Below are 144,179 nucleotides of genomic sequence, written 5' to 3'. Positions count from 1 at the left end.
AATTTCATAAGAACTCTCACATTAACTAAATTAGTGTACTGCATTTTAAGTAACACATGAGATTCTATGCAATAAAACATTATGTTGATTGATTGTGATACTTAACAGCGCTTAACACTTATTTAGCACTTTACATCCTCAAAGCACTTTACAAACATTAACTAATTAATCATCATGTCACTGTGATGTCAGAAAGGTGGTAGAATTCCCATTTCTGAGATGAAGGAATTAAGTAAAGTGGCTTATGGCAGTGAAAGACTTTAGACAGTCTAAATATTAATACCTCAGGAAAGTTTCAACTCAGTGACTAGAGCAAGGGATTGACTGTGTTTATGAAATAAAGAAAGCAGTGCAAGTTAATATCATATTACAATCCCAGCCACTTTTCAACAACGGCACTTAGAAGAATAAATGGCCACTGTCAACAACCCATGTTTCCTTTCTAACCTTTGCTGTTCCCAAAGACTATTACATAATTGATTTTGCTTAGTATTTTCCATTTTTAAAGTCTAATTTTTTCATAATTAAAAACTCCCTGTGAATTTACAAAGAAAATTGTTCAGGAATTTTCCATTTTATATCATTAATCATGTTTGAGAAAAAACATCAACTACTGGAAATGCTCAAAAAGTTATTTTAAAGGAACGATATTAACTAAGAAGTTTAAGTTATTTCCAGTCAGAATAATTGCTTTTCAAATATTAATTCCCCAAAATACTATCAATAACAGCCCTTCAGACCGTTAAAGGAACGCTATTCAGGAAGTGTCACTATTTAAATTTTACTGAAGACCTTTATTTGACCTATGATACAGTACCATTGATCTGACTGACACTGAAATTCATACTCCATAGACTCCAAAAGTATACAAATATTTGGTGGAAGTATAACATAGATACAGAAAGGACAGCAAATCATACAGGTTAACAAATTTTACAAAGCGAGACTGGGTAACCACCAGAGAGGTCAAAGAATAGAACTCAGACAACCCTCATGTCCCTTGTTCTGGTCACTGCTTTCTAAAGGTAATCTCTCCTAGGTAATCTCCATTAATACTTCATCTGTTTTTGAACTTTACAAAAAGGTAATTATGTACTATGTACTACTTTTTACTATTTTGGGACTGTTGTCTCTCAGTATTTTTTACAAAAATCATCCATGGCATCAGAGGCAGCAGTATTTATTCATTTTCATTGCTATATAGCATTACATTAATAATGTTATTATCAATTATGTACATTAATAATGCATCAGTTCATAATGTGTATGTATGTGTGACTGTATGTCCATATGCATGTCAGTTTACTTACTTGACTGAGCCCACTGTTGAAGGACTTTTGTTCCAGTTTATAACTGTAAAATAAGTGCTACTATGAGCATTTTTGTATGTTTTGGTTCACTTGTGTATACCTTTCTATTTCAATCTAGGAGCAGAACTTTTGGTTTATAGATAGTGGCAAACAATTTTTCAAAATTCTTCTTCCAATTCATATTCCCACCAGTAGTGTATGAGAATTCCCTTGCTCCACAGTCTCTCCAAATTTTTGTAAATAAAATTTTACTGGAACACAGGCATACACATTAGTTTAACATTATCCATGGCTTATTTCATGCTACCATCGCAGAGATGAATAGTTATGACAGAAATCATATGACCCATGTATTAGTTTCCATGTATTAGTTTCCTTGACCTGCCATGATAGACTATCACAAACTGGTTGGCTTAGAACAAGAAAATGTATTCTCCCATAGTTCTGGAAGCCAGGGTCTAAAATCAAAGTGTTGACAGAACAGCAGTTCCTCTGGAAGCTCGAGGGTGAAGGTGGGGATCTTTCCTTCTCCCTTGTTAGCATTCCTTACCTTCCTTGGCTTCTGTCTATAACACTTCAATCTCTAGCTCAGCTTCACATGAACTTCTCTGTATGTGTGTGCATTCTCTTCAGCGTGTCTCTATAAGGATATTTATTATGTTTTGGCCCACCTGAATAATCCAGAGTGATCTCAAGATCCTTAACTTAATTACATCTGAAAAGACCATTTTTCCATATAAGCTAATATTCGCAGGTTCCATAAATTTCACATGGATATCTTCTAGGGGGGGATTTTTCAGTTTATCATAGCCCACAATCTGTACTATTTGCTTGATCCTTTACAGCAGAAATAGATCAATCCCTGCATTAAAATATCTTTTATTATGTTTACTGGCCACTTGGATTGTCTCTTTTCTGAAGCACATTTTTCTACACACATACAAATATAAGAAAATTTTTCTCTCATTTTGTTGCCCAAGGCTTGCATTTTTAATCTCTAATTTGGGTATTTTGATAAACTGAGGTGTTTAATTTTAATGTATTAATAGTCTGATTTACCCTCATTTATTTTATATCGTGTGTGTGTGTGTGTGTGTGTTAGTATTCTGTATGTCCTGTTTGCCTACCTCAAGTCAAGAAGATATTATTTTTTCCTAAAAGCTTTATTGGTTTACCTTTCATATTTAATTATAAAATCAAGAATGAATTTTGTGTGTGTGACGTGATTAAAGAATCATGGAGGGGCACTAGATGGTGAGTAGGAAGATGCCGGACTTGCCTCTTCCCCCAGACACATCAAAACCACATATAAAGCAACATCTCTGAGAAGTACCTGAAAACGAGCAGAAAAGATTTTGCTCAACTACGGATAAAAAGAAAAAGCCACAAGGAGGTGGGGTAGAAAACCAGAGGCATGATCTGGACAGCACCCATACTCCCAGCATGGCAACCCACAGGCAGGAAGAACATCACAGGTACAGAGGTCCTCCCTGAAAAATGAGGGCTCCAAACCATGCCTTGGGCTCCCAACACAGGGGACCTCACCAGGAAGACAATCCCCTATAATATCTGGCCTTGAAGAATAATAGGGCTTATATATCAGAAAGCTGGAGGGCTACAGGACACTGAGGCTGTTAAAGACTATGCACTAACTCACATACTCTAAGTCCCAGCACAGAGACAGCAGTTTGAAAAGTGTCTGGGTCATACACGCAGGAGATTCATTGACTAATTTTAGTGTATGTCCCCAAAGGACAGGAATCTGTTGAAACACTGGGTATATGGAGGCTGTCAGGCCCCAATTTTCTTACCTTCTACCGAGTTGGCCTGGCACTGGAAGGTGCCGTTCTGACTCTCCCCATCTACCTCACTAGCACTGCTTGCCCCAACCCCGGTTCTAAACAGACCCACCCCAGCAAACGCTCCTCCATAGTGACACACCAACGCTCCATAATTGGAATTTGCCCTTAGCTGGGATTCCCATACTTTTGCATTCCAGTCCCCTATAATGAAAAGGACATCTTATTTGGGTGTTATTTCTAGAAGGTCTTGTAGGTCTTCATAGAACCGTTCAACTTCAGCTTCTTCAGCATTACTTGTCGGGGCATAGACCTGGATTACCGTGATATTGAATGCTTGCCTTGGAAACAAACAGAGATCATTCTGTCATTTTTGAGATTGCATCCAAGTACTGCATTTTGGACTCTCTCGTTGACTATGATGGCTACTACATTTCTTCTAAGGGATTCTTGCCCACAGTAGTAGATATAATGGTCATCAGAGTTAAATTCACCCATTCCAGTCCCTTTTAGTTTGCTGATTCCTAAAATGTCGATGTTCACTCTTGCCATCTCCTGTTTGATCACTTCCAATTTGCCTTGATTCATGGACCTAACATTCCAGGTTCCTATGCAATATTGCTCTTTACAGCACTGGACTTTATTTCCATCATCAATCACATCTACAATTGGCTGTTCTTTTTGCTTTGGCTCCATCTCTTGATTCTTTCTGGAGTTATTTCTCCACTGATCTCCAGTAGCATACTGGGCACCTGCTGACATGGGGAGTTCATCTTTCAGTGTCCTATTTTTTGCCTTTTCATACTGCTCATGGGGTTCTAAAGGCAGGAATACTGAAGTGGTTTGCCATTCCCTTCTCCAGTGGACCACATTTTGTCAGATGTCCTTTTCATTATAGGGGACTGGATTGCAGATGTAGGAAGTCAAGACACACCGGGAATAACAGACAAATTTTACCTTGGAGTACCAAATGAAGCAAGGCAAAGGCTAATAGAATTCTGTCAAGAGAATGCACTGGTCATAACAAACACTCTCTTCCAACAACGCAAGAGAAGACTCTACCCATGGACATCACCACATGTTCAATACTAAAATCAGATTGATTATATTATTTGCAGCTAAAGATGGAGAAACTCTATACAGTCAGTGAAAACAAGACTGGGAGCTGACTATGGTTCAGATCATGAACTCCTTATTGCCTAATTCAGGCTTGAAGAAACCATTCAGGCATGACCTAAATCAAATCCCTAATGATTATAGAGTGGAAGTGAGAAATAGATTTAAGGGACTAGGTCTGATAGACAGAGTGCCTGATGAACTATGAACGGAGGTTTGTGACATTGTGCAGGAAACAGGAAGCAAGACCAACCCCAAGAAAAAGAAATGCAGAAAAGCAAAATGGCTGCCTGAGGAGGCCTTACAAATAGCTGTGAAAGAAGAGAAGTGAAATGCAAAGGAGAAAAGGAAAGATATTCCCATCTGAATGCAGAGTTCCAAAGAATAGCCAGGAGAGCTAAGAAAGCCTTCCTCAGCGATCAGTGCAAAGAAATAGAGGAAAACAATAGAATGGGAAAGACTAAAGATGTCTTCAAGAAAATCAGAGATATTAAGGGAACATTTCATGCAAAGATGGGCACAATAAAGGACAGAAATGGTACGGACTTAACAGAAGCAGAAGATATTAAGAAGAAGTAGCAAGAATAAACAGAGAACTATACAAAAAAGATCTTCATGACCCAGATAATCACGGTGGTGTGATCACTCACCTAGAGCCAGACGTCCTGGAATGTGAAGTCAAGTGGGCCTTAGCAAGCATCACTATGAACAAAGCTAGTGGAGGTGATGGAATTCCAGTTGAGCTATTTCAAATCCTAAAAGATGATATTATGAAAGTGCTGCACTCAATATGCCAGCAAATTTGGAAAACTCAGCAGTGGCCACAGGAATGGAAAAGGTCAGTTTTCACTCCAATCTCAAAGAAGGGCAATTCCAAAGAATGCTCAAACTACAGCACAATTGCACTCATCTCACACGCTAGCAAAGTAATGCTCAAAATTCTCAAAGCCAGGCTTCAACAATATGTGAACTGTGAACTTTCAGATGTTCAAGCTGGTTTTAGAAAAGGTAAAGGAACCAGAGATCAAATTGGCAACATCCACTGGATCATCAAAAGAGCAAGAGAGTTCCAGAAAAACATCTATTTCTGCTTTATTGACTATGCCAAAGCCTTTGACTGTGTGGATCACCATAAACTGTGGAAAATTCTGAAAGAGATGGGAATACCAGACCACCTTGACCTGCCTCTTGAGAAACCTGTATGCAGGTCAGGAAGCAACAGTTAGAACTGGACATGGAGCAACAGACTGGTTCCAAAGAGGAAAAGAGGTACATCAAGGCTGTATATTGTCACCCCGCTATTTAACTTATATGCAGAGTTCATAATGAGAAATGCTGGGCTGGAGGAAGCACAAGCTGGAATCAAGATTTCTGGGAGAAATATCAATAACCTCAGATATGCAGATGACACCACCCTCATGGCAGAAAGTGAAGAAGAACTAAAGAGCCTCTTGATGAAAGTGAAAGAGAGGAGTGAAAAAGTTGGCTTAAAGCTCAACACTCAGAAAACTAAGATCATGGCATCCAATCCCATCACTTCATGGCAAATAGATGGGGAAACAGGGGAAACAGTGGCAGATTTTATTTTTGGGGGCTCCAAAATCATTGCAGATGGTGACTACAGCCATGAAATAAAAAGACGCTTACTCCTTGGAAGAAAGTTATGACCAACCTATACACCATATTGAAAAGCAGAGACAAAGGTCCGTCTAGTCAAGGCTATGGTTAGACTATAAAGAAAGCTGAGTACCAAAGAATTGATGCTTTTAAACTGTGGTGTTGGAGAGGTCTGTCTAGTCAAGGCTATGGTTGGACTATAAAGAAAGCTGAGTACCAAAGAATTGATGCTTTTAAACTGCGGTGTTGGAGAAGACTTTTGAGCGTCCTTTGGACTGCAAGGAGATCCAACCAGTCCAACCTAAATGAGATCAGTCCTGAGTGTTCATTGGAAGGACTGATGTTGAAGCTGAAACTCCAATACTTTGGCCACCTGATACGAAGAACTGACTCCTTGGAAAAGACCCTGATGCTGGGAAAGGTTGAAGGTGGGAGGAGAAGGGGACGACAGAGGATGAGATGGTTGGATGGCATCACCGACTCAATGGACATGAGTGCGAGTAAAGTCCAGGAGTTGGTAATGGACAGGGAGGCCTTGTGTGCTGCAGTTCACGGGGTCACAAAGAGTAAGACATGACTGAGTGACTGAACTGAACTGAACTGGTTTTTCCATCCCCCTAAAGCAGCTCCTGTCCCAAGATCAATGCCACATACCAGAGCACCTGCAACAGTCACAGTAAGGCCTTCCAGACAACCACAGCAGAAGCTAGCCACACACTAGCATACCCACAGAAATCGTAGCCCAGCCACAACGGGAGGGCACATGCAGGCCACATGGAGAGACTCTTGGAGCATCTGGCTCCAGCAACCAGAGGGATCACACTCTGGTTCCCAGAGGTCACCTTCTACACACAGTCACTGTTTCAAGACAAAGAGGTATAGCTAATCTCCCTAATACATAGAAATAAACACAGAGAGTTAGGCAAAATAAGCAGACAAAGGACTATGTTCCAAATGAAAGAACAAGACAAAACATTAAAAAAAAAAAAAAAAAAAAAAACAGCAAGGAAGAAACAAAATGGAGATAAGAAACTACCTGACAAAGAGTTCAATGCAGCGGTCATAGACAAGCTCACCAAACTCAGGAGAAGAATGCAAGTGAGAACTTCAACAAAGAGATAGGAAATATTAAAAAGAACCAATCGGAGCTTTAGAACACAATAACCAAAATGGAAAATACACTAGAGAGAACTAACAGCAAATTAGGAAATTCAGAAGAACAAATCACCAATTTGAAAGACAGGGTAGTAGAAATCGCCCAATCAGAACAGGAAGAAAAAATAAGTGAAGCTAGTTTAAGGGAATTCTGAGATAACATCAAGCATATTATAAGGGTCACATTATTATTATATAATTATAGTCACATTATAAGGGTCCCAGAAAAAAAAGAGAGAAAGGGACAGAGAACCCATTTGAAGAAATGATTGATGAAAACTTCCCTATAGGAAAGAAAAGTGAAAGTTGCTCAGTTGTGTCCGACTCTTTGCAACACCATGGACTATACAGTCCATGGAATTCTCTAGGCCAGAATACTGGAGTGGGTAGCTTTTCCCTTCTCTAGAGGATTTTCCCAACCCAGGGACTGAACCCAAATCTCCCGCATTCCAGTAGTATTTTTTACCAACTGAGCCACAAGGGACAGACATCCAAATTCAGGGAGCACAGAAAGTCCCAAACAAGATGAGCCCAACATGACCCACACCATGACACATTACAATTAAAATGTCAAAAATTAAAGATAAAAGATAATCTTAAAAGCAGCAAGAGGAAGACAAATAGTTACATATAGGGGAGCTCCCATAAGACTATCAGCTGACTTTTCAGTAGAAACTTTATAGGATGGAAAAGAGTGGCATGACATATTCAAAGTACTGAAAGGAAGAAACTTGGAATCATGAATTAATTCTCTATCTGGCAAGGTTAGTATTCAGAATTGGAGAAAAGATAAAGAATTTCCCAGTCAATCAAAAACTGACCTTACAAGAAAGGTTAAAGGCACTTCTTTAAACAGAAAAGATCATAACCAGAAATACAAAAATTATGACAGAAAACACCTCACTGGTAAAGACAAACATATAGCAGAGGTAGTGGATCAAACGACTTTATAGATAGTATTCAGATGGAAAGAAAAAAGTAGTCAAATCATCTATATTTACAGTAATTACATATGTATATGATACACAAAATACAAAAGATTAAAAATTTAAGAAAAACAAAAAATAGTTATGTAGATATTTCTATATAAAATGAAGAAAAATCTTTAAAGATAAGCACCATAGTGTTTACTATAGTTATCTCTGGGTAGTGGAATTTTAAGAACCAAAGTTGGAGGCTCTTTTCTTACTACTTAATTAGTTTTAAGTCAGGACTGTGGGAAACTCTTGTCCTTTTTTTTTTTTTTTCTTTTTATTAAATAGAAAAAAGGAAAATAAGCAATCAGATATTCCTGTAGTCTATATCATGATCTTTATGTGTGTCATTTGGTCAAAATTTTTCTAAATAATAGCATTGATTAATATTGCCTCTTATAAACAGTAGAGAAAAACAATATGATTGTTAATCAAGCAAGTATAATTTGCAAATCTATAAGCTAACTGATACTTAGAAGCACCTAACAGTAAAATTTGCAAAATGATTTAGAAGATCAGAGCACTACTAGTATTTTCCTATACTGACCATATTTCAAAGACCTATTTGGTTTTATTTTAATTTTTCTCAGTAATAATTTTCTAATTGAATTTTAGGGGCATGTCAATATGATGATACAGTGCCAGGTTGTCATGCAGCAAATATACCCCAAAGGAGTAACTCTAAAAAGGCAGATAATGTTGACACATTCTGGCTTCTGTGAATTTCATGCCTATGTCAGCCTGAATTGTGCAAAACTGATCTCTAAAGCTAAGACTTCTGTAAAAACATTTTTCATGGTTTATTTATTTAATAGTCACACTGAAATCTATGTCCCTCTGATTTTTCAAATATCAGATACCTTTTTAAAATCAGGCCCATTTAATTGATTTTTTTAACTCCAATATTTAAATATAAGTATTTTAAATATGCATGCTATACATACATTCTTATGCATACTACACATCTAGTAGGGTGAGAGACAGAGAGAGGAACAGAGGGAAGAATAAATTCACTAAAGCATAGTTCATCCAAAAATTTTCAGCTTCTTCTTACTTTGTGCCCCTGCATCTTAAAATATCAAATTAAGTTTGAGATTTGAAAATTTTTAACAAAAATAATAATGTATGCTCTAAATTCTGCTCAATCACTATTTTTTATTACTAGGTTCTAAGAGAAAATTTGAAATTTCTATAAATGTGTTGGGATGTACAGATTTCATAACCATAGAAAAATAAATCAATAGCTACTTTGAAAAAGAAAAATGAAAAGGGGAAGATTTTTGTTTCTCATGAAATGTCAGGAGGTTGTGTTTGTGTTAATGAGAAACATTATCTTACCAAAGAATCCTGGTATCCTCATTTCCATTTATATAGGAAATTGATTAATACTTAACTAATTGGCACATGCAAATGGGGATTAACTGAATTCACTTTTCTTCACAACTCAATGACTGTAATTTAGATCCTTACTTAGATTTAAATCTTTTATTATTTTTGAAGGTAATCATCTTCCTGTTGTTAGAAATAAAATATCAAAGCACCATGCTAATTATAGCTTATTTGTGTCTCACAAATTACCTAATTAACATTACTGAAAAGTAAATGTACAGTGAGCAAAGTTTAAACTCCTGAACTGGAGTCAAGCCTTTTACACAATATAGTGAGGAGATATATATGCTATTGAATGCCACTGGGTCAGATAAGACTTTGGAGCTAATAACTATAGTTAGATATTCAAGTTTTACTTCAAAAGAAAAGCTTATTCGGATGTTTCAATGCAATTACAGCTCTGAACTTTCTCAATTAGCTCTCCTAGATAGGTAAGAGACATGAGGAGGTGGGAAAACAGAAAGATGCGCATGGCTGGGGAAATAAAATTAAGTAAAATCTCAAAAGGTTTATGGCATGCATGATTTGCTTGGGGAAACTCTATAAAATCAGTGTAGTCATGGCTTTGGAATAGCTTTGGAATAGCTAAGATTCTGGCAATGATAATTCCTTAGGTTCAGGGCAAAAATCTTGTTAAGCAGTTTATTTGGAGGGAAATAGCTAGAAGGGTAACACTTTCTGAGATGTCTAAACCCAATTCATTCACATGCAAATTTAATATATGGCAGGATAGTTATGTAGAATTGTAGGCATATTTTTAGGAGCAGCTTTGAGTTAGCTGTGAGGTAGACTTTTTCAGAAATATTGGGACCAGGACTTCCCTTGGCCATATACATATTAAATATACATATTACATATTAAATATATATACATATTAAATATTTATTGAGTAGTTATTACATGTATGAGGGACCACACTACAATCTCTAGGGTTTCCCTGGTGGCTCAGACAGTAAAGAATCTGCCTGCAGTGCAGGAGATCAGGGTTCAATCCCTGGGTCGGGTAGATACCCTGGAGAAAGGCAACCGATTTGAGTGTTCTTGCCTTAAGAATTCCATGGACAGAGGAGTATGGTGGGCTACAGTCCATTGGGTCGTGAAGAGTCAGACATGACTGAGCCTCTAACACTTAACACTACAATCTCAATATGTAAGAGTGAAAATGACTGGTGAGATTATTGTTGCTGAGCAAACGGCTCGCTGCCCAATGCACACGGAAGTCAGTACTATGACTCAGGCTTTTGAGAAAACAAAAAGCTTTATTGCAAGGTCAACCATCTAGGAGACAGGAGGCATAGCGCAAATCTGTCTTTCTGATCCAGGGTTCAGTCAGACATTCATGAGCTGGGGGAGGATGAGGTGATATTCGAAAGCAGCAGAAAATACAGGGCAGAGGATGCAGGAAAGCAGAAGTTTAGGAATGTCACGCAGTTCTAGCACACCCCATCCTGAAGAACAAGGTGCCAAAGTCCTGGTATTTACTTCTGTACTATAAGCCAGGCTGTATCCAAAAGGCCCACACTTCAAAGAGCCAGTCATCTGAAATTTTGAAGGGTATTCCAGATTTCTAATATGGAAATATTACAGTCTTGAATCATTTAGGTTACTCCAACTTTGCATGATGTAGCCCTAATGCTATATTTGAACTCTCAGAATCCCTGGAGTAGCTTTCTTATGGACCAAATGTCTTGATGAGTCACACATGGCCTCACTCTAGCTATACAAAGCTCAGACAGGTTCTCACTCTAATTAGAGAAAACCTAAAATTTGTTAAATGGGCAGTTTTTTTGGGGGGTGACGTCCTCATCTTTTAGCATCCTTCTTTTCTCACATTCAGTCTTTGTCTCCATAGGGCATCTTTTCAGTTGTCTCCAATAAATAGCCTATTTTCCATCATGCACCAAACATCTGATTTCTCCTTTCTCTCTCCCCTATAAAAAAATGCCTTAATCCACTGTCCATCCCTTCCCAGCCTTTCTAAAGAGTCTAATAAACTAATCTGTGTTCAGGCTGATAATGGCTTAATTCAGAGAGAGTATCAGTACAAGCATTCTGGACAAACTTGACCTACCAAAAATGTTGAGGGCAAATGCTGGCAACAGCCATTCCTGGAGTAGAAATCAAGCCCTGTACACTCTTGAAATTCGAACAAATGGAAGACTGCTTCACAGTGCTCTATAATACATTTCATACCTTGAGAATTGGCTTCCCAAATGATGCAATGCTTGTTCTAAGAAAGAAGGTTTGCCTCAAATAAAGAGAAGGGTTTTAAATCATGATGTGAATACAGAAGGAAAGAAATTACTGGAAAGGGAGCAAAACCTTTCATCTTTGACCCAGTGTCCCACAGAGTGGAAAACATTTACTTTGAGATTCCATACACAGGTCAATGTACCACAGAAGCCAAGAGTGGTTTTTAAAAACAATAACACTAACCATAAGCCACCCAAGAATCAGAGACTACACAGACCAGATTCTTCCTTCACATGCTCATTTTCAAGGCCACATGGGTTGGGGGAAAATTGTGCATCCTGCTAAATTGGTTTTCAGTGTGTATGTGAATGTGTTTTAGTCCTGACATATTTTCCTATTGGTAAGGGTGGAAAAAAAAAGAAAAAAAAAGGCAAGGGAAAGAAAAAGTTTTAACTACTGCAAATTTCAGTGTATAAATAAAGTTTCCCAGTAGATTCAAAACTGTGGATAGACTTTAAAAACAAGCTTTGTTTTGGCTATTTTCACTTTAAATTCTTTGTTATTCAGTAGTTAAGTCATGTCCAACTCTTTGTAACCCCATGGACCTAGCAAGCCAGGTTCCTCTGTCCTCCACCATGTACCAGAGTTTGCTCAAATTCATGTCCACAGAGTTGGTCATGCTACCTAACCATCTCATCTCTGTGACTCCCTTCACCTTTTGCCTTTCCCAGCATTAAGGTCTTTTCCAATGAGTTAGCTCCTTGCATCTGATGGCCAAAGTACTGGAGCTTCAGCTTCAGCAACAGTCCTTCCAAAAAAGACTCAGGGTTGATTTTCTTTAGGATTGACCGGTTTGATCTCCTTGCTGTACAAGGGACCCTCAAAAGTCTTCTCCAGCACCACAGTTCGAAAGCATCAATTCTTCAGTGTTCAGCCTTCTTTATGGTCCAGCATGACTACTGCAAAAACCATAGCTTTGACAATATGGACCTTTGCTGGCAAAGTGATGTCTCTGCTTTTGAATACGCTGTCTAGATTTGTCATAACTTTCCTTGCTATTTCCTAAAGACTGTTTTGTTCAAAAATCTCATAAAATAGCCTTACTACAAAACATCCCCATATGAAAGATTATGTGCTCTTGCTTTAAGACCAGACTACTTCTTAGCCAATGTGTGGTTAGCTAGAAGTGGTCATTTCTTTCCAACTTTGACTCCAAGAAGATGTCCCTGGCCACCACCAGTCATTCATTCTTGTGACACTGCACCAATATCACAGCCTTATTCTCTAGGTGTTCAATTCATTACATCTCCCCAAATCAACTTCTCTTCAATCTTTCTCTTGTAGATTTTAACATAGTAACATGAAAAAATAAGATGACTGAATGAACAATGTATGAGTAAAAGAATGAATAAATGAACCAAGTTCATTTACTTCCATAAATTCAGATAAATAGTTGTTTAGATAAATGTTAACCTTTAACAACTATCTAATATGAAAATAAAAATAAAACATAAGCAGAGTGAATGACGGAGTCAGTTTTTTGTCAAATGACTGTTTCCTCTTGGTATATATTAGGCCATTTGGAAAGTTTTTTCAGACCAGTAAAGGGCTTCCCAGCCTGCCAATGCAGGAAAAGTAAGAGACACGGGGTTCAATCCCTGGGTCAGGAAGATCTTCTGGAGGAGGACACGGCAACCCACCCCAGTATTCTTGCCTAGAGAATCCCATGGACAGAGGAGCCTAATGGGCTAGGGTCCATAGGGTCTCAAAGAGTTGGACATGACTGAAGCAACTTAGCACCCAGGCACAAAGTATCATTTAATATATTTAAGCAGTCATTTACTACATAATACCCTGTTTATGTGAAAAATTCATGGAACTCTCAACTCTTACAGAGAGCAGTTAAGGCTCTGGAGGGTTAAAACTGCCTCTTAGAACCATGGCAGTAATCAGCAAGGAGCTGCTTTTCCAATTTTGTAGATTCAGAAGAGAAAAGGATTATCGTTTGTAAAACTTTTAATAATGTCAAATGAACTTGTATCGGTTGGTACACTCAGTGAAGTTTCCCTAGCCATTATCATTTTAATAAAATGCTATTTTTAAAAGAGATGGTATCAATAATACCATAATATTTTAAGAACATAAACTGAACTAAATAAATTTGAGATTATTATTAGTATTATCCTCGTCAAAAGCATTATCTTATTTAATTCCCACAATAAATCTAAAATGAAGGTATCATAATTATCCCTAACTTACAAGAGGGGAAACTAGAGGAAAAGTAATTGACCCAAGCTAATTGAAGTTAGAGCTGAAATTTGAGCCCAATTATGTCCAACTTCTGAGTTCAAACTTTTAATCATTAAAATATGGTCTACTTCATCATGTATAATCACAAGAACATTAGCTCCAAAAGGCAGATTTACTTATCTGTTTGGTATATCACAATGACTATTGAACTATTTAGTCACTGAACTAATGACTACTAGTTAAATGACTGTCTTACATAATGGGTACTCAGTAAAGATTTGTTGAATGGAAGAATGATAAATAATGAGGATTATCTTATATCAACACTAGGCCAAGCCTCTCAAATCAGTTCTTGACTCCATAAGGTTAGAAGGAAGATATTAACCTGAAACAAAAGAGTGGATAAGATGTACGAAGTTAGCAGAATTCCTCACATCTATCACACATTTTGACAGATACCTCATCATGTGCATAAAGTGAAACTTTCTGGAACTGATGGTAGACTATGTCACTTATGATGTCTCTCCACTATTTATGATAAAATAAAGACTAAGGTCTTTTTATTCCTGTTAAACATATAACTCTTCAGTTCAGTTCAGTCGCTCAGTCGTGTCCAACTCTTTTCGACCCCATGAACCTCAGCACAGTTCATGCGGCAGGGACCCCAGGCCTCCCTGTCCATCACCAACTCCCGGAATCCACTCAAACCCATGTCCATTGAGTCGGTGATGCCATCCAACCATCTCATCCTCTGTCGACCCTTCTCCTGCTACCCTCAATCTTCCCCAGCATCTAGGTCTTTTCAAATGAGTCAGCTCTTTGCATCAGTTGGACAAAGTATGGCAGTTTCAGTTTCAACATCAGTCCTTCCAATAAACACCCAGGACTGATCTCCTTTAGGATGGACTGGTTTGATCTCCTTGCAGTCCAAGGGTCTCTCAAGAGTCTTCTCCAGCAACACAGTTCAAAAGCATCAATTCTTCTGTGCTCAGCTTTCTTGATAATCCAACTTTCACATCCATACATGAATACTGGAAAAACCATAGCCTTGACTAGACGGACCAATGTTGACAAAGTAATGTCTCTGCTCTTTAATATGCTGTCTAGGTTGGTCATAACCTTCTGTCCAAGGAGTAAGTGTCTTTTAATTTCATGGCTGCAGTCACCATTTGCAGTGATTTTGGAGCCCCAAAAAATAAAGTCAGCCACTGTTTCCATTGTTTCCCCATCTATTTGCCATGAAGTGATGGGACCAGATGCCATGACCTTAGTTTTCTGAATGTTGAGCTTTAAGCTAACTTTTTCACTCTCCTCTTTAATCAAGAGGCTCTTTAGTTCTTCTTCACTTTCTGCCATAAGGGTGGTGTCATCTGCATATCTGAGGTTATTGATATTTCTCCCAGAAATCGTGATTCTAGCTTGTGCTTCATCTAGCCCAGCATTTCTCATGATGTACTCTGCATACAAGTTAAATAAGCAGGGTGACAATATACAGCCTTGATGTACTCCTTTTCCTATTTGGAACCAGTCTGTTGTTCCATGTCCAGTTCTAACTGTTGCTTCCTGACCTGCATACAGGTTTCTCAGGAGGCAGGTCAGGTGGTCTGGTATTCCCATCTCTTTCAGAACTTTCCACAGTTTATGGTGATCCACACAGTCAAAGGCTTTGGCATAGTGAATAAAGCAGAAATAGATGTTTTTCTGGAACTCTCTTTCTTTTTTGATGATCCAGCGAATGTTGGCAATTTGATCTCTGGTTCCTCTGCCTTTTCTAAAACCAGCTTGAACATCTGGACGTTCAGTGGTTCACGTATTGCTGAAGCCTGGCTTTGAGAATTTTGAGCATTATTTTCCTAGCGTCTGGGATGAGTACAACTGTGCGGTAGTTTGAGCATTCTTTGGCATTGCCTTTCTTTGGGATTGGAATGAAAACTGACCTTTTCCATTCCTGTGGCCACTGCTGAGTTTTCCAAATTTGCTGGCATATTGAGTGCAGCACTTTCACAGCATCATCTTTCAGGATTTGAAATAGCTTAGGGTAGGCTTAAAGTTCATATATATATAGTTAAATAATCTATTAAGCAGAGACAGTAAAATCTGTAAATAATTGCTCAACACAGAAGAAATTTAATACTGAACCAGATGATTCATGGACACATTCAGTCTTTGAGCTAAAATAATCTGCTTGGTCACATTTTCCAAATTAGTTTTGGTGCTATGTATTATACTATTCCAGTAGTCATGTATGGATGTGAGAGTTGGACTATAAAGAAAGCTGAGCACCAAAGAATTGATGCTTTTGAACTGTGGTGTTGGAGATGACTCTTGAGAGTCCCTTGGACTGCAAGGAGATCAAACCAGTCCATCCTAAAGGAAATCAAACCTGAATATTCATTGAAAGGACTAATGTTGACGCTGAAACTCCAATACTTTGGCCACCTGATGTGAAGAACTGACTATTTGAAAAGACCCTGACGCTGGCAAAGATTGAAGGTGGGAGGAGAAGGCAACGACAGAGGATGAGATGGCTGGATGGCATTACCGACGCGATGGACATGAGTTTGAGTAGGCTCTGGGAGTTGGTGATGAATAGGGAAGCCTGGCATGTTGCAGTTCATGGGGTTGCAAAGAGTCAGACACGACTGAGCGACTGAACTACTACTATTATACTATGCATATTATCTCTGCTCTATTTTGATTATTTTGTAGAACCAAAGCACTTAAATGAAGAATGCACTCATAGAATAAAAGGGCTGTAAGGTACCAACAGGCCAAATGGATTTCAATTTTGTAGATTATATTCAATCTGCTATTGTTTGTGCAAACACACCTCATTCTTTCTTGTCTCCAGAATTTTTTTCATGCTATTCCCTTACTTAAAATACTTTATCTTTTCTTCAGGTAGATATCCAATGGAACTTGCACTCAGCTAGCTCAAACCTCAGTTACAGGAAGAATTCCCCAAGAAAAATATTGAATTTAAAGTTTAGGAGCAATATAAGAAATGAAATAACCCATCTCCTCAACTTGAATTTGTGTATAAATTTACTACTAATTGGCATTACATCCTAGGCTTGTATATCACAAGAGATTAATATTCTAATCTGGACACACAGACCCCGGTATTTATCTCTAAGCTAGATATTATATATGATATGTATCATATATATAGATAAATGATTGACAGATGATAGATAGACACATACATAGAGATAGACAGATAGATATGTAAATACGCAATCACATATACATGATTAAAACCATTTAAAGTAACAGAGATGCACAAAGAATGTACTTGACCAGAGTTTATCTGTGAAACGTTCATCCAAAACATCTGGTTCAGAAAGGCCTTGAAGGATATGTCAGATCTGAGTGGGCAGAAAGCAGAAAAGAAGATTTTTTTAGACAGGAGGAAAATCATGTGAAAAGATTCAGAAGGGGAAGCAGATAATATTGGATAAGGATTGGTAGGAGATAGATTACTGACAGCAGATGAAAAAATTACGGTCATAAAATAAAATTAGAATCACTGAGGAAAGAACTCCAATGTCAACTAAATAACTTAGCACTTTTTTAGATAAGCTTTGAGACACAGTATGATGAAAGTGAATTCATTTGTCAGCAATATTCACTTCTCATCTCTCCTCTCCAACTAGATGATACCTTTTTCCAATGCAAAAACAAGACGATTCAGAGGTTATTTGCTGGGATCATTTTGAAGACAAAAATTTCCAAGAAACCAACTCTTGCCTATAAAAATCTGAATTTAATTAAATGAGGAAAAATCAAAACTTGTGTAAAACAAAAATAAATGTTACAACTGGCACACAGTAATATAGAAAAACTCACTAATGAAAAAACACATTTTTTTTTCAGGCAATAAAACTTAGCCAATACTTATGTGGTGGGAAATCTCAACCTACATCCACCTTGCCAGTATTAAGGGGTAGTTTTAATTATCAAGACTCCAGAGACTTCTCTCATGTAAGGAAAATATTACTTACAGAATTAGGATATCAACTTTCACCTTATATGTTATAATACATAGAAGTTATTTTCATGGGTTTTCACCATGGCAGAAAATCCTTTAAAACAAATTACTTTCCAGTTTAGAATATTTTTCTGTATACCAGTGGCCAACTCAATAACTCTGAACGCTTTGAGAAGTGAAGCACAGGAAATTTTTTCATCTTTGAGTTGGCATGTTTCCTTTTCCACACCATAATATTGCACTTAGTATCGGTTGGGCAAGTCGAGCTGCTGTCCCACTGCCCTCCACAAACCACAGCCATGAGTAAATCTTATTTGGGAGACCAAGTTCAAGTAAATGATTCTCAGATCCGGGTCAAAGGCATTAGCAGGTTGGCAACATTGATTGTGGTAGAACAGAAATGCCCTTTGTAAAATAACATAAAAGCAAAAAATGTCCAATTACTTTGTGTTTTGGTTTAAAAATAATTTCCTATGGGATCCCAGTCCCTGACTAAATGCCAACAGCCCACTGGAACTAAATTCACCAAATCAAACATTATCTGAATCCTCTGATTGCTTTCCCACATTCTTCTTCTTTACAAAGTCAATAAGCATTGATTTATTATATAGTCTCAGAATTTAAAATTTATGTATTTGAAATGTCTTTATGGATCTGAGGATGATTCTTGTTATCAACTAATACTGAGATGGAATTATTCCTAGAGAGAATACTTCTGTGCTACCAAGTAGTAAAATATTAAAATCTATTTAGAGTTGGCAAGAGAGTCCACACTAGCCTGTACAAATAGAAAATTTAGTAACTGAAGCACCAAAATGGCATGGTTAAAAGACAGTTTTACACTAAATCTTAAGGAACTTTCCCCTTACCTTGTAGGATACAACTATTTCACAACACAATAAATGTAGCATGGACTCAATAAATACTTATTCACAGATATATTGTTTGATAATGTGCAAAGAGCACAGAGTCAGGAGTCAATCAAAGTCAGATCAATATTATTTATTTTCAGAAATACTTATATTTATTTCAGGAATTTGTTGTTATTGTTCAGTTGCTCAATCATGTCCGACTCTGTGCGATCCCATGGACTGCAGCACGCCAGGCCTCCCTGTCCTTCACCATCTCTGAATCTGCTCAAGCTCATGTCCATCGAGTTGGTGATGCCATCCAACCATCTCATCCTCTGTGGTCCCCTTCCTCTCCTACCTTCAATCTTTACCAGCATCAGGGTCTTTTCCAATGAGTCAGCGCTTTGCATCAGGCGGCCAAAGTATTGGAGCTTCAGCTTCAGAATCAGTCCTTCCAATGAATATTCAGGACCACTTACTTTTAGGATTGACTGGTTTGATCTCCTTGCAGTTCAAGGTACTCTCAAGAATCTTCTCCAACACCACAATTCAAAAGCATCAGTTCTTTGGTGCTCAGCTTTCTCTATAGTCCAACTCTCACATCCATACATGACTACTGGAAAAACCACTGCTTTGACTAGATGGACATTTATCAGAAAATAATGGCTCTGCTTTTAATATGCTGTCTAGGTTCATCATAGCTTTTCTTCCAAGAAGCATATTTCAGGAATATGAATGAAAATAGAAATCTCATTGTTTATGTGAAATGGATATGCTATAAGTTCAGGATATATTAGAAATAAAAATATTACACACAAATAAACAATTTTAGCCTAGAATCATTTCACCATTTGGGTTTTTTTTTTTTCTCCTGAACTTGGTGGAAATTTATCATTATCAATTAAAGACTACTGTGGAACATATTCTAAAAATAGACTCCCCAATTCAATAATTTGGAAATAGTCAGAAGTCCTCTTCACTTTATTCTGACAAAAGTGATGACACACATATTCTTATTTCACTTTTGATCTAGCTACACATTTTATTTTAAAGACCAACAAGTCTCTCTAGTGTTCCTTTGGAGACTCACTAAATAAATCTCAGGTGCAGCTGCTAAGTCACCTTGCCCACATTAGAGTTTCCTTCCTGAGAAGCAGTTCATTTGAAAATCAGTATCTACAATTCAGAGTATCTGTCCTTAAGGTTTTCCATATGAGGCTCCATTTGTTTTCCCTGTCTCTGATGTCTCAACCCAAGCATCTACTATGGTCAGTCTCTTGAGATTTTTGTGGTACCTCAGTTTTAGCTGTCCCCATTGATTATAAGTACCATTCAAACTTTCATAGAAGTATGCACATGAATCTTCCATTACATGCCCTTGGGAAAACCCTGGGAAAATTCTAGTGGAAACCACTGCTTTAGCATCTTCAATCAAAACCATTTGAAATAACAATGTGCTGAAAGCTATGAAAGGATATTATTTTTACAAAAGGACTTCTAAACAGAGCAATTATTGGCAAAGGAACCAGAAACATAATTTGTAGTTTTTAAGAACTACCTAATACATTTAAAAAATAAACAGAAGACAAGGTTTTCTAGTGGATAGGAGTTTATAAAATATTTCAGCTGACAGGAAAGGTTGAATTGGATAAAGAGATAAGTGAGGGGAAAGTTAAATTTGCCAACTAGGGTAGCATTAGCAACTTGGAACAGGGACATTAATAAAGACCTTATAAAGGTAAAAGTCATCAAAAAATGTTTGGTGATAGGATCAAAAGATTGTCGCCTGGCATTCCCCTTGGAATCATCAGATACCCAATTATTAAAGCCAGATCCTCAGAATTCATCCTAGACTCTCTCTCTTTCTCATCCCCTACATTTATAAATCATCAAATTATTTTAAGTACCTTGATTCTATCTGCCCTATCCCTCATCCTTAAAGAACTCTGTCATTGTCTACATCATTAATATTTTTCTCTTACCTCATTTTCCTCACTGTCCCTCCTTCTCTAAACTTATTATTTTTAATATTTTTTTATTTTTGACTGCACCCTTGCCTAAGTCAATCTCATCCTTCATTACTTTTTGGAAGGCACCTTCTCAACACACTGACTGAGCTTATGATGATTTCCCAAAGACATCATGTTTTTGTGTTTTGGAAAAAAAATTCTGTCTTTCCCTTCTCATTGCCTAACAAATTCCTACTAACAAAAACGCAGTTCAACAGGCACTTCCTCTTTGAAGCCTCCTGACACCACCTCATGCCAAACTTCTTGCTCTCTCCTCTGTCGCAGCACACCTTACCTCACTCTGTAATGACTTATCATGTGTTCTCCCCCTCAGCAGACTCTGAGTGCCTCAAGAGCAGGAATTATTTCTCATGCAACTTTTTATGTGAATACACAATATCTGTGGGAGACCTGGTGGCTTAGACAGTAAAGAATTCACCTGCAATGCAGGAGATCTGGGTCTGATCCCTGAGTTGGGAAGATCCCCTGGAGGAGGGCATGGCAACCCACTCCAGTATTCTTGCCTGAAGAATCCCTATGGACAGAGGAGACTGGCGGGCTACAGTCCATAGGGTCATGATGAGTCAGACACAATGTCTGTAATAGTTGTCTATTAAATAGGATTTTAGATCTGAAGGAGTTAAGTCAATGTTGTCTCAAGTCCAGTTGCCTTGAGTGGAGCCTGAAATTGGATTTCTACACAAGAGATTGATTAAGAAGCACTTTTAGGAGAAACCTAGGGGGCAGCAAGGAAACAGAACATGACCAAGAAAGAAGCTAAGCAAAAATGCTGGAGAGGGTGTGGAGAAAAAGGAACCCTCTTACATTGTTGGTGGGAATGCAAACTAGTACAGCCACTATGGAGAACAATGTGGAGATTCCTTAAAAACCTGGAAATAGAACTGCCATATGACCCAGCAATCCCACACACACCGAGGAAACCAGATCTGAAAGAGACACGTGCACCCCAATGTTCATCGCAGCACTGTTTATAATAGCCAGGACATGGAAGCAACCTAGATGCCCATCAGCAGATGAATGGATAAGAAAGGTGTGGTACATATACACCATGGAATATTACTCAGCCATTAAAAAGAATTCATTTGAATCAGTTCTAATGAGATGGATGAAACTGGAGCCCATTATACAGAGTGAAGTAAGCCAGAAAGATAAAGACCAATACAGTATACTAACGCATATATATGGAATTTAGAAAGACGGTAATGATAACCCTTTATGCAAAACAGAAAAAGAGACACAGATGTACAGAACAGACTTTTAGACTCTGTGGGAGAAGGCAAGGGTGAGATGTTCTGAGAGAATAGCATTGAAACAAGTATACTATCAAGGGTGAAACAGATCACCAGCCCAGGTTGGATACATGAGACAAGTGCTCAGGGCTGGTGCACTGGGAAGACCCAGAGGGATGGGATGGGGAGGGAGGTGGGAGGGGAGATAGGGATGGGGAACACATGTAAATCCATGGCTGATTCATGTCAATGTATGGCGAAAACCACTACAATACTGTAAAGTGATTAGCCTCCAACTAATAAAAATAAATGAAAAAAAAAAAAAAGAAGCTAAGCAAAGATGTAGTTTTCGTTGAGTCCTCAGTTCAGCCTCTGCCTGGAGGGAGCACCAGAGTGGCCTAGGGGCATGTCCCACTGAACCAAAGGGGCCAGGCTTTTGGACCCCTGTGTTAGTCAATGGGTGCACCCTGCCAAGGGTTAGAAGGCCATGATGGTCGAAAGTACGAATTACCTTTCCATCTCCAGGTCAGCAGCCAATGTCAGCTCAGGGAGGACAATTTCCTATAAAGGGAATTAACTGTGAGCCTGTATTGGCCAGTGCTCACTGCAGCTGAATTGTAAGTGCTTGCACTCAGGAGGAATCTGGGTAAAATATCACCAGCTTCTACAGACACCACATACATCAACATATTCTTTCTCAAAAGTAGGCTATCTAGAGAAACTTTTCAATTTCAGATTTGATTTCTCTCCTATTCCAGTGAATCCACAGCTCCACAGTTTGAGGGGCTGACATCTTCACTTGACATATTTGGGTGTCTTTTTTCACCTGACATACACATTAACTGTTAACTGTTCAAAGCCACACCAAGGGTTTTAGTGAGCCGCAGTACAGTTATATTGCAGTATTGCTGCAGTAGTTCTTCCCAGGGAAATTTCTAAACAAACTGAACCCAAGTAGAGTCCTGTGAAAAACTGTGTCTCAACATCTAGTGCTAACTACACATTAATATAATTGGCAGGCACACGAATTCTCCAGCAAATACTAAAAAATATTTCTTTGGAACATTTGTTCTTTACACGTGCCATAACTTACACTCTTTTTTATTGGTATGGGAGAACCCTATGTGTTATATATGATACTGGAACCTCATTAACTTCATCATACATGGGAGTCAATAAATGGTTGCTCATAGAACATGCTAAAGACCTTATAAGGCTAAGTCTGTGTGAGGTTTTATAATCTTTCCTGGACACGTGAAACTAAATAAATGGTGTATCATCATATTCTAGGCATTTATCTCAGGATAGAAGCATTTTAAAGGCTTGCAGCCCATGGAAACAGTATTATGAATAAACATTTATTAGTATTCATGCAACATTTATGCATACCCACCCACACACAGACAAACAAAACAAATAGAAACTATCTTTCTCCCATATTTCAGTATCTTTTCAGAATTAGTGCATTATAGTAAACAACTACTGGAGAAGAAAATGTCAACCCACTCCAGTATTCTTGCCTAGAGAATCCTGTGGACGGGGGAGCCTGGTGGGCCGCTGTCTATGGGGTCACACAGGGTCGGACACGACTGACGCGACTCAGCAGCAGCAGTAAACAACCACACCAAATATTTTTTTTTAATGAATAGTATACGGTGTCAAAGAACACTAGAGACAAAATTAAGTCCCAAAAGCAAATTTCTCTTCTATGTTTTAAATAGAGAAATTAAAAACAAGACAGTTCCTGCTAATACGCATGCCAATTTCAATCACGAGCAATGCAAAGATGTGTGTAGCAATAAGAAGCTGCCAATCTTCAAAATTCAATTTTCCCATTTTCTGTTTATTATATTAGATTCTGACCACACAGTCCTATTAAAATCATCACGTGCTAATAAGAGAATCTTACTTGTATAAAGCTAATTTGGAGAAGTGTTTGCAAAAGTACAGTGGCATTGTGTGGCACTTTAGCAATGGGTATAAAAAGGTACACAACAAATGTCAATGGCAGTCATGTGTGACTGAGGGCAGAGAAGAGTGTCTATTAATTCAGGAAAACCTGGCCCCACTCCAAGGATTTTTACAATCCCTAGACTATTTTTAAGACGTTCTCAAAATTGAATCACACATTTAAAATGGAAAAAACAACTAACTGCATCCAATTCAGGTATGAAACTAAAGATAAGGAAATTCAAGCAGCTCTTGGCTGTGTGGTTTGAGTAGATAAAAATGGAAACTGTCCAAACCCTCTGACTGTAGAAAAGTCTCAACATTTGCATTTTGTTTCATTTTATTCTTCAGGCAGTATATTGACACACAGGGGATTACTATTATAATTTTCATTAACATTGAATGCTCTACAATCCAGTTGAACACATAATGTATTATTGAAACCTTGATTTCTAATTTTTAACGGTTGAGGAAGCAAGTGATTATATCCAGTAGAAAAGAAGTAATTTAGTAATAAGAACCCAAATCAGGCCATTTCTACCTAGATGAAATGAGGAGATGGGTGAAATGTAACAATAAAATTAGCTGGATAATTCAGACAAATAAGTTTTAATTTACTGATATTGAGACAAATACAATGGTGGAGTAGGCAGAGCTTAGAAAAGGGTTATTTGGATAAATTAAGTTTCAGACAAATGGGGATTTGATATTTCAAGTTCTGGAACTTACACTTTAATCATTTTATGAACACATTATTAAAACATGTTAAAATAGTCCATATTATCATATTTAAAGAAATGGAACATACTGATTTTCCTTAAAGAGTTAGGATTATTTTATGGACATTTTCATTTATCAAGAAAATTTTAAAATTTGTCCCTAGACTGATCAAATACCATGGTAGCATTTAAATTTAATAAAGAAACATGCTGAGAATTGTTGATGTAAATATGATTTTTCTCTTTTGCTGCATGTGCCCATATTTTTCTGGTCAGCATTTCTTCTTTTACATACAGGCAGCTTTGTGATCCTTTGATGTTTTTCACAGTACCTATCATTGCTTCTAATTTCAGCTTCTCTTGTCAGTTTCTTCCCTTCTTCTACCACATTATCTTTTTTTTTCTTTCTTATTTTCCCTTGTATTACTTAAAAGTTCTCATATGTCTTCACTTTGAATTTTTAAAAACTGATTTTGAAAGCAAGCACCATATATGTGAATGCTGGTAATTTTTTCTCCTGTAACTTTTGCATTGCTAACTATTCGGTAATTTTTGTCAGTGTTCATGCTCAGTAGCCTTATTTTCAAATTATTTCTGGTTTTTGATTATTTAAGACAGTTAAGGATGCCAAACGCCTGAGAGACTCTGTCTACAGTGACTAATTTCTTATTTTTTCTAATACTGTAAATATGTGCTTTCCTTCAAGGGTTTTAAAGTATTTCCCAACTTTTTCCCTAGACACTTGTTTGCTTTTTTAAAAAATGTTTCCATAATAGTGGTATTTCATATCAAAATATAAAAATGCTTATGGAAAATTCCTTTCCTTTAATTATATTGCTTGTATCAGAAAAAAGTTATTCTTTTCTAAAAGACTGGGGGTGGGGCATAAATAAGTCAGAAATATCTTTGCTGCTGCTGCTAAGTTGCTTCAGTTGTGTCCAGTTCTCTGCAACCCCATAGACAGCAGCCCAGCAGGCTCCCCTGTCCCTGGGATTCTCCAGACAAGAACACTGGAGTGGGTTGCCATTTCCTTCTCCAATGCATCAAAGTGAAAAGTGAAAGTGAAGTCGTTCAGTCGTGTCCGACTCTTCCTGACCCCATGGACTGCAGCCTACCAGGCTCCTCCATCCATGGGATTTTCCAGGCAGGAGTACTGGAGTGGGGTGCCATTGCCTTCTCTGAGAAATATCTTTATGTTAATACAAATTTATTACATGTTAGTCACATTCTCAAACCTAAATTACATGTAGTTTAAAATCAGGAAGTGATCCAAAGCCATGTTAGAGACTAAGAAATGCCAAAATAAGATCATTTCCTTAGAAGCAGTTTTTGTCTTAAAGAAATTATGTTTCATTGATTGATGTTGGCTGATTTATTGGTTGAACTTCCAAGAATGCCGTTAAAGACAGTCTTCGCCATTAAAAAAACAAATTAGCACTATGTTCATATAACTGAGACCAAAATGGCATTCTTACTTAAGAACTGTTAAGATAACTGAGGCAGTGTCAAACCAAAAGAGGTTAGGCATGATCAGCCAACAGGAGCCTGGGGAAAGACTTAAATAGACAAAGTGCAGAAGTAAAGAAAGGAAATTATTGGATTGGCTATTAGCTTAAAGCCTTGCTGATGGTTTACGATTAGTTGTCCTCAGCATTTTGATTTTATAACCTCAGGGCCTTTAGAGGCTTAGATTTTGGTTTGCTTGTGTAGGACAATCCAGGGCGCTGGAGCCCTCTCAATCTAGTTGTCTCCTTGTTTTTGAGCAACACAAGGTATATTGATGGGTTGTGTTACTTTGATAGCTTCTGCCATAAAATCCAATCCTATTAGTTCATTTAAAAGTCCCTTGGAAGCTAGTTTCTGCTTATCTGTCTGGGCTGACATCTATCTCTATGTCCCGGCCTCACTGAATCACTTAGTCATATCACCCTGACATACTTACTTGTCACTTGATTTCTCTCTCCTAACCCCCTTTCTCTTTGCTTGACTTTGGTTTCTTCTTGCTTTAGAAGCTGTTTATCTAAGAAACCTTCCAGATGCCCCTCCCAAAGTTCAGGCCACAGCACACAGCATCACCAGCATTAGGATAGTATTACTATCTTGACTTTCCACGCAGTTTCTTCATTTCACAGCCAACACAGTCAATCAAAATTAAGACCTCTTCTGAAATGTACATTAATGAAAATTTATTTAGAATTTGATTTGGTTTTCTTAAAGAAAAAGCCAGGCAAACATTTATATTAAATTTTATTTTATTGTAAAACAATGAAAAAAGAAGTTAAAGATACAATTCTAGGCACAGGGCAGAAGCTGACATTTATAGGTGAAGATCTTGCAAGAAGAGGGTATCAGAAAAAAAGGAGGACGGGGATGTCAAGTGGATAAAGATGAGAAAGATACATGGGAAATATCACTAAGAAGGTAGCTTTTACCACATTCTGAATAAATGTAGTGGGAATACATTCTATTTGCAACTGAATCATTTATATGCTAATAAGGTATCTACAGCAGTGATGTGGCTACCAATGGAATTAATCATATGTTTTCTATTTAATCCAAAGATACTATGGGATATGCAAATATTCAAATGTAATATTAATTGAAGCAAAATAATATGACCCCAGAAAAGTGGTCAACCAGAAATTAATGTTTATATATCCTAAAACTCCGTTGTTTGGAAATAAAATAACTATGAGGAAAAGGCAGAGACTTGATTCTACCACATGTTTATGAATTCAAATCTGAGATTCTCTGAAGAAATACCCTGAAAAATACAATAGTGTCAAAAATAAATCAGAAAGTCAGAGTTTATAAAAATGAAGAGGCAATGTGGACTGTGATTTCTTACTGATAATGTACAGAATATCTAAATGAGGCTGACATGTATTGTACATTCCACAGAAATAAATAACATGAATAAGGAATGAAAATCCTCAGGGAAAAGGAGCCACTTGTGACTATATGGGCATAATCTGAAAAATGGACAATTAATAGATACATTTCTTGAGAAATCTCTCCAGATATTTTTAAGCTTTGGATTAGGATCAGTAAGGCTATTTAATGGGATGTCTATATATATGTTTTTGCCTATTTATGTTTGTGAATAGACAGGTGATGATAGAAAATGACAGATATTTAATATTTTTATATTTGCATACATACACACATGCATATACTTTCACAGGGAATTTCTATTAGATGTTATCTAAATCTCTCAAAACTCAAAGAGATCCAAAATCTACTCATAAAGTCATTATTCAGATAAATTTATGTCTGCACCATGAACTCAATTCCAGGGTCATCTGTCTCCTTTGACTTCCACAACTCACTAGTAGCCATCAATGTATCTCTAGTTCCTTGGTCTGTAGGCCTCTTGTCAATGTACCAAACTAGTAAGAAGCACTATCACTCAAAGCTCATCTATCTACAGTGATCTTCTAAGAGTTGTTTCTAAATCTTTCTTCTAAGTTGTTCATTTACATGAGCCACTATCAGTCCTCTGAAAGCAGAAATAATGCTTAAGGGTTTATTGTATGCCTACCAATCTAAGGACAGTTTTGAACTCATAACAAGTGATTCATAAATATTTACTCACAGATGCAGCTTGAAATTCCTCCTTAAGAATCTCTCAGTTGTGTCTGACTCTTTGCGACCCCATGGACTATACAATCCATGGAATTCTCCAGGCCAGAATACTGGAGTGGGTAGCCTTTCCTTTCTCCAGGGGATCTTCCCAACCCAGAAATCGAACCCAGGTCTCCTGTACTGGAGACGGATTCTTTACCAGCTGAGCCATCAGGGTAGCTCCCGAAAGAATCTAGCCCAGGCAATAAAACACTATTGAGATGCTAAAATTCAGCTATGACTTTTAATGATGAAGTTAGTCATATTATTTTCAGAATTTTATGTCAAATATGAAACCAATAAAATCTGAGCATCATGGCAGGAATACTAGGGGCTGGAGGGAAAGGAGGCAGGGCGGTGTTTGGGGTGGGGAAGAGGAAACTGCATAATAATGCATTTTTTTAGAGTCTAAATTAAACTGTATCTTTATGACAGCTATTTAGGAAATTCCAAGATTTTCATGGTTCCCCTAAGTATGGGGTCTGGCAATAAAAAAATAATCTGGCATTTATCTTGTGGAATTCAGGCAGCCACTGAAGCCCAAATAAATCTAATTTCTGTGATTCTCGTGATTTTAATAGCCATTTGCAGTGTGGAAACTGTGTGTTTGCTATTAAATTAGAGTTATAAATATTATATAATCTGTACACTAGAAATACAAATAATTCTGAAATGATCATGTGACTTCAATTGTTACAAATAAAATCAAGGCTATGAATTCTCACTATATTGAAGCATCAACCATTTCAGAGGCTTTAGGTCAAACAGAGCAAAGGCATTTCTATGCACCCTTCTCTCAGAGCTAATTTACATGCATTTTTAATGTAAGGTAGAAAATAAAAGAATGTGACAAAGTGTCACTTTCATTAAAAACTTTAGGTTAAACTTCTATCTACATCTAATGTTTTAAATTATTGGAGAGAGACGTGGTCCTGAAGTGAAAACATAGGGCAAAAATCATAAGATCCTGCTTCATGTAAAATTCCAGAACTTCCTTGATATTCAATAGTATATAAAACTTGCCCACCAAATTCCTTACACATAATGCAAATGCTGAATTTCTATGTCAGCAAGTATCATGCCCAGGGAAGAATTAGTATTTTTTTATAGGAGTGTTTGTAATATTTTTGAAGGAAAAGCATAGGATGGGCACAGTAAGAACCCCTGCTCCTATCCAGAAATGTTGGGACTCATGCAGAATTTTATGTGGTTTAGAAAACTCATGTAGAAACATGAGTCACTGATGTTGAGGATCATCAAGCAAAGAGAACTTCAGCTCTCCTCATAGAAGGAGTTATATCCCTAGGTCTCTCCTCACCATGTGAGGAGGACACAGCAGTCTGCAACCTGGAAGAGAGCCTACATCAACTACCAAATCTGTCAGTGTCAGGACCTCAGGACTTCCAGACCTCAAGCTGCGAGAAATAAATTTCTGTTATTTATAGGTTAGCCAGTCTGTGGTATTTTGTTATAGCAGCCTGAACAGACCAAAAGACAGCTTCTGACTACAAATGAGTGGCTTTTCCACACGAAGCAATTCTCCAGTTCTTTTGGGACACCAACTAGATGTCCTAGAGTTTAATTTACTTCTGACACTATCTGGAGTTAGCACAGACCCCCACAGGTTAAGGGGCCCCATCCACACAACCATTCCCACTTCAGATGCCAATCACAAGTTCCAAGCGGTGACCTGAATGTCAAATCTGCTATAAATCAGGGCTTCCCACCACCCCCTCTTCCGTTCAATAATTTGCTAGAATGACTCACAGAACTCAGGAAAGTGCTTTACTTACTACTACTGGTTTATTATAAAATATAAAGCTTAGGAACTGTCAAATGAAAGAAATCCATAGAAAAAGGTATGGGGAAGAACAGAGTTTCCATGTCCCCTCTTAAAGCACCACTATCCCAACACCTCAATGTGTTCACCAATCTGAAAGTTCTCTGAACTCCATCCATTATTTACATTTTTTATGGAGGCTCCATTACACAGTATCTCCTGGAGTTTGCTCAAATTCATGTCCTTTGAGTCAGTGATGCATCCAACCGTCTCATCCTCTGTCACCCAAACGGCCCTCCATGAATAACAAAGGCACTCTTACCACTCAGGAAATTCCTAGGATTTAAAAGTTACCTTCCACAGATAGGAACAAAAGCCAGATACTTTTAGGGGCAAGGTCAAATTCTTTGCTAAACAGCCTATCTGTCACTGGGTTGTACCAGCAGACTGCATACAGAAGGATCAAAACTCCAGAGACTGGAACTTAGTCAAAGGTCCCACAGGAAACGGGGATTTTCTGAACCAACAGAAACCTCATTCCCTTGGAAATGTAGCAGAGACAAGAAATAGGGTAAAAATGGCTTCTGGGAGCCCTTGCCTGAAATCAGGTGGCATGAACTTCAGAAAGGAGTGATGCGTTTAGATTCTAAAAGAAGCCAGGCACTTCACAGAGAAAGAACCAGCATTACCTACTGTTTGCTTAAGCCTAAGAGTGGCAGTAGAAATCCTGGGATTATGGAGACCGGAACAAGGAAATATTATGACAGGTTTCATATGTGTGCATGTGTATACACCCACCCACACACACACACACACACCCACACACACACACACATCAGTACCAAGCAGACTAAAAGTGCTTCTTTCTCAGAGGCCAGAAGTTAGAAGATTTAGGCAAGAGAAAAGGCCCAACAGACCACAAAAGCCATACCTACAATGATCTAAGGGACTGTTAGCCTGGTCCTTTCCCCAAGTGATTCTTATAAAATACTGAAAATGAAAAGGGGTGTCAGTTTCATAAAAAGAGGACATGAAGATCTCAGGAGGCTATAACCTATTTCATCACCATATTTGAGTCAATTATAGCATCTTTTAAGAAAATGGAGAAGTAAGCTGAAATCCTTGACACAGAATAAATTGACTCCAGATCAGCAAAAGTAAACATAGTTGGGATGTAAATGGTTGAAGGCTCGTGAGATTTTTTGACAACAAATGCCCATTTCTGACAATTTTCTAGGATGGCTATTAAAGAAGTCAATGGTCCCCTCCCTCCTTAATTCTGCTCAGGAATTTTATTAATAATAATCATCTCTACACTATGGATGTGAGAGCTGGACTATAAAGAAAGCTGAGCGCTGAAGAATTGATGGTTTTGAACTGTGGTGTTGGAGAAGACTCTTGAGGGTCCCTTGGACAGCAAGAAGATCCAACCAGTCCATCCTAAAGGAAATCAGTCTTGAATATTCATTGGAAGGACTGATGCTAAAGCTGAAACTCCAATATTTTGGCCTGACTCCTTGGAAAAGACCTTGATGTTGGCAAAAATTGAAGGCGGGAGGAAAAGGGGACAACATAGGATGAGATGGTTGGATGGCATCATCTACTTGATGGACATGAGTTTGAGTAAGCTCTGGGAATTGGTGATGGACAGGGAAGACGGGCGTACTGAAGTAAATGGGGTCACAAAGAGTCGGACATGACTGAGTGACTAAACTGAACTACACTCTCAACTTTACTAATCTCAAATTCTTCTAATCCCAAAGACTTTGACATAGACGGAAGGGTTAGAGTTTTATACTACAAGATACATCCAGTTATGAAATTAAATTAATAACAATAGTTCTTTGTTATCCTTCTTCTGAACTGAAACAGCATGTAGAATTTCTTTTTTTTATCAGACCATAAGCTTTTAGAGGGAGAGAAAGTAAGTAAATCCGACTCAGAGAATGATCAGGGACCCTGACATAATCTAACTTTCAAAATGAAGAAATACGAAAAGATATTAAGTATCATGCCCAAGGTCACAGTGCTAGTTAGTAATATAATAAGATCTAGAAGGCAGTCTTCCTGAAGTGAAAGCCCCTCTCCCAAAACAAATCATCTAAAGCTATTATATCTACAGTTCAATGATCAATTTCCCAGTTGAAATCCTGCAAAATATACATATGCATAAGAAATTAATCAAATGATTTTCTTACCTTGCCAGTGCACATAAAGCTATGAAGGACAAGGTCAGAGTTCTCTTAACCAAAGGCTAAAGCATAGTAATTTTCTCCCTGCTAATATTTGTCTCTCATCTCATAACTCATATAAGAATACATTAAAGCCATGATTCATCCAGTTTTCCAGATTTCCTAAAAATTAGCTTCTGGACAACATTCCATATATCTTTATTTAATCTGCTATCAACTTACTTTACAGTGGTAACTTTGAAAGTAACTTGTCACCTTCCTCGTTTAAAACACAGCCAACTGAGAGAATTCAGATCGTGAAAAGCATGACTTTAGAAGACCACTCCTGCAACAGGCTGTGTTTAGTGAAGTGAGTGTAAAAACTAATACAGGCATAAAACTGAGCAGGACTCTGCGGGGCTCCTGGGCATAGAAGCCTTTCAAACAGTGGCTAATCAGGGAAGGGGGCGCGGATACAGAGACACGGGAGGAGCAGCCAAGAAACAACAGTGCAGACTTGGGCAGGGTCCTGGCTCCATCTCAAGGGATAACACATCACAATACCTTTGAGCTCTTTACAGAACTATGTGCTTAAGTCGCTCAGTCCTGTCTGACTCTTTGCAACCCCACAGACTGTAGCCCGCCAGGCTCCTCTGTCCATGGAATTCTGCAAGCAACAATACTGGAGTGGGTTACCATTTCCTCCTCCAGGAGATCTTCCCAACCCAGGGATCGAACCTGTGTCTCTGGCATCTCCTGCACTGGCAGGCAGATTCTTCACTACTGCACCTTCACCCCAGACTCTGCCTCTGAGATTCAATTTGGCACTGGTGCACAAAGGCTGAGTTTTCAGCATCAGACATTCCTTGGAGATACTGTGGGTTCAGTTCCACACCACTGCAACAAAGCAAGTCACATCCAGTTTTTGCTTTCCCAGCACATAGAAAAGCTGTGTTTATGCTACACTGTAGCCTATCAAGTGTGCAACAGCATTATGTATAAAAAAGAACATACCTTAATTAAAAATACTTCATTGCTAAAAACTGGCAACCATCAACTGGGCCTTCAGTGAGTAGTTTATTAGTAACAGCAAAGATCATGGATCACCACAACAAATATAACATTTTAAAAGTTTGAAATATTGTGAGAATTATCAAAATGTGACACAGACAGGAAGGGAGAAAATGCTGTTGGAAAACTGGCACCAAAAGACTTGCTCAACATAAGAGTCACCACAGACCTTCAATTTGTTTAAAAAAAAAAAAATGCAGTATCTGAAAAATGCAATAAAGCAAATCACAACAAAATGAGCTATGGCTGTGTATAGATAAGACACACTCGAACCCACGTACATGTATTTGAATCCTTACCCATATTTAAAGGTCTATTTTAAATGAGAACTATCTCATGAACTCTTTCCCAGCAACCCAACCACAGTGATTTCTTCCTCCTGGGACATTTTATAGTGCTCAGCTTAAGAACTACATGTTCAGCATTTAGCACACCCTGCCTTTAGCTTGGGGTAACTCCAGTGCGCACTGAGTTCTACCACTTCTTCCCATCTTCACACTGACCCTTTTGTTCTCCAAATTTAGGTGGGAAGAAGAGAGAGCCGTTTTTTCATCACATGTCTTAGTTGAGATACATTGGAATTCTCAAAAGTGGTTCTCCTAAAATGCTAAAGGAATGAGCAAAATTGAAGAAACAAGAACAATGACACAGCAACAAAATCACAGAAACCGTCTTATTTACGGTGCGCATTTTTTAACCATCACAGAAATTTGGTCTAACCACAGACTGGTTTGGCTGGCTTAAATATACAGTCCCTTAGTTTTTGTCTTCACCAACTCAGGCCCAGATGCCATAAGTCTAATCTGAAGGATAGTCATGCTGCAGCCTTCGGGCTGGTCATTTCTCTGGGTCCTGGGCCATCTCCATGCTTCCTCTGATGTTCACACTGTTCTTTCATCTGGACAATTACCCCAGGTTAATTACTCCTGGGTTATAAAAAAAACCCAGGTTCTGACTTTCTGTGCCTCGTGGAAAAGCCATGCCTCTGGCAACTCCCTCCCCATCTTTCTCCCGAAATTTGAAGATACTCACTTACCAGATTCTAAGGAAAACCAAGCACAAAGAATATTGCAGGCTCTCTCCAGGTGTTCACAGACTCAGGAAGCTCATCTTCAGAACCCATGTTTTTGAGTCTAGTGACCTGATGATCTCAGGCAGGGAGCCCCACTTTGCAAAAGTCTCTCTCCTTATGTAATTCTCTGCCAGATTCTCCCCCCACAACCCCTGTTTTTCACCCAGCACCAACAACGGAAGATTTCTTAGGACACCCATCCCCATCGGGACTCTCACTGAGTTACTTCCTGGAAAGGATACTCTTAATTTTCTGTTAATTTGCAAGCAGAGAAGATTGATACCGGGCCCTTCTTAGAAGAGGCTGACAATTCTTCCTTACTCAGTTCCTCCAAGAGGCTTTGCAAAATTCTACACATTACAATTAGGTAGTGTTAAAATGCACTTATAAAAAACTACACATTAGGAAGAAAAGATCATTCTACTATGCTTTCTATTATTTTTTAATCATTAATCAAATTGAGATATTAACTATTTTCCTTGCTATATATCCCCTTTCTCTTTCCTCCATTTAAAGATGACAGTGGCCTCTGTGACTCAACTGCTTCAGGGGAGGCAGACCAAGAGATAGCTTGAAAGCCTTTTTTATTTTGGAAATTTCTAAAGCCAAAACCCAATGCAGAACACAGAGAATTCACGAACATAAACATACTCTCTTTGAAGAACACAAAGGGAAGATGATTCACCCCAGACTAAAGACATATCTTATGCAGAGGCAGAGAGACAACATCTGCAATTTTTCAGAGCACACAGGTCCCTGAAGGCAAAACCTCATCCATCCAAAGAGTGTTGCCTATGAGGTGGGTGTCACAGCTGGGCACAGGCAGCCATGAAGAAGTTCCTCACATCCCCAACCGTGACAAGGAAGCCACAGACCATCACAGGATCCGAGGATGCCAAGCAGAGTGGGCCCTGACCTGAATCCCTCATTTACTTACACGGGCACCATGGTCCACCAAAACTCAGCATCTACAAGTACCCAGAACTGTGTGTGGCTGACTCTGGAGAAGGACAGGAAATCCTCCAAAGTAACTGATACCCAATTTTTCACACTAAATTAAGTTACTTTTTGGATAATGAAAAAAGTTGTCTTATTTATTGTACAGTTGAGTTTGTGGAGTGGGATTTCTACTTTTTTAGTTTATTCCTGCACCCTGTTTTGCCAATTACTTGTATGACACTTGAAGATAAAGACCAGTCTTAAATTCCTATATCACTAGAATTTGTCAGAGGGCCCTGGATGACTCAGTGTTAATGAATTCTGTTTGATGATCATTATCCAATTATAAAATCTTTTAACTAGAAGCATTAGACAGTCTTTTATTCCGATCTCTTTATTTCATAGACAAGGAAACTAAAGCCCAGGGGGATACATTTTCCAGGTCACACAGAAGTCTTCACAGTTGTGTTTTCCTTCCAAACTTTATCTTCTAAAAGTTGAGGGTTCTACTGGCAGGTATCCTTTTGAAGGCTGGGTCTCACGAACTGAAACAACAGAGATACTTAATAGATCACGCGCATTTCACTTGTTCTCTCAAATCCCATCTTGGTGTTCAAACTCCTTTTGAGAATTGGACAAAGAAAGGACATTGGTCCAGACTGTCTTCTATACTTTGTGCTCCTGTAAGGATGTTCCCTCCCTCTGCACCACTAGGGAATGAGCCATGGTGGGTGACTGCATCTCTAAGTCTTCTCTACTATCTTCAGAAGAGTATCAAGCATCATTTCTGTCAGAGAGTATCCCACTCAGAGACGTTCTTACGGGACAGCAAAACTAGAAGGCTGAAAAAGGTCTTGCACCTTAAGGAAGAAGATGTGGCTTTGCCAGATGGTGCTAAATCACCTTAAGGAAGAAGATGTGGCTTTGCCAGATGGTGCTAAATAAAAGCCTGCAGTGTTACACAGCTCCTTTGAAAGGGATCAAGTGCATGCACTCAACCTGTTTTTAGCTAGCATCACATTCAACTCAGAATGCTTGCTGCTTATTTGCTGCTGTCTTACGTTTTCTTTTCTTAAGGCTGTGCTGACTTCATTTGAACCTGATTTTACGTATATCTGAACAATTTGAGGAGGTAAAAGACTAAAATGCTATGAATCTGGGGCTCTATTTTCCTCTGTTTTCACTTCTCTCTTCTCTTGGGCTTATCCATAATCCATAATATAAGTCATTTCATCCAAATCATCCAGTCTTCAAGAGTTTTCTTTCCCTTTAGGAGAGGGTGGGATGAATTGAGAGAGTAGCATGGAGACATATACATTACCACATGAAAACAGCTAGCTAGTGGGAAGCTGTTATATAATATAGGGAGCTCAGCCCGGTGCTCCGTGACAACCTAGCGGGGTGGGGTGGGGCAACGGATGGGAGGAAGGGTCAAGAGGGAGGGGATACATGGATACTTATGGCTGATTCATGCTGTTGTACAGTAGAAATCAACCCAACATTGGAAAGCAATTATCCTCCAATCAAAGATGAATATTTTAAACATTGGAGAAAAATAATCTTCCTTCCCTTTAATATCTGTATACATTAACAAGAGCCTAGCCCAGGGGAAGCGGGCAATAAAGATGAATAGGCAGAGCACAGAGGATTTTTAGTAAAGATATTGTTTGATATTATAATGTAAATATCTGTCATTATACCATTTTTAAAACTCACAGAATGTACAAACCAAGAGCGAACCTTAAGATCAACTATAAACTTGGGTGATTTTGATATATCAGCGTAGGCTCATCCTTGGTAAAAAAAAATAAATAGCATTCTGGTGAGTGATACTGATAGTGGGGAAGGCTATGCATGTGTAGGGGTAGGGGTTATAGGAGAGATCTCTGTACTATCCTCTCAATTTCCTATAAACCTAAAATTGCTGAGAAATAAAGCCTTTTAGAAAATAGTTTTTTTTTTTAACTAAAAAAAAAAACAAACCCAGGAGCTCCCATGAGAGCACATTACAATGGGAAATTCAGCATCTCTTTACTATTCCTTAGACTACTGACTCTAGGTCCAAGTCTTTAGGCCAGATTTAGGTCTCAACTTCCTACCCCACAGTCTTGCTCACTCAGCTGTTGCCTGCTCTATTTACCCAAATGAAGACAGAAGTTGTCCTGTATTTCCCAGAGCACCACTAACCTAAGGACAGTGGGTCTATTTTTAGTAAATTTACGGGGATAATTATGGGAAATAATGGCACAGGACCAAATAAAAAATGACTTTAAAATAAATGTTTAGACATTTTTCTTTCTAAGCTTCATAATTAGCACCACCACTGGGAATTTCTCATTGATCACTTGTCTTTTTTGTCCTTAGTCTAGTAAAATGTCCTGGGTCCCATTATCATCTTCTGTCCCAATACCTGTCTCCTCTCTGCTACCCACTTCCAGATCCCTACAACCTATCATCCCTTCCAGATGCCATACTAGACTCCCCAACTTCCTCTTACTTAATCATGAATCATAATCTATCTCACATTTATTTTATTCTCTATTCAAGACAAAGTGCTAAGGTTTATTTTTATATAACAAAAAGTCCTGTAAAAGAAATTTACTAAACAACAAGGAGATGGATTATCACATTCCTGTGTAATGTGGGAGCAGCAGAATTCATTTCCTTTTTTTAATAACTAGCTTTTCCATATGTGAAAACACTGCCCACCTGCAGGTCTAAGAGAAGCAGAGTCATCTAAGGAGGATTTGAAAGTCAAACAACCTTTACTCATGCCTGCTGCTCCAGGCCAGGAGTGATCAAACCATCCTGAACAATCTCCACAGTGTTCTGATTACAACTGCCTCTCCTAAATCAGGCTCTGCACAGTGAACCGTATTTCAAGGTTTTGTCAACCATTATTTTGATCTAACAGCTTCCTTCCTTTTAAAAGTTTTGAGGTAGCTTATCGGAAGTCTACAATCAGTTCAGTTCAGTCGCTCACTCGTGTCCGACTCTTTGTGACCCCATGCACTGCAGCACGCCAGGCTTCCCTGTCCATCACCACCTCCTGGAGCTTGCTCAAACTCATGTCTATCGAGTCGGTGATGTCATCCAACCATCTCATCCTCTGTTGTCCCCTTCTCCTTCTGCCTTCAATCTTTCTCAGCATCAGGGTCTTTTCTAATGAGTCAGCTCTTTGCATCAAGTGGCCAAAATACTGACCTGCAAAGCACTGAAGTCAACAATAGAACCTTTAAAATAAGGTGCCAAGATGGTGGACGGTAATTGGTATGAGCCAGGCAACATTAGCTGGCCCTAGGAAGAAAGCTCCTGACATAATGGGCATTGCTGGATGGGAGGCAGGCAATCTCTACTAAGAAGTTGCCCCAAAATATAGTTTAGTGTGATCAAAAGTGATGGTATTATCATATCCAAGGACAGCTCCAGGCCATCCTAATTACCTGCAGCAATAATTTAAGGAAATATCCCAAGCAACTTTAACGCTGTTCTGAGTGATCACAGACAAGTGCATTTTGAGTGTCTTCACCACCAGCATTCCTTTTGTTGCAAAGGAAATTGTCCTTTCATTCAGATTATCTCTTTTATGAAGTAACTTAGAGCATCCTATGCACCTAGAAACCAAAATGGTGATGTTACCATTAATTGACATTGTATCTGCTTCGTTATCTTTGCTCAGGTTGTTGGAGAGAGGCTGTCTTCTCATCCATTGGTACAATGCCAAGCACAAAGTTAGACTGTGTTCTCATCAAGAGAATGATCTACTAGACTGGATTGTGCTCTTATCAGCAAAATGATCTGATCACTAAGGAGTGATTTAATTTGAACTAGTTTATAAAGTACATGCTGATTAGTTACATAAATTATTTCAATATTTTTCTTCACAGAAAACTTAATTTATAGTTTATCTAATTTTCTAAGAGGCACATTCAACATGAAAGAAAATTTCAGTTAAAAAGACTAAGTCAGTTAGTGTTTGAAAGCAACTGATGAAAATGAATATTTCCTGGAAGGTCTCTTCTAATAGAAAAATAAAAAGTAAAGGAGGAAGAAGAATTTATTTTTTCTTTTGATTTTTAAAAATTCTTGTTTTCTCTAAAAGCCAGAAATCAATTCCAGGATCTTTGCCATGATATATTGGGTACCTTTCATTTACTCATTCCACACCTTTAATATTTATTGAGGTACTGCTACAAATAAATCATAACAAAGTGATTATGACAACAGGGCAGAATAACTTACTCTTGTAGTGATGGTAACAAGACTGCTTCTTTCTGACTTCAAAGGAATGATTCCAATGCCCAAGTATAACTCTGAATTGAAATTGATACTGGGTTAGTTGTTTCATCAGAGCAGTGGGAAACCAGAGGATGAAGGAAAAATTGTTGCTTGCACTTACCTTATTGATATAAAGTCAATGAAACTTATAAGCATTGAAACAATATCCTAATATTTTCACCTCACCTCTCACTGTGATTCTGATGGTGAACGTTTTGGTGGTTATTTTTGCCTAGGCAAGTAGAAACAAATATGGTGCAAATTTACAAAGTGGTGTATTTGTGCAGAAATTCACAAAGCCCAGTGTTTAAAGAACATTAAAGGTCATCAGAAAGGTCCCAAAATTATAGTGACATAAGCTAACATTCTCAAATAAGAGCTTTGCATTGCTTCAGTCTATGAAACAAAATACTAATTTTTAAACATACCAAACATACTTGATATAAACAAACACATGAGCAAAACTACATGGTGTAAAAAACCCACACCAGTTATAAACTAGAACTTAGCATACAGGCACTTGCTTGAAAACAATTCAGTGTTACTGCTGTAAAATGCTCCACCCTAATCTATAATTGCATTTAGACAAAGATATTTGGTATATGCATCAAGGTTAAGTTCTGCTTGAATTAACTGTCAGTACCTCAAGCCTGGATTGTTAGAACCTCTGGATTGTCTTCTAGCCTCTCAACTACAATAGACTTCAGACCACTGCCGGATTCATCTAACTAAAACATTGAATGGCTCCCCATTGTCTAATAAATTAAGAAATCATCACCCTGGCATTTGAGGCTCTCCACAATATGGTACTGATCTAACACTCTGACATGCGAGCCCTCCATCCCAACTGCATGGTGTTTTTCACTGTTCCCCAGATAAACAATGCTGACTCCCTTCTCCATAACCTTGTTTACGCTGTCATTCTACAGATGCTAGACGTTCACGGAAAAACACAGATCTTTGATGAAACTTTCCTACGCTTTCCTTCCCACAGTGATTTTCCTCTGAATCTTGAGCCATTTTTTCAACCAGAACACTATTGGTATGTTGGTCCTGAGAACTCCTGCGTCGCAGGCTGTCCTGTGCAGAAGGTTTCGGAGCATACTTGGCCTCTGTTCTACTGGTGGCCCTCCAGTAGGAGTCACCCCCTCAGCAATGACCAGCAAAAGTGTCTCCAGACACTGTGAAATGTCCCCGATGGGGGCAAAAGTTTCCCTGCTTGTCCCAGACCATTATTGCTTGTATCATTTATGTTGGCATTTAAAAATATCTCATATGTATGTATCTTACTTCCTAACCTAGATTGTTTTAGTATAAGTATTGTGTCTTACTTTATTTTGAATCCCTTATAGAGCACTGTAGTGAATACTCAATAAGTACTTAAAACTTAAATGAGTGAGTGAAAGTTACTCAGTCGTGTCTGACTCTTTGCGACCCCATGGACTATACAGTCCACAGAATTCTCCAGGCCAGAATACTGGAGTGGGTAGCATTTTCCTTTTCCAGGGGATCTTCCCAACCCAGTGATCGAACCCAGGTCTCATGCATTGAATGCGATTCTTTATTAGCTGAGCCACAAGGGAAGCCCAAAACTTAAATGCTTAGTATCTAAAAGTTAGAAGGAATGTGAAAGATCATTTGACCCAACCTCATTTTTTTAACTGTGGAAATTCAAAAATAGGAAGTAAAACTAGTTGCACAAAATGAATGTGTGTTGGCAGAATAGTTCTCTTCTACCCAATCAGGTAGTATTAATATTGTAGTATATTTCTTCTGAGTTTATTATGAGAGACTTAGTTAATTTCACATCAGCATGAGCAAACACTAGTCTATAACTTTATTGAAGGTTTCCTTCTATGACTTTGCTTTAATAATGTGCATATGTTTTATTAATACCCTTATATTTTTATATTTAATGAAAAAAGAAAAACCCTGATATAAGAAAGAGCCCTTAACATCATGATTGAAAGATCAGAGTTTAGCATGTATAGCTGTGTAGTCTTCAGGGAGCCACTTAACTTCACTGTGTCTCCAATCTCATCTTTAAAACTCTTATTCTGCTAAAAATAAAATAAACTCCTTTACAGAGGAAAAACTATCTTGTTGTTGCTACCATATCCCCAGTACCTGGCACAAAGTATGACATTCACCAAATATTTTCTGAATGGCTGACAAACTGGAGATATATTAAGGGCTTATTTTAACTTATCCTGAGAATAAAATGAGACCAAACGAATTCTGGAGAGTGTGAAGTGTTAGACAAATTCAAGATATTTTTATGCTTTAAAGGTCTAAGCAATTCATATGTTTAAAAATAGTAAAGTAAGAAATCAAAATTAAAATTTGTGAGATGTTGCAAAGCAGTATACTTTGGGGAAAATATCAGCATTAAATGCCTGAATTAGAAAAGAAGAATGTTCCTGTATTAATAAACTCAGCTTCCATCTTAAGAATCTAGAAAAAGAATAAGCAAAATCCAAAGTCAGAAAGGAAATAATAATGATCAGAGCATAAATCAATAAAATTTAAAAATGGAAAATCAAGTGGGAAAAGCTAATGAAATCAAAAGTTGGTTCTTAAAAAGACACTCCACACCATATGTTATCAAAGAAAAGCAAATTAAAAGAATCAGCTACTACTACACACCTATTAGAATGGCCAAAATTCAAAAATTGACAACATTAAATGCTGTTGGGGATATGGAACAACAGAAATTCTTATTCAGTGCTGGGGGGAACGAAAAATGGTACAGCCACTTTGGAAGTCTGGAAATCAGTTTGACAGTTTTTTTAATAAAACTACATATACTCTTACCTGAGTTCCAGAAATGATACTTCTTGGTGTGTACTCAAAGGAGTTGAGTATTTATGTCCACACAAAAACCTGCACTGGGGTATTTATAGCAGCTTTATTCATAATTGCCAAAATTTGGACGCAATCAAGATGTCCTTCAATAGGTGAATGGATAAATTGTGTTACATCCAGACAATGGAATATTATTCAACACTGAAAAGGAATAAGCTTATCAATCATGAAAAGACATGGAGGAATGTTAATGCATTTTACTAAGTGCAAGCAGGCAATCTGAAAAGGCTACATGCTGTATGAATCCAACTACCTGACATTCCAGAAAAGGCAAAACTAAGATGACAATAAAAGGTCAGCAGTTGCCAGAGGTTAGGGGGAAGGAGGAACAGACGAAGGACAAAGTATGTTTAAGGCAGTGAAAATACTATCTACTACATAATGAGAGATACCTGTCATTATATCTTTGTCCAAACCCACAGAATGTGCAACATTAAGAGTGAAGTCGACTGTATCTTTGGGTGATTTTGATGGGTCCATGTATGTTTATCCTTGGTAAAAATTGAACCATTCTGGTGAGAATGTTGATAATGCGGGAGGCTATGCATGTGTGGGGGAAAAAGTATATAATTTTTAACTGTCTTAATATGAACATATGAATATGTCTTAATATGAAACTACTCTCAAATATGAACACCCAGTCAAAGATCACCTGACACTGGTGAAAAGCCTCTAACAAAAGAAGAAATTGGAGACAAAACAGAAAGCATAAATAAACTATACTATCCTTGGAGACTGAAGAGACCTTTGAAATTAGAAAAGGAAAAAAAATTCAGAGAAAAAAAATAAAACTAAAATTTTTAAAGCTCATTAAAAAATAGGATGAGAAATAAAATATATTTAAAATATGCCTTAAGTTTCAGGACTCTCAGGAAGTGCAGGGGGAAATGATGGAAATAAGGAAATACAAATAAGAGTATCAATACAGAGAATTCAACAAATAGTTAAGAGCTCCAGGAAAAAAAAAAAAAAAGCTGGAGAAAATGAGAGTCAAAAAATTGATTCAAAAATTTCTGAGAACTCAGGATTTGGGTTTGAAATTGAAACCAGCGCTGCGCTGTGCTTCGTTGCTCAGTTGTGTCTGACTCTGCAACCCCATGACTGTAGCCCACCAGGCTCCTCTGTCCATGGGGATCCTCCAGGCAAGAATACTGGAGTGGGTTGTCACGCCCTCCTCCAGGGGGTCTTCTCAACCCAGGGATTGAACCCAGGTCTCCTGAATTGCAGGCAGACTCTTTACCCCCTGAACCACCAGGGAAGCCCAAGAATACTACAGTAGGTAGCCTACTCCTTCTCCAGGAGATCTTCCCAACCCAGAAATTGAACCAGGGTCTCCTGCATTGCAGGCAGATTCTTTATCAGCTGAGCTACCAGGGAAGCCTCAAAACCAGCACTAGATCAAATCAAAACCCTTAGCCATCAGTGGGCGCAGGAGATGCCATTCCCAGCACCTCTGAGGTCGGCCTTCACAGCTTTTCTAGAGAGTAATCAAACAGGTAGACCTAGATCTCAGTAGGCGAGTGACCCTGGTTTCCCTTTCTAGCTGTGCTCTGGAGGATTAGTGCAGCCAGACAGAAGGATGACTCTGAAACAGGACCTGATAAAGTTAGAGAAGCTAGGAATGCCAACCAGACCCATAGAATATTTCATACCTGGAGCTAATGTAGTCTGTATTCTTGTCAAGTGTGCCTCTCTTTACAATCCAACTTCTCTTTATATAAAAGGAGGAGCGGGAAAGAGGTAGTGTCTTTATTATTGTTATTATCATTATTATACCGCGTGATAGGAAGACAGTGCTAACGATTTTAGGCAGTGGACTATTTTTATTTTTTAAACATCACTCAGTCAGCTTACAAGGACAGCACATAGAGGGAGCCTGACACCACTGTACAGCCTTCAGTCTGTTTCCACAGATGATCAGGGCTCCCCCGCTTCCCCTCCGTGCCACCACCCCTCACCCTGCATTAGAGACAATGCGGTGGGATCTCTCCAGCCTAGGGCAAGGCTTGCGGTGTCTTCTTCCTTCCTCCATACTTTAGATTAAGCTTTTACCCTGAGGCCCTTGTTAAAATGCACATCTGTCACCTAGGAGATTAACACAAGAGCCCATCTGTTTGGTTCAGAAAGCTGGCCAGTAGCAGCCTGACACCAAGCTCCTAACAAGAGCTCAAGACAAGCTCTGCTCAGGGCATCCTGAGCCGAGGCCCTGACTTGGTCATGAACAGAGCTGGGTCCCAGGACCATCTCAGCTACTCATGTGACAAGCCTCAGCCCAGATTCATTTTTTTATCAAAGACACACTCTACCCACAGAACTGTACTCAACAGAATTGTGCTCACAGACCTCCAAGATTCTGTCCTGCCTTAAAATTCAGTGGCTCTATATTCTGAATAGAATATATACTCTGACACCTCAGTCACCAAGAATAAGATTTGATTTTTTTAAAGGATAAATACTGTATTTTACATATCCATATAATATAACTGCATATGTAATTTTTTTTAAATGCAAATAATTCCAGCTGGTTAAATTTAGAATGCTTATATTAAAACCAATTCAACAATACTCTCTGGCACGATTCCCAGAACATTTTCATTTGATTGGGAATTGTTTAAATTTTAATTCATTTTAAGCCCTTCTTTCTCCCGATTGTGCTCCTCTTAGAAGGTCGCATTTGAAATATTGACTGCAATTGTACAGACTCTCTTATTAAATCATGGATCTCAGCAGTGATACTGCTACCACGTGGATGTTCTCTGGGTCACATGGAGAATGTGTAGTGGGGTAGAGAAAATATACTAATATGATTATGAATTGTTTTTGTGGATTCCCTTTTCCCTCCAAGAGCACCTGCCAGAGGCTCACTTCTGCCCTATATAAGGATCAATACTAACATGCTCTTACTCATCTGATCTTTCCCCTTTCCCTTTTAAAACATTTAAGATAGCAGCAAAACTGTCTTCCCAAACACTTCTGTCAGTACAAACTCTAGAAAAGCACAGAAAAATCAAATCAAACTGTGCAGATTCCGTTAAGTCAAACAGGTTCATTTCCTATAAATTCATGATCACACTGCTTTCCCTTTCCTGACTGGCGTTTTGGCTGTACTCTCAAATTTTATTCACTCTGGATCCCAATTTCCACTGGCCTTGGGAAGAGAAAGTAGAAACGGTGGGAGCAGAGGCTGGGAGAAGGGCTGTAGACAGGGCTCCCAGTGGATGATGAAGCTCTGTTTTGGATACAGAGCCTTCCTGCATCTTTATACCTGGCTTTTACCACTCTGTACAACAACCAACTTACACTTTTTCTTAACAACTCTTTCTGTCCTCCTACCCCTTTACTGACCCAGCCACTGCTGGAGACTGAGATTCACCCTTTTAGCCTAAGAGCTACAGTCCTTTATAGCTATATACCAGGCACTGAGTTAGCCATTTCATATAAATTTTATCACTTAATCCTTAGACAGTCTTACAAGTCAGGAATGGCCTTGATTGTTCTAAAACTAGGGAAATTGAGACTGGAGAGTTTAAATAACTTGCATAATGTCCAAAGACAATACAGAGTTGAGGTTAGATGCATACTCAGTTCTGTCCCACTGTTTAAAATATGTATTTATGTAAAATGAATAATAGCCAGGAGGTAGTATTGGATAAGCACAAAAGTGATAAAGCCAGTACTATGGTTTGATCAAAAACTACATTAACATAACATCCATATGTCTACAGAAAAAACTTAACTAATGACTTCCATGATCTCATATTCCGTGATTGTAAATGGCATATTGTCAAACTAAGGAAAGCTTTCAGCCATAAGTAACAGCCCAATTTTTACTGGCCAAAACACATCTTTCTCACACACAATGAAGTCTAGAGCCTATGGCCACACTAAAAAAGTAAACCGAAACATGTAAAGCTAACTTTAATAATATATTATATTTTCCCCAATTTATCCAGCATATTATCATTTGAACATGCAATCAACATTAAAAATATAAATGATATAATTTTCTGTATTTTTTATACTGTCTTTGAAATCCAGCATGCACTTTGTGTTTACAGTATATCTCAATTTAGACTAGCCACATTTCAAGTGCTCTTAGCCATTTGTGGTTAGTGACTACCATACTAGACCAAAGGGTAAGAGAAGTTACTGCTGGAGTTAGATTCCTAGTGGTTGTCAGAGCTTTCTCCTCATATTTAGCACCTCAGATTGACAAAATGGTTACCAAAATACCAGACATTGCATCAGTATACAAAACAAGAAAATGGAAGAGGCACCACTAGTAAAATCCTTCCCAGAATACCTCTATTTACATCTGTGAACTATTTCCCAACATAACCCTTCATCACAAGAGGGGCTGGGAAAGTAGAAAAATTAAATTTTTCTTCTGATTTTCAGTGGAAGTATAAGAATATGGTAAGTCTCCTATATACAAATGAGTCCCTTTCAAACAGCACATATATAAGTCCAATTTGTTCATAAATCCAAGAAAGTTAACCTAGGTACCCAATTTTTATAGATAACATCAGACATGTGAACTAACTTAACACGACTGGACATGCGAATGCATGTTTGCATCTTTGAAAGTCTGCAACTTGAAGGTTCATATGTAGGGGGTTTACTATAAAGGGGTTGGAAATAGAAATATATTTACTAACTGGCTAGCTCAGCCATAGGTATTAATTTAAAAAAACAAAAAAGACTGTATTTTAAATAAAAAGACATTCTAAAAATTACAGAAATACGCTCTGCTTCATTTCTGCAATATTTATATATTATTTAACTAAATGACAAACGAGTCTTCCTTTCAGAATAATACCTATATAGTTCACTCATACCATTTTCCAAAAGAGAGAGAGATGGAATATAAGGAATAAAGCATCTGGAGAGAAGAGTGGTTCTGAAGATGAAAGTATTGACCTCACTTTCCCCCACATCTTTCCATGGAGAACCTTTTATGAATACATGAGTGCACATAACTGAACACCAAATGTAACACTATCTACTCAAATTCCTCTAGAGCTGCTAATGTCAATGTTCATTTTAATACATCACAATGTATGAAAGTGAAAGTGAAAGTTGCTCAGTTGTGTCTGACTCTTTGCGACCCCATGGATAGTCCACGGAATTCTCTAGCCCAGAATGCTGGAGTGGGTAGCCTTTCCCTTCTCCAGGGGATCTTCCCAACCCAGGGATTGAACCCAGGTATCTCACACTGCAGGCAGATTCTTTACCAGCTGAGCTACAAGGGAAGCCCAAGAATCACAATGTACATGCTGCTCACAATAGTTTATAATTCTTCCCAGTTATCTCCTTCCAAAACAAAATAGCAATAAATAGATCTAAAATAATACCATCTTATCAACAAAATTTTGTGGATACCTTAATGAAAAGGAAAAAGATCTTTAACTTCAGAAAAATGAATAATACATAGCTTTGAAATAATTAACATTGGAACTTGAGTAACAGGAAACAGAAGCAAATTAATCTAATATTATATTGTAGATAGTTTGAATTCCTCTGTCTTATTGTACAGATACTAAATATCATGGCAAACCTAACTATTGTCTTCTAAAGTATTTCTGTATGTTCTCTCTTCTCACAAAGATCCTAAAAATATTCTGTTATCTTAAACCATGATATGACACGGCATATTCTATTTAATGGTAGAAAACTAATCTATGATAAACTCATTCCATTTTGTATAAATTCAAGTTGGTACTCTGTTTATTCAGTTTTAAATATGCACATACATGTATATGCAAGCTTTCATATAACTAATCCTCTGAATATTCAAAGAGCCCACTAGGTCATCTAATGGGATTGTGTGAAGTAAAGTTGCCATGAACTGGAATATAGGGCGCACTGCATGAGCTGACAATTAACAAGGATAAAATTCCTCAGATGAAAACATGAATGAGTTTAAACCATCAGAGAAATTAGGTCAATAACATAGTCTTTAATTATAATCTCCTGAGATTTGCATTCTGAAAAGGAGTAGAAATCCTCGGATTCTGTATGAGAAAGAGGAGAAAGAGTAATCCCATTATAACTTCACTAAACTGTAGCAATTGAGGTGAACTTTGTACAACATCATATGAAGGACACGTGTTGACCTCACCACAACTAAGCCCCAGTTTCAAGAGATTCCTATGATTGTTGCTTAATACATTAAAAACCAAATAAAAGAACAATTTGTGCAACATAATATTACCACTAATACCATTAATATCACTTGAAATCCTCTGTTCTTTTTAAATGTTTGACAGCATGTCAAATGGTTGCATAACCCCTATACACATATGGATGCCTGACTCCTATGACACAGGATAATGATAGCACACACTGCAAATCACTGAGGTACTCCTTAGTGACAGAAACTCAGTGCATAAATCGCCAGTGGGTCATACTTTCCCATCATTATCGTACTAAGTAAATATGCACTCAGGGCTATTAACACCATTGTGGGCTTTGACATATGCCACCGTGCAGAGGCTGATGACCAGCTACATAAACACTGTGCACAGATCTCCTATATTGCCAAGGCCACACATTCCTTGGAGACCTTAAAATGATGCCTGCGTCACTTGAAAATGACATATGATCACAATGTTCTATTTGAGAACACTGTCGAGTTAGTGATTATTTCAGAATTTAAGGGAGAGAAAAATGAAAATACTTCCATTCTAATTAATTAAAAAGACTGAGGGAACACATTTAAAATCTAATAATAACCCTGACCACACCTCGAGCATCTCTCCTTGACTTAGACATACAAGCAAAAGACTTTTGGTGCTGTAGACACGGATGAAAGCTTGGAGAAATTTTGAAGAATCAAAAATTTTAAATTCAATGTTAGATCGTTATACATGCCTCTCATGCACCCTATTATGTGACTTAACCCACCTCTCTACTGTCTGTTCTCCTCTCCCCTTGCTCTTTTCTTTGCCCACCCTTCAGAAAGGGGGAAAAAAAACCCACCTCCTATCTTCTTACAGAGTATTTCAGCTATTGCCAGCCCCTGTACCCAAATTCAGCAAAGCAACACCTTTTGTATATGCCAAAGTCATGTCAATGAGTCATGTTTACTCTTTCACTTCCTATGAATATTTGCTGAAATAAAGGAAAAGTATAGTGCTATGACTTATAACACCAAACCTTAGAAAGCAGATGTTGACAAGTTTATTTTAATCAGATTCTTCTATTATAAATGGATCAAACATTTAAATGACCTAAAATCTAACTGCTAGTAGTTTACTGTTGTGGTCTAAAATGTAAGCTAACAATTATGTAACTTAAAAAAAATAAGGGTTAAAAATAAGTAATTTGCAATGTCTGTAACATGATATACAAAAAAAATCAATATTAGAATAAAGCAACTGATTTTTATATATCTAGCTATAGAAAACAATCTACTCAGTTCTTTTCCTATAAATGAGATATCAAATTGAAATAATTTGCTGTTGTTCAGTCGCTAAGTTGTCTCTGACCCCACAGACTTCAGTATACTAGGCTTCCCTGTCCTTCTCTGCCCACCAGAGTTTGCTCAAACTCACATCCATTGAATTGGTGATGCAATCCAACATATGAGGATGGAGATTTACAGAAACTTCAAAACCTAAACTATGTATGACATTTTCATAGTATACATTAAGCTTATTATACAGAAGTAGATAATTCTATTACTAGCTTACAAGCCCAAACTCTGATAGAATCAAAACATCATTAGCCACATGAAGTTTTCAACAAATGTTTATCCCTATTGATTTCTAGCTTCCATCTGTACATGCCTTGAGCTTCTTGATCCAAGACATGTCCACAGTTTTCATACTGCTTTATGAGAAAAATGAAAATAAATATTCTAATAGAATTTCACTTCCTCTAATTTCATACTGAGAACTAAACCAGCCATTCAGGAAATAAGTCATCTTGAGTTAGGTGGTACTTAAGATACTCAGCTGCAAATTAGTCACTTTTCTGTAAAGGTAAAGAAAGTATGCATAATATTATTTTATTTAAAATATTGATATATGTGGCAAACAGGAAAATGTTGTAATCAAAAGAGGATACAAACATATATGAGTTTGATAATCTGCAACAGATAAAATCCATTTAAATATAAAATTACTATTTCTAAAGGTGGCTACATCTTATTTTTGAAGTTATAAATGAGTATTACATGCATCAGAAGGTGATAAATTATCTTGGGATTTTGGAGATTATACGATCATTATCTACTAATACTTCAACCAGAGCTTAAAGATCTACCTAAGCTGGAAATTATTCTAATAATATTGACAACTTTTCAAAGACTTTTAGAAATGCCAAAACATTCGATTGTATCAAACTCTAATTTGAACTACATATTTTAAAAGCCTAACTAGCAATCCAAAAAACAATTATGCATATAATATAAGCAATTTAATAATCATATGAGTCAAATCTCTCAAGTTTCCTCACACTTGAGCATCTACATTTGAAACTTGAAAGAATTTTACATTTAATTTTATGACTTAAAAGAAGGTAAGCTAAAATGCATCTACCAACTAATGAAATATAATAGAAACAACAAACCCATGCATTAAAAACAGGCATTAAGCATAATCTCATAAATAATGAATTAAATGTGTTCTTTATTCACTACTAAATTTTAGTCCATAAATTAAGCACTTACTCCACTATAGGCAAATAAATATAATTTTATTTAATTTTTAAAATAGTCTCTTATGATAATTATGCTTATCTCTGTGTGGTGATTGAGGCTCTGAAAATGTAGGCAACTTTCCCAGCATTCATGTAGCAAACCACAGCGGGAAGTCAGGAGATTGATTCCAACAATGATATTCTTAGTCACCCTTCTAGAATCTCTCACATGAGATTTTGAGAAACAGAAACTTAAAATAGCTGTTTGAAAGGTAACACTTTCTGAATATATATGTGTGACAACTAGCAGGTCAAGTTCCCAGTAACTTTATATCACCAAAAGAAATGCATAGTATAATTTATGAATTGATAAACTAGATATATGAGATATCCTTGATTCTACAACATATGTTTTTAAGCCCCAGCATTTTCTGTATTTTGTCTTGTGATCAAAGTCAAAGAAACCTCCTGTTTCCAGGCAGGGTATTTCTCTAGCTCTTGAGAACTTACCCAGTATCAGAGGCATCTGATTCTTGCCTTGGGTAGCACAACATGTGGTTACATTTTAACTAAAATTTGCACTACTAATTATAAGGAGATTATCTCAAGAATACTTAATTTTCACTAAAATGCAGCATTGACATAAAAATCATTTTATTTATAAAAATCCATTTTCGTCACCTATAAAATGCTGAAGGGCAGTTATTGTCAAATTGTTATAAAGATTAAGTGTAAAGATTTAGAATGGTGCTGGGCTTGTAATAGGTACTCAATAAATGTGTACTGTTCCATGACAATGCTAATTATGAGACAGAAAAGGAGGATGCAGAAGAGCATGGAAAACAGCTGCAGGATATAAATCTATGAAAGAGAAGAAAGAACATTTCAACAGAGCCATGACCTACTTAATTTTTGGTATGGCAATAACTAAGTGCTTTACAGGACCTAGAAATGGGTAATACATCCGAGGAAATAAAACAGTTTCATGTTGTCATTGAAACATATCCAAAAATGCCACCTCAGACTCATGTAGCTTAAAGTACAACTCACATTTTCTTCCCACAAAGATCTCCCACTTACTCCCTTTTCCCAAAGAGCATGGTACCTACACCATTCCATGTGCTGTTAACATTTACAGTGAATTGAACAGGCCCCTCTCACCTCTAGATTCATGTTCACCTCTGAGTGTGACCTTTTCGGAAATAGGGGCTTGCAGATGTAATTAGTTGAGATGAGGCCATAAAGGAATAGCAGGGGCTCCAAATCCAATGACTCGTCTCCTTCAAAAAGGAGAAAAGGACCCACAAATGCACTGGAAAGAAAGCCTTGTGAAGACAGAGGCCGAGTGGAATGATCCTGCTATAAGCCAAGGAACATCAAGGAGAGCCAGGAGCCACCAAAAGCTGGAAGAGACAGGGAAGATTCTTCCCCAGGGGCTTGAGAAGGAGTGCGGCCCTGCCCACACCTTAATTCCAGATTTTCAGCCTCCTGATTCTGGCAAAATATTCCAGTTGTTTTAAGCTACCAAGTTTGTGGTACTTTGTTATGGCAGCTCTAGAAAAGGAATACACCACCTCTGCACGCTCACTCCCATTGGTATCCTGCCTAAACACTCTCTCCTCTATCCCAGTGTTAAGTGTTAGTCGCTTAGTCCTGTCCAACTCTTTGAGACACCATGAACTGTAGCCCACCAGGCTCCTCTGTCCACGGGATTCTCCAGGCAAGAATACTGGAGTGGGTTGTCATGCCCTCCTCCAGAGGATCTTCCCGACCCAGGGATCGAACCCGAGTCTCTTACATCTCCACTTTGGCAGGTGTGTTCTTTACTGCTAGTGCCACCTGGGAAGGCCCTCAGTGGATCCATTCAATTCCTCGCTGAACTTCAGGGCAGACCTCATTGACTTTCTCTGATCACATTAACTATGCCTCTTTTCAACAGCTAAAGCTTATGAATCCACCCCTCAAAATTTAGCAACAAGTTGTCAGCCCTTCAAGGGGAGAGCCAAGTCTTACATTTGTTTAGCCCCAAAGTATCCAGCACTTACAAGATGCCCAACAAAAGTACCTAAATGACCAAGTCCACGGCACAGGCTCTGAAAAAGATTAAGAGCACAATCTCTGGCACCAGGCAATTAGGGCTCAGATGCTGGTTTTACTGATTATAAATCTATAGTGTTGACCAACTTCTCCTGTGTCCTCTCTCTGCCTCACTTGCCTATATGTAAAATTGATGTCAGTACTTATGTTGTGAGGTTCTAAGAGACTAAGTTAACACCATAAAGCACGTAGAACAGTTCCTAGCACACAATAAGTATGTGAAGCTATTCTCTTTTTTATTACAGTTATTACCATATACAGAGAAAACACATATTAAAATAATTTGTTTAAGACTGGGTGTGGACAGATGACTGAAAAGGAGCCATAAGTGAACCAAGTAAGCATAAAGAATTAGTCAAGTGTTTTGCTCTTCAAAACCCCCAATTATTTCCTGTAATAATCAGAAATGGCGTTGTTTTTGGAGGAATCAACTAAACATTTCTTTTCCTAGGAGTGTGTTTCAATTTCAGTGGGCTAAAAGGGTAACAAGGTAGCTGGTAAAACATTATTTCTGGGTGTGTCTGTGAGAATGTTTCAAGAAGAGATCAGCATTTGAATTGGTAAACTGAGCAAAGATCTTCACTAATGCACAGATGAGCTTCATGGAATTCACTGAGAGGCTGAATAGAACAAAAAGGTGGAGGAAAGCCAAATTTGCTTTCTTTGTTTAAGCTGGGATATCCATCTTGTCCTGCCCTTGGATATTAGCACTCCTGGTTCTTGTATCTTCAGATGGAGGCCAGGATTTACATAATTGGACCCCTGTTCTCAGGCCTTTGGACCCAGACTGAACTAAACTAATGGTTTTCCTGGTCCTTCAGCTGGCAGATAGCACAGACAGTAGTGCTTCTTGCCCTCTATAATTGTACGAAACATTTCCTACAACAAATCTCCTCATTCATTCATAGACAGATAGACAAACAGATAGATAGATAGAATACGGTAGTTTAGTTACTAAGTTGTGACTGGCTCTTGAGACCCCAAGGACTGTAGCCTGCCAGGATCCTCTGTCCATGGGATTTCCCAGGCAAGAAATACTGGAATGGGTGGCCATTTCCTTCTCCAGGGGATCTTCCTGACCCAGGGATCAAACCAGTGTCTCCTACACTGGCAGGCAGATTGTTTACCACTGAGTCACTGGGGATTTCCGATAGATAGATCCTATTGGTTTCATTTCTCCGGAGAACACAGATTAACACCTTGCCTTCTCAGAAGATATTAGCCAACATTCCAAGTATCCTCATAGAGTTTAGTAATCCCAAGTCCCCTTGTCTCCACTCAGAAATTGCCCTTGTCTACAATATCTTCTCTCTATTCCCTAGGCGATCTCACTCCCACTTTGAAGGCCAGTCTCCTACCTGTGACATAATTACTTTCCCAATTACTGAAGCCCACTTTAATTATTTCTTCCTGTGAAGATTTCTAATACACCATAACACATAATTCAATGCACAGTGAAATACTGATAATTTATCATTTTATGTACATATATTATCTTTCCACTAAACTATAAGTTTAAGAGAAGAGTCAGCAATTTAGCAATAGATTGATTCCAAAATCCATTCTTTTTATATTTATGTGTTTAAATCTGCATTTCGTATAAAGTGGTAAATGCTTTAATACAGTAAAAACATTCTAGACATTATAGTACTTTTCCTAGGTCACTTAAGTAAACATTAGCTTTTAAAAAACTGGGAAGGATAATTTATTGGCTGTATTTGGCACAAATAAAAATTTTCTTTAGTAATATATACAAAGTCATATTTTGCTATTTGATAGTTAAGTTTATAGAAAAATAATGAAAGAGAAAGTCATAAAAAAAATAAAAAGGCCCATAAGGAAAGTTTCAGAGAAATGAAATAATTTAGACTAAAGAAAGGAAGTGAGATGGATGAAATAAATAAGGTGACTGTTAATTTTGATGAAAACTTGAACTTAATTTTCTGCAGAGAAGAAAAATGCATAAAGATATAAATTTATAAAACATAAAACTGAGAAAGAGACAAAGATTCTCTTCTTTTAAAACTACTCAAGAGAATAACTATCTGAACAAGAGCGCTTCCTGTTGTGCCTAAAAGCCTGGGGAAGGGTAAGAAGCCTTATTCTGTAAATCCTGAAATCCACTTGAAAGAAACATATATTAAACATGTTTGGTTTTTAAAATAAAACTATCATCTGTAATTTTATTCCTGCTGCTTTTCCTCAGAGAGTGATGATTACAATCAATTCTTTAACCTTTTTAATTACAGGAAAATGGGCAGCTTAATTACACATCATGGGGTAAAGTACAGTGGGAAGCAGCTGCAGTGGTTGGAACTCAGGTGAAAGAGCAATAAAGGCATTGTAAAGAAAAACACTTCTCATCCAGTCAAATAGATAAGCTATAAGAAAAGGCAGTCAGACAAGCAGAAGGGGAAAATCTCCACCTTTATTTGTTTAATTTTATTTTAATTAATGAATGAACTTAGGGAAAGACTCGAAATAACTCCAAACCTATCAAGTTTTGAATAGAATAATGCTTCACAGACTTCTTGAGAACAGAGATATTGTCATGTTTCCTTGTCTAGCCTCATTCCACAGCACAACCCTCGGAACCTCTGTTGCAACTAAAGAAAATTCAGGTGTACGGCAGTCACCTCTAACCTGAACCCCGAGAGGAAGCATGGACGCATCGTCACTGCAGCCATATAGAGGCCACAGAAACATCACTCTTAAAGCTCAACCTGTTGCTTACTGGATAGCCCTTGAATCTACATCAACCAAGGAAAGAGTGGCTTTCATCCATTCATCTAGAAGTATTTATTGCAAACCCGTCACACACCAAGCACAGCTTTAAGTACCGAGGACACAAAAGTGCACAATTGAAAGGGCTGGCCTTCGGCAGGGACACAAAGTGTTCATCTCTATCAACAGGAGGGACAGTGGAGTTTACACAGATGCATGAAGGCTGGTTGGTTAGGCAGGTAGAGATATAGCTCTTCAGCTTGTCTTTGCTTTCTCAGTGAAGCAGGAGGCAGATTTATCAGCTGAAAGAAGAGAGGCGGAGTCCTGAAGGTTTAGGAGAGAGGAGAGTGTGAAATAGCCATCTCAGAGAGTGAAAGAGTCGATGACGAGGAAATGAAGGCCAACTCTCGGCAGTGCCAAGGACCCACAGAGGCATGAGTTAATCACTCAGCATGACTGGGCTCTTTCGTCCAGCTACATTCAGTCATTCAAGAGCAGGCACAGACAGCCAGTCAGATTTAACCAGAATTTTGGTTTTGCCAGACAAGTACCACAAATGGAGAAAGGAATAAAGAATCCATATATAAGTAAAGTGTCCTTTAAATGGAAAGGAACAGTGCTGGTATTTATGTGTAAATTCACTTAATAAACATTAATTAAAATTGATTGTATTTCTAGTATATGTTTATTTATTGGCTTATAGTAACACTATTTTTGGTTGGCATTGGACACCTCCTAGTGTATGAGGGAACTTTGTCTATACCAGAAAAATAAAAAAATTAATACACCACATGAGGAAGAAGGGAAGTACAAAAAGAATTAAAATAGCTAGAAAGTAAAACAGTAATTTGGGGACAAAGGAAAGAGCAAAGTTGGACTGAGGGGCAGGAGGTTGGAAAAACTATTGTTTTGTGGAAAAATTAAGAAAAATGATTAAGTCCTGTGTGATTCAGAAGCACATATGTGAGAGGGCAAGGTGACTTCTCATCACAGCTACTATGGGGAGGAAATCGGAGCCAGAAGTGAATTTGATAATTTACAAAAACCTCAGGCACACCAGTGGTCTTCATACAAAGAATGAAATGACAGTTATGTTAATCATATGAGTGTCATAACACCCAGGATGACTATTCTTCCCTGGAGCTGCATGGTTAACATTTATGAAACTGTTTTTTTGACCCACAAAGTGAAGGTTATTAAACTAGATATTTAGGCACACTTTCAGCTCTTACATTGTGAAACTAAGGTTTTCCTGGAAAACACAGAGTTAACTAACCCTAAAAAGCTACACCCAACCGAAAAGCAACAAACTGAATGTAACCTAACTTGAGTTCATGGCTACATCCTTCACTGCTCCCTGCTCCCACTGGGATATATGCCTTAATGGACAGAGGGCACTCTCCAGCTGTCCCCGTCAGCTTGTTTAAAGTGATTATCGCCGAGTGAAATGGGAACAGGAGGCAATCACAATCAGGAGGCAGCTCTTCATGAGACAGGGATCCCATAATCAAGCCACAAAGGTTTGGGGACAGTACGCTCTGCTGGCCTTAACCAGTTATTTCTGCCTTGTACGTATAATCTTCCTGCCTTGAGTGATTAAATGAATATGAACACTATGTTCTAAAAGGTTAATTGTACGGCACAGGAGTAAATGTTGTATCACTAGCTCTTTGTTTATCTTAGAAGGCTAACACCACTTCTTGAAAACATAAAGCTGCATATTTTCCATAACTAATTAACAAAGAACCTGATTAAAAGTTACGTACTTCATCTACTAGATGCAACATCTGGGTGAAGGATTTAAGAATTAAGATAGTTTCCAGGTGAAATGAAACAGATTCTTTAAAGGAAAGAATCTTATACAGCTACAATATTTACAACGCTTTTATCAAGACATTAAAACAGAAGCAGATGCTTCTCTATAATTCTAAAATATTAGTTACACATGGTTTAATGCATTGCAGAAAACATAATAATAATAATGGATGATAGTAAGACAGAGCAGCTTTCTCCTGGAGTTGGATACAGAACAGATACCAAAGATTTTTGAAGTTAAACTTAACACAGATGGGACAACCGTAAATGTGCTGCAAAGTAAATATCACACTAGAGAGGTAAGAGAAAGTATCAATTTTTTTATAAATATCAATGTTGGGGATGATAGTGTAACCCATATACTTACTCTTAATAAGTATGAATTATTAATATTTAAATAATGTTACATTAATAGTTACATTAATCATGTAAATATTCTTAAAATATTCTCAATGATGCACTTATATATGACTTAAAAGTCTATTCTAATCTGTTCTGTGGGTTCATATGATGAAACATGGTGTAGCTATGACTGGATTGAGTAAGAATGGGCTCCTTATTCTAAGCACTAGATCCCAGTGCTTATTATCCATACAACACAAATTGAAAAAACAGTTCTGTGACAGCACTGTGCTAAGTAGAAGGAATATAAATACACAATCCACTTTTTTTTACCCTGTGCCTCGGGTAACTCAGGAGAGACCATGCCAGAGGGCAAGGAGATCTCTTATCAGATTCAGTACAGGCAGGAAACTGGGCATTAAGTGAACTTGAGAATTCACAGAAGTCTTATGAGCACCATGGTTTTTCTACAAAGAATGAAACAGGAATTTATGGAATTAAGTGTCCAATGGAAAAGCAACTGTAGATAGGAATAAGCACACAAAAGCGTGATAAGGACATTGTTTCAGGTATGTATTAATATAAGGCACCATAGGGGCTGGAAGAAGCACAAGCAGGAATCAAGATTGCCGGGAGAAATATCAATAACCTCAGATATGCAGATGACAACACCCTTATGGCAGAAAGTGAAGAAGAACTAAAGAGCCTCTTGATGAAAGTGAAAGAGAGAAGTGAAAAAGTTGGCCTAAAGCTCAACATTCAGAAAACTAAGATCATGGCATCTGGTCCCATCACTTCATGGCAAATAGATGGGGAAAGAGTGGAAACAGTGGCTGACTTTATTTTGGGGGGCTCCAAAATCACTGCAGATGGTGACTGCATCCATGAAATTAAAAGACACTTACTCCTTGGAAGGAAAGCTATGACCAACCTAGACAGCATATTAAAAAGCAGAGACATTACTTTGTCAACAAAGGCCCGTCTAATCAAGGCCATGGTTTTTCCAATGGTCATGTATGGATGTGAAATTTGGACTATAAAGAAAGCTGAACACAGAAGAATTAATGCTTTTGAACTGTGGTGTTGGAGAAGACTCTTGAGAGTCTCTTAGACTGCAAGGAGATCCAACCAGTCCATCCTAAAGGAAATCAGTCCTGGGTGTTCACTGGAAGGTCTGATGTTGAAGCTGAAACTCCAATACTGTGGCCACCTGATGTGAAGAGCTGACTCATTTGAAAAGATCCTGATGCTGGGAAAGATTGAGGGCAGGAGGAGAAGGGGACGACAGAGGATGAGATGGTTGGATGGCATCATCGACTCAATGGACATGGGTTTGGGTGGACTCTGGGAGTTGGTGAGGGACAGGGAGGCCTGGCATGCTGCGGTTCATGGGGTCACAAAGAGTCAGACCCGACTGAGCAACTGAACTGAACTGAAGGACAGGGACAAAGCAATTAGATAGTACTAGAGCTGGATAAAGCTTTACCAAGAAGGAAGCAACATTCAGAGTGTATTTGAAAGGATGAGGAAGGGGGACATCCTAGGAAAAGCAGACAGTACCCTAAGTGAAAGAACAGCTTGAATGAGCAGGATATCGTCTACCTCATAAAACCTTCCAAAGCTGTAATTTACCTGTCTAAAGCAAGGCAACAAGAGACACGGAAAAAAGACTTGACATGCCCATAACATGTCTAATAAATATCAAATACTCTGCAGAATCTACAAAGAATCCAGAAGGTGATTTCATATGGCTCCAATCTTGAAGAAAAATTGTGCAAAGCTCAGCTTCTGCATGACAAAGTTTTGTTCGAGAAACAAAATTCTTTCTGTTTTCAAAACATAAATATCTTTATTTTGATTCAAGAATCAAGAAATGTTTATTGTAAAAAATATTCACAAAAACACAGGAAAATATAAATTAGAAAATTAAATCAACCTCTTAAAACAAACATTATTTACGTATCAGCGTATGATGTTTTAACACTTCCAGTGTATGCGTGGATGTATGTGCATGCCAGAGTGTAGTTCCAAACTTGGACAAAAAAGTACCACTTGGAGTAACCTAGTGTTGGAAAAGGCAGTCTCCTTGTGTGCAGACATTGACCCCACTGGGCCACACAAGAATAGGCCTTGGATATATGTATAACTAAATAACTTCTTTGTACACCTGAAACTAACACAACACTGTAAATCAACTATATTTCAATAATAAAATAAAGTGAAATACAATTTAAAAAAAGAATGGACCTTGGGCATGGAACACTTCCTCACCAAGAAATGATAAACCCTTATAGCCTGTGCCAGGAAGATTCCCTTAAGTGGAAATAGCTTTCCCTATTGTAAGCTCCATGTATGCTCCTTCGTTCTGCTTAAGCATTACATCTTATTGTACCCACCCAATCTATATCTGTCCTCCACAGGGAAGGGACCGGCTCTTGCACGGGAGTTCAGGAGGTATAGGTAAACTGCCCTATGTGAACTGCTAGGAAAGAAACGCTTGCCTTGGGGGACCAATCCCCACCACTAAAGCCAATTTTGTTCTGCCTCTTCTCTCTGTAAGTAAAGCATTGCTCCTCCAGTGCTTGACTGTCATAGAGATCAAGAGCATCATTTTTAATGACTGCGTAGTATTTTATGATTATTTATTCACCCAATCACTTTTTATAGCTGTATAATTTATTTTTAATCTGTCCTTACTTCAATTAATATCTTGATTGCAGAAATACTGAAAATATTCTCTTAGGTTATTTGGGAAGCAGACTAAAGTTTTCACTGTATAAATTCCTGTCCTATAATAGAGTAAGCAGAGGTTGATTCCTCCAAATGAAATTATCTGATCAGTCATTTCTGCACTCTGATTTTAAAATGTACACCTCCTACTTCCTTCTCCCCGTATTTAAGAATGCTTATTGACCCTCAAGGCCAGGCATACTACCTATGAAGCTATGACCAGACAGCAGGAATATACACTACCAACATTTCCACTGAAACCGTGGTGGTACATATTTCTACAACTCCTAATTTTTTCCTTTGAAAATGTGAAGCCTTAATAGTTGTACAAATATTTAAATATTAACCATTAAATTTGTTCACATGAAATGGAACCGCTTCTATTCAAAACGGTCTTCATAAATGTCAAGCATTATCAATCACTGCTTAATCTAGGCTTGGGTTTTCCAAGGTCTGAGTAGCTTTCTTACTCTGCATTTCTTCAAAAATGCAGAAGTTTCAGGGCCAACCTTAGCATTTTTTAATTAAATGACCTGTTATCATCAGTCAAGGTTCTCCAGAGAGAAAGAACCAATAGGAGATATACATATATATTCCTATGTATTTAATAATTCTAACTTGTTCAGGGTGGGCTTCCAAGGTAGTGCTAGTGGTAAAGAACCCATCTGCCAATGCAGGAGCCATAAGAGACACAGGTTCAATCCCTGGGTCGGGAAGACCCCCTGGAGAAGGAAATGGCAACCCACTCCAGTATTCTTACCTGGAAAATTCCACGGACAGAGGACCCTGGCAGACTATGGTCCATGGGGTCACAGTCAGACATGACTGAAGTGACTTAGGACAGACAGACAGAACTTCCTCAAGTCATTACAGATCCCAAATCTACTTCTCCATATTCAGTTTTGTTATTTGTTTTAAGTGTTCAATTTTCACGTTCCTCTTTAAACAGAGTGCAAATTTTTGATTAGCCAAAATATATCACAGTTAATAAATACCAACTGTATATTTTTTTAATTCCAATACTGAAACTTTAGAGAAACTGTTTGATAGATTTAATGTTTGTTTCTGAATTTTAGTATCAGTTGAGTCTGACACAAATATCCTAGCCAGCCTCCCAATTCTCTCTGATTTTGAAACATGTCTGTTTCATAAAGAGGCTTTATAGAAAAAACATTGAGTCTGTTTTAAATTGTTGCAGTTTTTGTAGACCAAATGTCTCAAGAAGTTTGCTAAAAACTGCTTATACAATTATAATTTTCCTAGCTACCACACCCCAAAAGTCAAAAGAAGCACCCCTTTGCCAATTACTCATAATTAGTTCCAGAATCCACAGTAATCTCAAATCCAAAATTGAATCAATCTCACGCCTCCTCATCCTTATTCCTTTCCAGTGTTCCCATGCCTGTGAAACATGTCACCTCTTAGATTTGACCACAACAGAAAACTGGAAATTGCTGGATACTGCCTCTCCCTTACTACCTTACTAAATCACTCACCAATAAATGCTGATAACATGATTTCAAGAATTTAAATCTGTTATCTTCCTCTAATCCCAAGGTTACTGTCTTAGTTCAGGTCTTAACTGTTTCTTGACTGTATTTTAACATCAGCACGTGGCCTCCTTGCCTCAAATACTTAGGCATTTTCCTCATCCCATTCCCTATCCCCCACCTAACAGCAAAAGAAGTTTTTCAAAAAATCAAAAATGAAAGGAACAAACAAGCAATGTAGTCAGATCATGCAATTCTATTTCAAATTCTTGAATTGTGTTTTCCATTTCACATGGAATCGAGTCCAGGCTCTTCAGCATAGTAAGGACTCTCTCATAACTTTGCCACTACAACATCTTCAGTCTCAACATTCATTTATTATCCATTTATATTCTTGATCCACCATTATAGAGAAACCTGCAAAGTTCAGGAATGCTGCCTTTATCCTTTCAGATTATAAAATAAATAAGTGATCCTATTTATAAGCAAAATTCAAATGTGTTATTAGTAAAAGTTTCGCCAATCAAGGCCTTTATCTTTATTTGTTTTGGCTGTGCAGGGTCTTTATTGCTTCACGGGCTTTTCTCTAGTTGCGGTGCGCAGGAGCTACTCTCTAGTTGTGGTGTTCAGGCTTCTCCTTGCAGTGGCTTCTCTTGTTGCGGAGTGCAGGCTCTAGGGTGCAAGGGCTTCAGTAGTTGCAGTTCCCAGGCTCTAGAGCACAAGCTCAATATTTGTGGTACATGGGCTTAGTTGCTCTGCAGCACGTGAGATCTTCGCAGATCAGGGATCAAATCCGTATCTCCTGCATCAGTAGGTGTATTCTTTACCACTAGGCTACTAGGGATGCCCCCAAGTCCTTTATTTTACAAGGAAGATTTGTTGTTGTTCACTCACTAAGTTATGTCCGACTCTTTGTGATCCCATGGACTATAGCATGCCAGGCTTTCCTGTCCTTCCCATCTCCTGGAGTTTGCTCAGACTCATTGTCCATTGAGTCAGTGATGCCATCTAACCATTTCACCCTCTATCACCCCCCACTGCTACTCTTGCCCTCTTATCTTTCCCAGCGTCAAGGTCTGTTCCAATGAGTTGGCTCTTCACATCAGGTGGCCAGAGTATTGAAGCTTCAGCATCAGTCTTTCCAATGAACATTCAGAGTTGATTTCCTTTAGGATTGACTGGTTTGATTTCCTTGCAGTCCAAGGGACTCAAAGAGTCTTCTCCAGTGCCATAATTAGAAAACACCAATTCTTCGGCACTCAAGCTTCTTTATCATCCAACTCTCACATCCGTACATGACTACTGGGAAAACCATAGCCTTAATTATTGAGACCTTTGTTGGCAAAGTGATGTCTCTACTTTTTAATATGATATCTAGATTTGCCACAGCTCCTTATTGCAAAATTCTGGCTTAAACTGAAAAAAGTAGGGACAGCCACTAGGCCATTCAGTTCAGTTCAGTCACTCAGTCGTGTCCGACTCTTTGTGACCCCATGAACCACAGCACGCCAGGCCTCCCTGTCCATCACCAATTCCTGGAGTCCCCCCAAACCCATGTCCAATGAGTCGGTGATGCCATCCAACCATCTCATCCTCTGTCTTCCCCTTCTCCTCCTGCCCTCAATCATTCCCAGCATCAAGGTCTTTTCAAATGAGTCAGCTCTTCGCATCAGGTGGCCAAAGTACTGGAGTTTCAGCTTCAGCATCAGTCCTTCCAATGAACACCCAGAACTGATCTCCTTTAGGATGGATTAGTTGGATCTTCTTACAGTCCAAGGGTCTCTTAAGAGTCTTCTCCAACACCACAGTTCAAAAGCATCAATTCTTCTGCGCTCAGCTTTCTTGATAGTCCAAGAACAGAATAGATAGTCTCACATCCACACATGACCACTGGAAAAACAATAGCTTTGACTAGACGGACCTTTGTGGACAAAGCAATGTCTCTGCTTTTTAATATGCTGTCTAGGTTGGTCATAACTTTCTTTCCAAGAAGTAAGTGTCTGTCAATTTCATGGATGCAATCACCATCTGCAGTGATTTTGGAGGCCAGAAAAATAAAGTCAGCCACTGTTTCCACTGTTCCCCACCTATTTGCCATGAAGTGATGGGACCAGATGCCATGATCTTAGTTTTCTGAATGTTGAGCTTTAGGCCAACTTTTTCACTTCTCTCTTTCACTTTCATCAAGAGGCTCTTTAGTTCTTCTTCATTGTCTGCCATAGGGTCCTGTCATCTGCATAGCTGAGGTTATTGATATTTCTCCTAGAAATCTTGATTCCAGCTTGTGCTTCATCCAGCCCAGCGTTTCTCATGATGTCCTCTGCATATAAGTGAAATAAGCAGGGTGACAATATACAGCCTTGACGTACTCCTTTCCCTATCTGGAACCAGTCTGTTGTTCCATGTCTAGTTCTAACTGTTGCTTCCTGACCTGCATACAGGTTTCTCAAGAGGCAGGTCAGGTGGTCTGGTATTCCCATCTCTTTCAGAATTTTCCACAGTTTATGGTGATCCACACAGCCAAAGGCTTTGGCATAGTCAATAAAGCAGAAATAGATGTTTTCCTGGAATTCTCTTGCTTTTTCAATGAGCCAGCAGATGTTGGCAATTTGATCTCTGGTTCCTCTGCCTTTTCTAAAACCAGCTTGAACATGTGGAAGTTCACGGTTCACATATTGCTGAAGCCTGGATTAGAGAATTTTGAGCATTACTTTGCTAGGGTGTGGGATGAGTATAATAGTGCAGGAGTCTGAGCATTCTTTGGAATTGCCTTTCTTTGGGATTGGAATGAAAACTGACCTTTTCCAGTCCTGTGGCCACTGCTGAGTTTTCCAAATTTGCTGACATATTGAGTGTAGCACCTTCACAGCATCATCTTTTAGGATTTGAAATATCTCAACTGGAATTCCATCACCTCCACTAGCTTTGGTCATAGTGATGCTTCCTAAGGCATATATATATATATATATATATATATATATATATGTAAAATTATATAGAGAGACTGTTGATATTTTGAAACACTTATAGCCATTTGAAAGTTTAATATAATTTTAAATGAAAGTTTGTATTTAAATTTTCTAGTAATTAATTTGTTTTGTACTTTACAAAAGCATCAGTCCAAGAATGAATAAAAAAAAAAAATCTGGACTTTACCAAAGATAGTTTGAGAAGCTCTGTTCTAGCATACTTTTTAACTCTGCCAACACACCAAACACCTAGAGGCTGACTTGGCATCTACCCAATTACCATTAGCATTTGTTTCAATCTACTACCAAACCTCTCCAGGATGTTCTCTTCCATGGTTGAGTTTCTAGCACTGATACTCCCATGTCGCCCAGTGTCTACCACAGATACCGTCCAAAAGTCTTAGGTGCTGTGCATCATGAGCCCAATCCTGGCCTCCACAGACAGCCCACCTCAGAAGGGCTGATCAGGGTTGTTCAGGCTGTCCCGCACAGCTGCAGAAGAGCTTACCAACTGTGATGAATCGTGTCAGTTCCCACCAAAAGGAATGGCATTAACTTCCAAGTCCTGCATACTACTGGCAGGGATAATTTGGTGAAATGAATTTGTAATTCTAGCCCTGAAAAGCAGTGGTCATCATCACAAGTACTAGTATTCGGTGGTCTATTCTTAAAAAGAAAAAAAAAAAAATTTAAGGCTTTTTCATTCCAAATGACCGCTGAGTCTTACTATAATTCTCACTTACCTACTCAACTACCTATGTCATACTGCTTGAGTCCTTTTCGGGTTTTCCTCCTCAGAAGTTAAACCTCTCAACTGGATTAAAGAGAATTTTTATTCATATTAAGTCTTTCTGGGGATGTCACCAAGATGACAATATAGGAGCCTCCTGAATTCCCCTCCTTCCATGGATGCACCGAGTATACAATTACACGCAAATCAATTTCCTACAGAGAAATCCAGAAGCTATTTGAGTGGTTCCTACACATCTGGTAACTGAGAAGATACCTCTGGCACAGTGCCTTACAGTAGGAAGGGAGCTCCCACTCCCAGATTCTCCCTGGGGAGCTAAGAGTTTGTACCTCGTTCTAGTGTTACAACTTTTAAGTCTGCCACCAAAATCACCTAGCTCTGAAAGCCAGCAGAGTTTGCATCACAAGGCAAATTGACTTCCATCTTCTTGCATTTAAAAAAAAATTTTTTATATATTTATTTTTGCCTGTCCTAGATCTGCCTTGCTCCATGCACACTTTCTCTAGTTGCAGAGAGCGGGGGCTACTCTCGAGGGGTAATGCATGGGCGTCTCATTGCTGTGGCCTCTCTTGTTGCAGAGCAAGGGCTCTAGGGAACGTGGGCTTCAGTAGTCGCAGCAAATGGCACAGTAGTTGTGGCCCATGGGCCCAGCTGCCCTGAGGCATGTGGGGTCTTCCCAGACCAGTCACTGAACCAGCGTCTGCTGCATTGCAAGGTGCATTCTTAACTACTGGACCACCAGGGAAGCCTCTTTTTTTGTTTTAAAAAGTTTTTTTAAAAAAGTAAGTTCCAGAATGTCTAGGGAACATTTTATTGGGTAACTTCACGATAGATTGACTAAATATGCCAGGATATCTGGCCCATTTACTGGTGAGATGTCACCTGTGTTGTTTTTCTATCCCATGAAACTATTTATCATGGAAGATGGTAATGGAAGAGCTAGCACCATTAATTGAATTCCAATAAAAAAAAATCCAGATCTTTATTCTGATCATACCAATCTAGGTCCCATACCCACAACTAAACCAGAAAGATGGAATGAATACAATGGTGAGTTTAACATCAGCTTTCACCAAACATCATGGTTCTACCAATAAGTACTAAGAACAGAGTGGAGACAATTGGGTGCTGGGGGAAGGGGGCAGCAATCAAATAGTGTCTGCTACCATCAACAATATGAAAGGCAACCCGTGGAATGGGAGAAAATATTTGCAAACCACATATCCAATAAAGGATTAATATCCACACTATACAAGGAATTCATACAAAGTAACAGTAAAACACCAAATAACACAATGAGCAAAGCACCATAATAGACATTCTTTCAAAGAAGACATCCAAGTGGCCAAGAGGTACATGAAAAGGTGCTCAATATCACTAATTATTGAGGGAAATGCAAACCAAAACCACAATGACATATCACCTCACACATTTCCAGAACATGGTACAAAGCATGTAACACTATAGGCCTTCCACAAATGTCTTACATTATGTAGGTATGCAGGTGGGATGGAATAATGAGGTTAATTATCTCTATCCCTGGTAAAATGCTTTTCAAAAACCTAGGATAAATAGATTTGGTGAATCAAGTTTCATCATTATAATTAATTGACCTTCTCAACTACTAGAGAAAAAAGTGAAAATGATATATTTTCCATATGTAAGTTTAGACATAAGTAAATTCAGAATTAAAGTCCCAACTTGATAGTTTCTATAGGTGAGTATTAGCTGAGGTCATGGTCCATGATCCTACTTACACCTTACCTCATATTACATTTTTTTTACTTAATTATCATCAAATGTCTGATTAAACAAGAGATGTTAGCCATTCCTTAGAACTGTGGTGGATTAAGAGTTTCCTTATGTGAGTACTATCAGTAGAAAATATCCTGCCTTTTTGATCAACGAAAAGTATCTTAGAAAGATCAATGATGTATTCTGGTTAATCAAAATTAACATAGGATTATATAATATGGAAATAGGTAATTCCATTTTAACTAGAAGATCAGACTTCTGTTCAATAACTAGATATTTGGCAAAACAGATTTCTCTGGGCCACATTCAGGACCCCAGAAATCCTCAAGTAACTGCAAAACATTGGGGACCAGAGAAAATTTCTATGTGGTGAATGTAATACTCTTTCCCCCTGAAGTTGTCATTAAAACTGAGACCCTGGTGAACACTGTGGCAATCTTCATATATGACAAAGAGATATGGCAGTAGATTCCCAGATAATTGGTTTAGAAACAAGTTGTCAAAATATTGGTTTTAATATCTTATTTAAGATTTTGGAAATTTGCTGAATAGAAACAGTTGTTGAGCTAATATAAAATGGACATAGTGAAGTACCTCTCTTTAATCTTATTTTGGATATACACTTGAAATAGAAGATTTCATATGGAAGAGAGTAAACTATAAGATTAGTTCTGAGCTCTAACACTATGTTGAAGATCTAGCTCCCAACTGAGGCACCAGTTGGGAAAATTTCTGTGTGGGACAAAGTAACAGACACAGAGATGTGAAAGTGGGGATTTCATATTCCATTTAGATGGTTCTGGAGCTCTCACTGTGTTAGGAATGTAGATTTATTTTATATAATCAACAGCTAAAGAATTTATGTGATCCTAAGGATCCTAAGGTAGACAGACAGGTTACAGAGGAGTCCTGCAAGACTCAAAGACCCTCATCACATGAGCAAACACTTCAAGGCCTCACCAAAGAGGGCACCACCTCCCACTTTCAGAGTTTAAATAGGCTGCTGATTAAATAGTTTACAGTAGGCTTGGAATTATGCTATCTTCCTCACTGCAAAACATTCCACATTTAAGATTCACCTTCATGAATCATCTGATAAATGCCATTATCTCTGTAATAATCTACACGTGATTAATTTAATTACACATTTAGTCTCAACCCAGGCCCCCTGTGAGGAACAGAAAATAGTCTGGGATTCTGTCTGGGTTTGGAGGCAAGGTTAACTCTCATACTTTTGCTTTGACCTCTAGGAGTACGGAAGATGTTAGCTGAGAATTAGGATTAGAAGCTCCTCTAGTTTCCTGGGTCAAAGTCCTTCTGTCCAGATACCTACCTCATTATAAAATTCAGTGCTAGTGCTACTGACTCCAAAGCTGGAATAATTGCCAGATTTTACTTTTTGTCTTCCTGTTCAGTTGTTTGGCACATCTTCTCCCTTAGTTTCTTGACCTAACTTTTTCCCTCGCATTCACTGTATTGGTGGAAATCAAACAGCCCATTCCAAGACGGAAAGGGCAAGTGATTGTTACGGTCTTTCAACTATTAGTGCCTTCAATTTCACCATGAGCACAAATTAATATCCATTCCATACAAGGCAGGCCAGGGGCTAAATATGACTACATGCTAATGAAGTAACCTCTAAGTCATTTTTAGCTTTATAGAATTAAGTTATTATTTGTCAATAGTATGTCACTTATATTTCAGAAAACTAGCATCTTCCTTGCATGTTATCTATATGATCTCTAAGATGAATGATTTACTTAAATGTCATTTTTAATTCATTCTTATACATGAAAACATTAAATTAGTATGTGTTATAAGATTTCTACATTTAGCAGATACATAAAATGTTAAAATCTATAATACCCATATACAACAAAACAACATCCTGTCCTAAGTTGCTGATATCTAACATTTTCCCTCTAGATGTTCGTGACAAAAATTATACTTGACTATGAGTCATAGCTATTAAATAGAATAGAACAGTAACTCTGTGTATAAGAAAATATGTAAAATCATTCATTTGGTTGGAAATACCATGGAAATGTTTCCCATGGGTACTTAAGCTGAGCCTGAGGAATTATGAAGTTTCCCATTCTTATTAACATAGTTTTTAAATAGTGTGTGTGTATGTAAAAAGAAGGCATGGTCAAGAAAATGAATAAAAAATTCATAAAACCTTGGAGAAAAATCTAAAGAAACTGATCATACCTTAAAAACTGAAATAATAAAACGAACATTTATAAATGAACTGTTATAAAATAATCCCTATGTATCTTTCTTCTGCAATATAACAGAATCAATGTAGCTATGCCAAATTCATTGCTTTTGACTAAAAATAAAACAGACTTTTTAAATGAGTAGGATCAACATCTTGAAGAAGTTCCACAATGATCTGTTGTGTGCCTTAATTTTAATTAAAAAACCAAATGAATAGCATAATGGAAGCAAAGAATCAACATTAATCTTTAAATCAAAAGGATTTACAATGAGATTATAATTAATTACACGCCAAAAATATCTTATTGAATAGGGTGGTGACCTCAGTTACTTTGTTTAATCACTAGAACAATTCAATCTCCAAATAAGAATTTGGATCAATTCCAAATATATCCAATTAAGATTATCAATTCACTAAGAACAGTGACAATAAAACTCAAAAATAAACTCTTTAAAAACTTTTCTTTTTGATTAATGTATCTGCACCATTTTTTTTTTTTAGTGCTTAGGTCCTTAAGGAAAACAATCTTGGCAGTAGGACCCTGCTAGCCCCACAATGCCTGGGAGCAAACATTTCCATAAGTAATCATGTTGATTTTTTGTTCTATTACTGAGCACATCAGTTGTCACTCACTAAACACATTTGCAGCAGACCAAAGTGAAAAAAAAAAAAAAAATGCTGTTCTTTTTATCTTGACTACATTCTGGATGACAGATTAGCAGATTTTATCCTAAGGATTTGGAAAAAGCCTTTAGAATTTTGATATGTTCCTACATGTGTTCTTCTGAGACTTTTGTCTCTCAAGTTCTGCCACAATAGTATAAAGGTTCTCTAGACAAAACTTATATTGCCAAAAGATTATAATTCATTTCTCTGGAAACCTGCAGAATTGTTACATATAGATGACTCAGAAACTGAAAACAAGAACGAATCATTTCTGGCATCTTGTAAGTGAAAATGTATTTTACTAATGCAAAGCAACTTTCCATTTACCATTGAGTGACCCTGGAAAGGCACTTATGAGAACACATTTCATTTTTTCAAATGTCTACTTTTTTCCACATGAAATGACAAGTGTGTCAAGTATCCTAATTGCAAAATGTTAAATCAATTACAGAAGTTTCCAAACAGCACCTTTCAATGAACTTCAGATGGAAACTAAAACAAAGCTTCTATAATCAAGACAGCGGTAAGGAAGTTCGCTTAACTTTAGTACTTGCTGATACAGGTTATATATCTCTGAGACTCCATACATTCTTTTTACACACACATACACACAATTTAATGTTTTTTAAATAATAATTAATATCCTCAACTAGTCAAAATGTGACTATTTCTTGAGTTCCTCTCTATGCACAGCACTCTGTCAATTTCTCCCCAGAATTCTGCCAAAACCGTCTGACTCTAGATTCAATCTTGGCATTTGGACAATCTTAAAACTGAAAAACTGTTGGCATTCCTGAAATCATGTGTAATCAATGACAGGTGTTTGATTAGTTACCATTACCAACATATCTAATCAGCGTAACAACTTCAATAATGTAAATGAGACGTGTCATTCAGATTTATTGTCATGCTCTGAAAATTTACATTCAAGTACAGACAAAAGCATTCTAGATGTGACCCAAATAAAAGAATCTTATGTGCTTTATATGTTGAAACTCTGTCACTCAGTTCAACGGTTCATTAAAACTGTCAAAATTAACTACAAAAATAATAGTCGATGATAAGAGCTGGCAAACTGGTTTCAGAAGGCTAAGAAGTTTCCTCAATATCCATTTAGGATCAAAACTCTCCAGGAGGCCTTAAAGACCTAAAAATAGAGCTACCATAGGATCCAGAAATCCCACTTCTGGACACACATCTGGAGAAAACCATAATTTCAAAGATACATGCACTGCAATGTCCATACAGTATTATTTATAATAGCCAAGACATGGAAGCAACCTAAATGTCCATCTACAGGGGAATGAATAAAGAAGATGTGGTAATATATACAATGGAATATTACTCAGCCTTAAAAAAGAATGGAATAATACCATGCATGTTAACATGGACGGGCCTAGAGACTGTCATACTAAGTGAAGTAAAGCAGACAAACGTTATACTATACCACTTATATGTGAAATCTAAAAAAGAAAAAAATGATACAAATGAACTTACATACAAATCAGAAATAGACCCACAGACATAGAAAAATAAACTGATGGTTACCGGAAGTGAAAGTCAAAGTCGCTTAGTCCTGTTTGACTCCTTGCCAGCCCATGGACTATACCAAGTCCAAGGTATTCTCCAGACCAGAACACTGGAGTGGGTAGCCGTTCCCTTCTCCAGGGGGTCTTCCCAACCCAGGGATCGAACCCAGGTCTCCTGCATTGCAGGCGGATTCTCTGCCAGCTGAGCCACAGAGGAAGACGGATAGTTATTGGAGGGGAGGGTATATTAGGAGTCGAGGATCAACATACAAGATGTTGATCAACATACGGATCTGTATATAAAATAGATAACCAACAAGAACCTACTGCACAAGAACTATATGCAAGGTTTTAAAGATCCCCTGGAGAAGGAGATGGCAACCCAATCCAGTATTCTTGTCTGGAAAATTCCATGGACAGAGGAGCCTGGTAGGCTACAGCCCATGGGGTTGCAAAGAGTCGGATACGACTGAGCAACTTCCCTTCCTTTCTTTCTATAAAGGAAAAGAAACTGAAACAAAACATATATATATATATATATATAACTGAATCACTTTGCAGTACCCCTGAAATTAACACAACATTGCAAATCAACTACACTTCAATTTCTAAAAAAAAAAAAGTATAACAAATGAGCAAACCTGTCCAGCAGGGACTCCCAGCCTTCTTTACGCGGCCATTTTGCCCGCCCTGGGTCTGTTCTCACGAGGTGCTGGTTCAGGACGGGGTGATGGGTCTGAGGAAGCGCCAGTGGAGGGGCCGCTCTCCTTTCCCCGCCACAAAGACAGGCCCGAGGCTGGCGACACCCCTGGAGGCGACCGGACCAGGCCGGAATACGGACCCCGTGCCCAGCGCCCCGTCCTCTCAGGCCGCTCCAGCCACGCTGCGCCCGCCGACTCAGGAGGCAGAGGCCGCGCGGTGGGACGCGCCGCAGGTAAACGCTCCGCCAGACGCTGAAGCCCAGGGTGCCGGGCACCGCTCCCGGGCCTGCAGCCCAGGCCCAGCCTCTCGGGCGGCCGTGGGTGGGGCCCTGTTTCTGACGAACAGTGTGACGGCGGCGCGTGGGCAAGGTCACGGGCGGAGGGCCCGGCCCGGGTAGAGGCTTGGCGGTCAGCCCTGGGCGGGAGGACTCGGAAATCTGGGTTCGTTGTGTGTCCAGTCAGCAGTGCGGCCGAGTGCCTCAGGATGGGCAGGAGGGTGGCTCCTTCTTGCTGAGGCCTTGGAGGCTGGTGGGCGCGTGATATGTTAGCGTTTGGTAGTCGCTCAGTCGTGTCCCGCTCTTTGTGACCCCATGGGCTATAAGCCTGCCAGGCTCCTCTGTCCACGGGCTTCTGGAGGCAAGAATCCTGGAGTGGGTTGCCATGTCCTTTCTTCAGGACATCCCGGTCCAGGGATTGAACCCGGGTCTCCCACATCGCAGGCAGAGTCTTGACTGTCTGAGCCATCGTTTAGAAGATAGACAGATACGTCTGGAGGCGGGAGTAGGCTGGAGTGTGGGTGCTGGGGACGCTGAGGCACAGGGAACCAGAGGCCTTGCTCAAGAGCAGAGACCTGCCGCGGGGCAGCCCTGAGGGCTGAAGCAGACCGAAGTTAAGCAGAGGTCACCAGGTCCCAAGCGTGGGTGGGGGTACAGGAGATTCCTGCATACCTGGAGCCCAGCCATAGTTCCCTTCCTTTTCCCACAGGTTCCGGAGGTTTTAACGTACTGAGGGATCCCACTCACGGCAGGAGAGGGTGTCTCCATCCCTCAGTGGTAAGGACACTGCTGTTAAAGTGTCTGGGTGTTGGGTATTGAGACTCTTCCCTTTGTATATTCTCAGGGCTTGAGTGTGGGGATCCTGAGGATGTCCCCAAGCCCGGGGTCCTAGGGGCCGGACAGGGGTAACATAGAAGTATTCCCACTCCAGACAACCGATGTAAACTGGTGTGGAAGGTTATCTCAGGAACAGATCCCAGCATATGCAGATGTTTGGACATGTGACTAAGGTGGGAACAGGATACATACAGGAGGCCTCCATCTTTATGTTAAGAACAAAGAACTGAGGATCAGTAATCGGGCCTGTGATGAGGCTATCTAAGAAGTCTGGCATCATTTCTGGAGGTAGTGAGAGGTTTGGATAAAAGGAAGTACGTGGCGTTAACCAGTTTTAGTGGGCTCCATCAGGCTGGGGAGAAAAGACTTTGGAGTTAAGGAAGGAGGCAGGAGTCCAGGAGGAGATCACCGATGTTGTCCAGATGAGTGTTGAAGGACCAGAACTGTGGCCATGGAGATGGTAGACAAGTTGGGGTTCTAGGTACATTTTTAATGAAGAGCCAAGTAGATTTTGGGATGTTGTAGGTGAGGGAGAAAAAGAGAAAGGTTAAGGATGACTCCATGGTTTTTGCTTCTGGCAGTTGAAGAAATATATCCTTCCTCAACTTGGATGTGACAGTTGTCAGTAGGCTCATGAGAAGTTTTGTTTTGGTGCTGTTAAGGTTCTGAGATGTTTCAGAAAACAGTGAGTGGAGACATCAAGTGGGCAGCTAGACACACACATCTGAAATGTGGGGAAAAGCTCAGAACGGAGACTTTGAAAACTGGTAGTTATAGTGAGGACTGCGTAGAACTGTGGATGACATTTAAAAAGTGAAATGTGTGTGTTTGTGTGTGTATGTGTGTGTCCCACACAATTGTTTTCAAGTATATTCTAATTTTTTAACAATTCTACCATGCCAAAAAGCAGCCTGCACACTTCAACAGATATCCCCCTCTTCTCCACCAAAGACCTAGATAATTACTCATCTATTTTCAATTTCTTTAGTTTTGACTATTCTGCTTATTCATATAATGGAATCATATCATGTGAATTCATCTGTTACTGGTTTCTTTTACTGAGCATAATGTTTTCAGGTACATCCACACTATCATATATCAGTACTTATTTATATTGCAAAATAGTATTCCATTTGTGAGAGAACACATTTTATTTATTCATTCATCATGTAACGGACACAGGTCGTTTCCACGTTTTGACTATCAATAATGCTGCTATGTGTATCTGTGCACAGACTCTTGAGTAAACATATTTTCACTTCTTTTGGGAATATACTTAGGAGAACAGCTATATCATGTGGTGACTCTATATTTAACCTTTTGAGAGACTTCCAGACTGCTTTACAAAGTGGCTTCATCATTTTATATCTCTGCCCGCAGGGTATGAGTGTTCCAATTTTTCTAAATACCAATTTTTGTTATTATCTGATTCTAGCTATCCTCATATGTGTGAAGTGGTAGCTTACTGTAATTTTACTTTTCACTTACCTAATCATTAATATGTTAAGCATGGTTTCTTATATTTCAGTTCAGTTCAGTTAAGTCACTCAGTTGTGTCCGACTTTTTGTGACCCCATGAATTGCAGCATGCCAGGCCTCCTGTGTATCACCAGCTCCCAGAGTCCAGCCACACCCACGTTCATCGAGTCGATGATGCCATCCAACCATCTCATCCTCTGTCATCACCTTGTCCTCCCACCCTCAATCTTTCCCAGCATCAGGGTCTTTTCCAATGAGTCAGCTCTTCGCATCAGGTGGCCAAAGTATTGGAGTTTCAGCTTCAACATCAGATCTTCCAATGAACACCCAAGACTGATTTCCTTTAGGATGGACTGATTGGATCTCCTTGCAGTCCAAGGGTCTCTCAAGAGTCTTCTCCAACACCACAGTTCAAAAGTATCAATTCTTTGGCGCTCAGCTTTCTTGATAGTCCAACTCTCACATTCATACATGACTACTGGAAAAACCATAGCCTTGACTAGATGGACCTTTGTTGACAAAGTAATGTCTCTGCTTTTTAATATGCTGTCTAGGTTGGTCATAACTTTCCTTCCAAGGAGTAAGCGTCTTTTAATTTCATGGCTGCAGTCACCATCTGCAGTGATTTTGGAACCCAGAAAAATAAAGTCAAGCACTGTTTCCACTGTTTCCCCATCTATTTGCCATGAAGTGATGGGACCAGATGCCATGATCTTTTCTGAATGTTGAGCTTTAAGCCAGCTTTTTCACCCTCCTTTTTCATTTGCATCAAGAGGCTCTTTAGTTCTTCTTCACTTTCTGCCATAAGGGTGGTGTCATCTGCATAGCTGAGGTTATTGGTATTTCTCCCGGCAATCTTGATTCCAGCTTCTGCTTCTACCAGCCCAGCTTTTCTCATGATGTACTCTGCATATAAGTGAAATAAGCAGGGTGACAATATACAGCCTTAACGTACTCCTTTTCCTATTTGAAACCAGTCAGTTGTTCCATGTCCAGTTCTAACTGTTGCTTCCTGAGTTGCATACAGGTTTCTCAAGAGGCAGGTCAGGTGGTCTGGTGTTCCCATCTCTTGAAGAATTTTCCACAGTTTATGGTGATCCACACAGTCAAAGGTTTTGGCATAGTCAATAAAGCAGAAATAGATGTTTTTCTGGAACGTTCTTGCTTTTTCGATGATCCAGCAAATGTTGGCAATTTGATCTCTGGTTCCTCTGCCTTTTCTAAAACCAGCTTGAACATGTGGAAGTTCACAGTTCACATATTGCTGAAGCCTGGATTAGAGAATTTTGAGCATTACTTTGCTAGGGTGTGGGATGAGTGCAATTGTGTGATAGTTTGAGCATTCTTTGGCATTGCCTTTCTTTAGGATTGGAATGAAAACTGACCTTTTCCATTCCTGTGGCCACTGCTGAGTTTTCCAAATTTGCTGGCATATTGAGTGCAGCACTTTCACAACATCACCATTTAGGATGTGAAATATCTCAACTGGAATTCCATTACCTCCACTAGCTTTTTTCATAGTGATACTTCCTAAGGCCCACTTGACTTCACATTCCAGGCTCTAGGTGAGTGATCACACCATCGTGATTATCTGGGTCGTGAAGATCTTTTTTGTATAGTTCTTCTGTGTATTCTTGCCACCTCTTCTTAATATCTTCTGCTTCTCTCAAGTCCATACCATTTCTGTCCTTTATTGAGCCCGTCTTTGCATGGAATGTTCCCTTGCTATCTCTAATTTTCTTGAAGAGATCTCTAGTCTATCTCATTCTATTGTTTTCCTCTATTTCTTTGCATTGATCACTGAGGAAGGCTTTCTTATCTCTCCTTGCTATGCTTTGGAACTCTGCATTCAAATGGGCATATCTTTCCTTTTCTCCTTTGCTTTTTGCTTCTCTTCTTTTCACAGCTGTTTGTAAGGCCTCCTCAGACAGCCATTTTGCTTTTCTGCATTTCTTTTTCTTGGGGATGGTCTTGATCCCTGTCTCCTGTACAGTGTCACAAACATCCATCCATAGTTCATCAGGCACTCTTATCAGATCTAGTCCCTTAAATCCATTTCTCACTTCCACTGTATAATCATAAGGGATTTTATTTAGGTCATACCTGAATGGTCTAGTGGTTTTCCCCACTTTCTTCAACTTAAGTCTGAATTTGGCAATAAGGAGTTCATGATCTGAGCCACAGTCAGCTCCTGATCTTGTTTTTCCTGACCATATAGAATTTCTCCATTTTTGGCTGCAAAGAATATAATCAATCTGACTTGGTGTTGACCATCTGATGATGTCCATGTGTAGAGTCTTCTCTTGTGTTGTTGGAAGAGGCTGTTTGCTATGACCAGTGCGTTCTCTTGGCAAAACTCTATCAGCCTTTGCCCTGCTTCATTCCATACTCCAAGGTCAAATTTGCCTGTTACTCCAGGTGTTTCTTGACCTCCTACTTTTGCATTCCAGATAGCTCAGTCGGTAAAGAATCTGCCTGCAGTGGAAGAGATCCGGGTACGATCCCTGGGTTGGGAATATCCCCTAGAGAAGGAAATGGTGACCCACTCCAGTATCCTTGCCTGGAAAATCTCATGGACAGAGGAGCCTGGTGGGCTATAGTCCATGGGGTCGGAAAGAGTCGGGCATGACTGAGCGACTAACAGACACACATGAAATGGACATCTTTTTTGGGTATTAGTTCTAAAAGGTCTTGTAGGTCTTCATAGAACTGTTCAACTTCAGCTTCTTCAGCATTACTGGTCAGGGCTTAGACTTGGATTACCGTGATATCGAATGGTTTGCCTTGGAAATGAACAGGGATCATTCTGTCGTTTTTGAGATTGTATCCAAGTACTGCATTTCGGACTCTCTTGTTGACTATGATGGCTACTCCATTTATTCTAAGAGATTCCTGCCCACAGTAGTAGATATAATGGTCATCTGAGTTAAATTCACCCATTCCAGTCCATCTTAGTTTGCTGACTCCTAGAATGTTGACATTCACTCTTGCCATCTCGTGTTTGAACGCTTCCAGTTTGCCTTGATTCATGGACCTAACATTCCAGGTTCCTATGCAGTATTGCTCTTTACAGCATCAGACCTTGCTTCCACCACCAGTCACATCCACAATTGGGAGTTGTTTCTGCTTTGCTTCCATCCCTTCATTCTTTTTGGAGTTACTTCTCCACTGATCTCCAGTGACATATTGGGCACCTACCAACCTGGGGAGATCATCTTTCAATGTCCTGTCTTTTTGCCTTTTTCTGCTGTTCATGGGGTTCTCAAGGCAAGAATACTGAAGTGGTTTGCCATTCCCTTCTCCAGTGGACTACATTTTGTCAGAACTCTCCACCATGACCCATCCAACTTGGGTGATCATATTTGGCATAGCTCATAATTTCATTGAGTTAGACATGACTGTGGTCCATGTGATCAGACTGGTTAGTTTTCTGTGACCATGGTTTTCAGTCTGTCTGCCCTCTGATGGAGAAGGATAAGGGGCTTATGGAAGCTTCCTGATTAAAGAGACTGAGTGAGGGATCTTGTTCTGATGGGCGGGGCCATGCTCGGTAAGTCTTTAATCCAATTGTCTGTTTATGGGCGGGGCTGTGTTCCCTCCCTGTTGTTTGACCTGAGGCCAAACTATGGTGGAAGTAATGAAGATAATGGCCACTCCTTCAAAAGGTCCCATGCAGACACTGCTGCACTCAGCGCCTCCAACCCTGCAGCAGGCCACCGCCGACCCACGCCTCTGCTGGAGACTCCTGGACACTGACGGGCAAATCTGGGTTAGTCTCTTGTGAGGTTACTGCTCCTTTCTCCTGAGTCGCTGCTGAAAAACCATCAACAGGAGAATGTTGGATCCACCAAAAAAATGATACCCTGCGTCCAAGGGACACCAAAAGAGGAGGCAAAAGAAAAGCCCCAGCAAGATGGTAGGATGGGCAAAATCATGTTTAGAATCAAACCCCATACCCGCCAGAGACTCTCGGAGGGCTCAAACAAGCCTTGTGTGCACCAGGACCCAGAGACCCCACAGAGACTGAGGCAGAACTGTGTTTGAGTGTCTCCTGAGGAGGTGCGGGTCAGCAGTGGACTGCTGCAGGGGCAGCGGCTCTGGGTACAGTAGACCTGGGCATGGCATCAGCCCTCTTGGAGGAGGTCACCATTAACCCCACCATAGAGCTGCCAGAACTTACACAGGACTGGGGAAACAGACCCTTGTGTGCACCAGGACCCAGGAGAGAGGGGTGGGGTTAGAGTGAGGCAAGCCATGGATAGCCCAAAAGCTGTACCTGTTAGAATAGTGCACTGTCTGAAGTGAACAAAATTGCCAATGACTGAATCCTATTCACAAGGCAAAGAAAAAAAAGTTGGGGAAATTAAAACAATCCAGTGGTCACTGGAAAGGTTATTCTTTTTATATTTTTTGAAAGTAATGCAGAATTTTTAAGGTTTGTTTTTTTTTTTCTTTAAAAAAAGAAATCATTCCCTCCACTCCCTCCAAGTGGAATGGCCACTACTGTCTCTATTGTTAATTTAGTAAAGAGTAGACAAAAAGTGAAAGGAGCTTCCATGCGGAGGTCCATTAGAGACTGCGAAGGGGCTGGGCTTGCCCAGTAGAGCTTCTCAACTGCAAAGGTGCCTGAGCAAATCCAGAGCACCTGGCCCTCAGACTCTCTCAGAGCAAAGTCCTTCTGAAGTGGAGGGGGAGCATCTCAAAGAAACCCTGCTAAAAAGGACTTAGCTCTGGTCTCCCCAGGCTTCCTGTCTTTGATAGTGAATAGTAGGTTCCAGGCCGAACCTCAGATTTCACCTCTAGCCACCCTCCTCTAGGGGAAGGGAAGGGGCAGATTTTTTTTCTCACGCTCTGGTCCAACAAAGATACAGTAGATGAGAGATGGACAAGATGGAGGGAAAGAGGTGAAAGATAGGACCCCATGGCGAGGAAGGTAGAAAAGTGGACCTAATGGCCAACCCTCCCACCACAGCTGATATTAGTGGGGGATGCTTGAGGGTCTACCTGTTCCCCAAGGACAAACTTTGCATGGCAGGAGCCTCAGATCACTTCTCCTGGCTGGGATTTACATCCTCTACACCAAGCCCCTGCCCTTGGTTCTACTGTTATTGTAAGGATTGAGTGAGGTAGTTACTTCTACCAGAGTATCCATCACCTGAGGTTACTCAAAATACATGCTCCCAAGGAGCTTTCAGTTGTTACATTTAAGGAGAAAAATATCTTTCTTTTGTCCTATCAGATTCTTTTGTCCTGTTAGATCCAACCGTTTTAAGGTCCCAGTAGTGGCACCATCAGACTGTTCCCCAAGGACGTGCGTAGGGCCATGGTCGGGGTTGGGGTTTCGGCCCTCACCCTCTAAATCCAACTTTAGCCATCAGGCTTCCTACCTCTCCCATGCCAGGTAAAGAAGCCTTGTGAACTCAAAGGAAAACTGAAGTTTTCAGGTGATGTTACTTTAAGTCTAAATATAAGGGAAATGTTCTGCATTTAAATCATCATATATTTGGAAGGGTAATAGTTTTATGACCCCTGGCATTGATGCAGATTTTTTTGCAATGTACCTTCAATTACTGGGTCAGGCTGTGCTGTTTTCCGTCTGTCAGTTGTCTGCAAACAGTTGCATGGTTTCCATGTCAAAGCCACTAGGATCGCCCCATGAACATCAGGGGAAAGAAAGGATGAGAGGGGGAGGAAAGGGTTGACTTGAGGCACAACATCTTCTGTGAATGAGAAAGTTCACGTCGACCATCTGGGGCTCCGAGAGGTCCCACCAAAGTACTGGTGGTTCCCAGTTGGGCACCATTGAAAACTAACTGATGCCTCTCCTCCCTGGACAGGATCATTTTTACTATCTGAGCAGAATCTTGCCAGTGAGACTGCATATGAAAACCGTTTTCTCAAACAAGCTACTATGGCAGTCTTCAGATTGCCTTTACTGTCCGGTTACCCAAACATGTGTTTGAAATTACTGTTTCATTCCTTGGGGATAGGACAAATTGTTCACTGTAGATTAGATACTTAAAACACATTCGTTTTACCTGAGTCACATCTTTATGGAAACTTTCCCAGGATTGAATTTGCAAGAATCCGTGACTGGCATTTATCATAGTTATTAAGTATAATGAAATCCAAACCAATACGAGTTCATCTACTATATCAGCCTCAAGGGCTCCATTTGGTACTCTGAAGGCCCAGGTTGTGAATACTGCTTGTAATTGCGGCCTAGTTACTATCGGTTAGATTCCAATTTGAGAGAAATCAGTTTAGTTTATTTCAAGGCCATTTTAAGTTTGATTGAGCGGTTTCTGCTTCATTTAAAATAAAATCTCTTCAAAACCAGTTAAGTTTAAATCTTTAAAGATCTTATTTCCAAGAAAAGAACATGGTAATGATATAGTTAATAAAGTTATTGTTATTCTAAAACATTATTAAAATATAGAAGGGGGAATTGGATGAAGGCGGTCAAAAGATATGAACTTTCGGTTACAAGACATTTTACTAGGGGTGCAATATACAACATGATGATTCTAGTTACCACTGCTTGGATGGCATATTTAGAATTTGTTAAGGAAGTAGATCCTGAGTTCTCATCACAAGGAAAACAACATTTTTTTTTTTACTTTTTTGTATCTATATGAGATGACTCACGTTAACTAAACTTATTCGTGGTAATCATTTCACAGTTTATGTGAGTCGAATCCTTATACTATACACTTTAAACTTACACAGTGCTGTATGTCAGCTATGTCTCAGTAAAATTAGGGGAAGGGAAGAATTATACTTCACTCAGTCAGTTCGATTCCTGGGTTGGGAAGATTCCCTGGAGGAGGGCATGGCAACCCACTCCAGTATTCTTGCCTGGAGAATCACATGGACACTGAGCCTGGTGGGCTACAGTCCATGGGGTCACAAAGAGTCAGACACGACTGAAGTGACTGAGCGCTGAGTACTGCAGCTCATTTGCTCAGTCGTATCCGACTCTTTGCAACCTCAAGGACTGCAGCACGCCAGGCTTCCCTGTCCATCACCAACTCCCAGAGCTTGCTCAAACGCAAGTCCATCGAGTCGGTGATGCCATCCAACCATCTCATCCTCTGTCGTCCCCCTCTCCTCCTGCCTTCAATCCTTCCCAGCATCAAGGTCTTTTCTAATGAGTCAGTTCTTCGCATCAGGTGGCCAAAGTATTGGAGCTTCAGCTTCAGCATCAGTCCTTCCAGTGAATATTCAGGACTGATTTCCTTTAGGATGGACTGGTTTGATCTCCTTGCAGTACAAGGGACTCTCAAGAGTCTTTTTCAGCACCACAATTCAAAAGCATTAATTCTTCAGTGCTCAGCGCTCTTTATGGTCCACCTCTCTATTTAGAGTAGTATCCATCACAAAATATCCTTCACTATTAAGGAGTGATCCTATAACGAGTTGGAAACCCCCAAATCTGATCCAGACCAATACTAGATCTGCTTTAAAGCAGGGTTTCCCAACAATAGCAGCGTGGACACCTTTGTTGTGAGGGGCTGTTCTTTGTATTGCAGATGATTAGCAGCATCCCTGGCCTCTTTGCATCACATGCATGCATGCAAAGTCGCTCAGTGGTGTCTGACTCTTCCACAGTTCTTTGGACTGTAGCCCACCAGGCTCCTCTGTCCCTGGGATTCTCCAGGCAAGAATACTGGAGTGAGTTGTCATGCCCTCCTCCCAAGAATCTTCCTAACCTAGGGATTGAACCCACATCTCTTATGTCTCCTGCATTGGCAGGTGGGTTGTTTACCACTAGCACCACCTGGGAAGCCCTGGCCTCTATGCATTAGATGCCAGTAACATCCCCTGCCCACTGTAACAATTAGAAATATCTCCAGAGATTAGCTAGTGTCCCTGAGGGGTTAGAATCACCCACAGTCAAGAGCCCTGTCTAAAGAAAGAGCTAGGATTATTTCAGGGTAGGAATGGGATCATCTGCATGAACAGTGTCCCTGTCCTTCAGTAATCCTGGAGTAGACACTTGCATTCCCTGTTTAATCTAGATGTTTTCACCCAAGCCCAACTTCACATACCACTGATTCTACTGGTTTGAACAGACTCTAGGAAGGTGTAGTTCGAGATCCCCTCCTCCAAGGCAAAGTTAGAGAACACTGACACTTATTTCTTCTGACGAAAGCTATCCCCCACATCAGAAATTTTTCTTACACTTTGTGTTAATGGGCAGAAGGATGTACATTCGTTCTGTGAGCCAAAGCTGAATACTGCATTATGAATTTTTTCATTCATCACACAGGGCAGTTCACAGTGTTCCTTTAGGTGGCTTGCACTGTACAATCGCTAAAAACAAACAAATAAAAAACAGAAAAATTGTCAGAAACTGTCACTACCTTCAAGAAGCTAGTAATCAACTCCTGAGCTATTCTGGTATGGTTTCCTTTCAGCAGCACTCCTGCTAACCTACACTCTCCACTGCCCTGCTCTGATAGATCCTGGCCTCACACAGGGAAACATACACATATTCCTGTGGTAGTTGTCCATTTATTCTGAAAGACAGAGTTCATTTTTCTGATATCTCAGTTCTACTTGAATTGACCCTACAGTTCCCTTAATCTCACCGAGCTTTCCTGATCATACACTGATTTCAATTCTTTTCACCACTGAAGAGTGATTCCCCTGCTTTGCACCAGTCTGTTGGTTTATATTTTTGTGAAACTGTGAGCACAGAAAGCAAATAAAAATATATAAAAGAGGAAATGTTCATAAGAGTCAGAATCCACCCTTATATTGTAAGTTCACATTCTGAACAGTTAGATGTTAGTAGCTACCTGGAGTACTGTGTTGAAAAGGATTCTCTTGCGAATGAAATGTGGATTCGGTTTCTAGCATGTAGAGAATGCTACAGGAACTCGGAAGAAGGAAGTCCTTATCTCTGCAGGAGATGTGCGGGATGGTCTTTTTAAAAACATGACGTTTCACAAAGTTCCCATTCTCTGTTACTAGAGAACAGTATAGGCAGAAGGAATTGCATTTGCAAAAAGTTTTAGCAAATTTAAGCAGCAATTCAAGGCATGTGGGTTGAGTTTGGGGGCAGGATGAGAATATTGTGGAAAACAGGGCCAGAAAGCTAGAAATTAAAAAAGAAGAACCCGGATTTTTTGTAAAAGTTTATCACTCTGGAAGCAGTATAAAGAATGAATTGAAGAGATAATATTTTTTTTTTCTGTAATGACCGTGTTACCTTCTTAAAAATTGAGTCCATCTGAGAGGATATTGCAGAGGATTCAGAAGTTGAAGATCAGAATTTCAGCAGCATCCAAATTGATATACTTTAAAATTTACATATAAAAGAGATAACACAAAACTTGCTCTAATGGTGAGAGCTGTGTGTGAAGGTGGTGCTATTTACACACTTGATGAAAGTGGTAGATAACATTTAACTCTTTATATACACCATCTCTCATCCGAAGCACTTGCCTCTCAGCACTACTAACTCATCCTCATGGCAAATCACAAATTCTACCCAGCCTTGACTGTAGCTTTGTGGTGTGAATTCCCACTTCTCCTATCAAGGGATATGGTCTGTCTCTCTACCCCTTTAATTTGGACTTGACTATGTGATTTTCTTTCATCAGAAGGCATTAGCAAATAGAGGCTTGAAAATGGGCTTCTTCTCTTTTGTAGCTCTGAGAGCACCATGTAAAGAAGCCTGGGTTAGCCTGTTGGATGATGAGACACGTTCGGACATGTAAATGAAACCACCCCAAGCTCGCCATCTTCAGCCAGGCCTCTCCAGATCAGAAGGATCTCCTAGCCAATCCTTGGAGTTGTAGAAATAATACATGTGTATTGTATTGGGCCACTAAGTTCTTGATGGTTTGTGACACAGTGGAAGCTTACTGATAAACCTCACTGCAATCCTAGGAGATGGGTACTAATATTTTTGCCATTTTAGAAAAAAAAAAAAAAAAGACATTTAAAGACTAAGTAACCTATCCGTGGTTATAGAGCTAACAAATGATAAAGACCAGAATTTGAACCCATACTCTAGACGGATGTGGATTTTGAAGGGCGTTGATCTGCTTGGCAAGATAAATCTGCTTAGTGTTTTCTCAATTAAAGAAATTAAGATTTTGCTAGTACTTTAAAATGGGAGTGGAGGAGACATAAAAGAGCAAGAAATTTTGGGATAAAATAATTCACCAGGTTTTCAATTGAGGAATGCATAAGTTAAAGAGAAGAATGATAACTGTATTGTAGCGATTGTCAAAAAGAGTAATTCATAGCCTGTCAGCTACAAGACTCAGTAGCCTGCAGGGTCTTCTAGGTGGACCATTGCCAATCTACGAACCTATTAACCTTCATATGTGTGATGTAACAACGTGGCAAGGATGTATTTATTATGTACCTCCACAAAATGGTATCAAAATGCCTCACAGTTCTTCATACTCATTCTTTCTTTTCTTATTTGGTGATGGCAGGTGAGAGGGATTTATTACCATGGCACAGTCCCTGGACCCTAAGTGTTTGAGACACACCACAACCAAGCATACAGCCAAAGACCCCTCCCAAATCTAAACCTGCCGGAACCGGAAACAAGAAGTTCCGCAATAATTTAAAAGGCAGCAGCAAGAATGCTCCAAAGCGTAGGCACCACAGTGAGTACAGAGCTATACCATAGAGGTAAAAGAGCAAATTTTGATTTATTGAGTTCTAATTCCACTGAGGGTTTCTGATGACTCCAGCTTCACACTTGTGGTTATAGTATTCCCAGAACCCCTCCATAGAGTGATTTCCTGAAATGCACAGCTGCCTCTTATTTATTTTATTAACTTTACATAAAAACCGTGGGAGCACAGCTTTTACGGTATTTTACTATGATTGGCCTTGTCTTTTCAAGTTTGGAATGGAAGGGAGGAAAAAAGCATAAAATGCAAAGAGAACACCATTTAAAAAGTAAGACTTTCAAAGGAGTGATAAGTAGAAAGACTTTCTGCTTGAGGTTATAATTTAGCAGTGAAAATTCCTCAGACTAGTATATGATAATTGATTATATTTCAAAACAGATCAGATATAAATGCAGATATAAAATGCAGATTTTATACCATGAAGGACAGTTGTACAATAGACTAACACCTAGTCAAAGAGACAGAAAAATTGCTGAACTTCTTGGTTATAACCTTGTTATTAAGAAGTAAGGTAATGTAATTTGTTATAGAAACTATTGTGATCCATTCAATTTTTTTCATCTAGAATACATCTAAAAAGATCCTTTGAAGTTGTCATCATTATTCCAAAATGTCACTGCAAAGAGTATTACCTTTAAAACATAAACCATTAGAATATGTTCCCAGATTCTGGAACTAAAATAGTACACTAGAATACAAAAATCAGTTCACTGAGAAGAAAAATTTAAGTTAAAATTATATAGTTATTCATTAAACTAATGATACTTTTATAGTTTTGAGATGAATTTGCATGTTTTAAATAAATCCTAAAGAAGCTCTTTTGGGTAAGATCTCTAACCATTCAATGTCATTATAAAAATTAAATTAGTGCTAGTAAACCATGATATAGTGTTAGTGCCAAAGTATTTTGTTGCTTAACCAAACAAGGGTTTAATCAGAAATTCTTCAGAAAGTCTAGCATATGGAGCTTATAGCTCTTCAATTATGTCAACATTTATTAGTTAAATAGAAATCACAAATCTTCTTTAAGGAACTGAGCCCAGATGCTTGCAATTAATATTTCTCAGACCCACAGAAAATACTTAATTCCCAGTGTCTTTGCTTTCATGGGCTAACATCTCACCAGTTATGTCATTAGAAAAAGCAACGGCTAACCAGAGCTTTGTTGTCATGTATTTTCGTTAGCTGAAGCTAATTGGAGCCAAATGAGTAGAGCAGTGTTGTAAGGACACGAAGAGAAATCGTGGGTCTTTAGGAACTGAAATAAACGAGGGCAATCAGCGGTACGTGCAGAATATCCTGCGTTCAATTAATATAAATAGGATGGCAGTCAGCTGGGAAGTGCCACGGATCATGATGGCTTGTGGTGGGCAGCTCACGTCTTATTACGCTATATAAACACAAACAACACGCCAGACAGAACTAGATCAAATAACAGGGAGTCAGGGAACCAGGAGCTCAAATGAAGGCTGTTGCAAATTTCTCTGCCGCAGTTTCACAGAACACAGTCTGGTCTAGATTGTCAATTTGTGTGTTGAGTAGTAGGAGGAAGGTAGGATGCACAGAAGTCCTCTTTTCAAAGATGAAAGATGTAGCTCAGGTAAGATAAAGCTACTACTGTATTCCAATCATGACAATTATTTTCACCCACATACCTATAATATTTATATTATATATAATAAGCATAAGAATGATTTTAAGCTTGTATTTTATTTTTACAATACATTTTGATCTAAAATATAATACTTTCTAGAAGAATGTCTTGATGTACTGGCATTCATTTCTTAGAGGATAAAAATTATAGCTTGAGTTTCATTAGCATAGTATCTTTAGGAAGTGTCTCTTCTTATAATGGACATTTAGTTCCCCTTTAAAAATGAAATAGCATTAAACCCACAATTTGAAGCTGTTTTGTGCACAACATATTTAAGTTTGTCACAACTATATTGGAGTTAAGACTTTTTCTCCCATTTTTTCTCCCATTCTGACTTAGAGATGCCAACCCTGTGGTCATCATTAAGCATGTGTGTGTTAGGTATGTGTTTTCCAACAGCCACCGAATTAAACAGTGATATTTCAGGTAAGTTCTTATTGTTGTTATTAAAGCAATTCTGCAGTGAGAATCTTGGATTCATCACCAACTCTGTGACTTTTCGATTGAGTGTCAGCCTCTCGGGATTTCAGTTTACTCACCTTAAGATGAGAGACTTGGTTTAGATAACCTTAAAGGCTTTTCCAGCTCTCAGGGTCTGTGTAAACTGAGAACCAGTCAATCCATATGAAACCACTGATATTTAAGGGAGAATGGTCTTTTTTTATTGTCATCTTTATGACTGAGATTATTTCTGAGACTTCTGAAGTTCTAATCATGAGTCATTACAGGAAGTCATGTAGGAATCAGACAGCAAGCCAAATTATATATAATTATTACAGAAAAAAATTACAAATTACAGCCAAGAAGAAAAAGGAAAATATAAACCAGCTATCATTTTAACTCCAAAATAGTAACATTCTTAAGATTTTAGTGAACATAAGAGGGGAAGAGGATGGAAGTACGGTGGAGGAGATGGTGGGATAAAAAAGAGACAGATGATGAAGGCAATAAAGCTAATAAATGATATAGTTGGTATAGATATGGATATACATATGAAACATATAGGGGCTTCCCTCTTGGCTCAGATGGTGAAGAGGCTGCCTGCAGTGAGGGATACCCGGGTTCAATCCCTGGGTTGGGAAGGTTCCCTGGAAAAGGAAATGGCAACCCACTCCAGTATACTTGCCTGGAAGATTCCATGGATGGAGGAGCCTGGCAGGCTACAGTCCATGGGGTTGCAAAGAGTCCGACATGACTGAGCGACTTCACTTTGTTTTCTATGGCATGTATAGACACAAATGATGTAAGATGACAGAGCATATGACCATCATTTTTTAACTTGATTTGACACTTAAAAATATTTTCTTAGGTTATTAAATATGTTTCAAAAGCAACATGATGAAGAACTGGTAAACATATATATGCTATACATAGATATATGCTATACATAGATATATTCCATATGTGCATAAGAGTGTATATTGTTGTGTTGTATAGTCGCTAAGTCATGTCCAACTTTTTGTGATCCCAGGGACTGTAGTCTGCCAGGCTCCTCTGTCCATGGGATTTCCCAGGCTATAATACTGGAGTGGGTTGCCATTTCCTTCTCCAGAGTGTATATACATGTATATATATTGACTTATGTAATTTTATAATAAATATCCTATAACTAAGTTATAATTTATGTTCATAATTTTTAGGTTAAATTCCAAGACATAAAAACAGTATGAGAGTGCTGTGTAAAATTTTTAAAACTTGACAAGTCATAAATCAAGCATTAATGAATGCCTTATTAAGGACCTGAGGCACTATGAGGATAAAATGATGCCATCGCTGGTGCAAAGGGAAGGGGGCTGTGAGGAAGTCTCCTGTGCTATCTTGATCTGAATGATTTTTAGAGGTGTGTTGTCCTAGAGAGAGCGTCAGGATAGGTGTGGGAGGCGTAAGAAGTTGAGATCATTTGTGAGATGTCCTGATACAGGGCAAGAGCTGCCATCCTCATCTAATTCATCCTCCTTCAGTTCTGGATAGAAGGGAGTCAGGACAAGTAGAACAGGGCAACAGAGACCAGTCTACAAGATCGTTTCAGGAGTTCTTCATTCCTTCCAAAGACGAAAGCAACAGAGGTACCAGAAGCAAGAATTCTGCAAGAATGTAGACAGGTCTTTCAGTAAATTCATAAAAGGAAGCTATATTCTTGATATTTAATTTCCAGACTCCTTACTCCCATTGTAAAATGAATAACTTCTCAAATTCAGCCTCAGAGTTTAGTGGAGGTTTATTTTTTTAGTTGTTGTTGTTTTTAAAGCTGTGCCACGAGGCATGTGGAATCTTAGTTTTCCTGTCCAGGGATCAAACCCATCACCCCTGCAGTGGAAGAGTGGAATCTTAACCGCTGGACCATCAGGGAAGTCCCTAGTGTTTCATCTTTGGAGACCCCCATGACTTTCAAAGGGTTACATTCACTAATTTTTTTTTTTCCTGATTTTTAAAAATCAAATATCAAGACATTTTCTGACCATCAGTTACGGTCATCGGTTACAACATTTTGCAGTGCAGTGTTGAGACTGGAAATGGAGAGGATCCCATTGACCTGGAGGGGGCTGGGTGAGGAGCTCTGGTTTCTAGGGTTTATGACCCCATGTTGAGGAGCACCTTCCCCTCACCGCCCCCTCCCACTAGATGTCCAAGGTCTTGCCTTCATTTTCTTAGGCTAACAGGTTTCCTTGAGTACTGGTAGGGGAGGGGCATTGAAAGTGGGTAGTAAAAGGAGGTTCAGTTTTTTCTCCTTCACTTCTGCCCCCAAATCTTATCTAAGTACTTAATCCTATTTCTTTTGGGGGTAAACCCAAACAGTTAATTTTCCACATTAAGAGTCTGCATCTTCTTTTCCTGTAAGATAGTGGTGAATTCTGGTAGTTGCCAGATTGCCTCAGTAGCTCCATGAGAAAGAATGTATGTCATCATTCACTAGAAGATGTTACGCAGGTTGGAAGTACTGATATATTTGTGCAGGTCACCAAATCTATCTGGGAAAGGGTTCAGAAATGCCAGAGCCCAGAATGGGTCACTGTAGAGTGCAGTATTTCTTTATTTCTGGGTCTCCCAAAGCCCAGAACAGAAGCAGCACTCTAAAGGAGTGTGGAGGGAGCCACTTTGTGAAGAAAAAGAGGAGTCAAAAAGAACCAGAGCACAGAGAAGATCTTCGCATTAAGAGACAGAAGGGCAAGAATCAGATATTTTACCTTATTCCTGGGTGGGGTGGGGTAGGGTAGGTGAATTATTTCAAGATCTTCGTACTTCCACAGAAAGTGTTATAAGCACTGGCTCCGTTGGACAGGACTGATGATACCTCTAGTGCTGTACATGTTTCTGGAGGAAGTTTTGAAGGAGTCACAGTAAGCGAAGGGAATTCTGGCAACCACACGGGGAAAATTCAGAGCAAAGTAGCCATGTGAGGGCAGGATAATGAGCAGAACACACTTGCCGAAGCCATGTCGCCAGTCTCTTTCCTGCAGCCCACCCCTCTCTGGAAAGGTTTTCTTTTAATCAAGGATGAAATTTGTAAGAACTTGTTATGGGACACAGGTGCTGTGAGACAATAGAATTTAGAGTGCTGTATTTCTTTTGTGTGTACATATTAATTCTAAATACAGACTTACAACAAATCATTATACCCAGATGTCTTCCTATAAAGAAGTTGGAAATCTGCTGAAGTGTCGCCTTTCCAGGAGAAGATGATTCTAGATTTCTGAGAAAGGACTGACATTTAAAAGGGGTCTTAGCCTTCCCAAAAATAATAACACAAAGGGCTTTCATGTCATTGGCCTTTTTTTTTTTTTTCTGCCATAAAAGTTGATAGAAACAACATAATCAGAAAGGAAAATTTTAAAAATTTAAATGCCTATATAATTTTATGATATGAGGGACTTAAATATGTGTAGCAGTGAAAGGAAAGGAGCTCATGAGAATAACAGTGAATTTGTTAAGCACAATGGATAATATGACCAAATGACTAAAAGGAGTAACAGTCAATGTTATCACTTAGGATTGTCAAGAGACAATGTGACTACTTGGAAAAACAACAACAACAACAAACCTTTAGAATAACAATGACTCTAAACAAGGGAATATTATGTATCTTTATGAACAGTTGGTGCTATAGTAGTAGGAATCTCAACCATAGTAGCTTAAATATGAGGGATTTTTTTTGAGGCCACCTCTCATAAGAAGTCTGTAGGTTGGTTAACTCAGTAACATGATGATATCATCAAAAATCCAGGTTCTTACTCTGTGACATAAATCACAGCAAGATCCTCTATAACCCACCTCCTAGAGTAATGGAAATAAAAACAAAAATAAACAAATGGGAGCTAATTAAAGTTAAACGCTTTTGCACAGCAAAGGAAAGTATAGAAGTGAAAAGACAACCCTCAGAATGTGAGAAAATAACAGTAAATGAAACAATTGACAGAGGATTAATTTCCAAAATATACAAGCAGCTCTTGCAACTCAATACCAGAAGAAAAAAAAAAAAAAAAACCCAATCAGAAAGTAGGCAAAAGACCCAGACATTTCTCCAAAGAAGACCTACAGATGTCTAATAAACACATGAAAAGATGCTCAACATCACTCATTATTAGAGAAATGCAAATCAAAACTACAGTGAGATATCACCTCACACAGGTCAAAATGGCCATCATCAAAAAAAAAAAATCTATAAATAATAAATGCTGGAGAAGGTGTGGAGAAAGGGGACCCTCTTGCACTATTGGTGGGAATGTAAATTGATACAGCCACTCTGGAAGACAGTATGGAAGATTCCTTAAAAAAAACTATACATAAAACCCATAAAAACCATATGACCCAACAATCCCACTACTGGGCATATACCCTGAGATATAATTTAAAAAGACACATGTACCCCAGTGTTCATTACAGCACTATTTATGATAGCTAGGATGTAGAAGCAACCTAGATGTCCATCAACAGATGAATGGATAAAGAAGCTGAAGCTGTGGTGCATATATACAATGGAATATTACTCAGCCATAAAAAGGAATGCATTTGAGTCAGTGCTAATGAGATGGATGAACCTAGAGCCTATTACACAGAATCAAGTCAGTCAGAAAAACAAATACTGCATATTAATGTAAAGGCTACCCACTCCAGTATTCTGGCCTAGAGAATTCCATGGATCGTATAGTCCATGGGGTCACAAAGAGTCGGACGCAGCTGAGTGACTTACACTTTCATTTTCAATGTATATATGTGGAATCTGGAAAGACAGTACTGATGAGCCTATCTGCAGGGCAGCAGTGGAGACTCAGGGCTTCCCAGGAGGCACTAGTATAGAGAACCCACTTGCCAGTGCAGGAGATGTAAGAGATGCTGGTTTCATCCCTGGGCTGGGAAGATCCCCTGGAGGAGGGTATGGCAACCTACTCCAGTATTCTTGCCTGGAGAATCCCATGGACAGAGGAGCCTAGCAGGCTACAGTCCATAGGGTTGCAAAGAGTTGGACACGACTGAAGTGACTTAGCACTCACACAATGGAGATGCAGACATAGAGAACAGACTTATGAACATGGGAAGCGGGGAGGGGAGGGGAGGGTGGGACAAATGGAGAGAGTAGCGTGGGAACGTACAAACTGCCGTATGTAAAACAGATAGCTAGTGGGAATCTAGTGTATGACCCAGGGAACTCAGACTGGGGCTCTGTGATAACCTAGACGGGTGGGATGAGGAGGGAGGTGGGATGAGGGGGGAGGTGGGATGAGGTGGGGTGGGATGAGGGGGGAGGTGGGATGGGGGGGTGGGATGAGGGGGGAGGTGGGATGAGGGGGGAGGTGGGAGGGAGGTTCCAGATGGAGGGGACATATGTATACCTATGGCTGATTCCTGTTGATATATGGCAGAAGCCAACACAATATTATAAACCAAGGATCCTTCAACTAAAACTAAATAAATTTAAAAACTAATTTCCAGGTTCTTTCCACTTGTTTTTTTGCAGTGGCCAGAAATGACAGCTGCAGTTCCAAGAGTTACATGTATTAACATTCAGAGACAGAAAAATGAAGCACAGATTAATTCCTTGCTTTTTATGAGTGAAGATACGGCGTCTCAGAAACCCCCAGTAGCAGTTGGGGCTTACTCAAAAGAGAAATCACCCAGCAGGTGAAACACGGAAGTTTTATATAAGAATTATTAACTGCAATAAAACAGTAACTATAGAATACAAAGAACCTCTCTATGGTATTTGAGACCTAAGGGTGAGTCCTGGAGGAACTCCAACCTCACCGAAGAGGGTACCTAGGCCACAGCAGAGCAGGGAACTTGGCCCATCTGGAGTCTCTGGTCATATCATCAGCAGCCATGCCCAGGGCAGGCCCAGGAGCAGGGTCAGCTACCCATGGTATGGGTGTCCAGTGGGAGCCTGGCTTCCTTGTGTGGGGTGGGGAGAGGGAGCTAGAGAAGACCTTCAAAGGGCAACACTGCAGGGAGGGGCTTGCAGAGGGAGCTTTCCGTATGGATTCTGCCCACCCCCTGCCTTTGGGTCCCAGGTAGCTGCACACGGGTCAGCCAGGTTACGGCCAGGCCGAGACTGCAAGGTCACAGAGAGATGGAGTTCTGGGCCCCGGGCTCAGGCAGGTCTCACCCGAGGTCCCCACACCCACAGTTCAGGCTGCACATTGAAAAAGTATGAATTTCCCAGGTGGCTCAGCAGTAAAGAATCTGCCTGCCAGCTCAGGAGACGTGAGTTCAACCCCTGGGTTGGGAAGGTCCTCTGCAGAAGGAAACGGCAACCCACTCCGGTATTCTTGCCTGGAAAACTGCATGGACAGAGGAGCCTGGTGGGCTAACGTTCATAGGATCATTAAAGAGCTGGACACTACTCAGAGACTGAACAACTTCCCCCTACAATGTCTCTCCAGCACCCTCTACTGAAAATTTTAGCATCATGAGAAGTGAAAAAAGTGAAATGTAAAAGGGAAATGGTTACGGGAGTTTCATTATTTATCATAGAGTGTATGTCCAGGGGTGAGTTTGGAGCTGAGAGGTGATACATTAGGAGCTGACACAGCCCTGGATGACTTTCCCTCATATCTCCCTGGCCAGAAGTGCATGACATGCACATGCTTAAACCAATAATGGAATTAATCACCATATTTGGCTTAGGCTAATCAAGCTTTTTTTTTTTTCCAGTAGTCATGTATGGATGTGAGAGTTAGACTATAAAGAAAGCTGAGTGCTGAAGCATTGATGTTTTTGAACTGTGGTGTTGGAGAAAACTCTTGAAAGCCCCTTGGACTGCAAGGAGATCCAACCAGTCCATCCTAAAGGAAATCAATCCTGAATATTCACTGGAAGGACTGATGCTGAAGCTGAAACTCCAATACTTTGGCCACCTGATGTGAAGAACTGACTCATTTGAAAAGACCCTGATGCTGGGAAAGATTGAAGGCAGGAGGGGAAGGGGACAACAGAGGATGAGATGGTTGGATGGCATCACCGACTCAATGGACATGAGTTTGAGTAGGCTCTGGGAGTTGGTGATGGACAGGGAGGCCTGGCGTGCTGCAGTCCATGGTGTCTCAAAGAGTTGGACATGACTGAGCGACTGAACTGAACTGAACTGAATCAAGCTTTACCTCCCTAGGGCTGGAAAGGTGCTTTCTTTCCGGAGCACGCGACCCACAAGACCAGTCAGGGCTCTGCCCTCAGGAAGAAGCCTGAGATTGGTCATGGGCAGACAACCCACAGTACGTGCTACCCAGGCTTCTGTTTCAGTGGTTTGGGATACCCCAGTCAGAAAAATGGCAGAAACCTACAGTCTAGTTTCTCCTAAAAATATTTTTTAAAGTCTCTGAAACTTGACCAAAAGCATCGGAAAGCAGATGATACCAGAGAGCAGAATCTTACAATATTTAAGTTGCTGAGTTAGAAGATTCTGAGTGTTTTTCATGATGTGAAAATTATCATTGTCTAGAAACTAAAAGCTTGTTATAAGAAGGGAAAATGTTTATTTTGCTTGCTATGAAAGGAGAATGGGAGAAAACTTCAAGTATCCATCAAAAAAAGTCTCTAATCCTCACTTAGAGAAGTCTCCAGAAACTATTTCACTATCGAACCACTGTCATCCTAGCCCTCTGATAGAACCTGGCTTTTCCTTTTATTACTTGCTGATGTCTCTGCTCTTTTGCACACTCATCTGAATGATCTCATCTTCCTCTTCCTTGCCCTGCTTTCTCCATATGATAAATCTGAATTCACATTTACCACCATACACTTTAATAGCCATACCTTCTCTCTCCATTCAAAGGGAGTTGTGCCAAAGGTGTGCTTGATGGTGAAGGTGTTGTTGGCCAGTTCAGTTCTGTTGCTCAGTTGTGCCCGAGTCTTTGTGACCCCACGGACTGCAGCACACCAGGTTTCCCTGTCCATCACCAACTCCTGGAGCTAACTCAAACTCATGTCCATAGAGTCAGTGATGCCATCCAACCATCTCATCCTTCGTCGTCCCCTTTTCCTCCTGCCTTCAATCTTTCCCAGCATCAGGGTCTTGGTCACAATGCTACTAATTTAGAAATTACATCTGCTCAGTCTGAAACATTATTTGGTGAATAGTTTTTCTTATCTGCAAAATGTAAGTAAATATATGGAGGACAGACATTGTAGTCCATACACAATTTCATTTTTTTTAAAGATATTTTAACTTAATATACCATCACTTTTAATGGGATAAAGTCAACCTTAACATTAAAAAAAAAAAAAATTCAAATTGCTTTTCCCACTAAAGAATTATCTCCTGCCAGCCCAATCAGTAGTCACCTCTAAAACATGATAGGGATCATCCATTTTAGGGAGCATTACAAGAATTTACCACTGGGAGTCATATTTCTGGGTGACATGTAACAAAGCTTTGGTAGCAGGCTAGTATGTCATTTACTTGATGATGTGGGACGTTGTCACTGAGAAATATTTGAAAGCTGCCAAGACCTTCCTGAAGAACAGAATGGCATCTTTATTTTGGTGACTATGCCTTCTTTGGGAGAAGAGGAATTGTATTTATTCACAAATTTTGAATATTAAGTATATTCGAGACTTCAAAGCTTAACAATGAAGTTCTATTTGGATGTGTGACTTAATAGTCGAACTTCATTTAACACATAGCTGAAATGTATAGTCAACTCTAAGTAAAACTGAGCTTAGAGATTTTATATTGGAACAGGTACAAAATCTTAAACTCATCCTATAACTAACTCAGTTTCAGCACCTCGATCTCCCAAGTGTAGGAAGAGGTGAAGGTCAGATCTAGGCTGAGATATGAAAGGGGAAGCTTCCTTGTGCATCCCTCTGAGCAACCACCTTCCTCCCTACAGTCTCTCACTGTTAAACCTGGAAAGTGCCCTCAGCTCTTTTCCTTCACTTTCCTCCCATATTGATAGTCAAGCACTCCAATGACCATATCCTCATTCAACCAGGAGTTAAGAAGAAAGGACTCAAACATTATGGGTGGGGTGGGGAGAGGGGTTGTTGAAGGCAGGAGGAAGGACCGACCCTATTTTAAGGTAATCAGACAGTTTTTGTCTTATAGCTGAGTAGATTCAAATTCATGTAGTTGCCTGGATTCAAATTCCATGTTTGACCCAGTATTATCTGTACAACCTTGATGATATTATTTAATTTCTTTGTGCTTCAGATTGCTCTTCTGCAAAATGCAGAGAAAAATCATACCTACCTAACATGGTTGTTCTTAAATATCTGATACATATATGGTTCCTAAAATAATGTCTGAGACAAAGTAAGTATATCAAGTCAATGCAAAACATCTTTCAAAATAGAGGATAAAAATGTTACTTGATATACACATGAAGTTTAAATAATTTGAGTGTCAATAATTTATGAATATAAAAGTTCTACTAATTTTGACTAGGAGGCAAATGAGCAATTAAATGATTGAAATACTGAATTATATATTTATTATATTAAGAAATTTTTAACAAGTATAATTGTGGCCAGTTCTTGACATGTGCTTCTGTTAAATTTTAAACACTGTTTTTGCAAATTGTGCTATTCAATTAAATGAGTATTTATTGAACAACTACTGTGTGTAAAGTTATTCCAATCATTTATTATTATAGGAAAACCCTCCCCAACACTTAATGACATAAAATTGTAACTAATTTATCATGTTCATTATTGTGGATCAGGAATTTGGGCAGAACATAGTTTCTCTCTGCTGCATGATAACTGAGGTCTCAACCGATGCTGAAGTTGAAACGCCAATACTTTGGCCACCTGATGCGAAGAGCTGACTCATTTGAAAAGACCCTGATGCTGGGAAAGATTGAAGGCAGGAGAAGAAGGGGACGACAGAGGATGAGATGGTTGGATGGCATCACCGACTCAATGGACATGAGTTTGGGTAGACTCCGGGAGTTGGTGATGGACGGGGAGGCCTGGAGTGCTGCTATTCATGGGGTTGCAAAGAGTCCGACACGACTGAGTGACTGAACTGAACTGAAGTGAACAACTGCGTTGAGATGGTTAAACAGCAAAACTGAGGCCACATGTCTGGAGCCTCATTTCTGGGTGGCTGCTGCATTTCTTGATTCTTCTCCATATCACATCTGCTAAGTCTGGAGTGTTCAAGATGGCTTCTTCCTCAAGTGCTATTCCCAGGACTGGGGTGGCTGGAACAGATGGGGCAGCCCAGGTATCTCTCTCTTCATGTAGCCTCTCCATGTGACTAGCTTGGGCTTCCTCAGAGCATGGACTTCTCATCCTTAGACTTCTCATATGATGGTTCATGACTCCAAGAGCAAGGTTCCAAGAAGCTAGGCTAGAACCTGCAAAGCTTTTAATGACTTATCTCAGAAGCCCCCAAACATTCTATTGACCTGTAAGCCACTAAAACTAGCACAAAATCAAGGGGAAGAAAATTAGAAATGGGAAGAAAAGCAAATAATTTCTGTTTTATAATCCATCTCAAGACAATGTCATCGACTTAATATATATAGTTTTTCAAGCTACTGCCCATGACAGTTAACCTTCTCAAAAGAACTGTTTACCAGGTTGTATCTACTCTCTCCTTCATGGCCTCCAGTCTTGTGTTACCCCTCATTATATCACTTACACTCTTCTCGAAAAAGTTGTTAATGATCTCCATGTTCACAAATAAACTGGAAAATTTTCAGTATCATTTGTTTTGATTTCCAAAGGGCTTTTTAACACAGTTGAACACTTTCTTTAAAGATTCTCTCCTCTAGGCTTTTTGACACCTTTACTCTCTGATTTTTCTGTTTCTCTGGCTATTTCTTCTTAGCATTTCTACTTCCTCCTTTTTTTCTACCTGCTTCCTTATCACCACCACTATATCCCCCACACCCCCCCATCAGTTGTGACCTCTGGTTTAACCAGTACTCATTCCTTCCGTTTATCTTATTTCTACTGCTGCGAGTCCAGTCAAAACCCAAACTCTCTAGCACCTGACTTTTTTTCAGTTCCTCAGCTACCATGCTCTTAACACCTTAGCATCTTTCTCCACACTCATCTCTCCAGATGGAAAATGCCTTTCCTCCCTCCCTCTCATCTGTGTCCTGGCTAACTCTCACCCTACTCAGAGTTGAATTTAGTCACTAAATCATGTCCGACTCTAGCAACCCCACAGCCTGTAGCCCACCAGGCTCTTCTGTCCATGGAATTCTCCAGGCAAAAATACTGGAGTGGGTTGCCATTTCCTTATCCAGGGACCCTACACAGAGTCTCAGCTTAAATACCATCAACCTCAGAGACAACCTCATCTCTCTACCTAAATTAGGTCTTCCCACAATTCTTTATCATTTTTCTTCATAAAATATATTACTAATTACAATTATATATTTGCTTATTTTGTTTCTTTAACATTGTCTCTAGTAAGTAGGTTGTAAGTTTGATGAGGGCAGGAATACTATTTTTTAAATCACTTTTGTTGATATAATAGTGATAATTTTTCTCTGGTGTTAGATTACCTAATGTATATTCTGAGTATAGGACTAGCTGTAACTCTGGGGAAGTTATATAATCTTTTATGCTTCAGTCCTCTTATCACAAAAATATGGATAATAATTAAATATGTCTAATAGGGTTGTGGCAAGGACTTAATGAAATAATATGTGTTAGATTAGCAAAAAGTCTAGCACATGACATTGTATGCTCATTAAATATTTTCCATTGGTATTTCTAGTATTATTATTTCTGGTGCAGTGCATGGAACATAGTTGGTGCTCAGTAAACATTTTTTTTTTAATTTATTTTTAATTGGAGGATAATTATAATATTGTGTTGGCTTCTGCCATATATTAATATCAACATGAATCAGACATAGGTATATGTATGTCCCCTCCCTCTTCAAGCTTCCTCCCACCTCCCACCCCATCTTACCCCTCTAGGTTGTCACAGAGCACCAGGTTTGGGTGCCCAGTAAACATTTAATTATTGGATGAATGGTGAAAATTAAACATAGCTTGAGAAAGGTACTTTATTTCTATGTAATGTTCTAATTTTTATATACATTTAATATATTTTATAAGACAGATTTTGAAATATAAGGTAATAGTATATGAAAGAACTAAGGGAAAATTATTCTTATATAAGGCTAAACATTTCCCTTGCCTCAGTGCCTGCTCTGTATTAAACTAAAACATGTCTTAATTATCTCTTTACAGATCATATAAAGGTTAATTCCAATTAGTCCAAGTTGAATATTTACATATTTTGAATTAATGACATTCTGATTAATGAGTTTTTCTGTATGTATGGTTTATTCTAAACTAAAAGTAAATTATACATGCTGATAAATCATTAAATTTGATTCATATAAGCATTTTAATGAAATAATTGAATAAAGTTTCTCATGAATAAGCATATATTTGTGGAATTATTATTATAAGATAAAAATTGACCTTTGAAATTAAAAGAAAAATTACCTATTTAAAATGAAAAGGGAAAGATAAGGGTTCTTTTCTCTATAGCATAATTATAGTTACTAATTTGTAATATGGTTTGGCTTTACTATTCTAGGAAAAGATTCATAGGTGATAATCAGACTAGATTTATAGGGGCCAGTATAATAACAATGTAACTTTTGTCCTTTTCCCCTCCCACCAAATTTCCTATGAGAAAATAGAAATGAAAATTTACTCAAATTACAGCTCGATATCTTACAAATTTCCAAATCAGTTATTCATCCATTGCTAAGCAGAAAAAAAACGTATTTCTATTTATGGTAAAATCCAGAAACAAATTTACTCATATATATTTTAGTCAGATTTATTCTCTTTTTTTTAGTAATTCAGTTTCATATTTTATTTCAGAATTAAATCTATTAATATTTCTGAAGTACATGTTCAGGGGATTGAATCATGTTATAAATTTGAAGATGTCTAAAATGAAATTTTGTTCAGTTATAGTGGTTTATATAATTAACCATAATCTGCCCAAACTTTGTTGCAAAAAAATTCTTCCTATGAGAGTTTTTTAACAGCATTCATAAGAACACAAGGTGTGGGGCAGGGAGGTAGGCAAGGAGCATATACTCATTTTGGTAAGGAAATCTTAGAAAAGGCCACTCATTTTCTTAGGAAATGTTTTCCTAAGAAAGCAGTATGTGCCAATTCACTCCTTTTCTCTTAAACCATAGAAAATCATGGCAATCCAAGATTTTTTTCTTATGCCTTTCCTTGTTAAGAACGATAAATGATTTTATCTACCTGCAGCCCTTTGGCCAATGTGTATGGGGTTTATTGCAGTCATGAGAAAGTTGCATAAGATGCTGGTGGCTTCTTTGTCTTCACATTTACTGAAAATGTTTCTATAATCACTTTGTTAAATATCATCCTAAGTGAATTTTACTCTAATTCTTTGAAAATTCCTGATTCCTACATTGTTAACTCTCACTTAATCAGGGCATTCTGGCTTTGCAAACAGAATTTATTTAGTTTTTCTGATGCAATCTGTTTTTTTATTTAAATCAATTGAGAAGGAGATGGAAGTGTACCTGCAGATCCAAAAGGAAGAAAAATCCTATCCTGCCTGTCTTCCTTACTGGCTTATGTTGTAACCCACCACCTCACTATGCCATTGCTGACATCACACAGGTGTGAAAAGCAAAATTTCTCAAATGCATCCCTGCCCCCACCCACACCCACACCCCTGCCACATACACACACAGATGTCTCCCATAACCCCAGATGAGATGTGATATGATATCATTCCTGCGCTTATGTTATGCTCTGTGAAAGTTGACTTTAAAGCAGGGAGATTATCCAGGTGGGCCTGAGCTGATCACATGAATCTTTTAAAAGTAGAAAGCTTTCTCCAGCTGATAGCAGAAAGGCAAGTCAAAGAGATCTGAAGTCTGAGAAGGACTTGCTGCTATGAGGACGGAAGGAGCCACCCTCAGAAGGATTGCAGATGGCCTTCTAGAGATAAAACCAGAAGCCCTCTGATGGCAAACAAGGAAACAGAGGCCTCTCTAACATAACTGCAAGGAAGTGAATTTTGCCAATCAACAGGGAAGACACCATGCTCCAGTTAATTACAAAGCCTACAAATACCCTCTGTTCAGACCTGCGCAGAGAACCAGCCAGGCCATCCCAGACTTCTGACTTACAGAACTGTGAGTGATAAATGGGTTTTGTTTTAAACTGCTAAACTGGGATACTTTGTTATGCAGCAACAGAAAACTAACACAACTAGGAACAATCCTAACATTTACCAAATGACTCACTGAACTTATTTGATGATTTGGGTCTGTAACAAAGTATTTTAATTTGTCATATGTTGATATCCTAACCACTGAGTTTTGAGCATACACATTAAAACAACTATAGTTTGCCCTGGTCTTTTAAGTTCCTTTTTCAGCAACAATAAAAATTCTTACCATTATTTTTTAAAAATTGAACAAAATCTATATTCTAACAACTCACAATTTACTAATAATGTGACTAAAATTTGAAGAAATATTGATTAAAGCTACTTTCTTAGAAGGAAGGTTCCATTTTCACCCCAGATAGACCCATATTAGGAATCATTTTTAATAGTTTGATAATACTGCTTGTCAGCAGCAATATACATTCTTGTTCTAAAATGTACCTCTATCATCCAAAATATTATTCACAATTGCCCACATGTGCCTGCTACACATCTGTTTTCAGCTTTTCTATCCCTATTCCTGGATTCTACTCTAACTTTTCAATGCAGTGATTTCTTAAAATTTCATCAACCGCAAATGAACCACCCTTCCCCCCTCCTCCCATTTCCAAATGATTATCCACACCTGAAGACTTTACAACTTAACAGTACTTCTCTGCTTGCCTGGCATTTCTTTTAAGACTATTTTCAATAATCTTAAACATCTTAAAGCATCTTAAAACAATTTAAAAAATTGATATGGATGTGAAAGACTTATTAGCAGTCCAGTTGAAAGAAATTAACAAGTGATTTAATCTGAATAAAAGGAGAAATAAAAAATAACACAAAAGTTTTGAGTAGATGACCTAAAGGAAGATGCCAGTAACAGTAACAACAATAACAAAAAAATACAGAAGAAGCAAATCTGGAAGGAAACAGTGAGTAGATTTTAGATAATATAATATTTTTTCAAATACTGAAAGGAGAGATTTGTACTAAGATTTAAAATTTTATACAAAGATTTACAACTTTATACTAAATCCTAATCTCCTCTCCCAAATTTTGGATTCTTCAACTCTCTATTATTAAGTAAATCTGCACTTTTCTTTATACCTAAGAACTTAATTTCATTTGTATGTAATAAACTATACTTAATGTGAGTGTAAGCCCATACTTTCATGTAAGAAATCATCTTCTACTATATTTCTCTTGGTAATTCAGGGATTGACAGTCTCCTTTAGGAAATATTTTTCCAAACTTTATAGCTAGTTTGCCATTATGATCAAGCAAGGAAATTTCACTTCCAAGTATAACCACAAACCCAGCTACTTTCCTCTGTAAACTATTGTTCCAACATATTTCAGGCTGAAATTTTCCAGCTGTGCTCAAGGGCTCCTCGCAACCACATGGAAACTATTTCTTGGGGCTTATTTTTAATTATAGCCTTTACTCTTTTTTGGTTCTTCAGATATTTCTGCTCCCAAGGTTACATGATGCTCTAGAGACATAACATTTGTGACACCACCACTGTATGATATTCTACAATAAGGAATATCATGGGACAGATGGAAGCACTACCACAGAATTTGGATTTGTTTTTGTAGTTTATTCAGAAGGATGTCCATATCACCATTAATATGTGTGCTTTGAACTCATCAGATGTTATTCATTCGGTTAGATGCCTGTAAATATACCACACAACTAGGATCCCACAAAATGTCATGCTAAGCAAGATCCATACCCTTAATGATAGAAGTGGTAACATACATTACACATTCTTCCAGTAGGAAAATGTAGTAAAGAACATTGTGTAACATGTCTGTCTTGAGAAGCAAGCTCCTATTGACTCATGCATCTTACTGGCAAAGCTTTCAAGCAAACTCTCAAGTGAAATCCTGTTTATTTCTCATAAATCATCAAAAGTAAACCAGAAAGTTCAATAAGGTAGATATAAATGTTTTCAGTTCAGTCTGAAATAATCATAATGGGTATATTCCTAGTTCTTCCTCAAATTACTAGAATCTCAAAAGTTCAGGTTAATTCTAAAGTCAATCCAGAACTTGTGTATTCCAAGAAGGGGTTAAAGAGATCCAAGGTGTAGTCTATCCAATAAGAATGCAGGGCCCACCATACTGCTTAAGGACTATACAAGAATTGGCCAAGAAGATTAAAATGATTCCCTTATGTGGGTATCTGGAATATAGTATCCTGCAGTGGCTTTTGCCTTAATTTTTAGAGTTTTTTTAATTAAAAGGATCTATACACTATATTCAGTATAATTTTTTTTCAGTGAAGTGTGTATGAGGAAAGAGGTGGAGTGAAAGTAGTGTTTATTAACTGAAAATTAGTTAATGTAAAAATGTCACTTATACAAGGTAGCTAATCATATAGGATAATTCCCTTTTTACAGATGATGAATCTGAGATTCAGAGACACAGAATGACTTTCCAGTAAGAGCTGAGGAAGATTTAAACTAAGGTGTCTGTTTTCATTTTGAAATTGCAGTTCCCATATTTCAACTGTATAACACATGGTCCTCTCAAACTTATAACATTATTAATAAAATTTTTGTTTGAAAACTTATTATTGCCAGAGTTAAATAGCAAGAATAACTATGCCACAGACAGTAATTTTCAGAGTGGGGTTCCCTATCTAGCAGCAGCTGTATCACCTGAGAAATGGTTAAAATAGTCTTACACACTAGTCCTAATGAATCAAAGTCACAGGAAGTGAGCCTGGGCAATCTTGTTTTAACAAGGTTTCCAGCTGATTCTGGTACACATTCAAGTTTGAGCTCTAGAATAGGAATTCTCAACATTTGATGGTGCATCATTATCACCATACACCTTTGCAAACTCGGGTACATTCCCTACAGTTATTGCATACGTGTAATTCTCACTTGCAGAAAAGGTTGTGTGACATTGCTACATGATGTTCATGAGAGCAGCAAAATTCAGTTAAACAAAGAGCTTCATTATTTTCACATGTTTGGTCAATCTAATGATACACTAAAGCAGTGGTTCTCAACAGGGGACGATTTTCCACAATATATTTTACATTTTCACTATTGTGAGATTGAATTGTATCTGTAAGGATTTTATGTCAGATTTTTAACTGAATGTAATTTTTATGTGTTGGGACCTGTGAGTGGAAACACAGTATGACCCAACATATTTAGAGTAACAAAACAGGTAGATCTTGCCTTCTAGATATATCTAGACTTGCCTTCTATCTATCTAGACTCTACATATGGTTATAGAGAGATGACGTCTTTGAAGAATAATATAGACATCTATAGGAAAAAAATACCAACCAGAGTGGAGAAACCTCACTGAATATACTGTTTTCATGGACTGAATTGTGCTCCCCAATATTCATATATTAAAACCTTGACCCCCAATGTGACTGTTATGTGGAGATAGGAAATATAAGTAAATGATTAAGGTTAAATGAGGTCATAAGGTGGAACCCTAATCCAATAGTACTGGTGTGCTTATCTATAAGAAGAGGAAGAGACACCAGAGAGTTCAATCTCTCTAAGAACATGGACAGAAAAAGAGGTATGACCACACAGTGAGAAGGTGTCCACCTGGTGAGGAGGAGAACCCTCACCAGAAAACAACCCTCCTAGCACTTTGATCTTGGACTTCTAGGCACTAGTACTGTGAGAAAATAAACCTATGTTGTTTAAGCTACCCAGTCTGTGGTATTCCGCTATCACAGCCCGAGAGGACTACCTCACTGGATGCGTGGAGTCCCCAGAAAAGACAGCTCTTTATATTGGGAATAAACTGGTCCTGGAGAATAGCTCCATTTACCCACCCACAAATGACTGAAAAGCAGGGTTTGAATGGACCGCACTTATTAGTAACTAATGTAACTTGCCAGAACACTGTATAGAACTTGTTAAAGGAATGCAACAAAATCTAGCACTCAACAAGAAATTGACCATGTCTAGCATCCAATCGAAAACTACTAAATGTGCCAAGAAGTAGGAAAACATAAATCTTAAGCTGTTTAAAAAAAAAAAAAAGGATATAAACAGGCCAAGAAATGACAGGGATGATGGAAAGACCTTAAAACAACTACAATAAATATTTTAATATGCTCAGAATTTAAGAGAACATAAATATAATGAGGAAAGAATTGGAAGATATAGAAAATATTCAAATGAGACTTCCAGAAATGAAAAATCTATTATTTGTCATGAACAAGTCACTGGGTGGGTCGTCAGCAAATTAAACAATTCAAGAGGGAAAAAGAGAAGTAAATGGAAGATACTATAATATAAACTATCCCCCAAAAAGCACAGAGAAAAGTTAAAAAATAAATAGAATCTCACTGTCCTGTGGGCAGTATGGAGCAGTCTAACCTGTGTTTATGGTATCTTGGAGTGGGGGGATGGGATGTGAAAGAAAAGAGTAGAAGAGAAAAAATATTTGAAGAAATAACTTTTTCCAAATTTGATAAAATCTGTAAACGCAAAGACTAAAAAAAAGTAAGCCAGATTTAAAAAAAAAAAAAAGGAAAACTATATTGAGGACATTATAGTTAAATTGCTGAAAGTAGGTAATAAAGAGAAAACCTTAAAACCAGCCAAAGGAGAGGAAAGATTTGTTTTGTATAGAGGGCGGTGATTAGAATCATTTCAGACTTCTCATTGTCAAAAACAGAAGGAAAACTACACTTTAACATCCTGAAAGAAAACAAAAAGTCAACCTAAGATGTTTTACTCATATAAATATCTTTTAAAACTAAAACTGAAAGGAACTTTTCAAAAAAGCTGAGAGAAGTCATATTAATAGTTTCCAGTCAGGAATTAGCAAAAATGAATAGAACAGGCAGAAGAAAAATGATACCAGATGAAAATGAATCTGTATGAAGCAGAGAAGAGCATCTCAAAAATGGTATGTGGGCAAATAAAAAATCCCTTCATCACCAATTTTAATTTATTTAAAATGTCATTTTTCAAAAAATTACATAAATTAATCCCTCCAAACCTGTATATTTTTGAAACAAGTTTCCCATGCATTTATTTCTGTAAATTTTCCATTTTTTTTTAACCCTAAGGGTGGATTGCAAGTATAGTAAATGTGAAAGAACTCTGTATCTTAATTTCATCGCTATAATTATTACTCACTCTTTATCATTTGGTTTCTTTTCGCTTTATATTGCAGCTTTGTAGCTAGTGAGTGTGGATGACATTTGACTATTTTAAGAACATTTAGCCAGTTCTGAAGCACCTTCAGTGATTTCAGCATATAACAATTGCTCTTCAGGACACACTGGTGCTGGAATTCTGTCTGAAAAAGAATATAAATGGTTTATATTGAATGACATAGCAAATTCACTCAATAGGAAAGAGCCTAGTCTTTCTCACTGTCTGCCAAAAGATATTCAGCACAGTTTAAAGGATCTACATTCTTACAAATTATGTATTGAACATAATCGTTGTGATTTTTTTTATTCTTTCATTCCCCCTGAATAATAAATTCAGTGAATATTGCTAAAACACAGTTTAGTAACTGAATGATCCAAATGTTTTTCAAATAAAGTCCTTTCAACTATCAAATTATCAGATTCATGGCTGACTGGAGAATTACGTTGCAAAAAACTAGTGAAATATCACCACATTCAAACATTTTTAATGGATTTTTTTACCCAAAAAGCTCTTTTCCTTAAACTCTAAGCATCTCCTGTGCAAGGTATTTTCTGTGAAAATAAATATAAAATTAAAGAAAAAAGAAAACTAATAAAAAAATTCTCAAGTTTTTAATGTTTACAGTTGGAATTTTCATAGTATAGCAGGAAGCAAAAAACTAATCTTGTACTTTCTTATAAACCCTCCAATGGCTTCCCACAAATTCCGGAATAAAGTCTATAGTCTTTGTCATTTCACTCACCCAACTGAATGTTTTGGTGTCTGCTAACATGACAAGATCAAGAACATCCCCAAGAAAAAGAAATGCAAAAAGGTAAATGATTGTCTGAGGAGGCCTTACAAATAGCTGAGAAGAGAAGCTAAAGGCAAAGAAGAAAAGGAAACATATACCTATCTAAATGCAGAGTTCCAAAGAATAGCAAGGGAGATAAGAAAGCCTTTCTCAGTGATCAATGCAAGAAATAGAGGAAAAGAATAGAATAGGAAAGACTAGAGATCTCTTCAAGAAAATTAGAGATACCAAGAGAACATTTCATGCAAAGATGGGCTCAATAAAGGACAGAAATGGTATGGACCTAACAGAAGCAGAAGATATTAAGAAGAGGTGGCAAGAATACACAGAAGAACTATACAAAAAAGATCTTTATGACCTAGATAATCACGATGGTGTGATCACTCACCTAGAGCCAGACATCCTGGAATGCAAAGTCAAGTGGGCCCTAGAAAGCGTCTCTAGGAATAAAGCTAGTGGAGGTGATGGAATTCCAGTTGAGCTATTTCAAATCCTAAAAGATGATGTTGTGAAAGTGCTGCACTCAATATGCCAGCAAATTTAGAAAACTCAACAGTGACCACAGGACTGGAAAAGGTCAGTTTTCATTCCAATCCCAAAGAAAGGCAATGGCAAAGAATGTGCAAACTACTCCACGACTGCACTTATCTCACATACTTGCAAAGTATGCTCAACATTCTCCAAGCCAGGCTTCAACAGCACATGAACAACTTGCAGATGTTCAAGCTGGTTTTAGAAAAGGCAGAGGAACCGGAAATCAAATTGCTAACTCCGTTGGATCATCAAAAAAGCAGGAAAGTTCCAGAAAAACATCTATTTCTGCTTTATTGACCACACCAAAGCCTTTGACTGTGTGGATCACAACAAACTGTGGAAAATTCTTCAAGAGATGGGAATACCAGACCACCTGACCTGCCTCTTGAAAAACCTGTATGCAGGTCAAGTAGCAACAGTTAGAACCGGATATGGAAAACAGACTGGTTCTAAACAGGGAAAGGAGTATGTCAAGGCTGTATATTGTCACCCTGCTTATTTAACTTATATGCAGAGTACATCATGAGAAACGCTGGGCTGGATGAAGCACAAGCTGAAATCAAGATTGCTGGGAGAAATATCAATAACCTCAGATACGTAGGTGAAACCACCCTTATGGCAGAAAGTGAAGGAGAACTAAAGAGACTCTTGATGAATGTGAAAGAGGGGAGGGAAAAAGTTGGCTTAAAGCTCAACATTCAAAAAATGAAGATCACGGCATCTGGTCCCATCACTTCGTGGCAAATAGATGGGGAAACAATGGAAACAGTGAGAGACTTTATTTTCTTGGGCTCCAAAATCACTGCAGATGGTGACTGCAGCCATGAAATTAAAAGACTCTTGCTCCTTTGAAGAAAAGTTATGACCAAACTAGTGAAGTGAAGTGAAGTCGCTCAGTCGTGTCCGACTCTTTGCAACCCTATGGACTGTAGCCTATCAGGCTTCTCCGTCCATGGGATTTTCCTGGCAAGAATACTGGAGTGGGTTGCCATTTCCTTCTCCAGGGGATCTTCCTGACCCAGGGATCGAATCCAGGTCTCCCGCATTGTAGGCAGACGCTTTACCCTCTGAGCCACCTAGACAGCGTATTAAAAAGCAGAGATGTTACTTTGCCAAAAAAGGTCCATCTAGTCAAAGCTATGGTTTTTTCCAGTAGTCATGTATGGATGTGAGAGTTGGACTATCAAGAAAGCTGAGCACCAAAGAATTGATGCTTTTGTACTGTGGTCTTGGAGAAGACTCTTGAGAGTCCCTTGGACTGCAAGGAAATCAAACCAATCAATCCTAAAGGAAATCAGTCCTGAATATTTATTGGAAGGACTGATGCTGAAGATGAAACTCCAATAGTTTGGCCACGTAATGCCTCATTGGAAAAGTCCCTGATGCTGGGAAAGATTGAAGGCAGGAGGAGAAGGGGACAACAGAGGATGAGATGGTTGGATGGCATCACCAACTTGATGCACATGTGCTTGAGCAAGGTCTGGGAGTTGGTGATGGACAGGGAAGCCTGGCGTGCTGCAGTCCATGGGGTCGCAAACGGTCAGACATGACTGAGAGACTGAGCTGAACTGACATGACAGGCCATCTCCTGCCTTTCTCAGCCCACTGTGCTCAACGTGCTAAACAGGTTCAAGGCCTATTAACCTAGGAACATCATTTCCCTCTGTTGACCTTGCCAAACTCCTTCCCCCTGAGGACCTCCCCAAACGCTGTTCCTTCTGCCTGGAATGTATTCTACCTTTCTAACATCATCTCCCTCCTTCTCTTCTCATCTGTATCAATTTAAAATATTATATTCCTTATTTTTTGTTCATTGCATTTATTTCACATAGTAATTTCATCTTTTCAGATCTTTGCACTGACACTGTATTGTAGGGAAACATCATGTTTATTTGGTCTCTGTCCTCCTGTCCAGGAAGTGCCTGGCATGGAGTAGGAACTTCATGTTTGTGGAAGGAGTGAACAGCTTGATTTGCACATGAATTTATGAATGCTTTTTACCACAAATGCCATTTCATTCTTAGATAAAACCCACAAACTGTGGTGGTATTTGCTATTATTTTATATGCTTTAGTGGGTCTATCAAGAACACTGTATACTGAAATTGATTCGTTTGGCATTACATGGATTCCTCGTTGTAATATGGAAGGGCAGTTAAAAGCATCATATGTGAACATTTAGAGGTAACAGATGCATAGAAATTCTAATGTTCCTTCCAAAAAATCCAATGCCGTACATGTGTATGAACTTGTACTAGAAAATGGAAGCACTTGTTTATGATAAGATGGTATAAAATGGAAAGGAAAATCAGTGCAGGCATTGGAAATCCCTGTTTCAATATGAGAACCCAGCATTCCGCCAGCACGACAAGGTGAATCTGTGTTGCAACATCTCCACACTGTGGCCACATCTAGAATCATTTACTTCTCTGTGGGAACACAAGCTTTTCCGGTCTTAAGTAAGGGTAAAGCACACAAGCATTCATTTAATATTAAATGCAACTAATTTGAATAATTTCTTGAAAATTAATCTCTCAGAACTTTACTAGTACCCCTTAATCATCATGGCTTAATTTCATGCTGGAACAGTTTACTGTGGTCGCTTTTCTAACAGCTCACTCCTCTGTTTTCCACCCTGCTCATATCCAAAAGCAATTTTTAAAAAACTCAAATGCCTGATTTAGGAAAAATGGAAACTATACCGTATCTCTCCTCCGCTGTCTTAGCAGCAGTTTCCTTTATTAACCATTATTCCTTTCCCCCAAATTTCTCTAATACACAATAATCTGAATTCTAATCTTAACCTTAAATTCTACAGTTACTTCAAAATTTTATGCCATTTCATTGAATATTTAAGATCAACTGTCTTCAATATATACCCACTTCAAAGGTGCCTTTGTGTACACCTCTCTTTTTCAAGTATTGAGTGAGAAGTAAAAAGAGATTTCCGAAATGGGAAAAGGGAGAAAAATCTGAGTTTCCCAATTCTGCTTGGTCAAGCCTTTTAGATGACAAAAAAAAATTGAGTTGACGTGAAATCTCAAAGCATTTGGCACTGGATAATGAATTCTACTACTTTGCTTCAAAAATATTAGTCTATAAAATCTCTTGATTGGCTTGTCTGTTAATACTTTTACTATGCAATAGAGAAAAAGCATTTTGTTACCTAAAATCATTCTGCATTCTTACTTCATCCAACACTGACAACTTTCTATATTAGATTCTATAGATGGTATAGTAAAGATTTTTCCCAAGTATGTACCTTCTCAGTTCAGTTCAGTCATTCAATCGTGTCCGACTCTGTGACCCCATAAACTGCAGCACACCAGACCTCCCTGTCCATCACCAACTCCCGGAGTCCACCCAAACCCATGTCCATTGAGTCAGTGATGCCATCCAACCATCTCATCCTCTGTCATCCCCTTCTCCTCCTGCCCTCAATCCAAATAAACCAGCTCTTCACATCAGGTGGCCAAAGTATTGAAGTTTTAGCTTCAACATCAGTCCTTCCAATGAACACCCAGGACTGATCTCCTTTAGGATGGACTGGTTGGATCTCCTTACAGTCCAGGGACTCTCAAGAGTCTTCTCCAACACCACAGTTCAAAAGCATCAATTCTTTGGCACTCAGTTTTCTTGATAGTCCAACTCTCACATCCATACATGACCACTGGAAAAACCATAGCCTTGACTAGACAGACCATGGTTGGCAAAGTAATGTCTCTGCTTTTTAATATGTTGTCTAGGTTGCTCATAACTTTCCTTCCGAGGAGTAAGCATTTTTTAATTTCATGGCTACAATCACTATCTGCAGTGACTTTGGAGCCCCCCAAAATAAAGTCAGCCACTGTTTCCACTATTTCTCCATCTATTTGCCATGAAGTAATGGGACAGATGCCATGATCTTAGTTTTCTGAATGTTGAGCTTTAAGCCAACTTTTTCACTCTCCTCTTTCACTTTCATCAAGAGGCTCTTTAGTTCTTCTTCACTTTCTGCCATAAGGGTGGTGTCATCTGCATATCTCAGATTATTGATATGTCTCCTGGCAATCTTGATTCCAGCTTGTGCTTCTTCCAGCCCAGCGTTTCTCATGATGTACTCTGCATATAAGTTAAATAAGCAGGGTGACAATATACAGCCTTGACGTACTCCTTTTTCTATTTGGAACCAGTCTGTTGTTCCATGTCCAGTTCTAGCTGTTGCTTCCTGACCTGCATACAGGTTTCTCAGGAGGCAGGTCAGGTGGTCTGGTATTCCCATCTCTTTCAGAATTTTCCACAGTTTATGGTGATCCACACAGTCAAAGGCTTTGGCATAGTCAATAAAGCAGAAATAGATGTTTTTCTGGAACTTTCTTGCTTTTTCGATGATCCAGCAGATGTTGGCAATTTGATCTCTGATTCCTCGGCCTTTTCCAAAACCAGCTTGAACATCTGAAAGTTCAGGGTTCATGTATTGCTGAAGCCTTGCTTGGAGAATTTTGAGCATTACTTTCCTATCGTCTGGGATGAATGCAATTGTGCGGTAGTTTCAGCATTCTTTGGCATTGCCTTTCTTTGGAACTGGAATGAAAACTGACCTTTTCCAGTCCTGTGGCCACTGCTGAGTTTTCTAAATTTGCTGACATATTGAGTGCAGCACTTTCACAGCATCATCTTTTAGGATTTGAAATAGCTCAGCTGAAATTCCATCACCTCCACTAGCTTTGTTCATAGTGATGCTTCCTAAGGCCCACTTGACTTCACATTCCAGGATGTCTGGCTCTAGGTGAGTGATCACACCATCGTGATTATCTGGGTCATGAAGATTTTTTGTACAGATCTTCTGTGTGTTCTTGCCACCTCTTCTTTTTTTTTTTTTCAATTTTTATTTTTTAATTTTTTTTTCCATTTATTTTTATTTGTTGGAGGCTAATTATGTTACAATATTGTAGTGGTTTTTGCCATACATTATCTCTTCTTAATATCTTCTGCTTCTGTTAGGTCCATACCATTTCTGTCCTTTACTGAGCCCATCTTTGCATGAAATATTCCCTTGGTATCTCTAATTTTCTTGAAGAGGTCTCTATTATTTCCTATTCTATTGTTTTCCTCTATTTCTTTGCATTGATCACTGAGGAAGGCTTTCTTATATCTCCTTGCTATTCTTTGGAACTCTGCATTCAAATGAGGACTAGATAATCTCTAAGATCTCTTCAGACTCTAAACCATATTATTATATGATGAAATGCATTATTTTTATTAAATGTGATTTTAATTAAAGATATTTAAACTTCCAAGAATAGTTTCTCATTGAAATCACAAGTAATATAAAAACATAAACAAATATTTATTTATATATAAATGATAGACATGAGTAATGTCATTAACTAAAAGTCTGTTTATATATCATAATTATGATATTAGAAATACAGCTTGCAAATTATTAAACCAAACCTTTACATATAATCACTATGGAGGATTTTCTACATAAATAATCATCTCCCAATGCCAGAGGCACTATATAATATATCTGCATTACAAACTATTGAAGAATATATCCCACATTCATGAAACACAGTAAAATTTAATTTTCAAATATAAAATAAACATAATTGAAGAAGTGACAGTATTCACAAATGTCAGCTTCATGATTCAAGGACATGGCCCCCGTTGAAGAACATAGAACAGAGACTGCATTTACCATGAAGCACAGAAGACATCTAGATCTGAGATGATGGCTGGATTTTAATTCTCTTTCTGATGTCAATTGATTAGGAATGGTGCCTGGAAAAATGCACTGAAGAATGTGTGACCCTCTTTGAGCTCAGTGGGAAAAAAAATGGGATGATTGATGATTGGTGTCCACTACAGGTTGGGGGTATGGAGGGTGGATGAGTTTGGAATCAAGTATTTGCTAATCCTGTAGTAGACTATTAATCATTGAATCTCCACAAATCTTTTTCCTCCCACCTCTACCACTTTGACTAGCTATAAAATCTCTCACTAATATTTAAATTGCTACCCATTCTTTCAGAATACATCCTATTCCAGCAAAGTAATAGTTATTTTGAGTGGGCAGAATCCTTTCTTTTTTTTTAAATCTTGAGAGTGCATAAAACAGGGTGGCATTCCAGCTTCTTTTCAGCAGATACCCTTCATCCATCAGCAGTATAACAGAAAACATTAATTTGGAAAAGAGAAACCAGAATGATGTGGATAATCACAGTACCCCATCCCCCAAAAAATTGCTGATTCAACGTCCCCCCTTCTGTCTGGGTCCCATGATGTCCCTAGACTCTTCCTGAATAGTGATTAAAATTTTCCCTTATTGCAGCAAAACTGTAGCTGTTAACTCCCACAGTCGGCATCTGCCCCAGTACCCTCTGTAATCCTTGCACATTTTGTGGTTTTGTTGTCTACTTTAAATTTTCATTCTTATTCTTTTACTGTTAAATGTAGTTATAATCACTTTAATTTTTTCTTGTTAACGCCAGTTAAAATCTCTGAACTTTTAAGTAGTTGATTTACAGTATCGTGTAGTTTCAGCTATTGCACCAAAGAGATTCAGTTATATTATATTCGGTTTTCAGATTATTTTCCATTTTAGGTTATTTCAAGATTTTGAATGTGTTGTAAATCTTTCCTGGTTATCTGTTTTATACATATATATTGTTCTTTTATTGCCATACTCCTAATTTATCCTGTCCCCCTTCCCCTTTGGTAGCCATAAATTTATCTTCTGTGAGTCTGTTTATGTTTTGCTTTTACAGAGTCTATTGGTTATGTTTAAAATCTATGTACTGACTTATTTAAATGATCTTCAATCCTTTTAAAAAAAATTTACTGGAGTATAGTTGATTTAAAGGGTTGTGTTTCAATTCTTTTATGTATTTGCCGATCCTGTTGTGATTTCTCCCTTTCCTGTAGATGTTTGCTCCTTTTCTATTTAGAGATCTTTAATACGTCTTTTAGCGTAGATTTAGTATTGATGAATTCTTTCAGTTTTTGCTCATCTGAGAAATTCTCTCTTTCTGTTCTAAATTGTCATCTTACCAGGTAGAGTATCCTAGGTTGCAGATTCTCCCCTTTCAGAACTTTGAATAAACCATGCCACTCTCTTCTGGCCTGCAGAGTTTCTGCAGAGAAATCTGCTAATAGCCTTATGCAGGTCCCCTTGTAAATGATTGTAGACTTTAGAATCTTCTTTTTGTTTAACTTTTGTCATTTTAGTTACAGTAAGTTTGGTGTGGGTCTGTTTGCTGTCACCTTGTTTGGGGCCCTCTGTGCCTCCTGTAGTTTAATGTATTTCCTTCTTTAGGTTGGGAAGTTTTCAGCCATCATTTCTTCAAATATATTTTCAATCCTCTTTTCTTTCTCTTCTCCTGATACCCATATTTTGGACAGATTGGTAAGCTTTATAATACCCCATGAATCACGTATGTTGCTTTCCTTTTCTTGTTTCATTTGTCTTCCTGTTCTGATATTTTGATTGGGTGATTTCCATTATTCTGTCTTCTGGATCACTTATTCATTCCTCTGTGTCATTTAGTCTCCTATTCATTGCTTCTAAATTGGTTTTTGTCTTGGCAGTTCAATTTTTTAATTTTATTCAGTTCATCTTTTTAGTTTCTATTTCCTTGTCACAATGATCTGCACTTCTTTGAGTAATCTTTCTTAATTTCTTTAACATTTTTATTACCTCATTTTTGAACTTGTAGTGTAGTAGACTGTTGAGGTCTGTTTCATTATTTGTTCTTTCAAGGGATTTCACTTGTTCTTTCAATTGGCAGTAGCTCTTCTGCCTTTTCATTTTATTTAAATTTCTCTGTCTTTATGAATTTAGAAGAAACAGTTACCTATTTTGGTTTTGAAGGAGAGTTTTTATGTGGGAGCATCTCTATTGCTGTGTGTCCAATATTTTCAATATGAGGGCTGATTTTGGTATGGATGTCAGCCATCTCTTTCCTTGGAGTATGCTGGACATTGTCCCCTTGATGGGTGACTGGTGTTGCAGTGTTTAGAACCCAAGCTGGATGTGAGTCCAGGCTTCATCTTTGCTCTAAGGTGTCACCGCCCTGTCCAGGGCAGAGTCCGCTCCCCAGTTGTTGGGGTAGAACCCCTGTGGGTGGGTTGAATTAAACTTGCCCTTGAGTGCATGCCCTGCCCGAAAGAAGGTGATCGGTGAAGCAAGTATGACCCGTGATGTCGCAGCAGACCTAGGCACCACCTGTAGAGGCATTGGCGGTTCCACCCAGAGGCAGCAGAAGGTTGCATCCCTTTCTCAGCTGTGTTCATCCCAGGTCCAGTGCACGGCTGTGGTGTAGATTAGGCTGAGGGTCAGGGTGTTGTGGCTGCAGCAGTTGAGGTGGCTATCCTGCTGCCTGGACTCTGGGGTGCCACTGTGCAGACTTCTTCCAGAACCTGTCTGCCCCAGAGCTGGGGTAAGCTGCAGAGGGATGTGGGTGGAGCCAGGGTACTCTGGGAAATGAATCTCTGCGTTCCCCTGCCCAGGGGCTGTCAGGCTGCAAGTCAGTGTTTCTTTCCAGCTCATTCTTGGGACACTGCTGTGGTTCCACTCAGGCCCTTGGGGCTGCCTCTGTGAAACTAGACAGAATGCTCTCTCTGCCTGAGATTTAGTGCTTGGCCACTGCATGTTCTATGGCGCCACCCACTGCATGCCCTGACATGGGTCGGCCTGGCCTAGCCCACCACCCCCATGCTGACCATGGTCTCCAGGGCTCTCTTGGATCACACCCCAGGTGCCACAGTCTCTCTTTGTAGCTAGACTGAACTTTGCCTTGATCTAGCACCAGCCTGTGGGATGGAATGAGCAGAGCTGAGGTATTTGGCTTTTCAGATTGAGAAGTGTGGTGAGCTAGCAGCCACCAGTGCAAGACTCTTTCTGCTGACTTAGCAAGCCAACGCAGTCACACTCCTCGCAAGTAGAGTCTAGGGTTCTCCAGACCTCTGTCCCTCTCAGCAGGTTTCTCAGCAGGCCAAGAAAGGGCTTCGTTACTCCACAGGGTACCCTATTACTGGGATGCCTAGATTGTGAGTCTACATGCCCCCTTCTCTGGGCAAGGGTCCACCCATGGAGACCACCTCTTTTTTAGTGATCCCTCCCAGAGGTACAAGTCCCAACCTAAGGCCTTTTTTTTGTCCTGCCCAGTTACATGGAGATATTTCCTGCAACTGTGGTATGTGGTAGATCTGCCAGTTTCTAGTTAGTTTTCTCTGAGAAATTGTTCCACAGGTAGATGTACTTTTAATGTGTTCACAGGGGGAGGTGAGCGCTGTCTGCCATCTTAATGACAGTTTTTTGTCTCTCTTGTTCACTGCTCTTGCATTCACCACCAAGAATAGTGCTTAGATCAGTGTAGGCACAGAATAAATTCTTAGTGAATAAATGCTTTAATAGATGATTAAATTAACAACATTGCATTCAAGTGGGCAGGTTGTGATTGGTTTAATTTCACATTTGGAGAGTAGCCTTATTATAAACAAGGTTCTGTATAACAGATTTGGGTCAAGTTATGTGATCTAGACCTAGGATAAAATTCAGATTAAGATATACTTAACATTTTATTGCTATCAATTATTAATAATTATTAGAGTTAATTATGTTTCTTTCCATTCACATATCACCACTGAATTCTAGATACACACTGCCTTATATTTATACCATTGCTTTAATCTTCTAAATTGCTTCTCTACTCCAGTTGTTAATACTGTATTTTAATCTGTTTTACACACTGCTGCCAAATTAATCTTTCTGAAGAGCACTATGACAGTCATGCCCCAGAAAATGATGGTGGCATCTCGATGCCTACTGCCAAGTCTCTCAAGCTGGCCCTAGGCCACCTCTGCAGACTCTCCTTCTGCAACTTCTGCCTCATCACCTTGTGCTCCCACCTCTGGGCCTTTGTGAGTGTCACCAGTTCACCCATAAAGATGATCCTCTACATCAGAAACAGGCAACCATGTTGTGTTTAAAAAAAAGATCAGATAACAAATACTTTAGGCTTTGCAAATCATACAGTCTCTGTTACAACAACTCAGCTCTGCCCTGTAGATACAAAATGAGCCCAACAGTAAGTGAATAAGCATAGATGTGCTCCAGGAATATATGAATTTCACATAATATTCACGCATTACCAAATATTATTTTTAAAACCATTTAAAAACAGTAAAGCCATCTTAGCTCAATATATTATACAAAACGGATGTTGCATGAACTTTGACTCCGGAGCCAATTTGCCACCCTTTGTTCTACATGGATGTAAATCCTGCTCTTCATTTACAGTTCAGTCTATTCTGCGAGTGCTTCCAAATTATTAGTACCAACTGTGCCATCTTCTCCCTATCAAACTTTCTTCTGTTTATATAACAAAAATGACCATATTCTGCACTTCTGTGTAACCCCAGCTGCACATTATGCCAATGCTAGACACTCAGCATTTGCTATTTTCTATCACTACTGATAGTAACTTTGATGGACATTACTTATATCACATTTGACCATACCTTATACAAAGAGAAACTAAAGACCTGTTATTTTTTAAAAACTTTTTTATATTAGCTTATTTCTTTCATCCTAAGATATTTCCTCACCCCCTCCACATACACTATTATTTAACATTTCTGACATTAGACTTTTCTTAACTCTATATAGCCACTGAGTGTGATGCCAGGTTTTGGCACCAAAAAGTAATTGAATCAGTGCTGCAGCTTACAATCAATGGGATCTTACAATCAGACAAATACAGGACACTTCAATTCTAATCAGAAAAAGGAAAAATAATTCTTCTACAAGTTTTTCTTTTGTTTTGATTTTGAGCTTAGTAGACCACAGCTTCCTAGATCCAGGAATATGATTTTGATTTGAAATATTCTATACAGCACTCAGATTTTGTCCAATTTTTAGTTTCAGAAAATACCACCATAATCTAAAGCACAAATGAGTATGGTACTGGCACAAAGACAGAAATATAGATCGATGGAACACAATAGAAAGCCCAGAGATGAATCCACGGACCTACGGACACCTTATCTTCGACAAAGGAGGCAAGAATATACAATGGAAAAAAGACAACCTCTTTAACAAGTGGTGCTGGGAAAACTGGTCAACCACTTGTAAAAGAATGAAACTAGAACCATACACAAAAATAAACTCAAAATAGATTAAAGATCTAAATGTAAGACCAGAAACTATAAAACTCCTAGAGGAGAACATAGGCAAAACACTCTCCGACATAAACCACAGCAAGATCCTCTATGACCCACCTCCCAGAATATTGGAAATAAAAGTAAAAATAAACAAATGGGACCTAATTAAACTTAAAAGCTTTTGCACAACAAAGGAAACTATAAGCAAGGTGAAAAGAAAGCCTTCAGATTGGGAGAAAATAATAGCAAATGAAGAAACAGACAAAGGATTAATCTCAAAAATATACAAGCAACTCCTACAGCTCAATTCCAGAAAAATAAATGACCCAATCAAAAAATGGGCCAAAGATCTAAAGAGACATTTCTCCAAAGAAGACATACAGATGACTAACAAACACATGAAAAGATGCTCAACATCACTCATTATTAGAGAAATGCAAATCAAAACCTCAATGAAGTACCATTACACACCAGTCAGGATGGCTGCTATCCAAAAGTCTACAAGCAATAAATGCTGGAGAGGGTGTGGAGAAAAGGGAACCCTCTTACACTGTTGGTGGGAATGCAAACTAGTACAGCCGCTATGGAGAACAGTGTGGAGATTTCTTAAAAAACTGGAAATAGAACTGCCATATGACCCAGCAATCCCACACACACCGAGGAAACCAGATCTGAAAGAGACACGTGCACCCCAATGTTCATCACAGCACTGTTTATAATAGCCAGGACATGGAAGCAACCTAGATGCCCATCAGCAGATGAATGGATAAGGAAGCTGTGGTACATATACACCATGGAATATTACTCAGCCATTAGAAAGAATTCATTTGAATCCGTTCTAATGAGATGGATGAAACTGGAGCCCATTATACAGAATGAAGTAAGCCAGAAAGATAAAGACCAATACAGTATACTAACTCATATACATGGAATTTAAAAAGATGGTAACGATAACCCTATATGCAAGACAGAAAAAGATACACAGATGTACAGAACAGACTTTTAGACTCTGTGGGAGAAGGCAAGGGTGGGATGTTCTGAGAGAATAGCATTGAAACAAGTATACTATCAAGGGTGAAACAGATCACCAGCCCAGGTGGGATGCATGAGACAAGTGCTCGGGGCTGGTGCACTGGGAAGACCCAGAGGGATGGGATGGAGAGGGAAGCGGGAGGGGGGATCGGGATTGGGAATACATGTAAATCCATGGCTGATTCATGTCAGTGTATGGCAAAAACCACTACAATATTGTAAAGTAATTAGCCTCCAACTAATAAAAATAAATGGGAAAAAAAATAAAGCACAGATGAAAGTCATTTTCCTCCCAGTTATCTGAGTCCATGAAATAAAAGTCAAGTAGAAATGATATGAGTCCTGCCCTTCAAACTTGTTTGCCTGTATATCCCCTGAAAGAATGCTTGTAAAATTTGCTCCCTCACAAATTTTGAGTTGACATCTGAAATATTATATTATTAAATAGCTGAAAAGAAGTAATTTCTATTTTTAAATAAGTGTTCATTTTAAAAAATGTATCCAACTTGTTTTTCTACCGACCAGTATCTATTTAAACATTTACAGACTTTTACACCTAGAAATTTTACTTGTACGCCTTTAATTTGTACTTAATTTCCCCACTGTCTTTTATTGAACATTGATTTACAATGTTTCAGGTGTCAGCAATCAGCTATACATAAATATTCTTTTTCAGATTACTTTCCATTATAGGTGACTAAATACTGAATATAGCTCCCTCTGCTATACAGTAGGTCCTTGTTGTTAATCTGCTTTTTATATAATAGCGTGTATCTATTCATCCAGGCCTGGTGTGCTGCAGTCCAGGGGTTGCAGAGTCGGAGACAACTGGGCAACTTAACAACATCCATTCATCCAAAATCCCTCATTTATCCCTACCTCCCTTCCACCTCTTGTAACTTTAAGTTTGTTTTCTACGTCTGTGATCTACATCCGTTTTGTAGATAAGTTCTTTTGTATCATATTTTCAGGTTCTGCATATAAGTGATATCACATGTTACTTATGTTTCTCTGACTTAATTGACTTAGCATGATAATTTCTAGGTTCAACCACGTTGCTGCAGATGTCATTATTTCATTCTTTCTATGGCTGAGTAATATTTCATTGCATATGTGTTAACTTGTATTCCAGTTGTCCCATAGAATTTTATCCTAATATATTTTATTTTTAAAAAAACTTATTAATCACTGTATAACACTTCTATACAGGAAAAAACTCACAATTTGTAAAAATTTTATTATGTTTAAAGTGTTAAACATGTCTTCTGGTTATTATAATTTTTAGTTTTATATAATTGACCAAAATTCTGTAACTAATTCACACACTTCACTGAAAACCCATGATTTAATGAAGTAGGTTATTTCTTATATAAATCAGTTTGTCATCAATTTTGTCTTTTAAATAAGCATGAGAAAGTACACTTACACTAATAAGTAGAGAGGAATGAAATTATAATAGTTGAGACATTTTCTAAGAGTTGTACATTTTAGTGTATATAAATTTTAGATCAAAAGGAAAAAAATATGGTGATTTATTGCCAAGATTCATTTTAATAAATGATCAGATGATAGATCATCATCTGATGATGTTTTTCTTTCATTTTGTTGAAACCAAATACTTTTAATGAAAGCTTAGCAACCACCTGACTTGCAAAGCTTTTGTTGAATGATAATTGTAGTGATTCCCTTCCCCTACACCAATTAATTAAGGTTTTTGATTTTTAAAATTTGAGGTTTTGATACCACAGAGTAATGCACTACAGTCAGGCACAGGAGGTGTAAGAATAACTAAAGGAAGGTTGGAAAAAAGGAAATGGCATAGTGCCTAGACCACAGGCCTGGTCCAGTTAGTATCGGAAGAGGGCAGGTATTGAAGTTAAGGAAATTGATTGCCTTAGAACCCTTTATAGCAGTTTAAATTTTTACAGTCTTCAGGGACTCTCAGAAGTACATTTTCCTGTTGGAAGTCCACTAGTACAAAGCCCATTCTATGACAGACAAAGAACACTCAGAGAAAAGCCTTGGCCACAAGATGTCACTAAAATTCCATGTTCTACTTTAAGATGTTATTGCAAGCCTCTTTACTTCAAAATAATCAACAGCAACAGTTGAGTTTTAAACAAGAGGGGGATAAAGTATTCTTGATGCCTTCTTAATTTCAAAGAAAAAAATGTGATGGGGAAAGAAAGGATGATGAAGACAAGCAAGATAGTTTTTGCAGTATTATGCTATCTGAGCCTATACTAATTTGTTTCTAGCAAAACGTAATCCAATAAACTGTTTAAATGGAATTAAAATTTAGTTATTTAAAGTAGGGTACTCTTAAAATGGAACATCTTGTAAAATTAAGTATTTTATTAAAACTCCTAGAAAATTAATACATTTTGTGGATGAAAATAAACCTATCCCATTTAATCAGATTTACCTTAGAAAATCTGTTTATTCATCTACATAGCTGTGCAGCCCCTAAAACTTTTTATAATGCAAGTCCACTCAGATTTGAAAACTTAGCTACTGCTTAGTTTTCCAAGAGTGATGTATATTTATAGTATTCACTATATACTTTAGGTATTTTGAGAACTTGTTTATTGGCATGCTATATTTATTACCAGTAAAAAGTTAAACTAACCACTATGCAAAGTCAAGCAATTAGGAACAGGCATATTTTAGTTACCTGTGTACAGTTCTTGGGACTTTCTCCAACGTGCAAACCCAAGAGTTTCAAAAGACCCAGCTTCATAAGGACTAAATTATAAAATGAAGAAAGATATCACAACAAGCCATCTGAATGTAGGGATATAAATAACATAAATTTGCCTGTTTACTAATTATGATAATGAATGAATGCTTTATTTTGGCTAGGAAATAAAGAATATGAAAATCATCTGATGAAAATATCCCCCTCATCCATGTATCATGCAAAAACACAGCCTTGCTCAACATACATCTAAAAGAATATATATTGATTAGTGATAACAATCTGAAAATGTTGATAATTGTAAATCATAAAATGTGAATGAAAGAAAATAGGATTTTTTTATGTCATCTCTTAACTTTTTATTGAAGTATAATTGATTTACACCACTGTGTTCGTTTCAGTTGTATAGCAAAGTGATTCAGGTTTGGGATTTTTCTTTTGCAGATTATATTTCATTATAGGAATTGTAAGTTATTGAGTGTAATGACCTGCACTATATAGTAAACCCTTGTTGCTTCTCTAGTTTGTGTATAGCAGTTTGTATCTGTTAAACTCATACTCCTAATGTCTTCTTTCTCCCCTCCTTTTCCCCTATGGTAACCAAAAATTTGTTTTCTAAGTCTGGAGTCTGTTTCCGTTTTGTATATAGATTCATTGCCATTATTTTTTAGATCACACATATGAGTTATATCATATATTTGTCTTTTCTCCAATTTATTTCACTAAGCATATTCTTTAAGTTCTTCCACGTTGCTGTAAATGGGAATAGTTCCTTCTTTTTCTTGGCTGGGTAATATTTCATTGTGTGTGTGTAGAACCACTTCTTTGTAAGTTAGTGGCCTATTGTGGACACTTAGACTGTTTAAAAACATTTTATTTTACATTAAAGTATAGCCAATGAACAATGCGATAATAGTTTCACAGCAAAGGGACTCAGTCGTACATATACATGTATCCATTCTTCTCCAAACTCCCCTCCCATCCAGGCTGCCACATATTTGAGCAGAGTTCCCTATGCTATGCAGTAGGATCTAGTTGGTTATCCATTTTAAACAGAGCAGTATGAACATGTGGATCCCAAACTCCCTGTCTTTTACCCCATTCTCTCTCCCCTCCCTGGCAACCATAATTTTGTTCTCTTAAGTCTGTGAGTCTGTTTTGTAAATATGTTCATTTTTGTCATTTCTTTTTACATTCTGCATATAAGAGAAGGATTTCTCCTTCTCTGCCTTGCTTCACTCAGCATGACAATCTCTAGATCCGCACACATTGCTGCAAATGGCATTACTTCATTCTTTTTAATGGCTGAGTATTAATGGAATACAATATTCCATTATATATATGTGCCATATCTTTATCCATTCCTCTGGGGTGGACATTTAGATTGCTTCCACATCTTGGCTACTGTAAACAGTGCTTCAGTGAACACTGGAGTGCAGGTTTCCTTTTGGATACCTGTTTTTCTCTGGGTGTATGCCCATCAGTGGTATAGCAGAGTCATGTATTCTAGCTTTTTCAGGAGCCTCCACTCTCTTCTCCATAGTGGCTCTATCAATTGACATTCCCACCAACAGTGTAGGAGGGTTCCTTTCTCTCCACACCCTCTCCAGCATTTATTATCTGTGGATTTTTTTTTTTTTTTTTTGATGATAGCCATTTTGCCTGGTGTGAGGTGATACCTCACTGTAGTTTTGACTTGAAAGTGCAGGTTGCTCAGTCGTGTCCGACTCTTTGTGACCCCATGGACTATACAGTCGATGGAATTCTCCAGGCCAGAATACTGGAGTGGGTAGCCTATCCCTTCTCCAGTGGATCTTCCCAACCCAGGGATCCAACCGGGGTCTCCTGCATTGCAGGTGGATTCTTTACCAACTGAGCTGTCAGAGAAGCAGTTTTGACTTGCATTTCCCTAATAATTCACAATGTTGACCATCTTTTCGTATGCCTCTTGGCCATCTGTATGTCTTCTTTGGAGAAATGTCTATTTAGGTCTTCTGCCCATTTTTTTGACTGGATTGTTTTGATGATGTTAAGCCTCATGAGCTGTCTTGATTAATGTTTTTAGTCTGACGTCTAGAAGGGTTATGCCTCCAGCTTTTTTCTTTCTTTGGGATTGCTTTGGCAATTCTGGGTCCTTTGTGGTTCCACATAAATTTAGGATTATTTGTTCCAGCTGTGTGAAAAATATCATGGGTGTTTTGATGAGGATTACATTAAATTTGTAGGTTGCTTAGGATAGGATGACCATTTTAACAATATTCTTCCAATCCAAAAGCATAGGATATTTTTCCATTTCTTTGAATCATCTTCAGTTTTATCAGTGTTTTATAATTTTCAGCATATAGCTCTTTTACATCCTTGTTTAAGTTTATTCCTAGGTTTACTTATTTTTTGATGCCATTTTAAACAGGATTGTTCTACTTTGTTTCTAAAACTTCATTACTACTATAAAGAAATGCAACAGATTTTTGTATATTAACCTTGTATCCTTCAACCTTGCTAAATTCATCTAATAGATTTTGTGTGGAGATTTTAGAGTTCTCTATATATCTCTCTATATCACCAGGGCTTCCCTGTGGCTCAGCTGGTAAAGAATCTGCTTGCAATGCAGGAGAGCTGGGTTCAATCCCTGGGTCAGGAAGATCCCCTGAAGAAGGGCATGGCAACCCACTTGAGTATTCTTGTCTTGAGAATTCCATGGACAGAGGAGCCTGATGGGCTACAGTCTGTGGGGCAGCAAAGAGTCGGACAGAACTGAGCGCCACACAGACACACACACACACGTCATCTGCAAATAATAAGTTTTACCCCTTTTGTTCCAGGTGGATATTTTCTATTTTTCTTGTTGGATTTCTGTCACTAAGATTTCCCATACTATGAGAGTAGGCACCATGAGAAGCTATGAGTAGCCATCCTTGTCTTTTTCCTGAATTTAGTGGGAAGGCTTTTTTTTTTTTTTCCCACTGTTGAGTATTATGCAGACTGTGGGTTTGTCATAAATGGCTTTTATTATGTTGAGGTATACTCCCTCTGTATCCACTTGGGTAAGAATTTTTATCATGAATAGATGTTGAATTTTGTCAAATTTTTTTTGACATCTTATTGAGATGATCATGTGTTGTCTTTCCCTTTGTTAATATGATGTATCACATTGACTGATTTGTGTAGGTTAAACCACCCTATGAAACTGGAATGAATCCAGCTACAGTGTATGATATTTTTTATACATTGTTGGATTGTTTGCTAATATTTTGTTGAAGATTTTTACATCTACAGTTGTCAAAGATATTAGTTTATAATTTTCTATTTTTGTGGTGTTTTGGTATCAAGGTAATGGTGGCCTCATAGAATGAATTTGGGAATACTCCCTCCTCTTCAATTTTCTGGAGTAGTCTTCAGTGAAAACAAGCTCAAATAAAATGTTCAGGATCATCACCCAAACAGTGAGATCCAAATATCTGAGGAGTGCCGAGAAGCCAGAGGGGCACAGTGGGCCCTTACTGGTACTGAGCACCAGTTCCAGGCAGACCCCAGGTGTCCTCTGGCGAATGTCTCTGATATCCAGGCAGCTGCACCAAGCAATTGTCAACAAAAAAATTAGTCAATCTAAGAAAGAAATGGAACATTTTGAGCCAAATTTGAGGATTATAACCCAGGAAGAACATCTCACAAAGTTCCAAGAACCATTCTACCCATCAGAAGGCAGTTTTTTGAGACACAAGTTGAGACACAAGTTTTTTGAGACAGAAAGTTGTACACTGAATGATAGGTTATTGACAGTTTACACAATCCAGAGCTAAGCGCTCTGTAGTTCCTTACAAGATCAAGAAGGAATGTTATCTTTAAGGAGTTGTCTTGTTGATGCTAGGGGAATCTTGCTCTTTATGGTTAAGCAGCTATTTCTGCTGCTGGGGGAGGTTTGGTTGATGCATAATGTTGATACACAACGCACAGTAGAGAGGAGAGAGGAAGTCAAAGGGCAGAGAAATAAATTTGTTTAAATCCTTCTTGTCTTTCTATAAAATGAATTTTATTTCACAGCCAGCACTTCCACACTTTTCATGAGTCTACACATCTTGAGCCCTTCCATCTGTCCCAGTGGGTCTCCCCAGCATCCAAGGGGGCTTGTCTGGTCTGTGGAGGACGCTATGACAGGGCTGCCCAGGGTGAGGGTCTGCCCATGCAGACTGTTCCTGCCTTTCACATTCCTTTCAGGGTCGGAGGTCCCAACCTTACGCCCTTTCTTCCATCCTACCAGTATGTGATTTTTCTTAAAGCTTCCGTTGTGAACAAATTCTGCCAGTTTCCAGTTAGTTTTCCATGAGAGTTGTTCTGTATGTGGATTTTTGATGTGTTTGTGTGGGAATGTGAGCTCCATTCTCCTACTTCACCATCTTGATCTGAACCCTGAAAATAGGTTCTTTTAAAATTTTTTCACTCTAGGACTGAAAATGTTTCAAAGTAGCTTTATTTGGCGGAGAAGGCAATGGCACCCCACTCCAGTACTCTTGTCTGGAGAATCCCAGGGGCAGCGGAGCCTGGTGGGCTGCCCTCTATGGGATCGCACGGAGTCAGACACGACTGAAGTGACTTAGTAGCAGCAGCAGCAGCTTTATTTGGGGGGAAAGTAAAAGGAGACAGTTAAATTGATCTGACAAACTGCCAGAATATGGGTTATAAAAGGACAGAAAATAAGAGCATTGACTAGTTGCTAAAAAACGATAATGATTCCAGTTGTTAGTGAGAAAAGGTGATTACTGTGTTTTTTTAAAAAACACTATAGTTAAGGCTATGGTTTTTCCAGTGGTCATGTGTGGATGTGAGAGTTGGACTGTAAAGAAAGCTGAGTGCCGAAGAGTTGATGCTTTTGAACTGTGGAGTTGGAGAAGACTCTTGAGAGTCCCTTGGACTGCAAGGAGATCCAACCAGTCCATCCTAAAGATCAGTCCTGGGTGTTCATTGGAAGGACTGATATTGAAGCTAAAACTCCAATACTTTGGCCACCTGATGCAAAGAGCTGACTCATTTGAAAAGACCCTGATGCTGGGAAAGACTGAGGGCAGGAGGAGAAGCGGATGACAGAGGATGAGATGATTGGATGGCATCACCGACTCGATGGACATGGGTTTGGGTGGACTCCAGGAGGTGGTGATGGACAGGGAGGCCTGGTATGCTGAGGTTCATGGGGTCGCAAAGAGTCAGACACGACTAAGCAACTGAACTGAAAATCAGGTCAGCATAAGCTTTTAGTGTACAACTTGTTCTATAAGAATGATGTATAAGCAATTTTATCTTATCCCATAAATCTGTTTTGTATTACCATGTTCATATGAAAGAGGAAGCTTGTCACTGCTTTGGTATTCTAACAGACATGTGAGGCCCCAAACCTCCTGTTTTTATGAATCCACATATCAAATTTCTTTTTAGTCATATACTTTCTCTCACAATAATCTTGAGTCATCATAAGAAAAATCTACCTGCAGATAATGTTAAATGGATTCCCAATCTGTCCTTTGCATGCAGCTCAAGACAGAATTTTTTCATGTTATGTTGCAGTACCCTGATGTACCTGATGTTTCTGTATTAAGGCAAGAAAATGAGATGGAGGTTAGGTGGGGATAAAGCTCTATACAACTAGGCCATTTGCAGAAGACTTCTGTATTACAATTAACATTATGGACGTGGAGGGATGTCTGTTCAAGAAATTAGGTCAACAGGTTGAGTATGCCACATGAGCAAGGCACCTAAAATCAAGGTAAAGCCATTTACTGACATTGTCTGAAAGAAATATTCTTTTTTTTTTTATTTTTTTTTTATTAGTTGGAGGCTAATTACTTCACAACATTTCAGTGGGTTTTGTCATACATTGATATGAATCAGCCATAGATTTACACGTATTCCCCAGAAATATTCTTAATCTCTGCTCTGATCTCAGAACCTCATGTGAACACCTTTCCTCTAAAACTGGAAGGATCCAGGAGAAAATTTTCCTCAGGCCCAGTGTTCGCATTACAAACATGGTGTAGACTTAAAAGATAAAACTCGGTGTTTTCTTTCCCCTTCAGCATTGGATCAACATCTAGACAGTTCATAGTTAATAATTAACTGTTCTTTTTTAACAAGATGAGTTGTTTGACTTTTTTGCATAACACTTTACCTAGCTACCACCTTCATAGCTGTCCTAATGGAAGGCCTTCCATCATTAAAATATCATGATGCACACTTTGTGTGTGTGTCTGTTTAGTTGCTCAGTTGTGTCCGACTCTTTTGTGACCTCCTGGACTGTAGCTCACCAGACTCCTATGTCCATGGGGATTCTCCAGGCAAGAATACTGGAGTGGGTTGCCATGCCCTCCTCCAGAGGATCTTCCCATCCCGGGGATCAAACCCAGGTCTCCTGCATTGCAGGCATTCTTTACCAACTGAGCCACCAGGAAAGCCCACATCCTGTACTGAAAAAATAAATTTTGGTGAAGACATCCTTTTCAGTCTTCACCAAAATTTATTTTCCAGTATATTACTATTTCCTATATACACAGATTTTCAGGGATGAATTAGGACAAGTTAAGGACTTCTCTCTCAATATATGTAACACACATATACCCAATAATGGGTCTGAAAATATCCTCTAGAACACATATGAAAGGAATTACTCTTCTGTGTTGTCACTAAATTACAGAACTTTCTGATAGAACTTTTTTATACATAACTAACTTCTGAGGACTACATCTGATGGCAGGAAAACACAGGACAGATGGATATAATCATTAAGAGATGCTAAAATGTGCCTGAGTGTCCAAGAGATTGATCTAAGGTGGGGACCCTCCCAAGGGAGGGACTTAAGCTATTCCTCTTAAGTGAGGCGGCTTCACACCACTAGGGGCTGAGTGAGCCGTAAGCCAGGCGCCTGGGACAGAAACTGACAACAGTATCTTACACTCGGCCTTAAGGAATGCAACTCAGGATGATGCTTCTATAATTCTGGACTCTCCTCCATCTTTTATAATGTTTTAAACAGATATTTTATAACTACTCAGAAAAATAAAATTACCTAACTAAATTCATTTACTAGAGAAATCCCAAACCTGCCACTCGTCTACAATGTCACTCCTACTACTCAGCCTCTTAGAGTCACAAATCCTTAATTATCAACATCTTTATTTTTACTGGGGATTGTTGGCAGTCTACAATTTGGCCTTCTGTCAACCACTTCACACTTTTCTTGACTAAGACATGGACTTATATTTTAACCATATGCAACAAAGCAAAAAGTTGTACAGAACACCACTTTTTCACATTTAAGCATTTATAGATTTTAGAAAGTAGGACAGTATTTTAAAGTCTTCATACTTTTTTTCTTTTCTATTCTAGGTATGATCTGTAATCTTTTTATGTATATTTCCTCTGTAAACACAAGTACACACTGCACACATATCCTTAAAAATGTTTGAAAAAAACAAAGAATGCAAAGTGTTTTTCAATGAGCATGATTTATGAAGAAGCAAAATAATTTCCTTAACAATGAACTACAAATTCACTTAAAATATTTGCAAGTTGCTGAGAAGGTATACAATCACAAAATCATGTGTAACTTAAAAAAAAAACAAACTGTAGCAGACCTTAGAAATCATCTGGTTCACTTTTACATGTGAAGCAATTGAGTTTAAATTCCTTCAAAATAAGGAAGTAGCAGTAGTCAGACTGGACTTAAAGTGCAAGAAAAAATAGGCTTTGTCATTTAAAAAGAAAATAAACCAAAAAATAAAAGGCCAGAGGGGAAAAAAAAGTCTCTACAACAAAACTATGTGAACTTTAGCACATTATTTAACTTTTGGGGCTTGTTTCTTCATCTTTACAAAAGCATAGACTTTAATAATTCTGTTGACCAAACAGTGTTGTTAATTTGAATTCATATATTATTCAGGAAAATAACTTTGGCTTTACTTATTAAATATTTACTGAGTATCTAATATATGTGCTAGGCAATGTCTTCAGCAGATACACAAAGAACTAGGAACATATAAGGCTCTGAATAAAAACTAGCATTTGTTCCCTTACTTATATCTTTAATAAACATTATTGAATATCTTGTCTCTGTGCAAAGCAATAGAAAAGTAAAACAATCCCTGCTTTCAGCTTAAAATCTTAGTACAAGAAATTCAACTAACAATAATATCTAAAGTGCTAAAACTGAAACAAAGTGCTCTGATAAATAACCAATATTATAAAGAGGGTCCACTTTTGAAAAAACATTTAAGCCAAATCCTCAAAGATGAAAAAGCAGCCATACAAAAAGCTGTGGAAAGATTATTCGTGGTAAGACAAGGTACACAAGACTCCTCAAGAGAAAATAAAGTTTGACTTACAGAGAAATTTTCAGTTTTTAAACTCCATTTCTATTAGAGTCCTTTTCTTTCTACAATAAGACTGTCTGCAACAACAAAAAAATTAAATTCTGCAACTTTGGATACTTGCCAGTAAAAGCAGAGAGCTAAGTAAGCACAACATAAATACAAAGACCACATAGCTATAGATGTCCTCTGGGATCAAACAGTGTGTGAAAATAAATGGAATCAAAGCTAGACAGTGATAAAAAGAAGATTGTGATATCCGGATTTTATTTTGTAGGTAATGTAACACCAGTGAAATTTCTGAATGCGGAAGATATGATGAAAGCTGTAGTACTTTAAGGAAATTTTAATGTCACAAATATGCAAGAAATATTAAAGCAAAGAAATAAGAAATTATTACATAAGTCAAGGGTTAGGTAAAGAGGGTCTAAATTCAGCAGCTAAAACACAGAAAACCTTTTCATACCGTTCACAGGGTTCTCAAGGCAAAGGTCCGTCTGGTCAAGGCTATGGTTTTCCCAGTGGTCATGTATGGATGTGAGGGTTGGACTGTGAAGAAAGCTGAGTGCCGAAGAATTGATGCTTTTGAACTGTGGTGTTGGAGAAGACTCTTGAGAGTCTCTTGGACTGCAAGGAGATCCAACCAGTCCATCCTAAAGGAGATCAGTCCTGGGTGTTCATTGGAAGAACTGATGCTGAAGCTGAAATGCCAATACTTTGGCCACCTCATGCAAAGAGTTGACTCATTGGAAAAGACCCTCATGCTGGGAGGGATTGGGGGCAGGAGGAGAAGGGGGCGACAGAGGATGAGATGGTTGGATGGCATCACCAACTTAACGGACATGAGTTTGGGTAAACTCCGGGAGTTGGTGATGGACAGGGAGGCCTGGCGTGCTGCAATTCACGGGGTCGCAAAGAGTTGGACGTGACTGAGCAACTGAACTGAAAACAGAATACTACAGATATGCTACATCCAGATACGGCTAGAAACTGCACGTATGAAACAAAGACTATTTCTAAGGCTGAAAACACAATGGTGTCACAAACAGGAAGGAAAGAGCACTAGAGCTTGTGACACAGGGAGTTCAAGAAATCTGATATAAATCCTTACATTTTTTAAATTTTAATTTCCCAATTATCCAACTTATCCTTTTTCGTAAGTAACACTGTCATACATTAACATTCTCTATCTTTCTTCCAAGTGGTTTTATACCACTGAACAAGCAACTTAAGAGGTATAATATGATTACAAGAGGAAACAGTAGGCATTAACACTCCCGCCTAATCCAGGTGAACAATTCAAAGGCATGTTTGCTTTGAAAATGTGACAGCAAATGACAGTTAGTCAAAAAAGATTCACCAAAAACTACTTTAGGGACTTTGCTGGTGGTCCAGTGGTTAAGACCCCATGCTACCACTGCAATGAGCAGGGGTTCAATCCCTGGTTGGGAACTATTAATAAGATCCCACATGCCTCTCAATGCAGCCAAAAACCCAAAACCCACAACCTACTGCAGATACAAGGCACTATGTATAGTAGTTACCACACACTGGCTCTCCACCTCTAAAATCTGGGCTTAACCCTAGACTCTACCATCAGCTCTGAAAGCTCGGAAAATTACTCAACCCTATTTTCCAATAAGCGATAGCTGTCCACAGGATTAAATGAATTAAAACATACATATGCACAGAAAAGTAACTGCCATATAATAAATACCCTAATTTAGCTATTATTTACATTGTGCAAGGCACAGGTGGGAATGATTGTGAAATCAGGAAGAATTACCAATTCCAGGAACTACTTAGGGAGACAAAAGTACCTTTAACAACTTGACAACAATTAGCATAGTAAAAGATCAGAAATAGAAGAGATTAATTCCAGTTTATGAAATGCTTCAAGCAAAAAGGCTTTAAGTGGTTATGACGCTTTGTTCAGAAAACATCCCACCAGATAAGTAACACAGTCGGCAGTGAACAGCAAGATTCCTGCAATCCTTACACTCATTAACTCAAATATAACTAATCTCATACTTGAGATTTAAGTTGTTTTAAAACTTAAGATGAAAACTGCCAACCAAAGAACCCTCACTAAGTGACTCACTGAAAAGGCAAATGAGATTAGGCCAGGGATTCCAGTAACATTTCATGACTACATACAAGGAATTCTGGAGTTTCTGGTTTAATACTGTGGGGCACATTATAACTCACAGTAAATATCACTCAACACTTTACTGAAACACTACAGGAAAGGTTCAACTAGGAAAAATAAAGCTGAAAGGCTTTAGTGCACTCTTAGACAACGCAGAAATATTTTCCTTCCAACTCTAGCAAAGGGCCTAATGCAGTTCTCATCTTAAGACATCTAAAACCAGAGATTTGAATTCAAAATAAGTTGAGGTACATCAATCTATTGATGTACTGTTTTCTCTTATGCTTGATTCATTGACTGACAGATTGCAGATGTTCAATAAATACATGCATATAAACCCAGATGTAGAAAGTCTTGTTTTCCAGCACCACAGCTCTGCTATGTGCATTCAAAACTGGCTAGATACACATTTTATCACTTTCTCCAAAGCATGGCCATTAAACTACCTTGTCAAAATAAAATGAATTCTGCATTAATATTTGTTTCACTTGATGCTATTTTAGTAGGTTTTATCATAACATCTAACACTTATTGAAAAAGAAAAACTCACAAGTTAACTATCATAAACTAACAGACTTTCTTGAGATTATTCTTAGCAAGATTTAGTCTTTTAGCTTAAGGACTTTGGTAAGAGCACAAAATCTTCTAAAATTAATTTAAGTCTGCAGGAAATAAATTATGGCAGAATTTGGATATCAAATATAAGGATCCCTACAGGACTCACAGATGTGCTTTAGGGAAGTCCATGAATTCACTGAACTATGCAAAAATTACAATACTGTATGCAGAGGATGAGATAGTTAGAGAATCATCGACTCCATGAAAATGAATTTGAACAAACTCCAGGAGATAGCGGAGGACAGAGGAACCTGTGTGTAACAGTCCATGGGACTGCAAAGAGTTGGACATAAATTAGTGACTGAACAACAACATATGCAAACATATTTTTATAGACAGAGAACATAGCTCCCTTTTTTCAAAAGGTCCCCCACAACCCAAATTTTAAAAGGGGCATTTAAATTTGTGAAAATAGCTGCTGAGAAATGGTTTTCACTCATTTTTATGACTTTTTAAGCCGTAAGAGCCATTGTGTTAAAATACAATGTTTCTGATTATCTTTTTTATTTAGTTATACCACTATTCTTTAAATCCTTTTCTGGAGTGCTATTACACTGTCTAACTGGGCTTAACTAACTAGCCTTCCTTTGGCATAAAAATGTTGCCTTTCTGATTGCCCAAGAATGTTTTTCCTGTGTTTGCCATTTTCAAGTTGATTTAATAAAACCAGAGAGGGCCTTTTGTCCATTATTTGACATTTCAGTAAGACACATGAAAGGTTTTTGGTCTTCCAGATACTAGTAAAACATCCAAAAACAACGACAAAAAAGGATACTGACGTGTCACTGTCAGCTACAGCAAATCAGCCTCCAGTAAACAGACCAGGTATCCCCTGCTTTGACCACTGAATTACTATGAATTAAGTGTGCTTTTGGATGTTCTCAAAGGCCTGGTCAAGCTTTAAGTGTCATGAACAAATTTCAACTCCTCTAGATCTTTCGCTGGACAGAAGTACACACTTCCGCAAAACTGTTTCTAGGCATCTTGGTGGTGGTGGTGGTTTAGTCACTAAGTCAAGTCCAACTCTTGTGACCCCATGGACTGTAGCCCGCCAGGCTCCTGTGCCCATGGGATTCTCCAGGCAAGAATACTGGAGTGGGCTGCCATTTCCTTCTCCAAGGCATCTTAGGGCCCTCCATTATATCCTACTCTGACCTTTATGTCAGTAAATTTTAACAGGAAGTTAAAATTTTATCCTAATTTGGGGCCTAAAAGTTTGTGCATCCACATATCAAATTCCAAGAGATTATAACCCCAAGACCACCACTAATGACTAGAACCAAAGACAAAATCTAGATGCAAAAAAAGTCTTTTATACAGTAGGTTAAGTGTCTTTTACTCATTCACTCACCCATTCACTTGGACATTAGGTCCCACTGTGTAGCCAGCTGTGGGGATTCAAAGGAAATAAAATATAGCTATAATTCTCAACTGCGCTTAGTCACTCATTTGTGTCCAGTTCTTTGTGACTCCATGAACAGTAGCCCACCAAGTTCCTCTGTCCATGGGATGCTCCAGGCAAGAATACTGCAGTTGCCATTTCCTTCTCCAGGGGAATTCTCATTTAGTAGATCAGAAAGATTTCACATTTTTAAAGGGTGACTGAAGGGACATACAGATTGCAGCCTAACTTGAACATTACACATTCAAAAATTCAATACTGAACATACCTACAGGTAATTTCTGCCCATCCCGAGCATCTTCCTTTGGTATTATTTCTACAGTATTTGACAGCAATAGAACAAAGAAAACGTGAATAATTTTAAATTTTATCCTTTACTAAGGATATCTATCAATTACATGTTAAAATGATACTTCAGACTTAAAGAAGAAAAAACCTAAACAAAGCACTGTTCTTACAGCAGACTAAAGGGATTTCCCTCCTTTATTAAGTTCTTATTTGGGGATGTATCAATTTGTACCCTTCATAAAGGCATGGCACTAAAAAAAAATTACAAAGATCAGTCTTTTCCTCCTGTTTCCAAAATTTTGTAAGTCACCCTAGATGATCATGAATTGAGTTAAAGTTAGTACCTCATCACAACATTTCCCAGATGAATTTTTTCCAAATGACATTTCTGTAAATTAAAATTATTAAATAAATTCAGATTCAGCAAGCAGCTGCTGGGTGATGAGAATTTAAACTTGAAAGCAACTGTGTAATCTGGCAATCTAATCTTGTAACTCAAATCCAATAAAACAAATTAGAAGTGAAAAAAATTCTAATAATTTTATGATGTGGGAATATATCTCAATACATGTTTAATTTGGGGTATTGGTCACCTAATATCATTCAAGAGAAAAAATTCATTTAAATTAGAAACTGGGTATACCTTTTATAAAATTTTAACAGTATAATAAATGCTCTATAAAACTGTTAGCTGAAAGCTTAAAGAAAAAAGTCTAAGAACAGCACTTATTACCCAAAATACTTCACAAAACGTTGCTTGGACAATAGATAACTCTGAAAAATGTTCGTTAAATATTTTAAAAAGCAAATTAAATTTTTCTCCACCAGCTAAATTTCTGTACTTTTTGTATGAGAATGTCATTCAAGTTTCTAAAATAACCGGACTTTAAACATCTCTAAAATATGTACTTCTTTTTAAAGCAATACTGTCATAAGATGCATTTGTAAAATTACCTAGATTTAGACAAAAGTAACTGAAAAAGGGGAAGCCTTGAACACTATTAATTTTTTCCCCACATGAACAAGTACAGATAGCAGTAGAATACCCACTAAGTGAAAATATTAACTGGTTTTTAAGGCACACTGTTAGTTACAACATCTGAAGTGAGATTTATTTGACGAATTGCATGAAATTTTCAGAATATTTGCTGCAACTCAAGTAGAAAAGAGGCAAGTGTTCACATAATATGTTAGCTTGTAGTCAAGAAAGACATTTCAACTAAAATATGTCAGCCCCTCAATATGAAATCACTCAGACATTACTGATGTAGTATTTGGATGAATTTCTATATAGAAGATTTTTCAGACTGACACTGTACTCAGTGCTTCAAGGGCTAGGTAAAATTAGTTCTCTTTTGCTCAGCAGTGCCTAACTTCCACTAGATGAATCTTGGTCTCCAATCCCACTGTCCAATGCCTGCCTTACATGGAGTTGTACTTCACCGGACCACATAAAGTGTTTACATTATAAAAGGCTTCCAGGTCACTTGGTTCAAATGTAATAGCCGGTTTCATTAATCTTCCAGGAGCAAGGGAACTCTCTCCTATAATTCTCAGGTTGATAAATTTTATTTTCCAAGTATTCTCCACAAAAGGGCAGCGGATGAGTCCAAAAATTTGTTCAAAAATGCCCAAACAAGTGTTTCCTCGGTGGACAGTCCCAGCAACTCCAACCATAACGAGACCGTGGGGAGAAGCAGCACATTTTAGTCCATGGGAATCTAGGTTGGGACTGAGGAAAAGATATTCCTCTTTCACTAGTGACAGCAGACGAAGGCTCACAATTTCTGCTCCATGGTAGTCTATCACATTTTGTTCAGATGTGTTGTAATAAAACCTAAGCTTGACATCGTGCCAGAAGTGCTGTGGCCCCCACTCATCTTGAGGTGGTCCCAGAAGAGGATTCTGAGAATTCAGAAGTTCAAAGAACCACTGACAGAATTCTTCACCTAATCGACGAAAATCAACCTTTTCGGCCTTTTTTTCTTCTTTCTCCTGCTGATTAATAAAACCAAGGTTAATTCTCATATCTATTTTCTATCGAGGCTATTTCAGAGTTAAGTTTTAACATACTAGTTATAGCAGAAAGAAAATGAACCACCTATGAACTCAATGATAGGACGTTCTTTCTCACAAAGGGGAGGCCATTTAAGAAATTCTCAGTTTAAACTTCTGACACTTCTAAGAAATTAAGGTTCAAAACCAAGTCTCTTAAAATATCAGCATGAATTAAGTCAATAATGATGATTTACATAAGCATATGCCTGTTTTATAAAGAAAACAAGGCCCCCTAATTTGAAGTCACATCTATACGATTTCAAAGTCAACACTCTTTTCAGTACCTTAAGGAAGCCCTAGAAGATCCTTTCCTAATGTGAAGGCAAACATCTCTCACTTAATTTTATCTGAGTGTATAGTTTAAAAACTTCAAGTTATCTAAAGGGTCAATAGGTATTTAAATATTCACAGAGTATTTAAAATGCCCAGTGGAAATACAAAGAAATATGAACAGCCAATGTCAGCTGGAGGAAGTTACTAAAACAGGGACTTTTTTATAGATAACAAAAATTTCTTTCATTTTTGCAATTTAATGCCAAAGAAAGTCTTCAAAATAAGAAAGGGCTTACAACAGCATTCTTTTAAAGAAGGGGAAAAAAAAATTAGAGAACCAGAGGCTAAATTAAAATTAAATTGACCCTGCATTCTATCTTGTAGAGGGGCATGGCAACCCACTCCAGTATTCTTGCCTGGAGAATCCTTTGGACAGAGGAGCCTGGTGGGCTACAGTCATAGGATCACGACTGAAATGACTTAGCATGCACGCATGCAGTCTATCTACTGTCTTTAAAAATCAAGTCTCCATTTGCTAAAGGGCTGCAAAACATTTTTCCCTCACTAATCAACAGAATATCACATACACATTACTTAAAAAAAAAAAAAAGGTTCAAAAGGTAGGGGATATATGTATATCTATGGCTGATTCATGTTGAAGTTTGACAGAAAACAACAAAATTCTGTAAAGCAATTATGCTTCAATAAAAAAAATTTTTTTTAATACTTTGTCTTAGGTGCTTTACTGCTCTTCCTTTAGGATGCAAAAGATACAAAGCTAAAGTTATAAAAAATAAACATTAATTAACCATGTCACCCCAGATCTACGATTATCTAAAGATTCTTACACAGAAATATGGTTTAGGATATCACTATGAAATCCGTTTTACCTGTTCAAAGAGTCTAATGTCCTCTGTCTTAACTGGCTCTGGTGTTTCCTTCAATTTTGGTTGTAACTGGTTTTTCCAGTAATCCTTTGCATGCTGAATAAGATTGTGTTTTTCAGTAGCTGGAGGTATAATAACACCCTGTGTTGCCAAATACTTAAATATGATTTCTCGGTGGACTTTTCTTCGCCTCAAAAGTTCTTCTACACTTTGACTGTAGACTAATATTGCACGAATGGCATCTAAAAGAAAATTGTAAAGATTAGCAGAAAATCATGAGTCATTTGTAAATTTGTCCAGGGTTAGCAGAATCAAATGATATTTTATAAACTCTTCTCATGGCATTATTGCTTTTGTATGAGATGGTTATCATTTTTAAAAACCAGGAAGTGGGTTGTCAGGTTTTGGGTTTAAAAAAATTTTTTTTTTTAATTTCCCTACCTAAAATTCCTCCTTCCTTTTACTTCTTATAAGAGATTGTGAATTTAAGCATTTTAAGGAATGGTTGTATTTTAAGAAAAAAACTGAATTAGAGAAAAAAAAATTTTCTTTCTAATAGGGTCAATAGACCTACGTTCATTTACAATCCCTAAAAATAGACAAAATTACAATTCTTCTCAGTTCAATCTCCTTACTCTACAAATAATGAAAGTCAGGGATACATGAGGTATCAACAATCATACGTGTAAGAAGTGGTAGAGCCAAGACCATCTCTTTTTTTAATTTTAAAGAATTTCTGTTAAGCAGACTAAACATTATTTTTTACATGTGTGAGGTATGAAAGTAGTGAAAGTCATTCAGTCGTGTCCGACTCTTTGTGACCCAATGGACTATACCCATGGATTCATGGAATTTTCCAGGTCAGAATACTGGAGTGGGTAGCCTTTCCCTTTGCCAGGGGATCTTCCCAACCCAGGGATGGAACCCAGGTGTCCGGCATTGCAGGCAGATTCTTTACCAGCTAAGCCACAAGGGAAGTCCAAGAATACTGGAGTGGTTAGCCTATCCCTTCTCCAGGGGATCTTCCTGACCCAGAAACTCAACCGGGGTCTCCTGCATTGCAGGTGGATTCTTTATCAACTGAGCGATCAGGAGAGCCCGTATGAAGTATACAGAATGGCAATAAAATGAACTCCTATATACACACAACATAGTTTAAGACATAGAAATAACTAGTATCTTTGATCCTCATTTTAACTTTCCCTACATAATGCTATTATCTCTCTCTCTTTACCTTACATGTAGATACTCTCCTAACTGCTATTTATCATTTCCTCGATTTTCGTTCTTTCTGGCTGCCCCTCGGGGCTTGTGGGATCTTTGTTCCTTGACCGGGAAGCCTAACCACTGGACCACCAGGGAATTTCCTCAATTTTCTTTATAGTAGTACAACACAACCATGTTTCCCTACAGAATATAGTTTGGTATTTCTTTGAATGGTCTATAAACCTAATCCATCACTATATTACTGTAATTTTAATTTTTATTGTTTCTGAGATTAAGCTATGTGGATAAACACAGCTGTAGTCAATTGATTTTCAGTACTGTACCTAAGGTAATTATAGACTATACCACAAGACATTTACTTTTGTTTTGTAGACTTATGTGTATCCAAGTACAAATACTATTGCTTTGAACATTCCCACACTATAGGTGAACGTGACTAAAACTGTAATAGATTAAAATGCTGAATATAATTGATGGTGGATCTAAAAGCAAACAAGAAATCAAACTACCCAGTACAAAAATGTCTCCCAGCCCAGAAGGGCAAGAAGAACGATCATCACCTGGAGCCTGTTACAAAGGTAGAATTTCTGGGCCCGCTCCAAAACTACTCAATCAGAATCTGCATTTTAACAAAATCCCCGAGATATTCATGGGCACATTGAAGTTTGATACTCAGGTAAGCAATCTTCCATTTTAGGAGGTAATATCAAACTTGTTTTCCATAGTAGCAGCTCCTACTTACACTCCACAGTAGTTGTCAAAGACTTACTTCACAAGATAAACAATATTTGAAGTTTCTATGTTTAGTTTTTGGAAATTTGGTACATATAAAAGAGACCATATATTTTGGGATTTTATTTCACTGCTTTGTAAAGATGTTGACTATCTTTTCCTATGCTCTCCCCCCACCCCCACCACCCCAGAAATGATTTGTCAAATCACCTAACATGTTTGTATGGGGTAGTTTAATTTCTTGTTTGCTTTTAGATCCATCATCAATTATATTTTAATCTATTCATCAATAGTGTTAGAAGGTGATTACCATGTAAAATATATAAATGCCAAAGAACTACATTAATTCTAAAACTGTTTTCAGTCTAACGTCTTAGAAATTTATTTGGTGTCCATGGTTCACTTTCAAATGAATGATCTTAAACGGCGAAAACGTAAAAGGACTCAAAAGAGAAAGGCAGTTATAAAACGCAGACTCTGATACTTAAGTCATAAGCTAATGTAAGAGGCAGAAATTTTCCCATTTTAAAGTAAGTTTCAGCAAATTTAAAATAAAACTAGTCAGGTAATATACAAACTGATAAATGCTTAATGCTTAAGCTACTCATTACATTACAACCAAACAATATTTGTAACCCATGAAATCTACTCTACCGAAATGTTTATTTGGCTCTGAAAGTAATGTAGTCCTAGTACGCAGAATCATCTCTGAAAAAATGTGGATCCAAAGAGAGACATGGATTCAAACTATCTGCTGCTCTTTTATCACAGCAGTTGTTTTAAACTCATAAAGCAGCAGACTGATAGTGTTTATGATCTCTTCCCCAAGCTCAAGAAAATAAGCAGCAGCTGACACTCCTTCCCTGAACGAAACTGAAAAAGGAGAACACCCGACTTCCCGAATTTTTTTTTAAAAAAATCACTATTCACGTACCTTGAACTTTCGAAACGAAACAAGCAGCAATTTGCTCATAACATTTAAAGGATTAAAACCTGGAAAGCAGCGCCATTTTCAGCCCACCATTTCCCCCAGTGCTTGGCGAGGCGGGGGTGAGCCGTGGCTATGAGGCAACACAGCAGCTACAGTGGCCATGATTTCCGCGGGTTCCGCACAAGTGCAGTCGCGGACCGGCCGTGAGTGAGACCTACCACGGCCTCCACTCACACCCTCCGGCAAGCTGGCGGCCGAGTGAGGCCTGAGGAGAGATGGCCACCCTTTGGGGGGTGGGGGGTGGGGACTACCCTTACCTTGACGGTCCTCAGGCTGCACCAGACGGTTGGTGATAGTGTCGCATAGGGCCATGATCTCGTCGTTGTCCAATAGGCTGAGCAGGTTACGACAGCCCTCCATCTCCGTGTAGCTGAGCCCCGTCATCTCGACCCCCAGAATGGGGGGAGAGGACGCCGCCAACAATGTCGCTTCCTTAGGCCCACCGGGCCGGCGCCTTGGCAACAGAAACCGGAAGTGCCTTCCGGGCCGTTCGCCTCCAAAGAGCCTCGGGTATTCCAGACCCGTGGGCGGAAGTGGTAGTAAATGAGGGACTCAGGAAACTCGGTGCTACCATCGGTGGTTCCGGGCTGCCGGGAACTGAGAGAAGTCTCTCGCATCTCACTTTAGGGAAGCTCCGCGTTTACACTGGAACGCCGGCATTCCACAAGATAAAACGAAACCCTCAATTCCTCAGGAGTCCCGCCTCCAAAAGAGCGCCTGGGAGGCCTGCGCAGTACAGGTGCGTGGAAAGCGGGCGGCGGCCCCCGCGCACGGCGAGCTCCCGTGATGCAGCGGGGCCGGCCAATGGAGGCGTCTCCTCCCCGCCCGCGGGCCCAGCCCCTCGGCAGCGCACGAAAGTTATCTGTGGCCACTTGAGAGTTGGGTGGTCACCTGTAGTTTGATATTAAGTTACATAATTGTGTGTTGAAACAATCTGGCGTTGTTTAACATTGTACTTGGAAAAGTTTAGGAAGAAAATCACCTACCCTATGCCACGCCTGCCTGCCTTTCAGCTTAACTCGCCAACAAGCTGGGGTCCGCGACTGCTTCTCTTCTGATCCTCGCCGGCCTGGCTTTAGTCGAGGCTATATCGCGAATGGTTTAAGGTTGGGGACTCTGGAAACCAGATTGCCAGGATTTTATTCCGTCATTTATTAACTGTGACCTTGAGCAAGCTCTTGGGTCTCCCAGTTTTCTGTCTCGAAATGGATACAGTAGAGATACCTACCTGATGGGGTTGTTGGGGCGGGGGAGGAGGGTGACGAACCGTCGCGTCTACAAAGAGCCCAGTATGTGTTAGCTCTTGTTATCACTGTTAGTGTCAACATTTACGAGGGAAACTTCAGGCTTAAATTCACTGTCACTGCCTTCTGTCTCCTTCCGTTGTTTTAGCCAGTTTATTTATTAACATTAATTAGATTATTGCCAGTTAGTAACTGAAATGTGCACACTTGCATATCCAGATAAGCAAATTTAACTTTTATGTAAATATCACAGCTAAATATCA

General features: G+C 38.6%; 1 protein-coding gene across 3 annotated transcripts; it reads right to left on the bottom strand.

Annotated features, from left to right (window-relative positions):
• Nucleotides 1-72,752: 72,752 nt before the first annotated feature.
• On the bottom strand, nucleotides 72,753-143,359 carry C31H3orf38 (chromosome 31 C3orf38 homolog). Of its 3 annotated transcripts, none has more exons than XM_043892839.1 (3): nucleotides 142,930-143,359; nucleotides 139,726-139,964; nucleotides 137,589-138,499 (listed from the first exon to the last, which is right to left on the bottom strand). In XM_043892839.1, exons 1-3 carry the CDS (start codon nucleotides 143,054-143,056, stop codon nucleotides 137,927-137,929), a joined length of 939 nt encoding a protein of 312 aa, XP_043748774.1. In that variant the 5' UTR covers nucleotides 143,057-143,359; the 3' UTR covers nucleotides 137,589-137,926. The 3 variants fall into 3 exon arrangements, with proteins under 3 accessions (XP_043748775.1, XP_043748774.1, XP_043748773.1); XM_043892838.1 differs by having other exon boundaries at nucleotides 137,589-138,502; nucleotides 142,930-143,356; XM_043892840.1 differs by lacking the exons at nucleotides 137,589-138,499; nucleotides 139,726-139,964; nucleotides 142,930-143,359 and adding exons at nucleotides 72,753-74,395; nucleotides 75,407-75,526.
• Between the last annotated feature and the right edge of the window lie 820 nt (nucleotides 143,360-144,179).

This window comes from Cervus elaphus, chromosome 31, assembly GCF_910594005.1.
Source record: "Cervus elaphus chromosome 31, mCerEla1.1, whole genome shotgun sequence".
Taxonomy (NCBI): Eukaryota; Metazoa; Chordata; class Mammalia; order Artiodactyla; family Cervidae; genus Cervus; species Cervus elaphus.
Note: the sequence above shows the minus strand (reverse complement) of the source record. Positions and strands in the feature narration are given on the sequence as shown.

What these genes read in the sequence shown, in the direction of transcription:
- C31H3orf38 (XM_043892838.1), bottom strand. Translation starts at nt 143,056, where the DNA reads ATGACGGGGCTCAGCTACACGGAGATGGAGGGCTGTCGTAACCTGCTC. An exon ending in GCAGCCTGAGGACCGTCAAG is followed by an intron (nt 139,965 to 142,929) that starts GTAAGGGTAGTC and finishes ATTTTCTTTTAG; the next exon opens with ATGCCATTCGTGCAATATTA. An exon ending in ACATTAGACTCTTTGAACAG is followed by an intron (nt 138,503 to 139,725) that starts GTAAAACGGATT and finishes TTTATTAATCAG; the next exon opens with CAGGAGAAAGAAGAAAAAAA.